General features: G+C 37.7%; 3 protein-coding genes, 1 long non-coding RNA gene, 1 other non-coding gene and 1 pseudogene across 13 annotated transcripts; 3 read left to right on the top strand and 3 right to left on the bottom strand.

Annotated features, from left to right (window-relative positions):
- Positions 1-3,217: 3,217 nt before the first annotated feature.
- On the bottom strand, positions 3,218-9,128 carry LOC117241053. Its single transcript, XR_004494872.1, has 2 exons — positions 8,847-9,128; positions 3,218-3,586 (listed from the first exon to the last, which is right to left on the bottom strand). It is a non-coding gene; the product is annotated as an uncharacterized LOC117241053 (long non-coding RNA).
- LOC117241052 (SET domain-containing protein SmydA-8-like) lies at positions 5,495-54,158 on the top strand. 3 transcript variants are annotated; one of them, XM_033507038.1, is made up of 9 exons: positions 5,495-5,543; positions 6,122-6,281; positions 9,663-9,917; positions 13,386-13,622; positions 16,619-16,772; positions 24,113-24,269; positions 40,425-40,777; positions 47,705-47,805; positions 53,456-54,153. In XM_033507038.1, exons 2-9 carry the CDS (start codon positions 6,141-6,143, stop codon positions 53,597-53,599), a joined length of 1,542 nt encoding a protein of 513 aa, XP_033362929.1. In that variant the 5' UTR covers positions 5,495-5,543; positions 6,122-6,140; the 3' UTR covers positions 53,600-54,153. The 3 variants fall into 3 exon arrangements, with proteins under 3 accessions (XP_033362929.1, XP_033362931.1, XP_033362930.1); XM_033507040.1 differs by lacking the exon at positions 9,663-9,917 and having other exon boundaries at positions 53,456-54,158; XM_033507039.1 differs by lacking the exon at positions 5,495-5,543 and having other exon boundaries at positions 6,029-6,281.
- A 10,061-nt stretch (positions 54,159-64,219) lies between these two features.
- Positions 64,220-103,906, top strand: LOC117241050 (GDP-D-glucose phosphorylase 1-like). 7 transcript variants are annotated; one of them, XM_033507033.1, is made up of 6 exons: positions 64,220-64,499; positions 67,991-68,271; positions 76,261-76,363; positions 78,933-78,942; positions 84,493-84,497; positions 89,470-89,613. In XM_033507033.1, the coding sequence occupies exons 1-6, from the start codon at positions 64,311-64,313 to the stop codon at positions 89,596-89,598; spliced, it is 717 nt and encodes a 238-aa protein (XP_033362924.1). In that variant the 5' UTR covers positions 64,220-64,310; the 3' UTR covers positions 89,599-89,613. The 7 variants fall into 7 exon arrangements, with proteins under 7 accessions (XP_033362924.1, XP_033362923.1, XP_033362926.1 ...); XM_033507032.1 differs by lacking the exons at positions 78,933-78,942; positions 84,493-84,497; positions 89,470-89,613 and adding exons at positions 97,254-97,569; positions 103,179-103,906; XM_033507035.1 differs by lacking the exons at positions 78,933-78,942; positions 84,493-84,497; positions 89,470-89,613 and adding an exon at positions 103,179-103,906.
- A 3,764-nt stretch (positions 103,907-107,670) lies between these two features.
- On the bottom strand, positions 107,671-109,527 carry LOC117241054. The gene has a single exon (XM_033507042.1). The coding sequence runs from the start codon at positions 109,525-109,527 to the stop codon at positions 107,671-107,673; it is 1,857 nt and encodes a 618-aa protein (XP_033362933.1).
- A 21,122-nt stretch (positions 109,528-130,649) lies between these two features.
- Positions 130,650-130,768, bottom strand: LOC117241056 (annotated as a pseudogene).
- Positions 130,769-141,516: 10,748 nt separating this feature from the next.
- On the top strand, positions 141,517-141,635 carry LOC117241055. The gene has a single exon (XR_004494873.1). It is a non-coding gene; the product is annotated as a 5S ribosomal RNA (ribosomal RNA).
- Positions 141,636-144,179: the final 2,544 nt, after the last annotated feature.

Below are 144,179 nucleotides of genomic sequence, written 5' to 3'. Positions count from 1 at the left end.
CACCACTTCAACCTCCTATGCCCAAGCAGTACAAGGAATCCAAAATAATCCGAATAGCCACAGGGACCATCCTCAAAATAGTGTCCCCAATTCACCAAACACAGACAACGTCTCTAGGCTTGAAAAGCTAATAGAGAAACAATCTGACAAATAAATAATTTGTCATTAACATTAACTATTAACACTCATCATGGATAAATTAATGCGCCCCGACACAAAATAAAACCAAGACGCATAGCTCTTTGGAATGCCAACAGTCTAGCTCAACACAAATACGAACTAGAACTCTCCTTAAAACAACAACAAATCGACGTAATGCTCATATCTGAAACTCACTTCACCGGCAAAAATTACCTGAAAATAAACGGTAATAACTTTTACCATATCCAACATCCCCGTGGAAAGGCCCTCGGCGGCACCGGAGTCATTATCAAAGCCAGCATTAAGCACTACGAACTTCCAACATTCCAGAAAGACTACCTTCAAGCAACAAACGTAGCAATAGAAGACTGCCATGGTACAATCACTACTTCAACGGTATACTGCCCTCCCAGACACTCCATCGCCAAAGAAGAGTTTGATAACTTCCTTGACGCTCTAGACAATAGATTCATATCTGGGGGAGACTATAACGCCAAACATACCCAATGGGACAGCAGACTGGTCACAGTAAGAGGCAAAAATCTCTTAAATAGCATAATCACTAACAATCTCAACTACCTCACCACATATGAACTAACTAAACCACATATAACTATAAATATCTCGCCAAGATACGTCCAAATCAACTCGTCGGCTGATCTCTCTTCTGATCATTCCCCCGTGATAGCAACAGTCAGTTCAACAATTATCGAGAATACATCTAATGGCTTTATTCATAACCAACTCACCAACTGGCAACTCTTTAGAGAAGTCTTTAATCACTCAACTTCAGCCTTAACTGCACTAAAAACTAATGAAGAAATCGAAGCGGCCACGGAATACTTAAATATGAGCATAACAAACGCTATCCGCTCCTCCACACCTACTAAGACTTCTATCAGCAGACGTGAATATCCCCACTACATATTAAAGAAAATAGCCGAAAAACGTAGACTAAGAAGAGTATGGCAGACCCATATAACACGCAAACGCACGGATGACAAACGCAAACTAAACAACGCAACTAGAAAGCTATCCAAAACCTTAAAAAATTATAAAAACGACTGTTTCCATAAATACCTCGCCAATTTGTCCCCCACAGCTGACTCCAACTACTCACTATGGAAGGCCTCCAGAAAACTCACGCGCCCCCCGCAAATAATCCCTCCAATCCGCCGTCCGCAAGGTGGATGGACGCGTAGCCCTATAGAAAAAGTCAACCTGTTTGCTAAATACTTGTCTAAAGTATTTAAATCCCATTTCTCCAAAGCTGCCGCGGGCATCACTGAATACCTGCACTCTCCCTTCCAAATGTCTTCACCTATTGAACCCTTCACTTCTGCAGAGATTATAGAATCAATCAGTCGCCTAAATCCCAAGAAAGCACGACCTAATAGGCAATAAAGCAATCAAGGAAATTCCCATAAAAGGGGTTGCACTCATCACATCGATTTTTAACGCAATTCTTCGCCTTGAATACTTTCCTAAGGCCCGGAAAATTTCACTGATTACTCTCATCCCTAAACCCGGGAAACCAATATATAAATCTAGCTCCTACCGCCCAATTAGTCTTCTACCTACCTTGTCAAAACTATTCGAGAAGATGCTAACGAATCGACTCCTTCCACTCCTAGAGGATTTGAAAACATTCTCAGATCGTTAATTCGGTTTTCCGAAACAATATTCAACAGTAGAGCAAATCCATCGCATAACACACATTATCAGCCAAATCCTTGAAAAGCAAAAATATTCCTCAGCGGTATTCCTAGACATCCAACAGGCATTCGACAAAGTATGGCACGAAGGACTACTATACAAACTTTAAAAAATCCTACCACACAGCTACTACTCCATGCTAAAGTCCTACCTAACCAATAGACAATTCATGGTTAAATACTTGGATGTCACTTCCACAACATTCCCAATAGAATCTGGCATACCCCAAAGTAGTGTCCTCAGACCCCTACTGTTCTCCATCTACACTTCCGATTTACCTATATCAACAGAGATAACAATAGCAACATTTGCTGACGACACTATTGCTATTAGCTTCCCACGCAAACCCGATAATTGCTTTATCCACTCTCCAGCGATATCTCGACTCTATGGAAAAGTGGTTTCATAAATAGGGCTTCAAAATTAATGAAAAAAAACCCATACATGTAACGTTCACGCTCCCAAAGCAAACCTGCCCCCAGGTCACCATCAACAATACAACAATTCCTAGCAAGGACACAGTCAGATACCTGGGCATGATCCTGGACAGGAGGTTGACATGGAAAAATCACATCACAGACAAAACGAAGCAACTAAAGGACAAACTCAAAAAATTCTATCGGCTTACTAGCCGATCCTCCAAACTAAGCACACAGAATAAAATTACCCTCTATAAGGCCGTAATAAAACCTGTCTGGACCTATGGAATCCAACTATGGGGAACAAGAAATAATTCCAACATTGAAATACTTCAACGCTTCCAATGGAAAACGCTAAGATCCATTATAAATGCACCCTGGTATTGTTGAGAAAAGTTAGGTTGGTATGATCGCTAGTTACTACAAGCTAAGTTGGTACGACTTCTAGCGACGCTCTTTTGTCTTAGAAGTCGATCACGTGTTAATTGACTAAGTGTATCCTGTGAGTTAAGACGTGTTGTACGAGGCGGAGAAATATATAGAGAAAATCGAATCTGTGTGAATCGATTAATTATCATCCCCAAACCTACATCAATTAACAGGTATGTCACCAACGAACTAATACATGACGATCTCAAGATACCAACAGTCAAAGAGGAAATAGAAAAATATAGCGACAGATATAGCAAAAGAGTCAACAAACACCGAAACCCCTAATCACTAGACTACTTGATACGTCGGATCAGATCCGCAGGCTGAAGAGACACTACCCGCTAGACCTAAACGCTAGATTCAATTGGTTATCTAAATTAAGTAATATTTACTTATTTATAATACTTACTTATAAATTATACTTATCTATAATAAGTATTAATTTATTATAAATTATTACTGTAGTAACTGATGGATTCTTAGAGTAAGGACAAGTGATGATGGTAGAGTTTAAAGTTTAATGTATTTTAATAAGTGATATTCAAATACAAGAGGACCGACTACAATATCGCGCACGTCGATGCACACTCCGTGTCCGCTCAACTCGCACTCCGCTTCTCAACTGCCTCTCTGGCCGTTGCAGCATTCTTGTGTCTTTTGCTAGGCCCACCGCACACGTGTTCCGCAGACGCTCGTAGCCAGGGTCACGTAGGTCTTTTCGGCGAAGCTATTTATTTGAAGGACCCGATAACGCATTGATGGAGCCGACAGCGCCTCGGCTCTCGCGACATTGTCTATAGTTGGCTCGACGTTTCTTCTTAGTCCCTTCTCCCCGATACTACATTACTACATTAGGGTTGATGAACTCGCCACCTGTTCTGTACATACATACGAAAACAGTTAATATATATATTTTTATAATATTATAAGTTTCGTTCGGACCTGTCCCTTTGTACAAATACTGTATCCCTGTATGTAGTATAATATATATGTCGGAGATGAAAGAACACCGGAGTCTGTAATTGAACAACTGTAGTTATTCAGTCCGATTGTAATTGTTCGAGAGTTGTGATAATGAGCTTGGGCTCGAGGCGACAGTCAGTCGCCGAACGTAGCCGCGGTTACGGGATGAACGCTTTGTCTAACAAAGGTATGGAGTAATTCTATAACTCTCCTTAAAAGAAATATTCGTAGCGACACGCGACAGTAAACATTCCAACGGTTTCTGTCCCGTGGCTCGCCACACGCAGACTCTATTCTTCGAGTAAGATGATTGCCAGATGTCGATGCGTCTCCGCAGTACATGTTCGGCTAGCTCGAGGGCCCGTTATAAATCTTAAGATTTAGTCAACTAAAGTCCTTCAAACAGACAAACAGTCTTTGTCCCAACTACGGGAAAATAGGGGAGACCTATTTTTCAACGAGCGGCGTCTCCCACTAGCAGCTTTCCCTCGAGGGCGGGTAGCATCTTTTTCTAACCACCGATATAGAGATTGACCAATTAGCAGCAACGCCAATTTCCCTTACTTTCTGAACGAAGGCTTTTCTCGACGAATCCGATGATCTCGTGTCCTTAGACACACCCCATTATAGTTTTCCTCCGTGGCATCATCGGGACGGGAAAGACATTCTTTCTCGCGATCTCATTGATGAAAGGAGTAACTCTTTACGACCAGTGAATATTACGCGTCCGACTTAGATTTTGTGAGTACGTTCATCTATCATCCCGTCGACCGCGGATTCGTTATTGAACCTAGGATCATTGTCATTAGTTTCTCGAGTACCTAACTACCGCGGTTACTTGTCCGGTTCTATAATAATCGTATTTGCACTAGTCAATGTCTTCTCTATTGCATAACGACAACGTGTAACCCAAACGAAGATTCCTTTCACGCCCCTAACCCTAATTCTAATGTAAACCCGACATATAAAATTTATGTGTAACAGAATAATAAAGTATTAACGTACACCGCTCTATTCTCTTATACATTTCAAACTGGAATGAATTCGTTTTATTGCATATTCATTCATTCAACACACACGCAAGACGCTCGTCTCATGGCGTTTTCCTTTTATCTTTCTCTCTTTCATTTTTCGCTCGTACAATACAGATGTACATACATCTATTTTTTAACAATAAATAATACGCAACGTGTTGAAGAAGAAAAAAAGAGAAATAAGAAACGCGCGATTTTATATATTTTTTGGATACATAGATTCCATTATAAAATTAATATTTATCTTTGCACGTGTAAATCATTCAATGTTCTCCGTTTTGAAAATGTGTTAGAAATATGGATTGATGTTAAGATGTGTAGATGTACTATGCTACACGCATTATACCTAGGCATATAATTACTAGCGTACATGTCTAGGCACAAGTACTGTTGCTCTTCTCTAAATAGATTCTATTCTGGAAATCAACTTCCTCTCAAGCAATACGCTTAGTTAGTCTATATCACCGTGCAAAAGCGGACGCTCCTTGTTTTAAATAACAAAGTAGTTTATCGCGTCGTGTGTTGTATAATTTTTAAGTTACTTTTTCGACTAAATGTATATTTGTTTCAATTATTTTTGAATAGCTACATTTGTAATACTAATACTTTTTAAGCCCCACATAATTTAATATTAGCTCTTTTTTCAGAATTTAATGAATCACTTCGTACTTTTAATTTATAACAGAATATATGTGAACTAAACTTCTATTTAAATTTTGTATTATATAAAACTTATTATAAAAGTACATAACAGTTATAAGTGAATGAAATTCATTAAATGAAAGAAGATATTTAAAAATTTTTTGTTCGAATTCTTACGATTAAAAAGTTATTTGTGGTAAGTTTTTAGATCGCAAAATTTTTTCCTCCTTCATTTCTTTTTTTCAATAGGATGATGCATTTAATTGCACGGCTAATCACAATACCGTGTGTTTCATTAAATTTTGTGCATTTTTATATTCAAAATACATTTTTTTATATTCATATCCCATTTCTAACGACTTCAAATTAATAAATTTTTGTATAATTAAATTATATTTTTCGCTTATCTATTTTTTAGACTATATATTTTAATCGCTCAATTAACAATGTTATACGTGAATATGTAACTCAATCAAACTGTGATGAAAAAGGAAAAATATCTATTATTTTTATGAAAAATTTGTTGTACTTTCAATATTAAAGTTTTTTTCTTTGGTCATAGTATGTATTAAATATATCATACTAATTCGAAATATTATTGGAATTTCTATATTTTCAAATTATTATTTAATAACGAGAGATTATAATTTAATGATTTAAATCTCTGTTACTATAAATAAAAAATGTTAGCACATAAAATAATATTAAAATAATTAAGAACATATGAATCACTTTTACCACAACGTATGTAATATATGCATTTTTGTAAACGAGATTGTTACAAGTTTTAACAATGGAATCTCAGACTACTTGTGCGATTTGCGGGAAAAATGCAATTCATAAATGTAGTGCCTGTGGAAATGTTTATTACTGCAGTAAGCAACATCAGAAAGAGGATTGGAGGAATCACGCAAAAGCTTGCAAAAGTTTTAAGGTTAGTAGTTTTCGTACTAATCTAATATTTTCTAGCCTATGAATTCAATTATATAATTATATTATATTAAGTTTAGTCTTAGTTCTTAGGAGAAAAAGCAAGATTACTTTAATGTAATCAAATTTATTATACCTTGTAAAATTGTTTCTTATGCGTTATAAAGTTTGTACACGATGTTTGAAAATGATTTGTCACAATATCCATCGAACAATTAGAACATAGTTTTTGATTTAAGTATGGTTTTCATCGTCTAAAGTCAATGCGTTATTTTGGTTAAGATTATCTTATTTATAAGGTTAGAACCTTAACCGAAATTTGAAAGAAATTCGAGTTCCAGTGCTGCCTGAAGTAGTTGATAGGTAAAGCTCAAAATTCAAGACTACTCTCAATTTTGAAACGAAACTATCGAGGCTTGACTTGAGACACGAACCTTGCGAGAAATCTGATGTATTTTAACACAGTAACACGTGGCGAAATTAAGAAAAGAGGCTCTTCGTTCTTCTTTTTCTTCTGAAACAGGAAAACTATATTCAAGAACCATACCAAAATTGGCACCAAATTATATCGAAATATGATGGTGTATTTATTAATTTCTGTAAAACTGTCCTGTGAATGTAATAACCATTTCTTATATGCTAATGAAAAGATAGGTTTACGTGCAAATTTTTTAGAAGCTACGCAGTGCAGCTGATGTGGCAACATCGCACGATATGTTTAGACGTTTGAATAGCGTGCGACGATTCATTGAAATGTACCATTTCCTTATTGAAGCTAATTATGTACGAAGGATAGTTTGGTATAAATATAATGTACAATTGTTTCAAATTTATATTAAGTCTGAGTCGTATTAATTATTCGAAAATTGAAGATAAAACATTAAATAATTAAATATTTCTGATTTTAATTTATTTATTACTTTTGTACGATTTTCTCAAGTTAACCAATTTTCTTTTCTAATTATAAATTCTGGAACTGTAATGTCAGAGTTTTACTAAATTTTTAACGACATTACATATTTTAAACAAATTTTTATTATCATATTTTTAACAATGATACTGTTATAAGATTTACAAAGTATATATACGAGTATATAGCATTCAAGGGATCCACGGAAAGAGGCGAATGTTAAACGTAACGAATTTTGAGTTTAACATTTTTACATATGCTGAATTAAAATTTTCTATGTTTTATAGTACCTAGTTATAAGAAATTCAAATATACATCGTACTTTCTACTTTTTCATAGTTTGATACGTTATAAATTACTTAAAATTACAAGTGAAAGTTGAAAATGATGCAGGCGAAAATGAAAAATATTTTTTATCCTAATATAATATCTATGAGGAAATATGTAGTTGTAACATGGTACAGTGCCGAATGGAAGTATTGGCACAATCTGTATCTTTGATAAAATTTTTTGTAAATCTGTAAAGAATGTGCTTCTTTATTTAATGTTTTTGTAAAATATAATTTTCGACTCTAAAGCTTAATATGCTAGTATACCTTGTATTCTTGCACACTTTAGCATACCATGAATCATAAATTTTAGAAATACTTATAATAAAGAAAAGTCATATAATACACATAAGGGTCAGTCTTGATACTGACTTTGGGAAAGAAAAAAAATATCTCAATTCAATGGGTATATTTTTTTTTCTTTTTGTATGTTGACCGATTTCTCTGAAACGGCATGACCAATCGAGATGAGTTTTTTGCATATTATAGGACATGTCCTCCCGCTGATCCAGTTACAAACATTTAACACTTTCTTACACTTACTTATCTTTTCGTGTAGAATCAATCCTTGTCCCGTCGTACTGCGATTTCCGACCCACCCTGTAAACGACCGGCAACTAATTGTGTCATGCGCGCTGTTACGGCCGCACAATTGTAGGCAAAATTCACTGATAGTTTTTTGCGAATATCTCGGAAGTGATTGACCGATATTTACATATACAGGAAAAAGTTATGCAAAATGTGGATCTTTATAATAGATTCAAAAATCATCAAAATTTATCTTTTCTTTCATACCTCGGAATCCAAAGCCGCGATGCGGTAAAAATAAAAAGGAGTGCAAAATATTACATAATTATTATGATATATTATGACTCAAATATTCAATCAATTATTTGTATATAATTTGTTGTTTATAAAGATATTTAGTAAAAAATGTTCTGTCTCGAATCAAATTCAAATAACCTATCGTCCGGCTTAGATAATTTTATCTAACTTTGCGAGACTTGTAATTCGCCATTCACTAATATGCCACTAGAGACAAAGGTACTATATTGGGGTGAAGATATTCGTCGGATGACGCCTGATAATTACTAGATGAGTTTTATAAATGAATGTTTTAAAAATAAATGTTATAGGGGAACTGACACGGAATTGGCACAAGAGTGCTTAAAAGCTTATGAAAAACCTTGTGTAAAAAACCTCTAAATCTCTATTTGAAAAATCTCCTTAGTGTAATTAAAAGACCTGAATTGTTAGACGTGTTCGTCTCTTTATATCAGATAACCAGTGTGGACGTTTACTTAATTAACAAATCAATTAGCGATCTTACCTTTCTGGATGGTTCGTGTGACTCACGAATAACTGCCCACAAAGGAGAGTGAATTAGGTTCAAGGAGGAATTCCGTTCTTTAATTGCCGATATATGCGTGTACTAGGCATGAACACAGAACGAAGCAGACGAATAACAGTCCGTAATAATACCAATTCAAGTAAAGGAATAAATAACCCCAACCTAACCCCAATCATTCAATAAATGTACGAAATACCCAATAAAACGAATCGCGCACTAAAGAATAAGTAATGCTGGTCAGCACTTCTAAAGTCTTCGATAGTATATGGTATGTAAGATTGTGTTACAAACCATTAGGGCATGTTTCCATAAGAAAATATAGACGGCATAAACGTAGAAGTTTTCTAAGAAAGTGTCTTAAGAGTAATTTTATATACATATACGCAGTCGGTATCTCAACTTTCGTAGACATTAAAGTATTTGTGTTTGCTGATAATACTAGCTTTACTAGATACACATTCAGTTTCGTAAATAACAAATGTGATATTCCAACAGTGTATGAAAATGAGGGTAATAAAAGACTCAACGTTATGCAAAGTAAATGTAACTATAATATAATACATCGTAGAGATACGAAAGACGAAGCTTTACGAAACTCGGACTATTAGAAGATTATACAAGGAATATGAAATTGATCTATGAAATAGTATTATAAACATGTATACGGACTATAATCATGGCGTAATAGCATCTCAATGAATATTGTCATTTGCGAGTTACCAATGTTAATTATTACACCACTTTGGGCAAATTGCAAAGAAAAATTCGAAATTAATTACGTACCTCGTTTTACAGTTAGCAGAAGATTCCTTATTGGGTCGTCATTGTATAGCCACACGAAATATCAAAGTTGGGGAAATTGTTTTGAAAGATGATGAACCTCTGATAGCAGGTCCTATGTATAATTGCGCTCCTGTGTGCCTTCGCTGTTACACGGTCTTGAACGAAACCATTGCAGTAGCTTGTGAAAAATGTGGTTGGCCTCTTTGTCAAGATTGCAAAGATCATGGATTAGAGTGTAATTTTTCTTCTTCTCGCAGAGATCATAAGGTAATTACACTACTTCATTGTTAAGATAACCTAACTATTTTTATTTTTGTAAGCTAAACACGAATCTGCAAACCGTTCCTTCCAATACTCGCACTTTTTGAAACCATCGGTTTTTTTAAAAATGTCAACATTCTAAACAACTTCTTCCTATATATAACAGCAGCTCGACTTTTATCGTATACAGCATTTAAAAATATTGCAGGATCTTTACTACAATTAGTTTATTTAAAGTAAATGGATTAAACAGATGTTGGTTAAACAGGAAACGATGGTTGTTTAACGTGAACTAATCACAATAACGTATTATAATTAAAACAACTAAATAGTTGATTTGCAACTCTCGTCACTACAGTTCCATCGCTCTCTGTCACGCGGACTACATTCTCTCGACAACGCTCGATTCACGCTCTCTGGCTTCTCAATCAACACTGACTGTTAATTCGTCTTTGTCCCTTAGCATCCCTTTGTCTTTCGTCTTAGCCCCATCACGCACGTGTTCCGCAACCGCTCGTGGTCAGGGTCACGCAAGCCTTTTCCGCGAAACTATTCGATTGATGGACAGACTATTGTTTATAGTTCGCCCGATATTTCTTAGGCCTTTCGTCCACTATACTACAATATGCGATTTGAAATGTGATTTCTGTGGAGGCCTTGATGAAAAAATAGATGAAAAGGATAACATTTTTATGAATCAGGCACCCGGAATATGTTTGACACGCTAATTCCAAATTAATGTTGAATTTATACCGATACGTGATTCTCACAAACCTCGTAATTTGATTAATTGGCGATGATGTTCCTCCGACTTCTATTACGAGTAACAGATTTACGTCTCGCACGCTTGTTTCCATCGACACTTGCGTATACAGATCACGATAAAATCATTGTGACTTCCTCCCGCTTTGAATAATGCATTGCAGATCGTTTATCGATACAATGAGAGATTTAACAGCTACCAAATCCTTGAATATCTAGACAGAAATAACATTTGTTCCTGTACAATTTCAAATTGACGATCGATCTTTTGTTATCGCTGAAACCTGCAATCTCACAAAAACTAAATTCCATTAATTAAAAAATATTAGAGTCCGAGATCGTTTGAAGATCGTACTATTGTACATGGGTGAATATACAGTAATGTTAGCTATAACATAGAATATGAAAAATTATTTATGTATACGTAGAAAAACATGGGTTACCTGGAAAAGAAGATATGAAAGGATATTTATTTAAAAAATGTTCCTCCATCTAAATCGCCACTTAAAATCATTTAAATTATGTAAGGAATATGTCTCGTATTATGCATAGGCAGAGAAAATATTTAGATTGCCTGTTTTAAGTGAAACACCCTGTATATCGCATTTCCACTGGTTAATTTTTCTTAAGTTTTCAATCCAAGCGTAGCAATTGTCTGCAGTAACAAACCTAATCCAATTTGAATTTAAATTGATCTAATTGTAATGTAAAATCAAAGTAAAATCTTAGTAAAATCGAAATTCTGATCAATGCGTTTACACGAAAATCAATAAGTATTAACAAAAAATATTTAAAAAAAAGTAATGATTTTTAATATACAATTCAAATAAGTATAGAAGGGGTCGTTACTTGTGCACAGCATTTTGGAATAATCCAGAATCGGGAATGTTGCAGAATTAATCGTTAAAAGAATGCATTTTGTTGTTTTTTAAGATGCGAACGCTACTCCTGTTTTTAAAAAAGTATTTTCTAGCTTACAATTAATGTATTTTATACTGCTTCAATCCTACATAAATGGACGATACAGCACTGCAATGTGTGACGGATAATGCTGCTCCCTACGCAAGCGCATTGGAACGAAGTTTTGGAAGGATAACTAAATTATAATTTTTCTTAAAGATATGATGCATATACTGTAACTTTAATAATTTACTTTAATAATTAATAATACAGTTGAGTGTGATATATTTTAAAGCACGGTGCGACACATAGACCACGTCACAATTTTCACACTTATAACGCGATAGTGTCTTTCAAATTGCTCTTAGTTTTCTATTTTGAAGCGACATTTTGAGGTTGAAGATTCTAAAAAATTATAAGGATACGGATCGGCACGTTAAAAAGAGCAACTAATAATGAACTAATAATTTATTTTCATGAAAAGCAACAATTGACACCCGACACTGGCGTACCAAAAACAAAGACTATATATTCTGTCTTTACATTGTTAATTCTGTTATAAAACGTCGTGAGGGCAAATGCGTATGAAACAAGACAAGTGAAATAGATCATTTAGTTCAAACGGTGAGCGAATGAGTCAGTAGAGTGAGCCACTATAGTGGCGCGTCGTAATATAAGATGACATCCGCGAAAACCACTATAATGGCGCATCGTACTGAAGAGGTTGATTTAACCCTTCGCACTCGAGGACTTTTTCGGTCGGGCGTAGTAGCAACTCTGGACGATTTAGCGTATACGAGACGCGTGTCTTACAGTTAGCGTAAAATGATTTTATGCACAAATCAACTTACAAAAACATTATGTGGCGGCATTCGACAACAAATACCGCCACTCGACACTAACTTCTACCGGACAACGGTAGCGCAGTGGTTAGCTCATTAGGTTACGAACGTTTGAGACCCGGGTTCGAATCCCGGCGCCCGTAGTCATATATTTTTCTTCCACAATTCTTAAATAAGAAGAAAAATACAGCAGTACCCCAGTACCGACATCTACAGCCAGCAGCTACCAACAATCATCACGGACAACACATACACCTCAATTATATTCTAATAATTTATCTATATTTACATCTTTGAAAATATGATTTCGTAATATTCTTGAATACACAAAATTCTTCTTGAATATAATTGATCTCATTTTTCAACAGTTCAAAATCAAGCATCTTCATTTGAGCTAATTTCACTTCCGAAAACCACTTTTTTAGGGTTTCTAAACTATAATACTTTTGCCGTGATCGTCAAATCCGAAGTAACGTTGGAGACGTTGACGGTATCATAGTTTCGGAGTTGGGATTAAATATTTTATCTCCATTTAAAAGTCTAACACTTTACACTTCCTAACAAAGAACAAGAAGAGCTACGGAACCAATTTACGAACCAATATTGGTAGTGACTGAGAGTTTCCTTTCGAGTTTCGAGCAAAAGTTTAACCATACTCGTCCAAAAGCACAAAATTCATAATTTTAGAGACATTCCAGAAAATATGTTTTTAGTAAACAATTTTAAGAGCTGTTTCCTGTCTCTACAGGTAAATCGATCATCGATAAAAAATTTGTGTGGAATATTTTTGATTGCATAATAAATATGCAAAGTTTCATCAAAATCGGCGTGTCATTCTCGGGTGATGCTTCTTGTTAGATTATTGCTATTTCTTACGTCAGAAGAAACTCTATAGCTATTTTATATATCGATAGATGTATGAAAGAGATCTGTTAACGATATATACTGATATAATAATGTAATGTTTCAGGTATCTATAACTGAATTTGGCCATCCACATCCAAGTTATCAATGTATAACTGTCATAAGAGCGTTAGCATCGAAGGATGTTAATTTAGAATCTTATAAGAAATTACTATCGCTCGAAAGCCATTGCGATCGAATAAATTCCCATGAGCTGTCAAACACTGTTCGCTTTATTAAAAGATTTTTCAAAACAGATGATATATCGGAGGAGGAAATGACAAAAATCGTCGGCATCTTGCAGGTAGAAATTCAATCAATATATTACAATTGCGTTATAAATATTAAGACGAATAGAAATGTCACATATTCAATAAATATTCTCGAAAAGCATGTTTCCGTAACGTATAATATTCCCAGATACAGTTAATACGAAAAGTATTTGTATAGAACCTAACTTTAACAAAATTATAGTAGAACATTTAGTACACGTTTGTAATACATTTCGTAGAGCGTTTAGTAACTAAATTTTAACAAATAGAAATTATATATGTGAGGTATATAGGTGTCCGTGATAATTGTAGTTGCTGGCTATAGATGTCGCTGCTGGGGTATCCCTGTATTTTCTTCTCATTTTTAGATGCGTGGAAGAAAAATCGGTCAGGATTTGAACCCAGGTCCCGAATATTCGTAATCTAAGGCGCTAACCACTGCGTCGCCGTTGTCAGGTTCTAGTTAGTGTTGAGCTGTGGTATTTTGCTGTCGAGTGCCGCCACATATATATTCCTAGAAGCCTCCAAACTAATTTTCAGAAAATAAGATTTTTCACAAAATAATTTTCTATCTCTGTTGTTCAACTATTAATAAATATCTAGGAAAATATCTACACGTAATAAATATTTCTACAGTTATCGCTTCATAGCATAAAAGACAATCTGCATCAAAGTGCAGAGAAAATAGGTTTGAAAGACGAACAATGTTCCGAAACACTTAAAATACCTCCACAATTCCCAAATATAAACATTATTGAAAATATATGGGACTACCTAAAACGCAAAATACGGAGTCACCATATTTCGTCTGGAAATGATTCAATGAGGATACTTTTACAAGAATGGAAAAATAGTGTAAGTAGGATCTTTGTCAATTTGACAAATTCAATGCCACGACGGCTTCAAGTCATAATAAAATCAAAAGAAATCTGCTGAGTACTAAAATAATTATACTCGTCTTAATAATTTTTTCCCTTAAACTGTAACTACGAATATTTATTACGCATATATTTTTGCCATTTTTTAGATATTTGTTAATATTTTCACGGAGGGCATAGATATCCCAGCTTTATTTTCTATATATTCTACATATTCTACAGACTTGTAAGAATGCGTATATAATTTTTATTTGTTAAAATTTTATTAATAAACGATGTTCTACAAAATTTTTGTTGAAATTAGTTATTGTACGAATACTTTTTACGCCAACTGCGTGTGTGTTTACAACGACAAAAGCAATTATCGGCTTCTGCGGATTCGCACACCGCACAATTTTAATTTCTAAGCTCTATATTTTTAGCAAATGTACAAAGACCAACGAAAATGTGTTATATTATGTTGCACTATACTGTATAGACAACAGTATTAAACAATTTTTGAGTTATTATTTATTGTCGTTTACGTTATCTATTGTTGCTTATTACTAAACAATTTTAATAAAGGAAGATAATGAACATAATGTACACTGCGTGTCAGCTGTACAGAGTGCACGTTCATATAACGTTCACATATACTAACGCAAGCTCGAAGTAACAAACGAGAAGAACTGAAAAAGGTAGGAAAAATTAGTTTATTAATTTATATTGTAATTTATTTTTTTATTTAAATATTATTAAAATATTAGTTTATTTGACTATATTATAATAAAAGTTAATTTATCAAAATAATATTAAAACTATAATTCGCCGACTATAAATTAACACACAATTGAAAACAGATTTAAATTACCGCGTTGGATAGTTCTTTCACAATAACTTGGTTTCGTTGTCACAGTGCCGAAATTAAATTTTATGATGTAATTTAGTATCTTCAACCAATTTGTACTTTTTACGTGATTTCTGAACGTGAGGGGGGTATCTGGTTTTGTGCCTATCTTTGTTCATATTTTCTAAGTTCTCCGCATTTGTATTAACACCTTGTTAGTCGTCAATGGATAGTTGTTGTGAAACATAGGTATATTGTGTATGTTACACATTCGTCCACGCGTTCCTCTAATAGATAACCTCAACACTTCTAACTGCAAGGGTACCAGCTTCTATAAGATCTGTTAAATTGTTGTTCACTTGCGGTTAATGATAGAAATTTTTTCGTTAGCTTCAATGATTTTCAACTGCAAATTGCTGCTCTTTTCTGTGCCATTTGTTATATAGACTTGCCAACGGCAAGTTTCCTATCATAGACACGCTCTCACTGGGAAATCAAATATACGACACTATGAACTAGTCGCTTTGCGTAAACACTTCTTATCTACTTCCCGTTTCTTTGACGAGACTGGGGAAGTGGTGACTCATATACAGAATTAAGCAGTTCATCGCTTGATAATGATTTCAATTATTACGTTGTACTCGATGGATATTTGCACCGCATTAGATCGCGTCTCAGTGTCATGGCCGGTTTGTGCCCGTTACCCTCGGTTTGAGGCGAATTCGCAGCAAAAAGTACAAAATGTAGCTTTGATCTCTCGTCTACGCATCGTGTTTAACCTGACAGATCCTTGAGTTAATGCTTGAAAGCTTAAACTTTCAGACGTAAAGATCTATTTCTGATATTGATCAATGAATCTGTGTATATAACTGATACGGTTACAATGTAGTACAATAGCACCTCCTATAACGCTAGATATACGTTCTGTTACGAATTCAAGAGCGCAAAAGAATATAATTAAATAAATATGCAGTCTTTTCTTAATATGACAAAATAATATGCGACCCACAATAATAACTGTTCACAATACCAACTCATTATCGCACAAGAGTTAATGCAAAACCGTGCGTCGAGTCAATTCAAAGACTTACATATTTTCATATTAGAAAAGAGTCATTTCCTGCAGCTTCTTAATCGCGTTATATGGAAGCATTGGCATAATTTTTAGTCCACGTTAGAGAAGCATCGTCTCATACGGGATCCGACCGTATATTATTTTCAATTAGCATTCTTTTAATTATCTTGATCAAATACAAACATATCATATATTCTATCGGTTTAGAAATAAATCTGAATAAGTGAATGACAAACACTTAAATTGCAGGTTAATGGACATGAAGTTCCGCTTACTGATCCACCATACGTAGCAGTTTACGAACTGACATCGTTACTTGAGCATAACTGTAAAGCAAATTGCTCGAAAAGTTTCACTGATACTGGAGGGCTGATTATTCATGCTGCAGTACCTATTGCAAAAGGTGACTATATTATATATATATATATATATATATATATATATATATATATATTTATATATATATTTATATATTTTATTTATTATTTATTATATATATATATTTATATAATATATATATATTATTTATATATATATATATATATATATATTATAGAATATATATATATATATATATATATATATTCTATAAAGTATAGTAATATAGAGGGTGTTCGGCTACAGGTGTAAAAGAATTTAAGGGGTGATTTTTGAAGAACAGTAAAGATGGAAATCAAGAATAAAGAAATTGCGTTTTCGGCTTTGTTTTTTAGTTATTGTCAGTTAAAATTACCTAAAATGCCCCTATACGCATGCAAACCTCCTCACATGGACGAGAATAGGTCAGCTGCCCGGTCAGCCATCAGGCTGCACAGCGATTCTCAAATCGAACGATATGTGTGCAACAGCTTACCCGGTACAAGTCGTAGAGAGGAAGATCATGACATTCGAAGACGTAAACTATCCCGCGCAACATATTATGAGAAAAATCGTAGATTAAAAGTATTATACCAGTCTACTAATTAAAATCCATAACAACATAAAACTCATGAAATTTTCAAGTAGAAAAGATTAATGTCTTCTCTAATCCTTTGTGTTTATAAATAATTTGTAGCGGCATGGGCCACGGAACTTTCCAACGGCTCTGGATACAAAGCGCGACGCCGTCGAAGCGCAACACCGACATGCCCAATGTACCATCGATATCTTCACGCTCTTTCCGCCGAATTCTCGAAGGAGCATACACGTGCCAGCCGCGGCGGTACAGCTAATGGATGCACGTTAGTGGGGGATATCGATGGGCAACGAAGGGAAGAATCCGTTCGATCCAGAACAAAAGGGCAGCCAGTCTGTCTTACGCCGTTAAATATATAACTCCTCAGTACCATTGCATAGCAACGCGTCGAATGATCTCTTGGTGTCTATTGTTACTTGTTAATTGTTACCAGTTATTTGTTAATCGTATCTGTTAATTGTTATTTGTTGACTCTGACTGTTAATTCGTTCTTAATAAGCAATTGTTCGTTAAAACATCTGAGTATTTCTTACGAACCTATCGCGACACACCACCTCAAATTAATAAATAGTAACACATATAAACAATGTTTATTATTGTTGTTACATGTTACACAGAAAAACCACACACGCGCCACAAGTGTTCAGCCTGTACATAGAAAAATTGTAACGAAAATAGCAATCGTTTTATGTTACAGTACGTGTTCAATATATGCTCCATTTTCTTGGAAACAAAATACACAATAAGCACGGTACATACAACACGCACTGTATACACTACATACTCATCACACACCCAAATCACTCGCGTTGGAACTAACAAAAGAAATTCAAAAAATAAAAAGAATAAAAAAATAAAGGAAATAAAAATATTCAAAAAATTAAAAGTGAAGAAGCCCGAAAAAATCTACAGCGGAATAACTTAAACCTATATTGAATCTACAATTAACCCCAACTTTATGTTTATACAATTCTCCTGACTACAACATGTTACATAACAAGGTAGCAGTGGAGAGTTCGTTCAGAAAAAAGTTTACGATATTCTTTACCAACGCTTTCATTTTCTTTGTATAGTTTTCTCGAAATTAACCAGGGTCAGGCACGATAGCTGAGGTGCTTCTTTCAAAAGTATTGTTGGGTATACCTACTTACCAGAAACTTAAAAGAGTTATTCAATACTATAAGTATAATTTTTTATTTTGCTGCACATTAATTTGTGTTGAGGTTTTTATATATGTCGGAGATGAAAGGACACCGGAGCCTTTCTTCGGAATTCTTCGGCCTCTATAACTTAACTCGATTATAATTGTTCGAGATTTGTGATAATGAGCTTGGGCTCGAGGCGACAACAAGTCGCTGAACGTAGCCGTGGTTACGGGATGAACGTTTTTACGTAACATAGGGATGGAGTAATTCTATAGCTCTCCTTAAAAGAAATAGCTGTAGCGGCACGCTACAGTAAACATTCCAACGGTTTCTGTCCTTTTTTTTTTTTTTTTTGTACGTGGAGAAATCCTCATGGACACTCCGCTGCTGCAATAATCGCGTAACAGCAGAGTAGTGTCGGACTCCTACCGACTAAAACTCCACGATGACCATCTTATGCGCGTGACAGGGGTGCTCCAGGAACCTCTTATGAATTAACTTCAGTTGCATCCCCTTCTCGCGTTCTCTTGTTCGAGCCGGCTATTGAGTAGGCGTTAGGGGGAGGTCGTTACCCCTAGCGCTGTCACTTCTTCTGGTCGTAGTCCGTTGGGGTGGTGGCGGGGCGGCTCTGGGTCTTCTGACTGCCATCCTTCTCCATCGTCTCATCCTGCAGGGGTGAGAGTTTTTCTTTCTCTCCCTTTCCGCTCGCTCCCTCGCTAGCATAACTCGCTCGCAGAAGAGACGGACGGCCTCGTATTCCTGTGACCCTCTCAACATCGCTTCTACAATCGCTGAGGGGGTCAACGTTTCTCCTATGGCGTGCCGCAGGGTGTAGCGGGGCAGCTCCCACGCCGGACAGAGCTCCAGGGTGTGCTGCGCTGTGTCCCTGGCCTCTCCGCAATGGTGGCAGATGTCTGTCGTCTCTCGCCTTATTCTCTTCAGAAACTCGCCGAACACGCCGTGTCCGGTGAGTACTTGTGTCATCCTGAATGTGAGTGGGAGGCCGTGGCGGCTCCTCCATGCCTCCCAGTTTGGTAGGACCGCATCCGCGCCTCGGTGTTCGCTTCTCCCGTTGATCAGTTGGGATCGCCACAGGTTCCATGTGTCCTCCTCGGCGGTTCCTGTGTCGTTTGGAGCCGCCTGCTCGGTGGGGTCTTCTCCCGGGTGCCATTCTCTCCGGCGGGTGTATCTCTTTTTGAGCGCCAGCGCCCGCAGCTCCCACGGGGGGGGCGCGGCTAGGGTGGACGCCGACGCGTGAGACACCGTCCGGTATCCCCTAATGATTCTGATGGCGGTCACTCTGTGCAGCCTTCTCAGGAGCAGAATGCTGCGACGGCTTGCCATCAGGTCGTCCGCCCATACTGGGGCCCCGTACATCACTCGTGACCGAACGACGCCCTCGTAAAGTCGGCGCACCGCGTCTCCGGCCCCGCCGATGTTCGGTAGTAGGCCGCACAGGGCATTGGCAGCCGCTGACACCTTCGGGATCAGTGAGTCGAAGTGCGGCTCGAACGTCCACTGGCTGTCGATGGTGAGTCCCAGATACTTCATCTGTGATCCCACCCGGACGGGCAACGGTTTCTGTCCTGTGGCTCGCCACACGCAGACCCTATTCTTCGAGCAAGATGATTACCAGATGTCAATGCATCTTCACAGTACATGTTTAGCTAGCCTGAGGAGCCGCTGTAAATCTTAGGATTTAATTAACTAAAGTCCTTCAAACAAACAAACAGTCTTTGTCCCAACTACGGGAAAATAGGGGAAATCTATTTTTCTCACGAACGACGCTTCCCGCTAGCAACTTTCCCTCAAGGGCGGCTAGCATCCATCTCTAACCACCAACATGGAAATTGACCAATTAACAGCAACATCAATTTCCCTCACTTTCCGAACGAAGACGTCTCTCCACGAATCCGATGATCTCGTGCTCTTAGACACGCCCCATCATAGTTTTCCTCAACAGCGTCACCGTGACGGAAAGTCACTCTTGCTGGTGTACGAGCTCTTGGGCGAGTTAACTACGCCTTGTTATCTGTGATTACTCCACGCTTGGTGTCCATTCCAACTTAGACTTTCACGAAGAAATAAGCCTACTAACCCGTTGACCGCGGATTCGTTATCGAGTCTTAGACCAATGTCACAAGTGCCTAACCATCGTGATTCTTCGCCAACTCTGTAATATCTTTATTTGTGTCAATAAACGTGACTTCAGTGGTGTAAGAAGATGGATAGCTCCAGTGAAGATTCGTTACATACCACAAACCCTTACTATGATAGCGACCCGGACCCGTGTTACGGTCATGATTCGACGTATATATATCGGAATAGAGAGAGAGCAAACGTGTGAATTAATGTATTATAGAAATGCTTTATTCAGAAATGGTAGAAATTAGAATTTCCAATGGTTTCTATTCGATATGATAATGTATTGATAGATGGATTTATTACAGTGGATTAAACCGCAAACGATGATTACTTAACGTGCACTTAATGCAGTAGTATGATATGACAACTCTCGATTAACGACTCTTGACTCTGGACTTTCCGGTGAACTGAACATCAATGGCTGCGGTGCTAAAATATATCGATGGCCGTTAGACCTACTGAAGTTTTCCGACCTTTTCGACTTGTCGGCATTTGCGCTTTATCATCGACATTATCCGTATGTCGGCGATCTTTCCGCGGCACTATAATAGAAACCAGAAAAGCCGCTGTAAAGAGGATCGTTGTTCCAAAAACTAAACACTAGAGAAGATGTAGAGTTTTCCTAGAAGTGAGATTCAGTTCAACAATTTGTATTATTACACATTACTCCATAAAACGACCTTTTTATTCTTGATTTTCATCTTATTTTAACTTTAATAATCACCCCCTAAATTTTTTTACATCTGTAGTCGAACACCCTGTATATAACTCGTTGTTCAGAAGAAGGCACTTGGAAAGAATGTAGCTTTCATTTTTGTTGTTTTGGATAGCCCCAATCACAAAAATAGATATGCATGTCGGTTAAAAACTTTGCATCTACAAGTAAGACCATACGGCATCGTGTGATGGTGAGCGAAGTAGCAGAGTAATGCTCTTGCTACTCTGCAGTCTCAAATATCATTTTCTGAGCAACAAATAGTACGGCATATTCCAGTCTTTTGTGCAAAACGGTGTTGGCATATGCTATGACTAAAAATAAGGGGAAAAATGTTGTGCTAATGCATTTCTAAAAAATTAGAACACAAAGACGAAACAACCGACTAATTTTTCGTTCGATAAAAGATACAGATTGACGATATTTATATCAGTTTTATTTGTTCCAGTCGAAATGCAAAAAAAGTAAACCCGTTATATTACAAACTTCTCATTGATTTCTTTATATTGATTCCTGGCGTGCATTAAATCTTGTTACATGAATTTCGTCGTTTACAATTGCCCGCAATTAAAAATCTGGTTGAACCAAAGAATTACTCGACGTTGTTGAGGTGCGACATTGTTGGTACTCGTTGCCTATTATATTTAAACGAAAATTTCGCTAATTTCGTATCATCATTACAACTTTTTAATAAAAAGTTTATAAGCCTATGTTTATATGGTTCTTTTATTCTTAATTATAGAATACGCTGGAAATGTTTTACGATGAGTGACTAGAATACTCTATATTACACGTGTGCATATGTGTGTTGAACATTTCGACTCTGCTTAACAAATGATGTTATTGAACGTTTTGTCTGTCATTCGGGCAAATGTGTACGCTGAGGCAAAACGGCTGACGTCTACATAAACATTTTGTAGTGTAAAGTTAAATTGTTTATCATTTATCCAGTATTTCTAAATATTAACCTTTTTTACCGTTTTGATATTTACAAATAATTTGATATCACATATTTATATGTCGGGTTGGCGTTGTGGGTAGGGTTGTGGCTGTTTGATGAATCTTCATTAAAATTAGCCATCGTTGTGGTATAACAAAGGTACAGTTTATTAACACAAGTATGGATACTACAGACTTGACAATTAACGACGGCGACTGGGCACTCGCGACTCTAATGACAATAACCTCGGGTTCGATATCCGCGGTCAACGGGATAACGAATTTATTGTTTCGTCAAAGTCTAAGTTGGACTCTATGTTAGAGCGTGAGAAATTCACTGATCAAAACGCTGTGTAATTAGTTGCTGAGAGTGCGCGAGAGAGAGTGTCTCTCCGTCACGATGATGTTGCAGAGGAAAACTATAATGGGGTGTGTCTAAGGGCATGAGATCACCAGATTCGTGGAGAGAGGCCTTCGTTCGGAAAGTGTTGGAAATTGATGTTGCTGTTAATTGGTCAATTTCCATGTTGGTGGTTAGAGAAGGATGCTAGCCGCCCTTGAGGGAAAGTTGTTAGCGGAAAGCGTCGTTCGTGAGAAAAAAATAAAGTTCCTCTATCTTCCCGTAGTTGGAACAAAGACTGTTTGTCTGTTTGAAGGACTTAAGATTTATAACGGGTCCTCGGGCTAGCTGAACATGTACCGTGGAGATGCGTTGACATATGATGATCGTCTTGCCCGAAGAATAGGGTCTGCGTGTGGCGAGCTACGGGACAGAAACCGTTGGAATGTTTAATGCCGAGTGCTGCTACAAGTATTTCTTTTAAGGAAAGCTATACTATTACCCTATATCTTTGTTAGACAAAACGTTTATCCCCCTGACCGCAGGTACGTTCGGCGACTGGTTGTCGCGTCGAACCCAAGCTCACTATTACAAATATTGAACAAATGCAATCGGATTGACTAAAGAATCTAGATTATAATTTTAAGGGTTTTTCCCAAAGTTCCAAAGGGTAGGCTCTGGTGTCCTTTCATCTCCGACATATAAATGACCTGTATATATATATATAAAAGCATCATTATGACTAAGGACACGCAAAGCAATTTTTAAAGAAGTAATAGGCTCTTTTAACTGTTTCTTAACTGTACACACAGGGTAGTTTTCATGAAAGTCGGTGACGAGAGTCGACAAAAAGACGTTGAGAATACCAAATAAATTTTATAGAAATTAGTCACAGTACTATTACAAAATAGATTTCAATTAGAAACTGTTGATTACATATACGAGTAGTGAAGTCCATGTTGATTGAAAATATTACAATATCGATTGAAGAAAATTACAGCAAAATAATTTTCCAATATTTATGTAAATATCCATGCTTATCTCTTCCTCTCTTTCTAAGTAAGACAATAAGTAATTTAAAATATTAGCTTTTGTTACAACCATTCTTCAAAACATACTTTTCACTATAATACTTTTAATATTTTCACAATACTTTTCACTGAAATAGTGAAGATGCAGTGATCGAAGTGGTTCCAGCTGTATGCTCTGTTCGTGTATATATATATACATACATTTATGCTAAAGAACTGTTTCTTGTGTGTACTTGTACCTTCCATGGATGAAAATAAATCAACGGTGTAAAGAATAAAAGCGCTTGCGATGGTAGAATTGAAAATCTTTGTGCGAAATTAAGAAATTCTGTGTCTTTTTCTGTAAGCAATTCAGCTATCGAGTATAAGGCGATGTGACCAATTCGTCAAAAATCGCGTCGAATAAATTGTCTGTTCTTAGCCTAAATCTTGTAGATAAATGCGACTGTATGAATTTGTATGAAATATTTTAGGAGACCACATTTCTATATGTTATACGGATCCATTGTGGGGTACTGCAAACAGAAGACACCATCTTCTTAAAACAAAATTTTTTGAATGTACTTGTGATCGATGCAAGGATCCCACAGAATTTGGAACAATGTTTAACGCTTTAAGGTGCAATCGAATGTAAGTTAAATTAAAAATCAAGTCTTATAGAAATTATTATGAACACGAAGAATGGATTACTATAAATAAAAATATTTTCCCACTTTACAATATTGTACAGAACTGATGCAAGTACAGTAGAGTCTTCTTTATGAGAATTTATAAGCAGGCATACTGTTCGGATAATGGAATTTTCTCATAATACAACAATCACTATTCTTGTGTGAAATTTCATTTATTTCAAATACAAATTAAGATTAATCGATAGCTTCTCTAAATATTGAATATCCATATCTTTTTGGCTACTAAGACACGTAATTCTTTCAACGTAAGTAATTACATCGCAGCGGGAGACTTCAATGCAAAGCACACGCTATAGGGCTCAAGAATTAACACGCCCCGAGGTAGAACACTAGAAAAATTTATTAGAACTAATAATCTCAACATATTATCCACAGAAAGACCAACACACTGGCAGACAGATCTAAACAAAATTGCTGACTTCCTTAATTTTGCAGGTATAAAAGGAGCAAACGCAAACAAATTAAAAGTAACACCCAGTCTGGAGCTTAGCTCCCATCATACACCGATAATAATAGAATATACAAGCAAACCAATACTTAATAACAAATCAGAGTCGCTTTGCAATAAGAGTACCAAATGGCAAACATTTAAAGAACTAATCAAGAGCGAAATCAACTGCAATATTCCATTAAAAACACCCAAACGCATCGAACAGGCAGTAACAACATTGACAGAAATCATGCAAGAAGCAGCATGGCTAACTATTATTTATAAACCAAACAAAACCAAATATCCTTGACAAAATCAGAGAAAAAAGGAAAGCGAAAGCAGAATGGCAAAAACATAGAACACGTGAAAACAAAAAACATCTAAACAAACTCGCAAAGAAAGTAAAAAGTAAAATAAAAGATCATAATAGTAACGAATTCTCAAAATTCATAGAAACACTCTCTGTGCACGCGAATGCCAACTACTCTCTATGGAAAGCGACGAATAAAATAAGGAAGCCAATAAAACTAATCCCAGCAATCAGAAAAGCAGACAACACATAGGCCAGAAGCAACGAAGAGCAAGCTGCAGAATTCTTCAACCACCTTTGTAACACATTTACTTCATATAATACTAACAACAGTAAAACCAAATGTCATTGAGACGAAGACATATTTAATACAACAACACAACAAGTTAGAATCATAATCGAGAAAACAAAATACAATAAAACACCAGGAATCGACCTAATCAATGGTAAAATTTTTAAAAACCTTCCTTCAAAAGCAATACGTTTAATCACAATAATATTCAATGCAATTTTAAGAATTCTAGAAGCTAGCACAGATCATAATGTTAGCTAAGCCAGGCAAAGACACACACCAAACTGCATTTTACAGACCAATATCACTACTTTCTGTGCTTTCCAAAATACTAGAGAAAATAATATGCGATTGCCTAAAACCAACAATAGAGAAAAAAAATTAGTACCAGATTACCAATTTGGATTCAGTAACAAACACTCCACTATAGAGCAAATGCACAGGCTCGTCAACGAAATTTTACTAGCAATAGAAAAGAAACAATGCTGTACATCCCTTTTCATGTACATTGAGAAAGCATTTGACAAAGTGGACCATGAAAGCCTCTTACAAACAATCAAAAAACACTTCCCGGAATAAATCCATTACTTACTCAAATCATACCTAACCTAACCCCAACCTTTGTAGTAAAAATAAAGGACGTATATTCTGAAGTAAAAACATGAAGGCAGGGGTACCGCAAGGATGTATCTTAGGCCCAACATTATATACACTATACACGGCCAACATACCAACAACTACTAATAGCAAAATACTGACATTCGCGGACTAGTTGTACTAGTCAGGCACACTAACCCAGAAACAGCAGTCAAATTACTACAAGAACAGATCACAAAAATAGAAAAGTGGCTACAAGATAAACAAATAAAAGCAAACCCCAGTAAATGCCACCATATTAGATTTACACTAAGAAAACGGAAAACACCAAATATCCAATTGAATGGCACGCACATAACACAAACAAGGCAAATTAACACGTTGACACTGGCGCCGATATTCAGGGTTTTTTCTGTAAGGCAGCGCCCGAATGCACCGTCTGCTTCGTGGGGAGACGCAGCGTTAGATTAAACTGTTCAACACGATTGCAATTTTTTAAGTTTGACCTCAATTTGTAGCAAAATTACGAGAACTATACGATTCCTGTTAGGTTCAATGAATTCCGTGGGCTTCAACTAATACATTGATATACAATAGTTCGGCAATATCAATTTGCAGATATTTGTAAATATTGAGTAAAGCTGACGGGGCCAGCTTTGACCCTAATTTTGGAGTACTGTTTTCAATTTTTCTCACAAAGTAGAGGTCTCACGCGAATTCCGACCATCGCAATGTATACTAAACTGCAAATAAACCAACTAAACACAAGATTACTCTGCATCGTTAGTCTACCTCCACCTTGAGCGGTAATATCGTCCAAGGACCGCGACCTCAAGATAACAGTTTGCACCGGGCTCATCGCCGTCTAGTTGATAAATCGCAACAAGTTCTGTACCAAATTCTTACAATTAGCAGTCACTCAATTGAATTAAGGAAAGAATACATTGTATACGAACACCAATTCAATATGTACATACCTGAAATGGAAAAAGATATTTATTACTGAGAAGTACTATGTTGGGATAGTAGAACGTTCGAATAATACTGTATTCGGATAATGGATGTTCAGATAAAGAAGGCTCTACTGTAATAGAATTTAGGAAAGAAAGCACAATTTCGTAATTGTTCCTGTATTCGCGGAGATATAGAGGATGTTTCAAACTATTACATTATATTTCGAATATAAATCTTTCAACATTTAGCCAACCAGCGCGCGTCACAGCGAGCTATACGTTTCCATTGCGCATTTTTTCAAGTATCGAGGACCAATTTTCAGTACTTAAAAAACAAAAAAGTTTAAAAATTCTCTAAGTAGTTAATTATATTTTGTGGTAATGATTTTATTTAACGATTTCAATGTTTATACAAAACATTGTGTTTAAAAGTATAAAAAAATATAGGTAATATTAAAAACGTTCAAGACGACTAAAGATAAATAACACAACTTGAACATGAAATTAAAAATTCATGATGCATTTCAATATTTTTTTACAGTGTCGTATCGTTCGATTATAACTTTATTTAGTCGTAACGGACTAAAAAAAAAAAAAAAAAAAATAAAACGCGTTGCTAAAGTCAAAAAGGGAGATCTCCCTATTCGGTTGCCTAAGTGTTGAAAAGCTTGTATAATACAATTTCACGGTTACGGGAAATGCTTACAGAATTATTTATCTCGATGTTTAACTTGTGATGCATATATCAGTACTTTATCCTTATTTGACGTAAGAACAAATGTTTGTATTTGTGAGATGTATCCGATGTATGTCAGATATATTCGGAAAGTATTTTACATCACACACTTCTTGACCGACGTCTGTGTTTTGCTATTTTAATTTGTTATATCCCAGTTAATATTTTTATTACTATGATATCTTATTCTATCTGCCAACAGAACAAATATCACTAACAAACGAGGAAGATCGCTTCGATATAACTAATCAAAATTCAATATATGAGTCAAGAGAATGCGAAGATTAGAGATTTGGGTCAGATCATTGTTTCCCTTTTAAGAGGAGTCAAAACAAAATAAACAGTTCAATTTTATTCTTCAATACGTAGTATATAATATCAATAAATTGCTATTCGTCAGTAAACAAATATTTTAAATTAAATTTCATTGGTAATAAGCAGAGAATCTATTATATTGATTTATTATATTTCTGTAAACAGAAACTTTTAAAAGTGCATTTTTCTATCACTGAATTTAAATCTTTTAAGTGGCGCTGTACATATATTCTTTTCGTTCATTCATTCTCTTTATGCATTGAAATTGCATAAAAAGTCGAATTCACAATACACAGTAGCGTCCAAAAGGGAGATAAAGTCAACTCTGATAGACTTACGACGGGATCTCTAAGAGAACCTCAGTTCAGAAGAAGACTTTGAACGAAAAACGATGCAATTCTTGTTATAATCGATAAAGGTAAAGATTTTACTGAGCTTCACAATGAGCTATCACCTTAAAGATTGGTGAAAATACTGGAAAATATAGAAAAAGGATAGGAACACTTCTCATCGAGATGAAGAAGAATAACTGCCTTGAATGAGGATATAAGAAGAGTACTGGGCGAAGACACTGTGGTTAAAGCAATGAATCAGACGATTACATTTCAGTGTAGAGATCTTGATTCTATCATTGAGGAAGGAGAAATAGTCAATAATACCACGGTCGCTTTACGTACCGACAAAGAGGAAGACGTTGAATTGGGGGCCTTAACCCTTAGAGTGCTATGGACGCATATATGCGTTTAGCGAAAGCTATCGGTGTGGACCAAGAACACATATATGCGTTAGTCAATTTTTCCGTACACCTATGCAGAAGTAATACTATTACGTTTGTGTGAGATAAATATTTTATATCAAAAATCTACTGCTTCGAAACAAAAGTTTAGTGAATTTCATTTAGTGTTGATAAGACACATTTTACGAAAATATTTCCAACGTAGGAACATGGTAGGAGGAGGAAAGAGAAAGTCTGAGGATTTACCATTTTGTTTAATTGATAGACATTTTCCATCAAAATGCCCTAATCGTGCCGGCACAACACAATTATCAAGAAGAAAATGTGTTGTTTGTTTGAAAAATAAGAGAAGGAGCGACACGCGATACGAATACAGAAAATGCGATGTCGGATTATGTATCGATAATTGTTTAAAATTTTTCACAGACAACTGAATTATTAACTTGTATTATATTTACTAAATTTAGTTTTCTAGTTTATTGTTTTCTAGTTTATTACCCAAATTCTAGTTTATTGTAAATTTCAATGTTTATAATAAATAATTAATACTACAAAATAACGCTCTCGAATCATTTAATCTCGTGCAAAAGAATGACTATAACTTATTACGATTTGCTCTTTGAATAGTCAATCAACAAAGTTCAGTCTAGCGGAAAAGTACTCCGTCCACAGCGATCGTCAGCGCTGGCCGAGCGCCGTCCGTACGGACCGCATAGGCCTCGAGTATTCAGCACTCTAAGGGTTAAGAAGAAGCTTCAATGGTACGCGAACTGCTCTGGCCGAGATTTCAGGCGAATTTAGGGATAAAATAAAAGAAGGTAAAAGGATTGAAATGGGCCTTATAAATTTTCCTATTCAGATTGTACCGCCAGTCGTTTGATGCTCCTGTTGCTACGGATTTGATCGTACGAGCGCTGAATTTAAATTTAATTAAATATTAAATGGAGAAGAGTTACGTGGAAGAAGTAGCACCGAGGGATACATCAGAAAAACTGCCCACGCCTCAAAGTTGCGTTATATGTAAAAAGAGAAACATGGATGAAGGTAAAATAAATCATGTAAGGCCTCTCTGCCTTGTCTTATTTATAGGGAATTAATTAATCAGACAACATCGTTGATGATACAAAAATAAAATTTTTCTAAGTAAACTGTAATAGATACAAGTTAGCCCACAAGTTGCTGTATAAGACAGCAATTGAGCTTTCCATAAAACCGCATTCCATAAGCAACGGCTGGCACACTGACTAAGGCGGCAAATATGGCAATTTAGGCAACAAGACATAATAATGTTTATTATGGTGCGGGCTCTGCCAAAAGTAACAATGGGTTTTTCGAAATTTCGGATAACGCTAGATTTTTAGTTGTTACACTTCACCGAACATTTGATTGTGGCAATATTTCAATTATATTTGTACATATCGGAGGTCGACATTATCGAAGCTAGAAGATCCGATTTTCGATTAATTGTTTCGGAGGATTTTAATTCGAAATATGGTTATAATCTGAATAATCTCGACAGCGAGGCTCTACTTGTTCTTTACGACAATACGATCTCAGAGTGGAGCACCCATGAAGAACAAAAATTGGATCATTTTGTTAGATACAACATAGCAATACAGGATTTATGTGACATTAATCTCAAAAGAGTAAACTGAGCGAATTACTGGTGAAGTGACGAAATTGCTACCTTTAGAAAAGAAACGAATAGCGCGAAACGTTGGGTTCATAGGACTTGAAAAGAAAAGAATCCAGGATGTGACTGCTTTGGAACCTATATTTAAGGGCAAAAGGAATGAATTACGCATAGATATCTTGAAAAGTAAACAAGATTTCCAGAAATAGTTCTACTGTTTAATTGACAACGATCTGAGGAACGCTTTATAGGTCGGTTATCGCAAAAGTGATTTTACTAAGATGGGTTGGGCGTTTCTTCGTTGCGTATCGAGGCGTAACGGATACATGATGGAACACTGCGGCAATTCCTGTTGATCAATTCGTGATAGTCGCCTTAGACAGCAGCTATTTTGCTATTTAGCCCGAAGTCAGAAAAATTGTGAAACTTCTGATTGATAACAGGCCATAGGACTTTTGCGTTCTATATAACAATACTTTTACTTATGGAAAGATTCCCCAAAAATAGAAAGAGGTTTGCCTAGTTCTTATTAAGAAACAGAGGAGGGAGAGTTCTTTCCTCCCATCCGATTGCCGACCACTAGAGAACTTTTAAGCATTACGTAGATATGGGAATGTGTAATTGAAACCAAATTGTCTCGTTCTGGGGCCTCATAGTCTTGCAAACTTTCAGATTGGTATTAGAAAAGGAGAGGATCCATCGACGATCTTTACAAAGTGGCTAAGCTTGCGATTTATTTAAGGGTTTAAGGGTTAAGGGTACGAGAAGCTGATAATAGGAATTTCTCACAAGTAATCAAAACAGTTTCGATGAATTGTTTTCACTACATTTGAGTACAGACACATTTGTATTGATTTTAAAACAAGTATGAATAAAATTTCTGTTCATAGGAAGAGGGATGGTCCAAAAGATTCCACACTGGGACCAACTTTGTGAAACATTATCCATAATGGCGTTCTCAGATATTTCTTACTACACCGACGATTTGGCCTGAGGTGTATTGTGTTGTCCGTGATAATTGTAGCTGTTGGCTGTAGATGTCGCTGCTGGGGTACTGCTGTATTTTTCTTCTTATTTAAGAATTGTGGAAGAAAAATCGGAGTACGGGCGCCAGGATTTGAACCCGGGTCCCGAACGTTCGTAACCTAAGGCGCTAACCAGTGCGTTGCCGTCGTCCGACTCTAGTTAGTGTCAAGTGATGGTATTTGTGCTGTCGAGTGCTGCCACAAACCCTTCTGATCACTGACAAGAACGTTGAGAAAATAAGGAGAAAACTAAATTCGTCTTTTGCGTGCATCTTTGATTAATTCGACGAATACCAGCTGAATATAGCGAAACAAAAGCGGAGATATTCTTGCTAACTAGAAAGAGAATTCAGCTGGTCTCCGATTTTTTAGCTAGTCGTATTATAATAACCAATAATAAGGTCTAAAGTACTCGTGAGATATTTGGGAGTTTTATTTGATGTTAGAAAAAAATATGCAGATGACATTGAGCGAGGGTGAAAAGAAGGCATGAGAGTTTTCGAAAAAACTGCACCGCCTTCTTCTTAACGCCGGCGATCTGGCAACTTATGTCAGTAGATTATATTATTCGATTTGGCAATCCGTTGTTCATTACGGAGCATGGCACCCCATGGCAGATAGCTGTGGACCTAAAGCGCAATTCTAAAAAGCTGAGGAGGGTGAAACGAATTCCGATATACAGAGTTGCTAATGCATATAGAATTTTCGCCCATGGCAACATGCGTACGAGAATTTGCCCATTAATTTAAAGATTACATAGATAAAAAAGATAAGATTTTTGAAAAAATCTCATCCAGAAGAGGAAATGTTCCTTCTATGTCCACCAGATAGTTTCGTTGTAGTGCAGCACTGCAGAAAGGGAGTGCTAAGAGTTTGAAGGTTACCTTAAAAGAGTCGGAGGATTATTGGCAAGGGAGATGCCTCATCTCCTTCCGTCTTATCTGCCAAGAAGTGGACACCCCATAAAGAGATCTACTGAGGTGGATTACAGTGCATCCTAGCTTGTTACAATTTTGAAGAGTTAGCATACCACCATAATATAGCGATGTTTCCATACACAGTGTGCCGAAACATCAATTAATAAAGTGTAACCGATAATTTAAATAGAACAGCGTTTCACGAATTGATTTGATTTTAATCATAAATTAAATGTCAGATTGTTAATTTAAAGAATTCGAGTTGAGAGGAGCTATTTCAAGATGGATGAATTTGAATAATTCGTATTGTTTAAATCAGTAAGTTGGAACATTAATGGTCGAGTCCATAGAAATCACAAGTTTTAATAAGATAGACGTCTTACTGAAACACTTGAGTCTGTCGTAAGCACGTTATGTTATCCAGGCTGATCCATGGCCATTTCTGGAGGTGCTGATGTCTCTTACTCGAACCTCCAGTGCCCCCACATTACCCGGACACAGACGGGGCGTCCCGAAGCTCCTCCTTGCCGACTGAGATGTCGATCCCAGTCACCCTCATCTCCGTCGTTCTTGTTGGAGCCGCGACTCTTACCGTGGCCAGATCCAGGGCTGGGGCCAGCCGTGTTGCAAGCGCGGGTGCCTTGTCTCTTTATCCCTGGGAACTTCCAGAGTCATGTCCCCAATTATCGCCTCGCTTAATGCCGACTTCGGCTAGCGGGACTTTCTGTCTAGCCGTCGCCAGCATAGCGGCGCACGATGTCTTCATCCCCTTGCCCAACGTTAGGGTCACCGCAGATCATCGCGCAAGGCGAGGGAGAACCACCTTCCTATTTGCCTGCACCGGCCCTCCTTTTGGGGGAGTGGCGAGAACTCCGGCGCCTTGGCAGCACCTGGTCTCGCCATGCCCTTCTTCTTTTTCCTAGGCTCGACAACCTTCCATTCACCACCCTCCTAACCCCTCGGGGGACGAAGATAATTGAGTGGCGTTACTCGCAGCCATGATTGCATTCCTCGGCCGTGTTTCTTGGCTATGTCACCAGTCTTTTAGGCGTTCTTCTAGGGCCCTCATTAGCGAAGGCCCGAGCTCTGCAAATTTTTTCTCGAGGGCGGAGAGATACTTCCCCCCCTCCCGCCCCCATCATTATTCTTGAGACGCCCCAGCTCTGAAGTGGAGGCGTCGGGCCGTGCACTCTCCTGCCGCATGCACACTGCTCTCCCGGATTGCTCTTCCCGAAGGACCTAGATTTCCTTCTCTAGCACCGCCACACGCATCTCATCCAGCTTAGCATCTCCAGTGCCGCAGGCGGACCTCGTCCTCCTGATCTACTCCATTGTACCAACGGCAATGGTGCTTGCTGCCTCCTTTAAGATCTTAATGTAGGTGTTAGTTCCGCTGAATTAGTTCAGCCCCTATGTTATCTGTCGAGGACGTTCTCATCTTCAAAACTTGGACATCGTTGATGAGGACGAAGCCCCATAGGTCAGCGGCTCTTCGATGTCTAAACTCGCGCTTACTTGCGAGATTCTTGCCCTGGTTGTTCCGTTGTATGACCCGGCGCTTGGCGCCAAGACCGCGTCCATGACTGAACCCTCTAGCTTGTGCATCCTGTCTGCAATCCTCTTGGATTTTCTGGTCACCTTTGACACAGACTCCATTCCTTGCTTCTTCACCCCCTCCCCTCCTGCTAATATTATCCTTGTCAGACGCAGGAACCCGTCCGGTGGCCTGGCTGACCACTCCCGAACGGCTGTGATAGTGAGGTGCCGACACAGTTTCCGTGTGACGGCTCTGCAGGCGCGCGTCGCAAGGTGGCTGCGCCTACCCATGCGTGCCCTCGAGAAGTACCCGTGCGGTGGCGCTTGCGGCGCTAGTCCCAATATGGTCTCTTTATTGCCTCGTCGACAACGTTGAATTTTCTCACTTTCCTGTCCCATTCTGTCCTTCCTTTACCAGTCTTCTTGCGCATTTTTGTACTCATACACTGGCACAATACTCTGGTCAACTTCTTATGTCGCCTTTCCTTATTTTCCCTATAATTTCGGTTTCTCTTCATCTTCTCATCATCGGCTCTTCATGCCGCCATCTTTGGTACTCCCAAAGAGAATAATAAACTACAGTCGATTTAAGTTGAACTGAATTGGGCGATTTTATTGCAATTGGATTTCCTTAGATATACGTATACATTATATTTTATAAATTATATATTATATATGTTGTACTGTATGTATGTTATACATATGTCTGATCATTATTGTTAACAATATAAGGCAGGTAGTCGCAGATATAGTAATGAAGTAATAATTATTCTGACTGTGTAGATGCAAGACTTCTTACAATTAAAATTGGAAAAGTAGTTTATTTGAAGTTCAAACTCCCTGATACTATAATAAGGATATAAAAAGATAATATTTCTAATAATAGTAATAATTAATATCTAATGATTCAATTTTGTATGATATAATTCAAAGCATTCATCTATACAGAGGCTAACATCGCATACTCTGCATTGATATAAGGAAGTTTTGTTCTTCCCGCGCTTTGTACAAATAGCACGCCTTCTTAGATCTCTATATTTTTCACTTTTTAATATCACTCTACTTAAGAAATGTCTCCCTTCTAATCGTGCTAATACAGTGTCTGAAGCATATCTTTCAGTTACACTAAATCTACCAATGAACGCATATTTTATAAACAAATTTTCTACTAATTGAATATCTTGATCACCTCCAATAACTTTTAATGTTTCTGAGTGGGAATCGTAGGCTGATACAACTTATTGGAAAACTTGAAAATCGAGGATACGAGTTGCAGTAACTTTATCGCGTCTTTATTGCAACAGCATGATTTAATGGTTCTTTCTGCTAAACGATTTATTTTCGATAACGGTTTCGGAAAACTATCGCTCTTACTTTCACTGCGCATTTAGTTTGCGCTCTCTTACACCCTTATTGGCTCGGGATCGGTGATGCGACTTTTAGCAGAGGTGCGCTATTATTCTCATTACTTTGTCAGCACATGGCAGTTCTGTGTTAAATGACGCAGCGCAAAAGAACCCGATAGAACCGGAGGTGATAAGGAGCACACTGTGCATTCTATAAAAATTCGGCTGGGCGAATTCCGAACACTATGCGTCGTATGAAATAATTTTACATACAAAAATTGCAGGGTTTGGAGGGGCTCATTATATTGTGCATGTATTGTTTTTTTAATACGTGAAGACATTTTGAAGATTTCAAGGACAATTTATATATTTTAAAGGGAATGCTATATTTTTTATATGAAGATACGAAAGAGTATTGAATCCTGAGAAAAGAGGAATTAACCTTTATGAGTCATAAATACGAGTCGACGAATAATTTCGTTTTGTTTCCTGAAAATATATTTTTTGTAATATCAGGTTGGAAATTCAACATCATCAAAGATTTTCGTAAGAGACCGGTTTATCGATACTACAGATTTTACCTCATCGTACTCGCATCGTATTCACTGTCATAGTATCATAGACGTTTGAAATTTATAAATAATCATGAGAGCTACACTCTGAATTGCTTCTGCATCGAACCCAATGCATGCTTCGCGAATTTATTCGTTCATATCCCCTGGTGTTGTTCACAACATGTTATGTTATTTTAATGTACCCCACAGAAAGTACTCCAGCGGCTTTAGCTACAGTGAACGTCAGTTCACAAGATAACAATGACAACAGAAAGCAAATCGTGACATTGCCCATATATAATAATACAAACAAACGTTTGTCTGTTTGTAGGACCTTAGTTAATTAGATCTTGAGATTTATAACGGATCCTCAGGCTAGCTGAACATGTACTGTGGAGATGCGTCGGCATCTAGTAACCATCATACCCGAAGAATAGAGTCTGCGTGTGGCGAGCCACGGGACAGAAACCGTTGGAATGTTTACTGTCGCGTGCCACTACAAATATTTCTTTTAAGGAGAGCTATAGAATTACTCCAAACCCCTGTTAGGTAAAAACGTTCGTCTCCTGACCGCAGCTACATTCGGCGACTGGTTGTCGCCTCGAGCCCAAGCTCATTATCACAAATCTCGAACAAATATAATTGAGTCGAATGACGACAATTGTTTAATTACGCCTATGATAGAATCTATATTTCGGTATTAAGGGATTTTCCCGAAGTTCCAAAGGGAAGGCTCCGATGTCCTTTCATCTCCGACATATATATATGCAATTCCTTATTTATTTGTATCACCTATGTAATATATGCCTATACCTATAAATATATAAATATTTAAATATATATAAATATATAAATATATAAATAGTATATCTATAAATATATTTGTATTACCTATATAATATATGCTTTACATCTGTTACAACCGTTCGCGGAGAGACGCGGTCGCGAGGAAAACGCGTCAGCGAGAGGCGTAAATTCTCGCCACGATTCGGTGAATCGACGCCGTGAAGTAGTCGTTTCCCTGTTTCAGTTAAGATAACAGAGGTGGTTGAATGAGTATGACACAGTAGAGTAAGTTATATTTCACCGTTTATTCCACAACTTATAACGAAGGTAGTTACACTGGTGCGTATGTACGAGATGAATGAGTGACTGATCTACGGGTGTGTATACCCGCTCGAAGGATGTTGACCGTTCGAAGGATGTAAAATCAGTACTGTCTTGGGAGACAATGCTGAGTCGTAGGAAAGCTAGTGATGGGTGTGTCTAGCGCACGGGACCATCGGATTTGTTGGTGCCGATGTTAGTTAAGAGAGTGAGGGAAATAGGCTTCGTTGTTAATTGGTTAAACGAAGGGTCTTAACCGCCCTCGAGAGAAAGTGGTTAGTGGGAGGAAGGTTGCAGCGTACGTGAGAAAAACTAACTTTCCCTTGTCAAGCCGTGGTAGACAATGGTCTTTAGAAATGCTTCGGAAACAGATGTTTGTTTGGTTTGAAGGACCTTCTCTAGGAAATCTATGAGATTTATGGAAGGTACTTGAAACTATGGAGGATACGCTGCGAGTATCCGAAGACATCTGGTTGCCATATTGCCCGTGGTGTGTGGCCTCGGCTAGGTAGAGTGTTACGCGACGTAACAACATCAAAATCCTGATGTAAAGTCAAATCTTTTTACTCGTTCGATTTTAAATGAATTTCATTATTGTGCCATCATGTAACACAGTACTACATTCAATGTATATCTGTATATTCATTTAAGGTTACCAACACAAGATAGTATTTATAACATACATATTCCGTAATTTAAATTCTCCCTATGCTTTTCCAATAAATTTATAAATTAGGAATTTTCGGAATGGTATTTAGTAGAAAAATCGGTTATTCCCATCTATCTGTAAATGTCTTCCATCGATGTACTAGATGACTTAATATTTTTTTCTGGTCCTGCGACGACTGTTCTATAGAATTCTTCCGTATTTTCGCCAACTTCCGACATGAGGATTCAACAAATCTTTTATTCTTCCATCAGATTCTTACCTAAACGAAAGTATCTTCCTAACGGATTAATAATCTCCATTCTATCTAATCCAGGAGTCACAGACGAATTTTGGTTTAAATATAAAACACAAAAAGCCAAATAGTAAGCTAAGTTCGAGCTGTGCGCGACTTTTGTATCTTTTCTGGGTAAAAATCAATATAGTGAAACTTCCAGTATTTGAAGACCTATTATCTGAATATTTTATTATTCAGACGTTCCACTACCCAAACGTGTCATTAATTACACAATATTTCTACTTATGTCCTTCTATAATTTCATATCTTTCTATTACATTATTTTTGAGGTAGAACGCGTTAGTATTTCGCGTATAATGATATCAAGCAGGAATCATGTCGTATTAAGTATTAAACTACAGTCTAGATTAGATCTACAGTTCATAACGTCAAAAAGCAGATACATGTAATTGAAGACTACTGAGGTGTTTCAAGGTATAGAAAAACTATAAAGGAATTGAGAAATAGGTATCTAAACTCTGCTGTATAATAATTGTTTCTATAAATCAGCAATAAGGAAACGCCAATATTTCATTCTAGCTACGTTATTATGCGAAGAAGTTTTCAAATTTGGATAAATATTGTTTCCCACATTTTAAGTTCGCATGCTGAAAAAGGAAGTCCACAAGAAAATAATCTTCAGACATAAGAAAGTCTTCTTATTTGGAAACGTTTATGACATTAATGGACCTAAGTGTTTCGAGACAGCGGTTTCCAACCTTTATGCTACTACGCCTCCCCTGAAAAAAATTTCTTTCCGCGCCTCCCTACCTTTTACTTTTTTAATAGATATAATAATATAAACACGTTTTAAATAATAGAAAAAGCTGAAAACTACAATTAACAGAATAATAACAAGATTTTGCTATAACATATACGTGTTTTACGATATGAAGTTCTATTTATTTGTAAATATTATGGTATGAAAATTAATATTTTATTAAGAAATGTTGGTGCCTCCCGTAGCAATACTCCGCGCCTCCCACGTTGGAAACCACTGTCTTCAGATACAAATAGGATGATTTAACGCAGCTGAAGCTATTAACAAATTTATTTGATATAGCAGTAAAAAAGATATGGAATCCATAAATGAATTAAAAAAATATTACGTTTATATTATATTGTATTTTTTGTAATTGTTCTTGAATTATACTTTTTGAAAAATGGACCGATAATGATAATAAAACACGCGTGTTCCACCATCCACAAATTCCCTCATTCAAGCAGTCATCACTCCATTAATTTCCTCCATAAATTCGGATAATGGAAATTCTACTGTCCAAAAGAGCTTGTAATTCTAGCTTCTTCATTTAGATTGTTATGAAATAATTTTTGTTGGTATTAATAAATATTATAACGATAATCTTGGAGAAACGCTCCCAGAGGTTATGGCATCTGTTATTGATAAAAAGAACTATTAGCATCAGTGCCGTAAGAGTGGAAATAATGTTCATGTGGCGCACTGTTAACAATAGAAATCCAAAAGTTAAGATCTTTAAACAGAGATTTATTCAATGAAAATAATATCAACAATAATAGTGAAACAATAAATACAATAGTACTAATATAATAAACTAAAATGACAAGTATTTGAATGATTATGATATAATATTGAAAGTTTGAACACGAAAGTTTATAATATTCTGAAACGTTTTCAATATGTACGATAATTAAGATGCTTGAAATCTATCTTATTAATTAAATTGACTGCACATGTGCAAGCTAGACCGACGAGCTTTGTAGATAAAGCTCAAACGCAGTAAACCCAGTAAGTTTTATTGAGCAACACCGTTACAAAGAAGCTCCGCTCCTCGCTAGATCATTAGACGTAGAATGAACTTTAAATCAACATTAGGTTTAGCTCAGAGCGTGTCCTTGAACTAAAATTGTTCCTTCGCTGGCTAATTTAATCAAGTTGATCTTGAGAGCTCTACGCAGACAGATAAAACCGGATCAGGTAAATTCTAGGGTTTCGGTGATTAAGCTCTTCGCGAGCTCATTAAACTTAAAGCGAACCAACCGATTGTGAGTCTCTTGGTTTCTCAAAGATCTAATCTCTAAGTTGGTTCTTGAAGCCATTAATCGAGGAACTGAATCGAACTACCAGCCCTCTATTTATGCTTGATAGTCGTGATTATGTGGTGCACTCACGTGGATGCGCAGTGTCTGGCCTCGAATATATTTTGTTGCTAATTTTTTACAAAAAAATATAAAAAAACGAACGCTAGCTTATATCAATAATAATCGTGATTAAACCTAAAGAAAAATACATCATTTAAACTAAAATACAATTTTTTATAAATAAAAATAAAAATAACATAAAGTAGTCATTTTTACGTTGATGATCCAGGAGTGAGGGTGTTACTCACTCCGTTGCCTAGTACTTTTAAACTAACTCTAAACTGTGGCTTATTTGGAATATGTTGCGAAGAGGCTGATGTCAATAGAATGTCAGATACTTGTAAATAAGAAAAGTTAATTTTACAACAAAAGAGTTGCTTTCAGAATCCATGATAATTACACATTCTCTTGAAAAGTACTATGAGCTTTTAAAGTCTTAAACTCTTTCTCTTTAACACAAAAATACCACGAAAAGTTGGGGAACATTATTTTTCAAATTATTTGTATGCAAGAATGATTTGATCTGTTTACTTCTTTCCAGGAATTGTCTAGGATACATATTACCCAAAACATTTTTTGAACAGGAACAGGATTATACATGCAAAATTTGTGAATCAATTGTTCCTTATGTGGAAATTGAAAAAATGTTAGAAGATATTGGTATATACCTTTCAACTATCAAGAAAAATGACATTATTGCATGTAAAGAATTTATAAGTCGTTACAAAAGTACCCTCCACCCAAATCATTTTTACAATATTGATGTAACGATTGCTCTGGCTCAATTGATTGGACAACAAACTGGAGGATTAGCAGCAGTTGAAACAGATCTTCTCATCGAGAAAATAGAATTATGCAAAAAACTGGATAAATTGCTCAAGACACTCGTTCCTGGTAATGTATTTTATTTAAGAAATGATAATTAACGACAATTATTCCATATTACCTTTACTCATTTCTGACGAATTCAACGATTCCTATGTTTTAAAACTGGCTGATTAACTTTACCACAGATACGCAAAATACCTAAATACAAATACATGATGGTAGGATTTCAAGAAATTCCTGGGAACGTATTGTTATTTAATTTGTTTACTCGATTAACATTTTCTGATGCCACCGTTGTTATAGGCATGTGATGGAGGGATCAGGGTATTTTTTAACAAATCATAATGTATTCAATACAATCGTATACCTGTCCGTCCAACATTTTCACAGAAACCCTCGTATTTCTTTACTTTTTCTTCTGGGTGCGTGTTGCGCATTGCCTGAAGCAGTTGAGAATTTCCCTTTTTTTCAAAATATGTAAATATTCGTAGGAACTGCACAGCCTAGAAAGTACCAAATTCTTGTTGGTTAGGCGTCAGGGATCCCCGGGGGATGAGGGTAATTGTACAATTTCCAATTCGTCGTTCTCCACTCTCTCCTCCTCGGGTACCGTGATCATGAGCGCGCGCATAACCTAGGGTTACTTTCGAACTAACTCTTTTAACTTCCTAGCTAGGCCGAAGTTTAACCGAGTACATCATGTCATTTCCCCTCATTTTTAGCCATTCCTTCTCTCAGCACTACGAAACTCTTCTAGGTATAGTGTACTTCTCTATTTCAAAGTTTTCAAAATATGCCTTTTCTTGATCAGTTCTTTCCCACCCATCTCAATCTCCCGTGTCCACCAGTATATAATGTTTTAGCCTTTAGCTTTGTTCTCTTTCTCCCATGGTTTAGCTACATGTCTTGACCGTAGCTACTTTTTTTGGTTACCGCATAGAATTTTCGAGTACAAAGTATTAATGTTTCCTTTAATCCTTTCCCTCCATAAATAATTAATAAATAATAGCACGTCACTGAGTTCATCTACGCCGTTTTTCCCAGTGGCTTTCGGATTTCACATTGGGTTCTCTTAGTTTGAACCTCCCGGACTTTACGTCAAGGACCGCAAGTGACTTCATTCATAGAATACTTATATATTCATCCTCATCCGCAATCAATAATCCTGTGGCTCCCTGGCCTTTTTTTCACGAGGAGGGCAAAATGCATGCATACCCAATGACCCGCGTCACTGAGTTAAGGGGGACTCAGCAGGTGGAACGCTATACCCACTAAAAACCCCTCGTCTGACCGCTCTTCTTAACGTACAGGTACCAACCCCGGAAGCGCCTTTCAGCATTCTTCAGGATTGACCCTAGCATGTACCCCTCATTCGTTACATCTTTTCAATTATTTCCATTTCTATTGGCTCTTGTTCGTCTTTTTTCTATATCCATCTTCTGCTTTCGTCTCCCCATAATAATTCTTTCGTAGAATGCCTGGAACTTAGTCCAGTTGTCATCTTGATTACCTCTTCAATAATATTTTCCGTCGTTAATGGCGTGCTGACATGGCTCCCCAATTTGGTCCTGCCGAAGATCCACCTACGGCAGTGTAACAACGCATGCTCCGTGTCCTCCCTTCTGTGTCGCAATCCCAGCATCTGGAATGAACCTCTTTGCTGGTCGTCCTACGGTACACGTTGAATATCCCGTGTCTGGTCAATAGTTGTATCGTCCAATGATCAATATTTTTTCTTACACTTCTTGAAAGTACAAGCGTCCCCTCTTAGTTACTTCGTCCAATTGTCATTTCTATAAGAGCTCCATTCTTCCCTCCACTTGTCGTCTATACGTTCTTTCACTGCCCTCATGCTTTCCACGAAATTTGAGGCAATTCCTGCTCTAGGCCGACTCTCACAATGTTCTTGTTGGTAATTCTCCTTTCCTTCATACATCTTGGCCCGGAGTTCCGCTTTGTAGTAAATCGGCTTTGTGCCCGCCAATACACACGGCGCTGTATGCGATACAGTGCTGTGGGCCGTAGACGATCTTATGAATGCGCTTCCCCTTTCTGGTTTTGTTCGTATCGGGGGTCAGGTAGCTACTTTGATCCATCTCACTATCCTGAGCCAACTTCCTCCTTAGTGCTGTCCTTCATTCCGATTAGTCTAATCGAAGCCTCCTCTAATCTCCTCTCCGTGTCACTCTCCAATAGCGCTTGATCCCTGTTCGCTTTTACCGCGTGAGAGGTGGCCCTGGGACTGACCATCCTCTCGTCGTTGTTCACCCAGTCGTGTGATGACCGTCAGAGCGAGACTGAAGAAGCACTATCCGCAACACCGACGGAGCCTGGGGGCTCCGAAATCCCCTGAGCCGTAACTTTCTTCCTTCTCGTGTGGCTCCCTGACCTAGAATCAGGTACGTTCTCATATCCGCTAGCACACCGCAGCATCATTCCATAGAATGTCCTCGCTGGACTCTCGCGTTGCTCGGAGCCTCGGCTCGGAAGAATTAAAAATAATAATGTTATGTATAAAGTAATGTTATTTTATTTTTAAGATTCTGAGATCATAAATGTTTTCTTAGATGGGACTCTATATTTCTCTATATATCAATTGACCTGATGCTCCCTCCTCCATACAAAAGTGTTAATGTAGTATTTTTATTTAGAAATGCTTAGTTTAAGAGGTATTTCAATTTTAATATCATCAAATTCAGTGTGAAAAACGAAGAAAATATAAACACGGTGCTATTTTATACCCTACCTTGTCTATCATACGTAAACTACATTTGTATACTGCATTGTACACCAAGTAATTTTGGGCCTAAAATGCTTTAATCCTGTTTTATACAGGAAAAAGATATATAAAAATGAAATATATATATATATGTCGGGTTCACATTATGATTAGGGTTAGGGGCGTGCAACGAATCTTCATTTGGATTACACATTGTCGTTATGCAATAGAGAAGACATTGACTAGTGCAAATACGATTATTACAGAATTTGACAAGTAATGTGACCGTGGTAATTAGATACTCGAGAAGCTAATGACAATGATCCTAGGTTCAATAACGAATCCGCGGTCAACGGGATAACAGAATGCGCTTTCTTCCAAAGCCCAAGTCGTACTCGACTTGCTTGGCTATGGTACAAGTATTACTAAACTAACTCTTTGTTAAGACGTGGAATGTCCATCGAGCGTAAAGCCGCTAAGTAACTCGCTAATACGACATCACGAGGATGACTTTCCGCCACGATGATGCTGCAGAGGAAAACTATGATGGGGTGTGTCCAAGGACACGAGATCATCGGATTCGTCGAGGATAGCCTTCGTTCAGAAAGTGAGGGAAAGTGACGTTGTTGTTAATTGGTCAATTTCAATGTTGGTAGTTAAAGAAGATTTCCCCTATCTTCCCGTAGTTGGGACAAAGACTGTTTGTCTGTTTGAAGGACTTTAGATAATTAGATCGTAATGTTTATAACGGCCCTCAGGCTAGCTGAACTGAACTGTGGAGATGCATCGACATCTGGTAATCATCTCGCCCGAAGAATAGGGTCTGTGTGTGGTAAGCCACGGGACAGAAACCGTTGGAATGTTTACTGTCGCGTGCTGCTACAACTATTTCTTTTAAAGAGAGCTATAGAATTACTCCATACCTCTGTTAGGTAAAAACGTTCATCCTTTGACCGCGGCTACGTTCGGTGACTGGTTGTCGCCTCGAGCCCAAGCTCACTATCATAAATCTCGAACAAATACAATCGGATTGAATGACGACAATTGCTTAATTACGGCTATGGTAGAATCTAGATTAAAGTGTTAAGGGACTTTCCCAAAATTCCAAAGGGAAGGATCCGGTGTCCTTTCATCTCCGACATATATGTAGTTCCATCATTAAAAAATTGCGCTGACTTGGAAATTTCATAAAAATGTTCATTTAGCTTGTTACGTCGTGCGACATTCTACCTAGACCAGGCCACACACCGCTGACAGGATGGCAACCAGATGTCCGCACGCCTTCACTGCGTATCTTCAATAGTCCTAAGAGCCGATCATAAATCTTAGGAATTTCTAATGTTTATTATGGAATGTTTTATGGAATGTTTATTACCGAAAGATAGAAGAAGTTGGTTTTTCTCATGTACGATGTTTCACACTAGCAACTTCGTCTCCGGGGCGGTTAACACCCTTCCTCCACCCTTCCACACCAATTCAGAAAATTAACCAATTACCAGAGAAGTCCTTCCCTCACTCTCCCAACAAGAACTTGGTCTTAACAAATCAGCTTTTCTCGCATCATTAGACCCACCCATCGCAAGTGTCCTCCGCTGCATCATCGTTACCGAAAGTCAGTCTTCATACATTTTTTGAACCTTCAACATCTAAGCGTGCGTCGCGTACAACACCTTGTTACTCTAGCTATCAATCGAATTAATTGTACATTTCTAGTTAAGAAGTTGTTGGAATAAACATTAATTATATCTATTAATTCAGTGTAAAGTCAATTCAACCACCCCTATTATCGCAACAGAAATCAGGAGATCGATCATTTCGTGGCGTCGATTATCCAATCTTAACGGGAATTTACGACTCCCGTTGACGTGCTTTCTCGCGATCGCGTCTCCCCGCGAATGGTCGAAACATTGAATAACATTGTCCTAAGAATCTTTTTCATAGGATCTTTAATAGCGGAGATATCCAAGTGCTCTCATTTAAATGCCGTATCTTGTACAGAATGCAATTATATTTAAAAATGGTGATTACTTGCAAAAGTTTGCATTAACGACAAATAATTTAGAAATTTTCGATCATCACCAATTTCGAACCAGTAATAACCGATTTCCATGACCATGAAATGTTTTTCAAGGTCGACATTTTAGACTATTTCATTATACATATGTACAACCGTCGCTCGGCTTTAGTTTCCAAGATATTATGTCATATACTGCTTCTGACAGGATGTGTTTCGCACTACACACACAGTTCTAGTATTGTTTACTTGCATGTTTTCGTATCTATATTATAACAAGTTATTAAATTTGTTGTTTGTTTATGGTTTAATTGGTCGCATTTTTATGTAACCTTATCAAACTATTTCATGGAGAGTTGAAACAGGAAGATTTATTCTAGGCCGTCTATGACAGAATCAAATAAAGAAATCTAATAACTTGTTACTTTACGAGGAATGAAAGAAAGAAAGACAAAAGGAAAACGCCATGAAACGAACGCATCGCGTGTGTGTTAAATGAATGAATGTGCAATAAAACAAATTCATTCCTGTTTCAGATGTATAAGAGAAAAGAGCGGTGTACATTAATACTTCTAGCTATTTTGTTACATACAAAATTGTTATTATGTTACATATAATTTTTATATTTAATAAAACGTTACAGATTATTACTTTAACAGTTACAACTATTAGATATGCCTGTAACGCAAGAGTAAAATAAGTTTAGATTCGTATTAAGCTTTAGGTACTGCCGTTAATATTGAGAATATTTCAGCCACAATATTGACAATAAGCGAATATTCGATTATCAAAATTATACTGGCGTCTAAACAGAAACTCAACTAAGTAACCAATATAATTTGCAAGTTCCATACCGTGGAATAATCGCTATGATTTCCTGCCACATACATTGTATATTTTCTGTATGTGCATTACTGTTTTGATTACTATCTGAAATGTAGAGTGTCACAGACCAATGACATACATGTGTAAACAGCAAAATATCACATATAGTATCGAATACGTTTTTACGAGTAACTTGAAAACTAAAGCCGTACTGCAGATATATATGTATGTCGGAGATAAAAGGACATCAGGACCTATCTTTTGGAATTTTTGGGAAGATTGCCAATACTGTAGTTTAGAACTTTCATTATAGCGGTGCTTGAATAATAAAACTTAGAAGTAGTTGTTTATGATTTAATCCGATCATGTGTGCCCGAGAATTATGACAATAGGCTTGGGCTCGAAGTGATACAACGGGTCGCTGAACGTAGCCACGGTCACGGGATGGACGTTTTTATCTAACAGAGGTATGGAGTAACTGTATAGCTCTCCTTAAAAATATAATTGACCCGAGGGGTACAGGGAGGTACGGAGAGGAGTATATAGGTGTAGTTCGATTTGGACTGAAGAAGTTAGTGGAGTTCTACTTGTGGACGAGTAAGTGGAATTACACTTGAATTGTGGGCCAGTGAGTTCAGTTCGACTTGGACTTTGGAAGAAAGCACATTGTCTAACCCGTTGACCGTGAATTTGTTATTGAGCCTAAGATCATTGCCATTGGCATCTCGAGTATATAATTACCAGGGTTACTTGTCAAATTTTGTAATAATCATATTTGCACTAGTCAATGTCTTCTCTATTGCATAACAACAATGTGTAATCCAACTGAAGATTCGTTACACATCTCTAACCCTTATGATAACTCGACATGTATATAGGGAAAAATTGCTCAGAACGTTGACCTTGATGACATATTTCAAGGTCAGTGAAATCGACAAGTTTGTCCGCGTTGTAAATAATTACCAATAATCCTTGTATAGAAGATATGTTGATATTATGATATTACTACTAATATTTCTTCCTTTGCAATTTGATATGATAGGTGCAAATATCACTGCATATCACTTATAGGGATACATGATAGGTGTATATAAGCGAAAACAATAAACATGCAATTGATAAACTTTTACAAATTTATCAGAAAGCAAAGCTGTAACGAAAAAACATTATCTTTAATTTTAATCCTATTTTTATTTCAAATATAACTGTAGTATGCTTTCTTAAAAATCGTCAATTGCATAAAACAATAAAAATCGGCAATTTCAAAAATTCATACAGTTGCCTAGGTATGTATGTGCGAAATAAGCACGATCCTATCTGCAATCAAATCAATTAGTACGCTTATTTACGTCATGCTTTACTTTGCGATTTCATTGTATCTCATCCACGTGGTACGGATAATAATAGTACGCATAATTTGAGCTCTTTGTTTCAGCTGAAAATCGAATTCGAGGTCTGATTCTTTTCGAATTACATGCAGCCCACGCAGACCTTAGTAGGAGGCATACAGAAATGGAGATTTTAGTGCCATTATTGGTAAGATGAAATATCAAATTTAACACGTACTTAAATAATACTACATATTTAAATAATAATATGTATAACACAAACACAAAAAATTACCATCTTTGATAAAATTACAATGCAGATGCCTGGTTAGAAATTTTAATGGGGTATTTTTAATTTCTTCATTAATATGAACAATGGAAAAACACAATGAGCTTGAAAGAGATAAAGACCATCTAGAAAAAGGGGACAAAAGTCAAGAGCTTTAAAAAGTTAATAATTTATGAGGACGTATTGTAATTTAAATGTAACTTCTTTATTATGATATGTGCACTATGATATGGTATGTGTAGTTTATGAAATATTGATTTCGATGAAAAGCATGCAAATTGTACTCTTACGCCGATGAGGTGTAATTGCGAAAAAAGTCGCAAAACTCCCTTTTTACAACAGTTTTATCTGGGTCTGTAGTGAAAATTTAAATAATACGTTTACTGCCACGTGCATGCTGAATATTTCGCTAAAATCGGTTGATACAGAAAAAAGTGATAGGCATTAGAAAAATGTAAGAATCATTAGATTTGTTACAATTACAGGTCAAAAATTGTGACAATTTTTCACAATTTTTTTCATTGTTTCTAACTCGTAGCAACATTAATCGATTTCGATGGAAATGTAGTTACGATTACGATTAGCTTCTGCAAAATCGGAGTCTATCGTCAAAATTTAAAGACTTTACACTGTTTCCGGACCTAGGACATGTGCTGCTTAGCACACAACACACAAGCACACAACAGACCACAGATCGGAAACACCACGAACAGCCGCGTCTCCAAGTCCACCTCCCAGTGACAGACGAACACATAGCCAATGACGCCGACGATCGACGACTCCGTTGATGACCGAACATATCAGACCAATAGCATTCGAATTATTATCCAATGATCTAGTCATCACAGCGCAGATTAACATTTTGAATGATAAACAGCAACCAATCCGTTGTCGAGCGTTGCTGGACATCGGATCTAGTATGAATTTCATTACCGAGGAATTATCAAAATCGCTAAAGATAAGGCAAAACAGTCTTAATAAACTCTCAAGATTAGAAATGTTATGGAACTATGTTCTTGGTAAAATAAATTTCTCTAATTTTAAAAATTCTTTGTAGAAATGATTCACACAAGATATGACTTTATAAACACAAAAATACCGCTATACATCCTTTCTTGTCTTTCATACGTTAAATTTTACAAATTAAAGCTAAAGTACCTATTAAATTATGTAAGAGTTTTTCGACATAAATAAGTTAATATCTTTTTATGGGAAATAATAAGATAGATCGATTAATGTATTAGAAGATATATGGTTGACCTTAAAACCTATTCCGCTACTGGAACAATAATGGAAGAATAACATTCTGTATACGTATATACAATTTTCTTCCCTACAACTTGTACAAGATAAGCTGCTGCCCATGTATCGTTCGATTCGAAAATTCCTGTACAGTCCGCTACTTAAATTGACCTACTTGTTGAGAAACGTTAAGTTGGTATAATCGTTAGTTCCTACAAGCTAAGTTGGTACGACTCCTAACGACGCTCTTTTGTCTTAGGAGTCGACCATGTGTTAATTATCTGAGTGTATCCGGTGTGTTCAGACGTTTTGTGCGAGGTGGTGAAATATAGAAAGTAAAATTCAATCTGTGTGAATCTATTAAATATCAACCCCAAAACTATATTTAATAACACTACTTTCGTTCATGTAAAGAGGTTTGTTCGCGCACAGGGATGTTTCAGCTAGTTTCTAACTGACAATAACTAAAAAACAAAGAAAACGCAATTTTTTATTCTTGATTTTCATCTTATTTTAGCTTCAAGAATCACTTTAAATTTTGTTACAACTGTAGCTAAACACCCTTTTTAAATATATAATATTATATAGAACATCCGTTTATATATAGTGCTATGTACAATAGGATAATCTTTATATCTTTACTTCCAAATTTTGTTGTTACACCATCTAAAATTACTACATTTGAGAAAATAACATTTATAAAATTTAAGTTAATGTTTTCATATTCTTTACTTCACGTTAATTTTCGGCATATTCGTGTCCTCTCATTCTACATATATTTCATATATATTTTAATAAGTAATTTGTAAACATTTTTTTAATAAAATAAATATTTATGGGTATTTTGACAGAAACGTAAAAGTACACTTACTTAAATAATACAAATATGTATTTGTTGAATATTGGTGTTATCGAGGAGGAAGTCCGACGAAATTGTGTTCAAATAATTCGTAAAACAATTGTTAAGCAACGAAAAATGAAACACTAACTCTTGTCCGTAACCTCGCGATCATACCACCAACATGGCTAATGAGAGAAAGTAAAGTGACATTCCAGTACGAGATCTTGTTACAAAATTATATTCAGAAGGTAAATCCTTTCTTAAAGTGTGGAAAGTGGTCGGTAGAACTCACTCTAAATATACAAAAATTCATAAAGAAATGTCCGAAGAAGAACACGAAGAATTTCCATCCGAGAACAAATGTGCGAAATATATGGAAAGAAATCTCCATTGAAACATGTTTAGTTTTATAGCGGACTGTATAAAGGTTGGAGTCTATGCTGAGAAGAACACATAGGTTTGTGCGAGCAAAATGATTCACGATCCTGGTCGAATCGAATGAATTTTATTCGGAACACAACGCCATTGGTAACACGATGTGATGGGTGTGACTATTTACATATGATATAATGATATTGTTCGCATAACTTATAATAAATGCACACGTTGCGGAACGCTAAATTCTTTGCATAAAGAACGCAATTATCGATGGTGGTAGAAAGGGACTTCGGTAATCGTAACACTTTTCTTGTCTTAACTTTGGTCGTTCTTGTTTCTATTCTTTTCGGTAATATCCTATAATTAAGTAATTATAGTTTTAACGCGAGCGGTAAGGGACTGGAGCGTTTATAACTACCCATGATGTCATCATCGACGACAAATCAATGTCTGAGAAAAGAAAGGATATTAAGAAAAGAGGAGTATAGTCGCAGAAAAGTACAGAAAAAACTATGGTAATTATTTACAGAAGGTTACACCTTATCGATTTCGGTGACCTTGAGATATGTTGTCGTTCTAAACAACTTTTCCGTATATATTACCGTCGCTCGGTCTTAAGTTTAGAGATATTCACAAAAAAAATCAATTAAAATTTGATTTCGATTACAATAATCTCGGTTTTTCTTAAAATTCTTCATCGTCTATGTCGCTTCATTCTTATTCCTCTTTTTCGGCATACTTTTCATTTCTCTCATTTCTGAATGTCACATTTCATTCCGGATCGTATTAAGATTTATTCTATAGTTACATCAAACGTAATCCCCGACCAAAATTTATTTAACCGCCGAGCCGTGAAAAATCTTTTGCTTGAAAACTTTTCAACATGAAGTATGTCCGTGTTTCTTGCTACTGCATGTCTTGCAAATATAATTGGCAAGGCTTTATATAAAGGTAGTAACCACTGACATGAAAATGCGGGCTCATTCTTTTTAAAGCGCCGAAATGTAATTTCCAGTTACCGCTTCTTTCAGCCTCATTGAAGTGCTTTATTATTGTAATCATATCGAAATATTGTATCCATAATTTAGTTGTCATTTCATTTTCAAGTTTTAAGATAACATGAAAATTTTGAGACAACATTCTGAAAATCTGTATCTGTGATGTTATCTTGCGGACCGCTTGTTGCGAGTTATCAACTAAAGAGCGACTAACGCTCAAGGTGGAGGAGGTTTAATAAATCGAGTGTTAGTGTAATTTGACACTTTATTTGCACTTGTTGTATTAAAGTAAAGTTTGATGTTCCGAACACGACGGTTGTAATGTTTTGTTGAGAGTGAAGTATTTCACCCACACGGTACGACGCTCTGTTGACTGTCCTAGTATGTCGCTGATTCCCCCCATCAGCCGTTGGGTCTCCTCCATCCATCATGCCTTCCCGACCGGGGGTTTTCCCTGGAGTTTCTTCCTGATCTCTGAATCATCAGACTTAGAGCTCGGGGAGGACAGGTAATCCGAAATTTCCCAAAGAAGGGATAGGTGCTATCCGAGCCATAAACGGACGGCCACTCAAAATCTCAAATACCGTTTCAAAGATCGTGTAAAGTTTTCGAAAACCTTGATCTCATCGTCTGTAATTTGAAAAGAAGCTAAAATAATTTCTGATAAGGCTAAGTATGTGGCCTATTACTGCTCTTATAAACATGAATATGTAGCGGCACATGAGTCATAGGACGATTCGAATCGGGAGTGACTCATATTGTTGTGCCTTATAGTATTAACGCTGTTTTAATTTGCGGGATTTAAGAATAAACAAACTCCGGGCAAAAACATTATCGCCGTTATGAATAATTGTCAACTGGAACCACATATGATCTTCTGTAAATCCACCGGACAATATAAGTAGACGGACATCCTCTCTAGGGAAAGGAGTCTTTAGAGCGAATCAGTATAGCGAAGAATATAGCGAGCAGCATAGCGAGTCATACGATAGAATCAAGTGAGCGACGGTTACAACCGACATACACTATCTCTGTACTTGTACTTAAAATGATTTTAATATAATTAACTATTACATTTTTACCACTCATCTCTTTAATAAACTAACACGTTAATACGACCTCAAATACTTAAAATGTTATCCAAGTTGACTGCCGTACGTTGCAAAGTTCGTTACAAAAAGTTGTATAGTATTCAATTGTTCGAAGATATTTGTCTACTTATTCGATTATTTCGTAACGAATGTAATAAGTGTAGAATATTGTACTTATTAATCATTTTGAAGATACTGTCGTCGCAGAGCAATTTTCTATAAAAATTTGGAGTATAACAACTTGTAAGTACTATTTTTATAAACAAAATAACTGATAAATAATTGATCATTTTTAAGATCATGGATCCGCACGTGAAAAATTACGTTATCTGCGATAAGTTGTTGACTCGTGGATTCTGAAAACTACTAGTCAAAAATAGTCAATAAGGAATTTTTTATAATATTACTAATCAGTAGATTCAACACCATTAGTCTTTGTTAAATACATAGTATATTTGTATTGTACGTGCGAGGGAGAGAGAACGTAGAGCGAAAACACAAACAAGTATGTATCCCCTCCCTAGTATTAGAATACTAGAATATTAGAATATCCACATAACTCTGCTCGCCGCGTGGGCTACTCGCCAGAGGCCTATGGCACGAGATTTCACATTGCACTTCTCTCTTTTTTCTCAACGGAGTCCTAGGCCATCATGCAACACTATCATACATACTATGGAGGGGATACATATTATACTTGTGTATCGTTTCTCTCTACGTTTCCTCACTCTACACGTACAATACAAATATACCATATATTCAACATATTTAATCTACAAAACACATTTTTTGTATTGTCTTCGGTCGCCCTTGTTTCTATTCCTTTCGATAATATACGCGTGTTCTAATGGTAATGTAGTTCTAACGCGAGCGGTAAGGGGCTGAAGCATTTTTTACATAATACGATAATTATACAATATTAACAGATAATTATATAAACTGTGAACAAAAATTTCTGCCATCATTTATTTGCACTTTACATTAACAAATATTTGACGGTTTGTTTTTTTTTTTTGCAGCAGGAGTCAAAGAAGTATTTAGTTGATGGCTATCAATTGCTGAAGTATGAACCAAAAATTCTACCGGAAGGAAAAATAGCTCAACATGCAGAACAAAATTTCCACGAAATAAATAAGCTCTTAAAACGATTCACTGTAACATAAACTTTATCAGTACGTAGTTTGCTCAGTAAGTTCTACGTTTGGGAGTAAATATTAAACGAAAAACAAAACTGTATATATACATAGCCTTCGTAAGCAAACAAACATATTGAAATAAATTTGTTAAAAAAATTTTAATAAGTACAATTACAAGCGGTAGTTATCATGTATTAGCATTCTTTGATTGAGGGGTTCATTTTTAGCGCATGTTAGAAAAATTAACACATGGAATCAATGATATAATTTATATTCCTGTTCTCTTAATTTAGTAGGTGATTTTAAAAACTTCTAACGAATCACCAATCTTACTTCTTCTGGAAGGGATACGGCGATAGAATAAATTCTCCATACGCTTTGTGTTTTGCCGGTAGCGAAAAATACTGAAAAAATACCGAATGTACAACAGAGAGGGATACAGTAGGGGTACAATACGGTACAGGGCGGGAACAATAGAAAAAGATTAAAAGTTTACGTATCAGGGAATATCACCGTTGCAACGGCAAACCTTCTTTCTTTTCGGTTCCCTGCGAAAAAAGATTTTGATATTGACGAACCTTTTCCGACGAAAGCGAGATCGAACATGATACAATTTGACTCATATTTATTTATCTAATTAATAATTCGTTCTTTCTATCATTGTTTCTGGTAAATTCAAAAGTAATTTCAATAAATAAATAAATTCAACAATATCATTATTATAAAATAATAATTTACTATTTTGTGTACAATTTATATAATTCGTATTTAATTTATTATTTATTAATAATTTACTAATACTATTAATGAAATAGTAAAATAATATACATGTCGGAGAAACGTCAGGAATAGGGTTGTGGGCGTTTGATAAATCTTCATTGGAATTGGCCATCGTTGGGTTATAATGAAGGTACGGTCTGTTAATACGAGTATGGATACTACCGACTCGACAATCAACCGCGGCGGTTGGACACTCGCGATACTAGTGATGTTCGTCTTAGGTTCAATAACGAAGCCGCGGTCAATGGGATGATAGATGTACGTGCTCACAAAAATCTAAGTCGGACTCTTTGCGAAAACGTGGAATATCCACCGAGCGTACAGACACAAAGTAACTCGCTAATACGACCTCACGGAGAATGACTCTCCGTCGCGATGATGCTGCAGAGGAAAGCTATGATGGGGTGTGTCTGAGAACACGAGATCATTGGATTCGTCGAGGATAGCCTTCGTTCAGAAGGTGAGGGAATTTGGCGTTGCTGCTAATTGGTCAATCTCCATATCGGTGGTTAGAAAAAGATGCTAGCCGCCCTCGAGGAAAAGTTGTTAGTGGGAGACGTATTTGTTCGAGATTTGTGATAATGAGCTTGGGCTCGAGGCGGCAACCAGTCACCGAACGTAGCCGCGGTCACGGGATGAACGCTTTGTCTAACAAAGGCATGGAGTAATTCTATAGCTCTCCTTAAAAGAAATATTTACAGCGGTACGCGACAGTAAATATTCCAACGGTTTCTGTCCCGTGGCTCGCCACACACAGACCCTATTCTTCGGGCGAGATAATTACCAGATGTCGATGCATCTCCACAGTACATGTTCAGCTAGCCTGAGGGCCGTTATAAACATTACGATCTAATTACCTAAAGTCCTTTAAACAGACAAACAGTCTTTGTCCCAACTACGGGAAGATAGGGAAGATCTATTTTTCAACGAATGACACATCCCGCTAGCAACCTTCCCTCAAGGACGGCTAACATCCTTCTTTAACTACCAACATTGAAATTGACCAATTAACAGCAACGTCAATTTCCCTCACTTTCTGAACGAGGGCTATCCTCGACGAATCCGATGATCTCGTGTCCTTAGATACACCCCATCATAGTTCTCCTCGCAGCATTATCGCGACGGAAAGTCACTCTCTCGTGATGTCGTATTAGCGAGTTACTTGGTGTCTTTACGCTCAGTGGATATTCCACGTTTTAACAAAGAGTTAGTTTAGTTATACTTCCACCGTAGCCAAGCAAGTCGAGTACGATTTGGGCTTTGGAAGAGAGAGCATCGTGTTATCCCATTGACCGCGGAATCGTTATTGAACCTAGGATCATTGTCATTATCTTCTCGAATATCTAATTACCACGGTTATTTGTCAAATTCTGTAATAATCGTATTTGCACTAGTCAATGTCTTCTCTGTTGCATAACGACAATGTGTAATCCAAATGAAGATTCGTTACACGCCCCTAACCCTAATTCTAATGTAAACCCGACAGATATATATAGACTATAGCTACTTTGCACGTATCTACAAATTTTATATTATTCTTTATGTAGATTTCAAATTTATGTGGTAAATAACCGAGTAATGCAAATAAATCATGATTGGCGATACAAAAGAATTGTAACAAAAAATTGTTAATTTTGAACTCACGAACACAGACCAAACAATATTCAGACTTTGCTATACTACATTAGAAAATAGAAGAGCATAAAGAAAGCAAATAAGATTCAGAAATGGCAGAAATAAAAGAAAACAAAAAAGAACATCTAAAGGCACAGTGAAATATAGAAAATATATTTACCATAGTGATTATTATTTGTAAATATAAAATAATTGTTAGGAGTTCAAGTCAGTTCGCTGTTGAATGCCGAAGCGTGCAGACGTGTGCCTAGTGCTCTGTGAAGTTCGTAAAACAACACGTGTCGCCCATCTGTCGAAAGTGAACACAGCCAAGTGTTTCCTATCCTTTAGAGAAAAAGATCCTACGCTCCTAACCTCTACCCGAATACTAGCCTCATAGCCTCACGACTAGTTATTCAATTAGAATTAACTAGCTCGATGATGGCCCAGGAATCACGACCAGGCTCTCCTGAGCAAATCCATAATTGCTCCATGCTACCTTCTCCGTGGCAAAAGTGCAACAGATTCCCTCGTACCAATGACGCCAAAAATTCTAAGAAGCGAAAAATAGAAGCACCAAAAACAAACATAAACGCCACCCAGAACGAACAGTTAACAATCAAAGTAAACACTTACAACAGATACGTCGTATTGGAATCCACAAACGACTCCATGGAAACCGCAGACACACCATCAAACCAACACACCCAAAGAAATTCCCCTCCCCCACCAATATTTGTTGATGATGTCATTGACAAACAAACGATGATTAAGTCCATAGAGAGAGATATCTCCAAAGAGGACTACAACCTAAAAACCAACAATAACAAAGTAAAAATCCTGCCGACAAACCCTGATGCATATACAAGACTCACCAAACCACTTAAGACCATTGTACGCCAACTTTCATACATACCAACTCAAACACGAAATACCTTTTCGAGTGGTTCTACGCAACATCCACCACTCAGCAGACATAGATTTTTTTTTTATTTATTTGTTGAAATTACAATCAATTCTCGCGTTGAGAATTTTCAGTAATTTTTCTGGCGTGGCGCAGTGACATGGCTGTTTATTTACAATAAGTTAATACTTGTTATAGATAGGTATAATTTGTAGGTATTATAAGTAAGTGCATATGCTTAATTTGGATAACTAAATGAATCTAGCGTTTAGGTCTAGCGGGTAGTGCCTCTTCAGCCTGCGAATCTGGTCCGTCGTGTCGAGTAGTCCAGTGATTAGGGGGTTTCGGTGTTTGTTGACTCTTTTGCTACATCTGTCGCTATATTTTGCTATTTCCTCTTTGACTGTGGGTATCTTGCGGTCGCGATGGATGGTTTAGTTGGTAACATACCAAGGTGCGTCTATTAAGGATCTTAGCGTTTTCGATTGGAAGCGTTGAAGTATTTCAATGTTGGAGTTACTTGCTGTTCCCCATAGTTGGATTCCGTAGGTCCAGACAGGTTTTATTACGGTCTTGTAGAGGGTAATTTTATTCTGTATGTTTAGTTTGGAGCGTCGGCCCGTGAGTCAATAGAGTTTTTTTAGTTTGTCCTTTAGTTGCTTCGTTTTATCTGAGATGTGTTTCTTCCACGTTAGTCTCCTGTCCAGGGTCATGCCCAGGTATCGGACTGAGTCCCTGCTAGGAACTGTTGCATTGTTGATGGTGACCTGGGGGCAGGTTTGTTTTCGGAGCGTGAAAGTTACATGTGAGGATTTATTTTCGTTAATTTTGAAGCCCCATTTGTGAAACCACTTTTCCATGGAGTCGAGACTTCGCTGGAGAGTGGATGAGGCTATTACCGGGTCTGCGTGGGTAGCTAATAGCGCTGTGTCGTCTGCAAATGTCGCTATTGTTATCTCCTTTGATATAGGTAAGTCGGCAGTGGAGATGGAGTACAGTAGGGGTCCGAGGACACTACCTTGGGGTATGCCGGATTCTATTGGGAATGTTGCGGAAGTGGCGTCTAGGCATTTAACCATGAATTGTCTATTGGTTAGGTAGGATTTTAGGATGGAGTAGTAGGGGTAAGGTAGGATCTTTTTAAGCTTGTATAGTAGTCCTTCATGCCGAATGCCTGTTGGATGTCTAGGAAAACCGCTGAGCAATATTTTTTCTTTTCGAGTGTTTGGTTGATCGTATGAGTTATGCGGTGGATTCGCTTTACTGTTGAATGTTGTTTTCGGAAGCCGAATTGGTGATCTGGGAGTGTTTTCAAGTTCTCTAGGAGTGGAAGGATCGATTCGTGAGCATCTTCTCGAATAGTTTAGACAGGGTAGGTAAAAGACTGATTGGGCGATAGGAGCTGGTTTCGTATATCGGTTTACCGGGTTTAGGGATGAGGGTAATCAATGAGATTTTCCAGCCCTTAGGATAGTGTTCAAGGCGAAGGATAGCATTAAAAATCGATGTGATGAGTGCGATCCCTTTTATGGGAAGTTCCTTGATTGCTTTATTGCCTATTAGGTCGTGTCCTGCTGCTTTCTTGGGGTTTAGGCGACTGATTGTTTCTATAGTCTCTGCAGAAGTGAAGGGTTCAATAGGAGGGGACATTTGGAAGGGGGTGTGCAAGTATTCAGTAACGTCCGCGGCAGCTTTGGGGGAATGGAGTTTGAATACTTTAGACAAGTATTTAGCAAACAGGTCGGCTTTTTCTATAGGGCTTCGCGCCCATCCACCTTGCGGACGGCGAATAGGTGGGATTATTTGTGGGGGCGTGTGAGTTTCCTGGAGGCCTTCCATAGTGAGTAGCTGGAGTCGGCTGTGGGGGATAAGCTGGCGAGGTATTTATGGAAACAGTCGTTTTTATAATTTTTTAAGGTTTTGGATAGCTTTCTAGTTGCGTTGTTTAGTTTGCGTTTGTCATCCGGTGTCTATGTCTATGTCTATGTCTATGTCTATGGGTCTGCCATACTCTTCTTAGTCTACATTTTTCTGCTATTTTTTTAGTATGTATTGGGGATATTCTTGTTTCCTGATAGATGGCTTTGTCGGTGTGGAGAGGCGGATTGCGTTTATTATGCTCGTGTTTAAGTATTCCGTGGCTGCTTCGATTTCTTCCTTTGTTTTTAGTGGAGTTAAGGCTGAAGTTGAGTGTGTAAAGACTTCTTTAAAGAGCTGCCAGTTGGTGTGTTGGTTGTGAATGGAGCCATTAGGTGTATTCTCGATGATTGTTGAACTGACTGTTGCTATCACGGGAGCATGATCAGAGGAGAGATCAGCCGAGAAGTTGATCTGGACGTGTCTTGATGAGATATTTTTAGTTACGAAGAAGTCGAAAAGGTCGGGTATTTTGTTGGTGTCAGTGGGCCAGTATGTGGGTTCGTATGTGGTGAGGTAGTTGAGGTTGTTGTTTATTATGCTGTTTAAAAGGTTTTTGCCTCTTGCTGTAACCAGTCTGCTACCCCATTGGATGTGCTTGGCGTTATAGTCTCCTCCAGCTATGAATCTATAGCCCAGGGTGTCCAGGAAGTTATCAAAGTCTTCTTTGGCGATGGAGTGTCTGGGAGTGCAGTATACTGCTGAGGTGGTGATTGTGCCATGACAGTCTTCTATTGCTACATTTGTTGCTTGGAGGTAGTCTTTCTGGAATGATGGAAGTGCTTAATACTTGCTTTGATTATTATTCCGGTGCCACCGTGGGCCTTTCCGCTGGGGTGTTGGGTATGGTAGAATTTGTAACCATTTATTTTCAGGTAGTTCGTGTCGGTGAAGTGGGTTTCCGATACGAGCATTATGTCGATTTGCTGGTGTTTTAGGAAGAGTTCTAGTTCAAGTTTGTGTTGCGCTAGACCGTTGGTGTTCCAGAGTGCTATGCGCCTTGGCTTTATTTTGCGTCGGGGCGTGTTAATTTATCCACGATAAGTGTTAGTAGCGATAGCAAGTTATTTATTTGCTCTGATTGTTTCTCTATTAGCTTTTCAAGCCTAGAGACGTTGTCTGTGTTAGGTGGGTTGGGGACACTGTTTTGGGGAAGATTCCTTTGGCTATTCGGGTTATTTTGGATGCCTTGTACTGCTTGGGCATAGGAGGTTGAGGTGATGATGAGTTTGGTAGGACTGAGTGTTTGGTTGGTTGATACCTCTTTTGCTCTGAGCTTTGGGTACCTGTTTGTGTATAATGTTTTATAGGCTGAGCAGCCTTTGTAGTTGGCAGGATGATCCCCTTGACAGTGGATGCATTTCGCTGGGGTTTCCGGTGATTTGGCGCACTGGTCAGTGGAGTGAGTGCCTGCGCATTTAACGCAGCGGAAAGTATGGTTGCAGTATTTCTGCGTATGACCGTACCTTTGGCACCTTTTGCATTGCACTATTTCTTTTTTCACAAGCGGTGGTTCGAATTTTACTATCGCGTTCACTAGACGACTGATGTTGTAGATTTCCTTATTGTTCGGCTTTGTTTTATGTCTAGGAAGAATAAGGATAACGGATCTTTCGAGACTCTATGCCTTATATTACTTACGTTGATGACTTCGTGGCCGAGTTTTGAGAGTTCGTATTTGAGTTCGTCTATGTCTGCTGAATGGTGGATGTTTCGTAGGACCACCCGGAAAGGCCTTTCCTGTTTGAGTTGGTAGGTGTGGAAGTTGGCGTTCAGGGTTCTGAGTATCTTGGTGAGTTTTCTGTAAGCTTCTGGGTTTGTCGGCAGTATTTTTACTTTATTGTTATTTATCTTTAGGTTATAATCCTCCTTGGAGATATCTCTCTCTAGGGACTTGATCATTGTCTGTATGTCGATGACGTCGTCTACAAATATTGGTGGGGGAGGGGGGATTCTCTGTGAGTGTTGGTTTGATGGCGGTTCTACGATTTCCATGGCGTCGTTTGAGGATTCCAATACGGCGAACCTGTTGTGATACTGAACGTATACAACCATACGTTCCGCTGCGTTAAATGTGCAGGTACACACCCAACTGACCCAAAATGCAGTAAATCACCGGAAACTCCAGCGAAGTGCATCCACTGTCAAGGTGACCATCCTGCCAACTACAAAGACTGCCCAGCCTACAAAACCCTGTACACAAATAAGTACCCTAAACACAGAGCAAAAGAGGTAACCAATCAAATACCCAGTCCTCCCAAATTCACTACTACCTCAATTCCCTTAACCAATCAAATACCCAGTCCTCCTAAATTGACCACCACTTCAACCTCCTATGCCCAAGCAGTACAAGGAATCCAAAATAATCCGAATAGCCACAGGGACCATCCTCAAAATAGTGTCCCCAATTCACCAAACACAGACAACGTCTCTAGGCTTGAAAAGCTAATAGAGAAACAATCTGACAAATAAATAATTTGTCATTAACATTAACTATTAACACTCATCATGGATAAATTAATGCGCCCCGACACAAAATAAAACCAAGACGCATAGCTCTTTGGAATGCCAACAGTCTAGCTCAACACAAATACGAACTAGAACTCTCCTTAAAACAACAACAAATCGACGTAATGCTCATATCTGAAACTCACTTCACCGGCAAAAATTACCTGAAAATAAACGGTAATAACTTTTACCATATCCAACATCCCCGTGGAAAGGCCCTCGGCGGCACCGGAGTCATTATCAAAGCCAGCATTAAGCACTACGAACTTCCAACATTCCAGAAAGACTACCTTCAAGCAACAAACGTAGCAATAGAAGACTGCCATGGTACAATCACCACTTCAGCGGTATACTGCCCTCCCAGACACTCCATCGCCAAAGAAGAGTTTGATAACTTCCTTGACGCTCTAGACAATAGACGCAAACCCGATAATTGCTTTATCCACTCTCCAGCGATATCTCGACTCTATGGAAAAGTGGTTTCATAAATAGGGCTTCAAAATTAATGAAAAAAAACCCATACATGTAACGTTCACGCTCCCAAAGCAAACCTGCCCCCAGGTCACCATCAACAATACAACAATTCCTAGCAAGGACACAGTCAGATACCTGGGCATGATCCTGGACAGGAGGTTGACATGGAAAAATCACATCACAGACAAAACGAAGCAACTAAAGGACAAACTCAAAAAATTCTATTGGCTTACTAGCCGATCCTCCAAACTAAGCACACAGAATAAAATTACCCTCTATAAGGCCGTAATAAAACCTGTCTGGACCTATGGAATCCAACTATGGGGAACAAGAAATAATTCCAACATTGAAATACTTCAACGCTTCCAATGGAAAACGCTAAGATCCATTATAAATGCACCCTGGTATTGTTGAGAAAAGTTAGGTTGGTATGATCGCTAGTTACTACAAGCTAAGTTGGTACGACTTCTAGCGACGCTCTTTTGTCTTAGAAGTCGATCACGTGTTAATTGACTAAGTGTATCCTGTGAGTTAAGACGTGTTGTACGAGGCGGAGAAATATATAGAGAAAATCGAATCTGTGTGAATCGATTAATTATCAACCCCAAACCTACATCAATTAACAGGTATGTCACCAACGAACTAATACATGACGATCTCAAGATACCAACAGTCAAAGAGGAAATAGAAAAATATAGCGACAGATATAGCAAAAGAGTCAACAAACACCGAAACCCCTAATCACTAGACTACTTGATACGTCGGATCAGATCCGCAGGCTGAAGAGACACTACCCGCTAGACCTAAACGCTAGATTCAATTGGTTATCTAAATTAAGTAATATTTACTTATTTATAATACTTACTTATAAATTATACTTATCTATAATAAGTATTAACTTATTATAAATAATTAGCCATGTCACTGCGCCACGCCAGAAAAAATTACTGAAAATTCTCAATGCGAGAATTGATTGTAAATTTTAATAAATAAAAAAAAAAGAAAGAAAGGAATTCAAGTGTCCTTCGACATTTGTGCGTGTTTGATGAATGGGTATATGGATGTCGCTGGCGTGCTGTTTGTAACATAGCGTTGATACGCTTCTTATTCTCTTCCCTTATTTATGGTTTTCCATTATTCTATTCGGTTAGGCATGCATATTCTCGGAAGTCGGCCCTTGTGCGTGTTTGTAATGAATAGTTAATGTAATCGACGTGCGCGTTTCCAAGCTTTAACAATGATTTTCATAACTAATATCAGATAGTAAAAATAATATTGAAAAGAAAATAGAAAAAAATTGTAATCAAAATATTCCCAAAGTTACAATAGAAAAAAATGTTCTCTTATATTTTTCAACAAAAGTTAAATCTAATACAAGATTTCATTTAAAATTAATAAAATTTCAAATTAGCATCAAAATGAAAAAATTAATTCAGAGATCAAACATTAAAATAACAATTTTTAAACTAATTATCTTTATTTACTTATACTTACTAGCTTTAATACTACCATGAGAAACTTTTAACAGAGATCAAAAAATTCAATATGAAATACAAATTTTAAATATAATTTAATGTCTTCTTTTAATTTCTTCTTTGTTAAATTTTGTATTATTAATTTTTTATTAATGTATTAACCCTTTGCACTCCTATGTCGAGTGTGACTCAACATCAGTTTTTATTTCAGGAGCTACTTTGTTGAGTCCCACTCGACATTCTTTCAGTTCCACCTTTTTTTGTGAAATGTGTGAAAGAAAACAAGGAAACATCCTGGAAATTGTTTCAAGATATATCATACGCCTAAAAATTACAAAATACAACAATAGTGTGAATAAAACTGGTATTTAAGTGAATTTGTTTCTTCCTTTATTTATTTAAATTGCCTTATTTTTTAGTTAAAGTAAATTTCAAATAAAACACTTAAAAGCGTTAGGAGCTGCTGATAACAAAATTGAAATAAAATTTGGAGTGCAAAGGGTTAAACATATTTTCTAATATAATAAAGATATCATGCCTTAATTCTTAAAAAAAATTGTATCATAACTTTCTTGTAACTAGTGTTACAGTAATACAATGATATTATTAATAAGATCTTAATGTGAAAAAAATTATGTAATACTATCATATTGTAGAGTAAAATACCTAAGATAAAAGATACAAAATAAATATTTAATATTATACAACACTTCTCACTTCATCTAAGTAATTATGATACACAAGGAAACAATAAATATAACTAGTTAATCTAAATATGGTATAAATTCGTTTTACATGTATTGTATTCACTATTGCATATTCTAACTCACTGCATTATAATTTTTTTATTGTGTCAGTATCTTTTAATTTCGCAGGAAATCTATGGTGAAGTACATACATATATATATATATATATATATATATATATATATATATATATATTACATAGAATATTAACTAGGTTATGTTTAGATCACCACATGGTTTATACCTAAAATAGGCTGTGGTTACTTGTGCTAAATGATTTCATATTATTTAAACCTACATAACAAAATCCGACACAATCATGTCCTACAATTCTTCTACTGAAACGAATTGTGCTTGTAGTAAAGATATTAAAAAAGATGAGGAATCTAATTTTGATTTGGTTTTAAAAGAAAAGTGGATGGAAGCCCAGAAAAATGGAGTGTTTCGTTATATATTAAACATTCAAGATTCAAAAATATTGGAAGGCAAATATCACTTTTTAGTCCAGGTAATGTTATTAAATAATTAATTATAATAAATATTTGTTTAATTTATTTTCAAATATTTTTTAATTGTTACAATTTTGTTTAAGTAATATAGTAATTTACAGGATAAAATATTTTACATGTTTCTATTGTTCACTTGTCATATGTGTAAATGTATGCTTTAATTTTACCATCTCTTGCATAAATATTCATGAGATAATTTTCTAGTTCAAATTTTAATAATTACAAATATGTTTTGTGTATTAATGTCATTAATACAAAAGTACATGTAAATCTGGTTACATATGCTTATCTCTTTGTTTTAATACTCTCAAGTACAGTTTGTTGATAACTTATAAAATAAAAATAAGCAGATAAAACAAAAATATTTACAAAATCAGTGATAATTTACAAAAATAAAAATGAAATAAATATTATGTAACTGTAATTATATCTAATAATATAATATAGATAATATTGTTTATTCTAGGAATATTTATAAGAGTAAAACTATATAAATTAATTTTATAGTGCAAAATCATATATAAAATAACAGTTAAAGAAGTAGCAATGAATATATATTTGTTATTATATTGCCAATACAATATCAGGATTGTTTATTTATTAATCAATGTATTATACTTTTAGGAATATATATCTATTGAAGAACTATAATTATTTAATGTTTTATGATTTATAATTATGAGAATCATAATGTCTCTCGCCCCTATTGTATTTCAAAGAACTTATAATCCTTTAACACATTGGCATCAGAGCATTTAGAAACTAATATATATATATATATATATATATATATATATATATCATTTAGATTCTAGCAAAGAAATTCAAATGACATATATGTGAGTCACGGTGCTAATGTGTTAAGTTACTCTAGTATGACTTAGTTAATATAACTGTAACACAATGAAAGGAAAAAAATAATTCTATTGATTCATATATATGTAAATTCATCAACAAATAACATGGGAACTGCAAGACATTTGTATTACTGATTTAGTTAAAATTCTGCATATGGGAAGATCCTCACTCTGGAAAAGTATTCCATTATAAGAGCAAAGGTCAAATATACAAGATATATACAATATATATAATCAAAGATATATACAATCATAAATATAACATTGTCTTTTTCTGCATAGTAAATAAATTTGCAATACTGTAGTATTCAGTACTTTAATGCCCATAGGGTGCATTGTTAGAAAATTTAATATTTGAAAAAAAACCTTATTGCGCGCCATGGTACATTTATTGGAGTATACAATTGCTGATTAACCAGTTAACTGTTGCGCCTTCTTTGAAAACTTTGAAAATTGTATACCTAAAATGTGTCACAGAAAGTAAGCGATGAAGTATAATGGCCAAATACAGAGTATGTGTGGCTGTTATAATATAGAATTAAGTTATAATAAAATGACTGTTTTATTTTTTAATTTTATTGCTGACATGAATTGTTATAACATGAAATATTGCCTTTTTTTGACATGATGAGTATATCTGTCATAAATAGCTAACTGGTTAAACATGCATCGCTGCTATAAATGTCGCCTATTACTGAATTGTTGTGACTAGCATCTCGTTAACATCTTTTTGCAAAAAAGATTAACATGTGTGCGTTGCCAGAGTGTTAGTTGGCAAAATGAGTTGGTATTGATGTGGACAATGATGTGGTTACCTATGGCATGCCGAACCTACACAGTTTTGTCTATCTTCTCAGCATCGGACATTTATGGTGGCTGAGACTTTGTTGGAAGACTTCTGTACTCATAAGCTTGTACCTGTACCTGTATCTGTTTGCCAATAATATACTTTATCTCCCAATGGGATGTTGCACCTTCATTTGTACATTTAGTCATTAACCAGATCTTGGAATACTTGTGCCTTGTGAATATGACTTCCAGTAATTTAATCCATAAAAATTGTGGTTAAAAATTTGCAAAATATCTAAACATCATAAGGAATTGAAAATTAGTAAAATGGTAGCTTTTATCTAAAGCTGCTTTTATCTAAAAGGTATAGCTAGTGAACGGGGTCAAAAGAGTCCTCCAACCAAATTTATGTAATGATGTGCCATATGATAGTACCAAAAAACATCTTATATCAAATTTCAACTTTTTTCTCATCTAAAAAATAATTGATCTTATATTGAGCTCGAATTCACTCAACTACTTTGTAAGTCACATTATTGAACGATACTTCAAATTAACACAAATTCTAAAATTTTATACTATATTTATTATATATAGAAGGTATTAAAATATCCAAAACATAAAAGCTACTTTTTTGCGTGAAATTTTCGAGGAAATCGATTTTTGACACATTCACCACTGGAATATCTTATTAGAAAGCCTAAAAATCTATAAATTTATAAATTCTATAGTTCTATATATATTAGGTTATTCGAAAAGTTTCTTTCATTTCATAAGGTGATAATACATGAACAACAATTTCTGTTTTATATTATTTTATTGAATTAGGTATGACACATTCCATTATATTTCTATTATTATGTTCGTGCATAATTCAATAAAATAATATAAAACAAAAAACATTGTGCATCTATTATTGCCTTATAAAACGAATGAAACTTTTCGGACAACCTAATATATATATGTAACTGTATGAATAGAATAGATCACGAGAGAAAAAATGTAATTTAGGACTTAGAAAATCGATTTTCCAGGTAAAATTTGTAGTGGATTTGTTATTAACTGTTCTTGTATTGAATTTAATTATTCTCAAAATAAACTCGATTTTCCAGAATCGATCGTTCGATTTATTCTAAGCATTTACATTATTACATATATATATATATATATATATATATATATATAATCTGTAATTCTATAAATTTGTCATCTCTTACGGAAAGAAAATTGTCAAAAAGTTCGTAATGTTTGTAATATGCCACAATTTTCTACAGAAATTTTTTGTATGATGTTTCTCTTTGTTAACCTATTGAATAGTTCATCACCTGAGAAATGCGGTTTGGGAATCTCCTTAACCATGTAAATAAACCCCTTTGAATTATAAATACACTGAAATTCATCTGTTATTTAGAGAGATATACATACTTCCAGAAACTGCTAAGCCAGTAAATTGTTTAAGGTGTTATATACAAGGTGTTAAAAAAATTGGACAATATTTTATGTAAATCTAGACATTAAATCCAAAAATTAAAAAACAGATTCACAAAAGAAAAAATACATTATAAGGAGAAGATGAAGATAAATAGTACTTTATATAAGATTAATTCTTATATGTACTGATATGTTCTATTCATTAGACACAGGCATTAAATGTTTAAAATATTTAATGATTCAAATTTTTATAAAGGTTTTATATGAACAATCCAATTATATATTGTTCTCTGATAAAACATATACAAACTTGTTTTAATCATATAAAAATTTTCTTTATTATTAATAATCTTATAATAAATAATATTTATTTTTCTTAATATTTAATACTGACAATTTTTATTAATTTTTAGCTAAATATTGATCGTGGTTATAAAAGAAGATCTCCAGAAAATATTATTTCGATGAACCAACCTTTCAATGAGAAAGACTTTAACTTTACAAAACTTGTGTCAGAAGAACAAATAATGAATTTAAATAATACAGACAAAGATGATATAATTGCAATTAATGCTAGTCCGATTGAATACTGTCATTCTCTGCTGTTGCCACAAAGATGTAAACAATTACCTCAACTTGTAACAAAGCATAGCTTATTGAAAGCTATTGAGTTGTTTTCCTTGAGTTTGTCTTCGTAAGTATATTCCACCTTTGAAGCAAAAGTACAGAAATTAAATCTTTAATTAATTTATAAATACATATGTTGATTGTTAAAAAATGCAATGTCAAAGGAAAGTTAATAAAACATACATAGTACTCTCATAAATTTCATTTTTCTTAATAATATTTATTAAGCATTATTCAGTTAATAAAATAAGATTATTGTAGTAATGCTTTATGAATAAAGAAGTAATTATTTTATGATTCTATTTTATTTTTGAAACTCTAATTGTTATAACATAAAACTTAATCAGTGATGCAATTCCAATTTAATAGGAAAAATAAAAATTTTGAAATTTTGGCATGATTTATTAACATTTTCTGACATTTAAAAATATTTACATTATAACTATTTACAATATCACATTGTTGTTTATAGTTTATAAGTATTTTCAATTAACCTTATTGTATCATTAAGCCCTTAACCCGCAACGTCGTGTTAGAGACGTGGTACATCCTACGGGCCAAACATAAGCAACACATGCACTTTGTACGTGAAACTTTGTACATTAGTTGGGATACATGCGACAAACACTTTTTTTTCTTGTCCGCATTCGGAAGTGCAGTATATTTTCTTGAAAAATATTAGAAAGGTACCCCTAAAAATAAGTTCAAAAAGAATGTTAAGCGTTGTCGAGGGCATTGAAAGTTCTGCTAACATCGCAAAAAGTGATTTGATAAATATTTTAAATAGTGATAGTAACAGTAGTGATATTTCACTTTCTGTACGAGAACGTTGTAAGCGACTGGTTATCGAAGATGATATCGACGACGAAGACCACAGTAATCATCAACAACCAGAGCTATGGATTTGGAAAGAAGAAACTAATGAACCAAAAATTATGAAACTATACAGAGATTTCTGGTATAAAAGTAGGAACTTTGAGTTAGTTAGGTGAAAACAAAAAAGAAGTAGATGTTTTTAATGTAATATTTGATAACATATTTTGGGAAAATATTGTTATGGAAATGAATCGATATGCAAATCAAATAATGATCAATGAAAATAAAAGACTAAAACTAGATGAAACTTGGTTTCCTGTAAACTGTGGTGAAATCAAAATATATTTTTCACTATGTATAATAATGGGTGAAGTTAAGAAACCAACAATATAAATAAATTGATCTAAGAGAGCAGTTATAGAAACTCCAATTTTCAGGAAAACGATGTCGTTCAAAAGATTTCTGCAAATAACTAGATGTTTGCATTTTGCAGATAACAATTCGGTCAACAATACAGATAAATTATGTAAAATAAAATAAATAAATTTTAAATAAAATAAATTTTTTGAATCAAAGATTTAAAGAAGTATATACAATGCAAGAGGACATTGCTACCGATGAATCATTGATGAATTATAAGGGACACTTATCCTACAAACAATTTAATCCATTGGAAGGGACAAGATTCGGTATAAAATTTTATAAATTATGTGAGTCAAAATCGGGTTATTGCTATGATTTTAAAATATACATTGGTAATGATAAAACAAATTCTAGTGACAGTGCATCCAAAAGTGTTATCAAAGAACTATCACAGTCAATATTACATAAAGGATTGTTTAAATCTTTAATTAACAGTAAAACTAATGTTGTTGGAATAGTGCGCTCCAACAGAAATAATATGCCAAAAGATTTTTCTAAAGTAAAATTAAAAAAGGGTGAATATAGAATGAGGAACTGCAATGGAATACTGGCATTGAAATGGGAAGATAAACGAGACGTTTATATTCTTTCTTCAAAACACAAAACAGCAGAAATGATTGAACCAGATAAAAGTCGATTCAATTGTACTTTGAAACCAAAATGTGTCATTGAGCATAATAAAGGAATGATTGGAATTGATCGGCAAGACCAAATGTTAGCATGCTTCCCTGTGATGAGGAAATGTATGAAAGGATACCACCAAAAAGTTTTCTTTTACCTCTTTGATATTGCTTTGTTCAACTCGTACATTTTATTCAACAAAATAAATACTGGGAATATTATTATGCTGAATATAGAATTGAAATAGGCGAATCATTACTAAAAAATATACCGTTAACAGAGTATAAACGAAGAGGACGATTACCAAAGGGAGATTTACCAAAGAGACTGTACGCGAAATATTTGAGTTATTTTCCAAAGCATATAGATCCAACAATATCGAAATCACGGCCAGCAAGAGCCTGTAAAGTTTACACAAAACATAAAAAACGTAGCGAAGCAACGTGGGAGGGCAAAATATGCAAAGTTCCATTACATGTACCAATATGCTTCGAAATATACCACACGATTGAAGGTTATTAAATTTTTGTAAATTTTATCAAGACATTAATTATTTAAAATATGTGTTTATTTAGAAATTGGAATAAAAATTTTATTGAAATAATATTTATTATTCACTTCAAGATAATAATTTCTTTTTATTTATTTATTTATTATTGCTTAGTTTGTGCCTTTCGGCTTTGGACGAGCTTTCAGTTTTACATCTCGTTCACATATTACGCTTCTTATATATCTACCTCCCCTCTTATCCACTCTATTATATTGCACTCCCTCAATTATTCTGTCTCTAAAATTATGGCAACTTTTGGGCTTTTGCCTCCTTGCTATACTTACTTATTGTCGTTCCTCCCTGTCTTGTATTGCCCTTCTCTTTTCTATTATTGTTTTCAGTTCTGTTAGTCCTTCTCCAGTCTCGTTTAGTATTTTCGCTGTGTCCTTTGGTCTTCCCGTTATTTCGCATTCTTCTATTACATGTCTCAGGTCTTCTTCTTTCCTTTTACATAGCCTGCATCTTTTTTCTCCCTCTTCTTTCCAGTATTCTCTTGCTTTGGTCTCGTTTCCACATCTGAATCTTGCTAATATTTTTCTATCCTTCCACTTCATCCTCCCTTTTAAATATTTTGATTCCCTTATCCTTTTCCCCCTCTCTTCTGCTTCTCTTTTTCTCCTTTCTTCTATAATTTGATCTACTGTCATCCTTTCTTGCTCTTCTCTTGCTTCCATCTATGTCCCTCCATTTCTCACCTCTTCTAGCCCTTTCTTTCTCTTTCTTGCTCTTTTCCCTTCTTGGCCATTTCCCCAATTTCTCTCTCTTTCCTTTATGTACTCCTTTACTCCTTTTTTTGACTCTATGGCTTTCCCTTCATACCTTACTGCTCTTCTTAATGCCTTTTCTTTAATTTCTGTTAGCTTGCATTCTTCTATTAATATATAATTCGGTGTTGTCATATCTAACCTAAGATCCATTTCACATATCTTCTTTGTATTCTATCCAGTCTTTCTTCCATGTTCCAGCCCCATACCTCTGCTCCAAACAGCGCCACGCTCTCTACCAGTGCTCCAAACATCTTCATTTTCCTCTTGTAGTCCTGTTTGAAAATTCTTTCTCCCATGCTCCATGTTTTCTTCATTGTTATTGTTGTTCTCTTTTTCCTGTCTTGTATGTGTTTTTCATCACTGCCGTTTTTCTGTAGTATGTACCCCAGGTATCTTATTTCGTCCACTTCTTCTAATTCTTGCTCTCCCCATTTCCATTTTCTTTGTCTCCTCTTGTTCTTTCTTTTCTCGAAAACTACTATCTTAGTCTTTTCCGCGCTCAGCTCCAATTCGGTTTCCTTTAAAAATTTTTCGAATCTCTTTAGCATTTCCTTCAGCTCCTCTTCTCTATCCGCCATCAGCACAATATCGTTTGCATTGTCAATGACCATACCTTCCTTTCTCCTACCACGATGCCCCCGATTTGTCCTTTCCTTTATTCTTCTTTCAACCCCATCACGTAGATGTTGAATAACGTCGGGCTCAACGTGCATCCTTGTCTGACTTCCCTCAGTGTCCAAAATTCTTTTGCGTTGTTACCCTTGATTCTCACCACATTCTGTTTCTGCGTACAACTCTTTTATCCTTCGAATTAGTTTTTCGTTAATCCCCATTTTTCTCATTTTCTCCTCCAATTTCTCTCTGTTTAACCAGTCGAACGCCGCTTTTAAGTCCACAAAGCAGGCATATAGTGTCTCTTTTTCTCTATTCAACTGTTTGTCTATGATATGGTTAATCACAAATACCGCGTCGGTCACTCCTCTTCCTTTTTTAAATCCGAATTGACTCTCTTCCAGTTTGGTTTCAATCTCTGCCTTCAGCCGTTCGTCCAGTATCTCTGCGTAAATCTTGTATGCTGTGTCCATTAATGTTACTCCTCTGTAACTTTTCGCTACTCTCTTGTCCCCCTTCTTGTATATCGGACATATTACTCCTTTTTTCCAATCTTCTGGTATCCCCTCCCCATTCCATATTTTCCTTAACAAATCTCATAACGCTTCCCCTACTTCTTTCGGTGCATACTTCCATACTTCATTTTCTAACCCGTCTTCCCCCATTCCTTTCTTCTCCTTCAAGTTCCTTAGTTGGTAGATCACCTCTTCCTTCTCTATATTATCTTGTCTCTCCTCCATTATTTTCTCTTCTGCTCGCTGCTTCTCCGTTTTTCTGCCCTCTTTGTGCTCTGTTCCTTCTAAACTTTCCATGAAGTGATTTTTCCACCCTTCTTCGCTTATTTCTTCATCTATACTTTCTCTTCTTCTTCTATATTTATTTATGTATTTCCACGCTTTTTGTTCTGTTTTGATCTTCTTGATTTTCTCCATTTCTTCTTCGTGTCTTTTCTTTCTTTGTTTGCACCACTGTTTGAATGCCTTTTTCCCCTCTATGAGCGCTTCTCTACTGCATTTTCCTTTCATAAACTTTCTCACTTTCCTTCTTATCTCTCTTTTCCTCTCTTTCCACTTCTTGTCGTACCACACTTTCTCTCTCATGCCCCATTTCCTCATCTTCACTTTCTTCTTTGGCATTGCTTCGTTTATCTTCTTTTTGATTTCTGTCCACATTTCGTCTACTGTTTTTCCATTGTAGGTCCAGTCTTTACATTCCTCCAAGTATTTTTCCACACTTCCGTTTGTCCATTCTCTTTTCTCCTTCTCTTCTTCTTTCTTTTCCTCATTTTTTTGTAATTCCGGCCCCCTATTTCTATTTCTAACGGCATGTGGTCCGACTCTGTTCTTTTTCCTACTTCATGTCAATTATTTCTTCTGTCGCCTCCTGATTGCCAATCGCATAGTCTATTACTGAGTTTCCTCTCTCCCCAATATAGGTCCACTCCTCTCCTTCTTTATCTCTGCCATTGATTATCGTCCAGCCTCTCTCTTCCAGATACTTTAGCAGTGTTCTTCCTTCCATGTTTACTGTCTTGTCTTTTGTCTCCCTCTTTTCCCGTTCTTGCGTTCCAGTCTCCGCTGATGATCATCACTTCCTCTTCTCTTCCGTCTACTCTTTCCTCTATTTTTTCCATGTCCCTTTTGTATCTTGATTATAAACCATCATTATTCTATATGTCTTGTCATTGTATATTATTCTTCTTTCAACTATATTATCACTTATTTCTTTATATTCTATTTCTCTTAGTTCTTTATTTATACCCGTTATTATCCCCCGCCCCCCTTTGCACTTCCTTTTTTCCTTACTCTCATTGCTGTCCTGCATTTCCAGTCGAATTCTTTCGGCAGTCTATATTTTAATTTTTCCCCATTTGCCTTCCTTTATCCATGTTTCCGTGAGTCCGATCACGTCGAATGTCTTCGGATATTCCCACACCTCCCTGTTCTTGCTTATTAGCCCTGATACATTCCAGAAGTACGTTTTCGTCCTCTTTGTAACCCCCCTTTCCCCCTTTTTTCATTTTTCTCCCCCTCTCTATCTTTCTTCTTTCAGCCTCTCTTCATTTTCGTTCCATCTGTACCATTTGTTTTCTATTTTTAGTTTCTTGTATCCTATCTTTACATATTCGCTCTTTTCCCTTCTTTCTCTGGCTACCCTTCTTATGTGTAACTGTACCTCCCTTTCTTTTCTCGTCAGATCTTCGTCTATGTATACACCCTTTTTCAATTTGCTTTTCTCCTTCGTTATCCGTATCTTTTCCTCCATCGATTTCATCGTCGCCACTATTATTGTGTTCTTGCCCCCCCCCCTTTATCATATGTGCTCTTTCTACTTCTGCCCCTATCTTCATTTTTTCGTTTATGAACTCCTTTACTGTCTCTTCATTGCTTCCTTCGTCCCAGTCCTTTAATTACTATGTTCCTTCTTCTTTTCTCTCTCTCTCTCTCTCTCCGCTCTGTCTTTCTCCTCCTCGATTCTTCTAATTCTGCCCAATGGTTCCTTCTTTTCCCTTTTCCACTCTTCTCTCTCACTTCTTTCCTCTTCCTCTTTCATTTCCCTCTTCATCTCCTCCACTTTTTTCGAATATCCCTTTTATTTCTTTTATCATTGCCTTAAATCCTCTTTCCATTTTCTCTGCTTTTTCCATCATTACTTCCATTCCTTTCTCCCTGGCTGGTGTCTCTTTTTCTGTCGAGCTGTATTTGTCCAGTGTATTTTTGAAGACTGCCTTATTTCCCATTTTACCAGTGCTCCTTGGTCTTCCCTTGTTTGTCGCCATCTGCCGTTTCCCTACCTTACTTTGTTTTGCCGCGCTTCTGACCTCCTAACCTCTTCTTTTCTAGTTTTTTTTATTTATAGCTCTCTCTGGTTCTAGTCTTTTTTTTTTCACTTTTCTTTTGCTTTCTCCTCGTATGCTCACTCTTTATTTTCCCTTCTTCATGCCAGTTTGTGCGTCCTTTTCCTTTTTCCCTTCACACTTCACTTTTTCCGCAGAGGTCTCCGTCCGCGTGTTACCCTCGCTCCGAATCGAACCGAAAGTCCCATAAATCTTTCTTGTTCAATGATCAATTGGTAATAGCTATTTATCAAACATCTTACAACATAAAGTTAGTTGTGTAGCGGCACATGAGTCAGAGGACAATTCATATCATGTTGTTGTTTCGTATTATCAAGATCATTAGGACACAAGTAATGTAAGAACAAATAGACTCCGGGAAAAACAATGTTACCGCTACGCATAACCGTCGAACAAAGACGATTTAATCTTCCGCCCCCATCGACCAGTATAAATAAACCGACGCAACCAAAAAGAGTTTAGTATCTACGAGTATTACGAGCATCTTTCTGTATGTAACGAGCGATCCAAGTGTTATTACGAGTTATCTACCAAGTTACGCGACGAGCATTTATCGAGTGTTTATCCGCGATTTTATTTTGCGATTTATACTTTGTGCTAAAGCCTCAGCGAATATAGGCTGTAGATTAATTTATTATTTTAAATAAATTCGACGGTTACGACAACAAACGATAACCTCCAATAAATCTCACGGTCAAACATCCATATATACCTGTCCTCTACAGTTGTACCTTACTGATCAGAAGAATGGTGCGATTTACACAACTTTGAACGCTCAGCCAGACTGTGAAATGGCTCGACCCTGCCGTTGGTTACAGCACGCGATGTTCGAACTTAAATCGTAAGGCAATGGATTAACTATCTTGGATTTGTGCAACATGCAACAATAAATGTCTTAACCGTTTGAGTCTCAGGTGTCGAAAAATCGCGGACAGCGTGCTAACGCTTGTCTTAATCGATTGCGAAGAGAAACAAGCGGCGCAATAGCACTCGTCATATTTGTTATTTTTATGACATAGTTTATAAATATTTCAAGTTTTATTCAATAAAAATTATTGAGAAGGTAACAATGAAATACAGAATACAGTTCAAATGTACTGGGACCTTTCGACACAAAATCTAAACAGCGCGATCGCGCTGCTTGGTACTCAAACGGTTAAGTTTGTGATTTTATTGTTCAATGGAATCCAATTGTGAAATTCTGATCAAAGAAATAATATTACATATTTCAAAATCTAATCCATATTATATTTATACTTATAATAAAATAATATTTTTAATCTACTATTTTAAATAACCAAGAGCTTAAATATACTTGAGTTTTCGATATAAGATCTACAGAGAATAAAAAGAATAATTGGAGTAAATAAATAACTAAAGCTTAACAATTTGATAATATGTTGTTTGCAGATATATCAGGGTGGCTTTTAACAGTCTTTGTGCTTTTGCATCTGTGAACCATCTTCATTGGCATTTATACTACTTGAGATGGAGGATGTTACTGGAATATATTGTAACTACATTTTTATTCTGTTATTCCTTATATATATATCTTACTAGTCCAGTCGAGTTACATTGAATTAAATTAAATCCATTTCATTAAAAAAATTCTAATTATTGTTCTATCGCTTAATGTGGTCCTATTGACAATTGAGAATGAGAATCTGTTCAAGGTAAGAGATTATTTTCAACAATACATAATCAGAAGAGGTATAATTGTAAAAATCAGTCTCTTCTCTTACTTAGTTGCTTATATCTGGGGACTGAGTGGAGATAGAGGAAAATATTACAAATGAATGTTGTAGACCACCAACTGAACTGCAATTTGGATTAAAAAATTATCATTATCACACAAGAATATCTGTGTGAAAAATTAATAACTTACTGTATTAACAAATTATAACATGTGTTACAAAGTTTTATTCTTTTTAAAAAAACAAATGAAAACTTTAAAATTCATAATTTTGTAATAAATTTATTTTCAGGGTGGAAAGGAGGTGTTCAAGTATACTTATACTTAATTATAATTATATATATTATATAGTTGATTGAATGTTGAATGAGAGGGCCATTCTTTATTGATATCCTTGGTGTTTTTATATATATAGTGTATTGGGTAGTTGCTATGTCAAGGAATCAATCGATTGGAATAGGGCAGTCATCACGATAATCATGAGTATCAGGCTATTATTATAGACTATAGGTGCTTAATAAGAATGTTATGTTGCTATGATAGAGGGGACACATGGTAATCTGTTATTTCCAATTGTATTGATTTCTTTGTGACTTAAACATTCATAAACAATTGAAACATTTAATAAGATTCACAATAGGGAAATTTTATTTTGATTCCTTAGTACTTGCCTTATAAATAAATGGGATAACTCTAGAAATGACTAGAAATAACTACTTAACTTAAAATATCATAAATCAACAATTTCACATATCGTTTTTTTATTTTTTTTACAACTCGTGAAACCAATTTTATTTACTAAATATTGTAATAATGATAATAATGCACACGGTGAGCAAACCAAATTATACAGTTGTATGTACAAAGAAAATTTAGAAGAAAAGTTTTTAGTATTTATATGAACAAAATGATGAGTAGCTTTTGCATAAATCATTATTCGCTGTCATAAACAATAAGAAACATGAAAAATAAACATAATATGTACAATTATCGTGGTTAGAGGAAATGTAAGAAATTTTTTGACAATACAGTAGGAATACGTTTGTCCAAACGACTCGAGGAACAAGATCATTTGGATAATAAAAGTTCACTCACTACCTCCAGCAGCTACTCTTATTATAGTAGGATAGTGAATACCGGAAGGTAGTGACTCTTCCTCTTCACATGATTACTTATCCCTTGAAAACTATTTAACTCTTATTACTATTTATTTGTATAATGGCTGCATGACATTCGTTTTGTATCAGTTATTACAAAATAAATGTATAAATAAAATTTCAAATAAATGAAGAGGGTAATGAAGTCGATTTATAATGCTCAGGTCTGCCACGATATCTTAACTTGATGCTTTTTCTCGGAGTGAAGTTTTGGCTTGACTTTCAACAAGCTCTTATCGAATTTTTAATAGAACACTGCGCTATACATAAGAAATAAAATTATTTATATAAATTATAATAAATGCTATGAATATGAAGCTAATGCAGAACAAGTGGTGAAAACAAAAAATTATAATTTAATAAATTTATACGCTTGTGGTTTCCCTCCATGTCAAGTTCAATTGAAGCAGCAAATTTGAAACCTGCAGTATATATCTAACGTTTGGAGCAATACTCATTAAAAATATCCTCACACAAACCAGATCAGGAACTAAAACATATACGCAAAAGCATACAAAATTGGCTAAAAACTCTAACATTTCCAGTTTTGGATTGTTCTGCACAAAACTTCGACCTCAGACCCACAGAAAATCTATAGGAATTATTAAAAAAACGAATGTGTGAATCGTATGTTCTACCGCTATCATCGCTCGCTCATCGAATTGCATAATAGAATTAATAGAAGCAACGCGAACGAAAATGAGGAAGAACAAGAGGACTAAAGTTGTAGGATGCAGAATACTGGGAAACGAAAAAGGCACTGACAATATGTCTTGGAAAGACCAAAAAAGTAAAACAAGTATGACATAAGAAGAATATAAAAGTATAAAGAGCAGAAAAAGAAGAGTATAAAATATTATGTAAAGAAAAAGAGGAACAAAAAATATACGAAAAGATGGAAGAGGTAAGGGGTTGTAAAACGAAGGCAGAAATATGGGCATATGTTAATGGGAAGAGAAAGAAGAAAAGCAAGACAATTGCTCATATAAAGATGGAAGAGTGGAAATAACATTTCAATGACCTATTACAAGATAAACAAGGGATATGCAGGAGAAGTAGAAGAAAGGGAAATAGAGGATTAAATAGGAAGAATAAACAAGAGAAAAGCAGTAAGCAGAGACAAGATACAAAATAAAGCATGAATATATGGTGCAGGAGAAGCCAGAAGGAAACTAAAGGAAATAGTAAGAAGAATCTGGAATGAAGAAGACCTCTCGACAGATTGGAGAAAGGGAGAAATAACAACCATAAATAAAAATGGTAGTAAACATGAAGTAGACAACTACAGAGGGCTATTACCATTGAACACTGCATATAAGGTTTACGCAATGATGTTAAAAGAACAACCAATGAAAAAAGTAGAGAGGAAGAAAATACTCTCAGAAACACAACCAAGATTCAGAATAGGTCGATGCACGTTAGATAACACATGTATATATTAAAATGTATATGTAAATTCTATAGAATTCAAATTACTCGCCTTGTTACGATCGTTCGCGGAGAGACGCGGTCGCGAGGAAAACGCGTCAGCGAGAGGCGTAAATTCTCGCTACGATTCGGTTAATCGACGCCGTGAAGTAGTCGTTTCCCTGTTTCAGTTAAGATAACAGAGGTGGTTGAATGAGTATGACACAGTATAGTAAGTTATATTTCACCGTTTATTCCAACAACTTATAACGAAGGCAGTTACGCTGGTGCGTATGTACGAGATGAGTGAGTGACTGATCTACGGGTGTGTATACCCGGTCGAAGGATGTTGACCGTTCGAAGGATGTAAAATCAGTACTGTCTTGGGAGACGATGCTGTGTCGGAGGAAAGCTAAGGATGGGTGTGTCTAGCGCACGGGACCATCGGATTTGTTGGTGATGATTTTAGTTAAGAGAGTCAGGGAAATAGGCTTCGTTGTTAATTGGTTAAACGAAGGGTCTTAACCGCCCTCGAGAGAAAGTGGTTCGTGGGAGGAAAGTTGCATCATGCGTGAGAAAAACTAACTTTCCCTTGTCAAGCCGTGGTAGACAATGGTCTTTAGAAATGCTTCGGAAACAGACGTTTGTTTGGTTTGAAGGACCTCGACTAGGAAATTCCTGAGATTTATGGAAGGTACTTGAGACTATTGAGGGTACGCAGTGAGTATCCGAAGACATCTGGTTGCCATCTTGCCCGCGGTGTGTGGCCTGGGCTAGGTAAAGTGTTACGCGATGTAACACGCCTGCTGACATTTTTACTTTTGCTTTGTTTTATTGGCAGTCATTCTGATGAATAGATTAGATCAGGAAAGAAGAATGGTAATTTAGGACTTGGGAAATCGATTATTGATTTTCCAGAATCGATCGTCTGATTTACTCTAAGGATTTACGTTATTACAAATCGATTTTCTCTACGTCATGCCGTTGAAGATTATTCTCCGTATCACCATAAACGAAAACACAAAAGGTGGAAGAATAGAATGTGTAGAATCTATAAGAAAACCAAAAGATGAAGTGAATTATGTTTTTCCGCTGGAATATCAATCAAGAAGTTATCATCCCGGATTATTCAGTTCATCAATTGTTAAGAACGCCTCAAAAAGTCTAACTAAGGTAGGTCAATATAGAAATATATCACACTTACGATGGATGATGAGACTGCGGCATCATACATCTATACGAACTTAAACTTTGTGTTTCAAAATTCTTACTTAGAAGAATCAGAAATCATCTCTAAAAAGGAAAATAAAGACTGAAAGCAAGTCTAGTTTTGATATGGGAAGACTTTTGGAAATTCTTCAAAAAAAAAAAAAAAAAAAAAAGAGGTGTTTATGACGCTGGAGCCAATGCAAGTTTTATTAACCAAAAGATTATTTGTAAAATAAAAGCAGATCTAACCGAACATAAGAGTGTTTTCAAAACTATCAGTGGCAATGACTTCACGAGTGTCCGGGTGAAACCTCTAATGAAGATAAATAAAAGATAGATAAATAATAGAAGAAATAATGGGTGTTTTCGTGGTACGCAACGATAAGTTCACATACCACCTTGTCCTAGGGTTGGACGCCATAAAAAGTTCAAATTAATACAAGATAAGAATTTCAGAATTGCTCAAAAAGTTAAAAAAAATTGTTATAAAAGAAGATCACGAAAATCACGAAGAAGAAGAAATAATATCCGAGAAAAAAGAAGAAAGAAAGAATGATCAGATGAGAAGAGAGATAAACTTCACTGAATACATGAAGAATGATCAATTTGTTGACAACCTTGAACATTTAAACAGTCCGGAGAAAAAAGAAGTGCTTTGTCTTATAGAGAAATATAGAGAAATACATTCAGCCAGCATATCAGGCATATAGAGCTGTTGATGAGGGCTATTAAGAAATAAGGCTTCCACTTGAAACTGGTCAAATGTAATTTTGCAAAAAGTTCAATGAAATATATTAGCCACATCATTGAGAAAGACGGTGTGCGACCAGGAAAAGATAACCTCAGAGCAATACGCGAATTTGAACGTCCAAAGAACAAAAGAAATGTAAGACAATTGATAGGAAAATTTAATTTTTATTATAGGTACGTAGAAGATGGTTATAAACTCTTGGAACCATTTCATTACTTACTGAGGAAAAATGTGGAATTTTGCTGGACTGAGAAATATGGGAAGTCAATCCAAAAGATTAAGAAATATTTCTGTCCTAATCTAATCTAATCCTGCCCTAATCTAATTATTCATTTATACAGATGCAAGTGGGGACCGGTTTAGGAGCTGTTTTGAAGCAAACCCGAAAGAACGGAATACAACAGCCTATTGCTTACTTCTCAAGAAAATTGAAACTGACAGAATCGAAGAAGAAAACGATTCATCTGGAATGTCTTGTTATTAAAGAAGCGATTCTGTATTGGCAACATTGGTTAATCGGCAGAAACTTTACCGTTTTGTCATTTTCATTGATTATTTTTCAAACGCTGTTCTCATGCCCATGTCAAAAACGTAGCGCTCAGGCGATATTATCAAACTCATAAATTCGACGGGAGTAACTGATTCCATAAAAATTATTCTCGCAGATCGATATCCGGTAATGGCATCCGTAGGAGATTCAAGATTTAGAAGTTTGTAACCCTCTTGCAATGTCACGAGGCAAGGAGTAACATATTTTACTACATGATAGAATACGGAAACAATAGGAATAAATATTTGCGGATTATTGCCAAATCCTAGTGGAGAGTACTGCAAGATGTATTAATGCTATTTTACAAGCAGATGAGTTATAGTCGAAATGCTAATAAATATATTGAAACTGAAACATTACATTGTTGAAAACGAAGTGTTAAACTGAGTCAATCAATTCTTTTTGTTACAAATAAATGAAAACGTTCATATTACGAAAAAATTTCTTACGCATCCTCTAAGCATGATAATTGTATATCTTATGTTCATTTTCATATTCGTTACTGTTTATGATAATAAATGGTTATTTACACAAAAGCGGAAAGTATGGATTTACTTGAGCTGTGACTCAGTTTAGTTCTTTAGTGCATGTTATACTTACTGTATTTTCGACCAATCACGGGGAGACGCAATCGCGAGGAACCACGTCAACGGGAGTCGTAAATTCCCGTTACGATTATAATAATCGACACCACGAGTTGATCGATCCCCCGATTTCCGTTAAGATAATAAGAGTGGTTGAGAGGGTATAACACTGTAATTCACAGGGTTATAAATTTATATTTTAACACTTAAGTTACACCGTTGCTTATGATATATATCGTCGACAATGATTTAGCGTATAGAGACGCGATACAATGGCACACTATTCGTTGGTGATAGAGCAAGACTCGTATAGTTTTGTTATAGTTGACGTAGCAATAAGGGAAAAGACAAAGCTGAACTAACCCGTTACTGACATGTTTACTTTTCTAGCGTTGTAGAATAAGTAAAGTTGACTTTTCTAACGTTGAAGAATGTTGAGGTTATTCGGTGTGTAAACAGAGAAAACACGTGGATAAATTGTAAGGCAGAAAATATATTTAAATAGAAGTGTAATTATAAGTAAGAATACAATTTGAGCTGGTCCAGATCCACACGCTAGCTGTGTTACCCAATAACTGAAAACCCCGAAGCCAACGTCGCCTATCTACTGTTAACGGTCTGATTTCGTCGCAGGCTTTTGTCTACGCACTGTCGATGGCTTCAGTGCTTGAGAAAACTAAAAAGACCAGATGTAGAGTTTTCTTATAAGTGGTGACCACTTCAACAAAGAAGAAATAAGGTACAGTGACGATGCTGTGCCGGAAGAAAGCTAGCGATGGGTGTGTCTAGCGCACGGGACCATCGGATGTGCTCATGACATTGTGGTTAGAAAAGTGAGGGCAGTATACATTGCTTCTGATTGGATAAACGAAGGTTGGTGGACTAGGAAGCCGCCCTCCGTAGGAAGTTGCTAGTGGGAAGCATCGTACGTGAGAAAAACTAACTTTCCCGTGTCAAGCCGTAGTAGACAATACTCGTTAGAAAAACGACATTTGTTCGGTCTGAAGGACCTTAGCTAGCGAATTCCTAAGATTTACGATGGGTCCTTAAGACTATTGAGTATATGCAGTAAGGATGCGCGGACATCTGGTTCCCGTCTGGCCCGCGGTGTGTGGCCTGGTCTAGGTAGAGTGTCGCCCGACGTAACACTTACCGTTGTCCTCTGTCGACTAGTAGTCGTTGGGCGAAGTTCAGGTTCCTCAGATCGCCGGCTATTACCATCTGTGCTATTTCGTATCGTAAATTGAGCAAATATGTCTTAAGTATTTCGCATTCTTCAATATCCATAGCTACGCGTCGTTCAGTTGGCGTGTGGTTTTCGTTTTGAACTGCTTAATTTAATTCATTGAGCTGTTGTCGGAACCTGGAGTTGAAAGATTATACGCTTTCTGCTGCTCCTTGTTTTAAATTTTTCAATTTGTTCCAGCAATTACTAATAGCGGTTAGTGCTGATACGTGTTGTCTTAAACATGATTATAAGTCTTCAAGCGAGTTGATCTTTAGATAGCGTATGTTTCGATGAGTATAAGGTGTAACAATAGTTCTCCGTCACTTGCCTTGCACACTTTGTCATGGCTCTCACTTTGCCGATTGATAGGACAAAGTCTTCCACTTTCAATTACGTCGTCTCGACCCCGTAGTGTCTCAGCAATACGTATGGCCTTTTCTGCTTGGACGCCTTGTTCTTCGTCGCAGTCGTTTCTTGGTCTGATTGTGACATGACTAGTTTTACTTCGTAATCTCTGTAAAGCGTCTGATTCTTGTCAAGTGGTTTCTAAATGGGTGGTCATCTGTGACTGGTCGATTCCGGTGTCGTATTTCAGATCCATGGTTTTTGCAAGATTACTATTTCTAAAGCTTCTAAACTCGTGAGTTAGGCTTTGAAATTGTTCAATCAAAGTAGCAATTAATTCGCGTTGCTTTTCGGTACTCTTGTTAGTTGGATTTATGTTGAGAGGTATGATACTTGCAGCAGAAGAAGAATCACTACCTTCAGAACGTATTTCGGCTCTACTGTTTCCATAGTGTGCCAAAAACAATTTACCATTCTTTTGACCAATTAGGTGTCCATGATCCTTCGCTGTAGAATCCGTGAAGTTCCCGTTGAAGTTTCCTCTTGTTATTGCACGTTGTCTTGACAGCTATAATATTTAGGAGGATGTATTTTTTAAAATTACTTAAAACGAAATTGATGTAATATCTGTTTCCCTTTCAAACGTTTTTTAAATACGAAAGATCGGAATCAAATCTTTTGTGTCTTTTTTCATTTAGCGATATTGTTAAAATTATTTTTATTGTTGCAAAATCATGTTATCTTGATTAATAAATTATTTCTATATAAAATATTGATCGTTAAACTTTGAAGTAAATTGTACTAAATAAGAACATGATCTCAACATAACATATGAATAAGAATAAAATAAATAATAAGATGTAAGAAAAATAATAATTTTTACATATGCTGTAAGCTCAGTCCCAAGATATGAGCCAATGGGTCTGCGGTTGGGCATGGCACCTTCTGCACGTTACATCCATATATTTTTTCTTTGCCCGTGTCAAGGTGGTTTTGGTGCCAAAGGTGTTCGTACGGAATCGTAAGGCATCGATGAAGCGGGATGGTTTTAATAGTCAACCACACATTGCCATGTTTTTCTTTAGCGAAGTCAGCTACTCCTTAATCCTGACTTCTTAGTTCGGCCCATTGTTTAATGTGTTGGCCTTTAAATCTTTTACTGGCCTTCTCAATGTCCTCGGAGGTGGCCGGCCAATTAATCCTCAGGGAGGCTCTCCAGGTATCTGTGGAGCTCGTCCACTCGACACTGTGCTTCCCTCTCATCTTCACCAAGCAAGACGATGTCATCAACAAAGGCCAGCACAGGAATCTCATGTCTTTCATTTATATTTATGCCACCGGTCTTCCTATTGATTATTTCTATCAGCGGCTCAAGGCACAGATTAAATAGCAGCGGTGATAACGGATAACCCTGCTTAACCCCCCTGAGGATTTCAACCTCGACCCCTATATTATCCTTCGTTTTAGTAATCACTTTACAATTTTGATACATTTCAATAATTATGTCATTTATAGGGGTCGGTACGCCCTTTCTCTCCAGGCAAGGTCTGATTGCCGAACAGGGTATGGTGTCGAAGGCTTTCGAGATGTCTACAATAGTGAACACCCCGTGTCGATGTCTTTTACAATGATCTAAAGCTGCGTTCATTAATTCTATATTTATTTTGCACCCGCTTTCTGATGTAAACCCCTTCTGCCTTATATCCTGGGTGATATCACTCCTGAGCCGTCCGTCGAAGTTCGACGAGAACATTCGACTTAAAACTAAGCCAATTGTAATTGGTCGCTAATTTTCAACAATCATCTTTATTGGACTTCGGAATTAATGTAGTCCTATTCTCCTTCCACGAGGTCGGAACTATACCATAGCATGTTGAAAAATTTGGCGAGTATAATGGGCAGGCCAGGTATTAATAGATTTTCTTTCAATAGCCCATCTGGTCCTGCCGCAGACTTCTTCCTTATATTCTTTATTTTGTCCTCGACTTCCCCGACGGTAGTCGGCCCGAAGTAGTCACCTAGCGGCAATTCTGAGGCACTATTTTCTAATATTATCGGATTTATGGGGCCAGTTCTCCCCCATAAATCATATAGGGGTGTGACTTGGGTAGGCGCTCCAAAGCTGCTCCTGCGCCACGAGCAACCATAATTCTTGATCTCTTAATCAACCAGGTTGATTTTGAGTGTCACTGGTATCAATACTGATGTTAGCATGTGCGACCTTAAGAGAGTCATAGTTACTCCCGCCACGGAGTTGGCCCCGCAACTCTTAACACGTTCGTCGCCCAGCGTGATTCGGTTATGTTTCCTGCGGGGCCCAAATCCGACCACCGATACGCTGAACGTAAATAGAACGATAAGCGGGAATTCACTGTTTATCGCCTTCGATTCATTGTAAAGAAAAGATTATTTAGTTCTGAAATGGAGAAAGTGATAAGCTTTCCAGCTAGAGTATTCCGAGGGATCTCATGGCAGATATCTCAAATCTTTCATTTATATACATGGAGCATACTTGTCATATAAACATCATTGTTATCGATGATCTCGTCTTATAAAAGTTCTAGAGCAGATTCTTCATGTGCCATTGCTGCACTTACTTATTGAATATATAGTACATTGGTATTGTACATGCGAGAGTGAGGAAACGTAGAGTGAACACACACGTGTATGTATCCTCTCCCTAGTATGTATCTCTCCTAGTGTAGGAGCGTCAAATGATAGCGAGAACCGTTGGGCAAGAGCGATGGGCTTTTGTAAGTGCTATAGACCTCCTGCGAGAACGATATCTTAAAAAGAGCAACACGCAAAGAGTAGAGAAGAAGTGTTCAAGGCTAGATCCAAATATGATACAATGCTGAAGAACTAAAATTAATACATGGTTAATGGTTCTGTTGATTTTGCTGGTTGGTTTGTTTGGGGGATTTAATCAGTGAATGAATTTCATTACGTGAAGAAAAGTTCGAGCCGTTTATGGAAAAGATCACGACAGCAAAGGTTAAGTAAGAAAACAATAGGAAGATTTCGAACAAGTAGAATAAACAAAAAAAAAATCAATATGAAAAGAAAGGAAATCACGATTCCAGTTTTTGATAGAGAGGACTACAGTATGTAGAAGAAAAGAATTACGATGTTTCTGAAGCTTAAAAAATGTGATACTGTCGTAATTAGAGAAAAGACTAATACAGATAATGCAGATTGGGATAAAAACGACTTGAAGTCTTACAGCGTAATCTTAAATAAGCAGCTAGAATTTATTAGTGAGAAACAAACGGCATATGGAATAATGAAAAAGTTAGACGAGATGTATTTGAAGGAATCTATAGCACTACAAATTGTGTGCAGAAATAGAGTGGAAAAGATAAGGCTTGATAAGCTAGTAAATGTATGAAAAAATGCGGGTGCACAAGTAGAAAGAAAAGGAAAGCTGATTTACATGCATTTTACCCGAAGCATATAACTATATAGGAGATCTGGTAAATGTCTTGAAGAAAGAAGATCAAACAGTAGCGTATGTGAAAAATAAAATCGAAATAGCTGAAATGGAAAATAAATCTGATCATGGAGAAAGAAGAACTAACGCATTTGCTGCAAAAAAAGGAAGATGCTTCAAATGTGGGAAAGCAGAGCATTTTGTGAGAGTGTCAAAGTGGCGTCCAAGCGGGAGGCAATAACGGTTATTGGCGCGGATCAACACGGGCTAGTGGTAGAGGAAGGGAAAACAGAGGCTATACAAGCAGGAGACGCGAAAACTCCCATCGTCAACAAGTAGCCGGCACGAGCGAGCAGAGCAACTCAGGGGTAGACGCATGAATCACAGGCTCATAATATGGTAATGGGATGGTCCTGTGTCCTAAATGTCCTGCAGAATCACGGCCATAGAGGCAGCGACTGATCTGCACCCGGCGGCAGCCCTTCCACAGAGCTCAGGACCTTATGATATAAACCTACCCAGAATCCGCAGTCCACACATTCTAAAATCCGAATTTTTTATCTTACTTACGAAATGTTCGAACTACGACGCGAGATCACCGGTGACCTGTTAATTTCGTGATTTCTTGTGTTTCCTACGTGACAAAATTGGCAATCCCTGCCAGGGTTCACTCAACCCATCAAGAAGAAACTTCAACGGGAACTTCACGGATTCCACAGCAAAGGACCACAGTCACCTCCTTGGTCAAAAGAAGGATCAACAAAGAACAATGGCAAATTGGTTTTGGCACACTATGGAAACAGTAGAGCCGAAATACGTTCTGAAGGTAGTGATTCTTCTTCTGCTGCAGGTGTCATACCTCTCAACATAAATCCAACTAACAAGAGTACCGAAAAGCAACGCGAACTAATTGCTACTTTGATTGAACAATTTCAAAGCCTAACTCACGAGTTTAGAAGCTTTAGAAATAGTACCGATGAAAACATTAAAAGTATAAAATAATTTAAGGAAACTAGCGATAGAAACCGCGCTAAAGAAATAGTAATCTTGCAAAAACCATGGATCTGAAATACGACACCGGAATCGACCAGTCACAGATGACCACCCATTTAGAAACCGCTATCGATAACGTAACAGATGACGAAACTGACGGATCAGACGCTTTACAAAGATTACGAAGTAAAACTAGTCACGTCACAATCAGACCAAGAAACGACTGCGACGAAGAACAAGGCGTCCAAGCAGAAAAGGCCATATGTATTGCTGAGACACTACGGGGTCGAGACGACGTAATTGTGGAAGACTTTGTCCTATCAATCGGCAAAGTGAGAGCCATGACAAAGTGTGCAAGGCAAGTGACGGAGAACTATTGTTACACCTTATACTCATCGAAAGCATACCCGACGACGGGAAAAGAAACGTACGATATCTAAAGATCAACTCGCTTGAAGACTTATAATCATGTTTAAGACAACACGTATCAACACTAACCGCTATTAGTAATTGCTGGAACAAATTGAAAAATTTAAAACAAGGAGCAGCAGAAAGCGTATAATCTTTCAACTCCAGGTTCCGACAACAGCTCAATGAATTAAATTAAGCAGCTCAAAACGAAAACCACACGCCAACTGAACGACGCGTAGCTATGGATATTGAAGAATGCGAAACACTTAAGACATATTTGCTCAATTTACGATACGAAATAGCACAGATGGTAATAGCCAGCGATCTGAGGAACCTGAACCTCGCCCAACGACTACTAGTCGACAGAGGACAATGGTTACGAGAAGTAAACCGTGTTACCAACCGCCCAAAGAGCTAATCTGACAACACTACGCCAGTATCGAAACGAAATACTACCGATCCACGACCACGAACTTTTACTCAGTCATCTAACCAACCATCAGGTGACCGCATGAAAATAAATGTTTCAAGTATTAACGAATCGGACACGCAGCCGAGATTTGCTGCTCCCAAAATTTTCTATTCACCAACCAAGGAAAGGTCCCACCTCAAGTAAACCAAACAACGAAGAAAACAGAAAAAACGATCTAGAGTCAACTGCATCACTATCGGAAGATTATCGTCAATCGTATTGTAACGAAGAAACAGAGAAAGTCGACTCTCTGTTATAACACTCTGGACGCAGTTACACACATATGAGTATGAGTAGTGTGGGGTATGTGCGTGCGCAGCGTCTTGTAAAACAGAAGAATGCAACTGTTTCGTACGCATGGCGGTAAAAAGGATGGTACGACAAATAAGAATGCTGAGATGCGTGCAATGTGTATCTACGAATATCTTGTAAATCACATATTAAATAAATATCAAACTATTTTAATATCACTTCTACGTGTAATTTGTGTGTTCCTATACATTTATTTCGTCGACTAAGATTCACCATTCTCAACATGGTAACAAAAGTTCCTGGTTGCCGGAATTTAAGGTTATGGAACTACGTGTAACCGGGAATGAATACATAGAACTTGATTTAAAAAGCTTGAAAATAAGTCCTGAAAAGGTAAAAAGGCTATTGGCAGAACAAATAAAAGAAATCTGGGTATTATAGAAAATTATTTGTGAAAAAAGAGAAAAAGGGGTGAAAATACAAAACGAATCAAGATGTGAAAGGAGGATGAAATCAAACTTCAAATATTCGACGGACGTGATTACAAGATATGGAAGAAAAGATGTTATTGTGTTTAAAATGGAAAAAGTGTGATAAACTGACTATACGAGAGAAAGTGGACACAGATATGCAAGCCTATTGAACCTAAAAGCGATGAACTCCATCTATTGTAGTATAACAAATGAACAATTGGAATTTGTTGGTGACCCTGCTTTAAGAATAATGAGAAAATTTGATGAAATGTATTTGAAGGAAACAACAGCATTGCAGATTTACATAAGAAATAGACTCGACAGAAAGAAATTGAGAGGCTTTGAAGATTCAAATTCATTTTTCACGGAGTTTGAAAAAACGATTAACGAGTTAAAAAGTGCTGGTGCAAATGTAAGTGAGCGTGAAAAGCTAGACTACATGCGGAAAACGCTACCAGACCCATTGAGTTATATCGGTGATTTAATCGACTTATTGAAAAAAGTGATCGCATTTGTAAATTTCTAAAAAATAAAATTACTATGTGGGAAACGCGAGGGCAGATTGAAAGTGACAAGAAAAGGTCGAGTGTATTTAACGTTGAAAAATAGGACATAAAGTGCCGTGGCTGTGGAAAATACGGTTACATAGTGAGAATTTGCACAAACACGTGGAAAGATGGAACCAGTAGTGGAGCGAAGTGACAAGGACGTGCATATCAGCCGTAGCAGAATAAAAAATGTGGAAATTGGAGACGGACGAATTTTAAAAGGAGCAAAAGTTAGAAAACTTTTGACTTTGTAGTAAACAAAATGAAAATTAAAATCACAATAGCCAATGTATTTTACTTAGAAGAAATAGACAAATACTTAATTAGCTATGCGAGAGTAATGGGTGAAAATAAGATTACTTCAGTAAGAAATACGTCAAAAATTTATAACAAATACAATAACTTGATAGGAATTGCATTCAAAGAACATGGTTTATACAAAATAAATAGTTATATTGAAAGGCAAGAGTCTCATGCAAAAAATGTAAAAGATGACACTAAAAGATAAATTTCACAGAATCTTGGGACATGTAATAGTTTTAATTATTTAAATACGACATGTAAGAAAAACTTAGTTGAGGGAATGCCAGAAAATTGTGAACAGAATAGAATTGAAATGTGGAACCTGCATCCAGAATAAAATGCACATTTTGCCTTTTCAAAATAACCGCAGTAAAGCACACGAAATTTTAGAATTGGTACATACCGATTTAACCCTTTCGCTGCTACGGGCGACTACAGTCGCTCTGCATAAAATGTCACTGACGTACTATGGGCGAAATAATTGCTCTTTGTAAAATGCCGTGTACTGTACATACGACGAGTGATTGAAGTTATTACACATCAAGTATCTTACTCTGGACATGTAGCGTTAGTATTTTGTTTTGCCTCATTTCTTTCTCGCGGACGAAATACCTCAAACACTTCAACTGAATGTGGAAAAGATACCAGAGAAATTACATGGACTAACGAATTATTCCGGCCAAATATTCATAAATTTAATTGTGAGCATTCGGGAATAAAAATATCAATTAGTTATTCGGCACCAGTTTTAGATTTTTTTCAATTGTTCTCTTCTGAAAATTTTATAAATTTCATTGTTGACACGACAAACGATTATCGGAGCAGAATTGATCAAGATGCTAATGCGATAAATTCCCGAAACACTTCTCTTCCAGAAATTTGTTGCTTTCTCGCCATCAAATTATTAATGCCACGAAATAAAAAAGTGTCATATTGTGAATATTGGTCTAACGATGAATTGTTCAAGAGCAAAATTTTTGGAGGAGTTATGAATACAGCAATAAAATACGGCAAATTTGCGATACGCCCAGACAAAGTTTTCAGAAGGCATTTTACCCTTTCGAAAACTTGTACCTTGATGAGGATTTACTCCTTTGTACAGGAAGGTTATCGTTTAAACAATACATTCCCTCTAAAAAAAAAAAAACAGATTTGGGATAAAATTTTTTATTTTATGTGATACCCAATCTGGGTATGTACAGGGTCTTATTATTTATAGTGGATCATTGAGTACTGTAAGCAGCGAAAATGAAATTATCTGCGAATCAAAGACTATAGTCGTGTAACTATTGAAACCTTATTTAGGCAAAGCCCATACATTGTATCTGGATAATTGGTACATAAGCCCAGCACTTTTTATCTTTTTATATAAAAATGGAACTAATACCTATAGAACTGTAAAGGAAAGGCGAAAGGGCACCCCAATTACCCAGAAAAAATTAAAAATGGGTGAAGCGAGTTTCCGCTCCTCAAGTCTTTTATTAGCAATGAAATGGTGTGACAAGAGGGAAGTGTATATGTTGCGTTCTTTCCACAATGAAAAATTTGTTCACACGAAACGTCATTATCGCACGCAAGAAATGATTAAAAAAGCAGAGCGTATTGTCGATTATAGTCGGTTGATGGGAACTGTGGACAAAGCAAACATGGTTATAAACACTATGCATTCAGAACGAAAAAGTATGAAGTTGTATAAAAATATTTTTATTATTTAATAGATATGTGTGTTTGGAACTCTCATTGTTTATATGAATTAAAAACTGACAAACAAATATCAATGGCAAAATTTCACCTGGAATTAATTCACAAACTTTTAAGTTATTATATACAAGGAAATAACAATAACATATCAACAGTTTTGGCACGGCGGCTCGTTCAGCGGGAGCGCCTCGCCGGAGAAACCTCCAGTGGCGAAAGGATTAAATGGGTCTCACACTAATACCAGATATGATGGATCAAAATATTTTTTGACATTTATAGGCCACTACAGTAAAGGCGCATAGATCTATACATTGAAATCAAAAAGTGAAGTTTATAATTGTTTCTTGATTATATAAATAAAGTTGGGTTTTCGGTTCGGTTCGGAGCGAGGGTAACACGCGGACGGAGACCTCTGCGGAAAAAGTTGAAACAAAAAAGGACAGGAACTTAAGTAACAAATCAGAAGGGAAACTTGATGATAAAGGAAATGATTTGAGACAGTCAGAACGGGAAAGAAAGAAACCTCAAAGATACGGTCAAACGAGCTCATATCTCATTTACGTGAATGTAGTTAGCGCAGATAGTCCTAAAATCCATGAAGAGACTTTAAGTGAGATGGCAGCGATTCACAGAAAGAAGCAATGGATCGAGAAATGAATTGTTTAATTAAAGATAAAACTTGACAATTAGTAGAGAAACTAAAACACAAGAAAATATTATATTTGAAATGGACATATACGAATAAATCTGATAATCGTCAGAGAGCGAGACTAGTTGTTCGAGGCTTCCAACAAAAATAAGTACTGGAAGATTTATACTCTCCAGTAAAAAAAATGCAGGCGTTGAAATTACTATTATTTTATTGCTGTCAATATGGTTCAATAATTATGCAAATGGATGTAGAGACAGCATTCCTAAACGGAGCTATAAAGTCGGAAATACTTGTAAAACAATCTATGGGTTACGACGACAAAAGCGGGGAAGTATCTAAGTTATCAAAGGCATTATATGGATTGCGTGGAAGTTCAAGAGCTTAGTATGAGTGTTTCGACGATTATATGAAAAAATTAGAATTTCAAAGAAGCGAGAGTGATTCTTATCTCTATGTAAAGTATGAGATCAATGATGTATACTTAGTTCTATTCGTAGATGACTTATTGATATGTGGGGAAAAATGAAAGGAAAATCGATGTGGTTAAAAACAAATTGTCAAACAAATTTGCGATAAAAGATTTAGTAGAAGTAGACTTACTTAGTGTTGAGATTATTAGATGTATGAACAGAGGAACGCGTGGATAAATTGTAAAATAGAAAATATATTTTAATACAGAAGTGTAAGTACAATTCGGATTACTTCTTAAAATGGGTTGATTGGTCTATAAACAGTATAAGTTATTCAAAAGGTAAAATTATCGTTTAAGCTCTACAATAAAAATTGAAGAGGGAATTTACGATCTATGTGAATAAAACAAATTAAAAGGAAATGAATATGTAGGACAAAATTAAGGTGTATTGAAATATGTAATTTTGTGCGCTACACCGGATCAGCCGCGCAGTAATGATTCACATATATGTGTCGGGTTTACATTAGAATTAGGGTTAGGGGCGTGAAACGAATCTTCGTTTGGGTTACACGTCGTCGTTATGCAATAGAGAAGACATTGACTAGTGCAAATACGATTATTATAGAACCGGACAAGTAACCGTGGTAGTTAGGCACTCGAGAAACTAATGACAATGATCCTAGGTTCAATAACGAATCCGCGGTCGACGGGATGATAGATGAACGTACTCACAAAATCTAAGTCGGATGCGTGATATTCACTGGTCGTAAAGGGTTACTCCTTTCATCAGTGAGATCGCGATCGAGAATGCCTTTCCCGTCCCGATGATGCCACAGAGGAAAACTATAATGGGGTGTGTCTAAGGACACAAGATCATCGGATTCGTCGAGAAAAGCCTTCGTTCAGAATGTAAGGGAAATTGACGTTGCTGCTAATTGGTCAATCTCCATATCGGTGGTTAGAAAAAGATGCTAGCCGCCTTCGAGGGAAAGTTGCTAGTGGGAGACGCCGCTCGTTGAAAAATATATCTCCCCTGTCTTCCCGTAGTTGGGACAAAGACTGTTTGTCTGTTTGAAGGACTTTAGTTAACTAAACCTTAAGATTTATAACGGGCCCTCGGGCTAGCCGAACATGTACTGCGGAGACGCATCGACATCTGGCAATCATCTTACTCGAAGAATAGGGTCTGCGTGTGGCGAGCCACGGGACAGAAACCGTTGGAATGTTTGCTGTCGCGTGTCGCCACGAATATTTCCTTTAAGGAGAGCTATAGAATTACTCCATACCTTTGCTAGGCAAAGCGTTCATCCCGTGACCGCGGCTACGTTCGGCGACTGACTGTCGCCTCGAGCCCAAGCTCACTATCACAACTCTCGAACAATTACAATCGGATTGAATAACTACAATTGTTCAATTACAGCTATAGTAGACTCTAGGTTACAATGTTGCGGGATTATCCAAAATTCCAAAGGCTCCGGTGTTCTTTCATCTCCGACATATGTATATGAGTATGATATAAGTATGTGTATGAGTATATGTGTGAGTATATGCGTGCGCAGCGTAGAACAGACGAATGTCACTGTTTCGTACGCATAGTAAAGAGTGAGACTTGAAGAGTACTGAAACGCGTGCAATGGTTATCTATGAATATCATGTAAATCACACATTAAATAAATACAAAACTATTTTATTATCATCTCTACGTGTAATGTAAACGTTACTACATATTTATTTCGGCGATTACGATCCGCAATTCTCAACAATAACTATGAAAGCTGAACTATGAAGATTGGTCAAGCATGAGCATGTACGTGACGCAGGTTAGTCTTTGTCACTCACGGATTCGCGAGCAGTTTGAAGGGGGGAAGGTATAGGCCAGAAAGTTTATCACAATGTGAACTGTGTTGGCTTATGGATGCGTGGCTATTAACTCTTTGCGATCTGGACCATCAACGAATCCGCTGGTTCCGTGCGTTAGATACAACTATCACTAATTTTCCTCAGCGACAGCACCATCATCACCGAAGGATGATAATTTTTCAATCTTCAATCGGTCAACATCTTAACTTGCTAGTGACTCTTTCCGTGTATACTAAACACTGGAAATAAATCAACTAAACACAACATTACTCTGCATCTTAACTTGCTAGCTTCTCTTCATGTACAGAGTGCAAATAAATCAACTAAACGTACTACTACTCGATATCTTTAATTTACCTCCACCTTGAGCGTTAATATCGTTCACGGTTTGTGATATCAAGCGATCAGTTTCAACCTGACTGATCGCCAGTTATTTGAGACTTCGCATCAAAAACATCAAGAGGAAGAATACAAATGAATAACGTAATCATGAAGAAAATAAGGAGTATTATTGCCTTGTATACAATAATTCGTATAATTTCAGCAAAGCAAGTAAAAAGTACGCCGCGGGGTATAGGACGATTGTAACATTCTCTTCGATTTCTATCGTTTTATTAACCCCTTAACCTACAACTGCGGGCATAGCTCGTAGTACGATAATCGGGTCAAATGTAAACGGGCAGTGGTATGATGTATGATGATCGGGCCAAATATAATATATAATGTAATATGTAATAGCTTGTTTACGTTTTCGGTCCAAAATTCTCGAACGTAAATCGTAGGTTAAGGGGTTAATAGCTTGGATATTATTTCTCATAAAGCGAAATTGCTGTCACTCGATAATGTCATGTAGCTATGTAAGTTTGTGGTATGAAAGTTTTTGTTGCAAATATAATAGCTTTTGCGTAATTTAAAGTCAAATTGTTACTTTCGCCAGTCTTCCGCGTCGCTGAAATATTATTGGTAGACTTGAAATTCTGGAAGTTTGGTTCTAATATTTTGAAAACGGAAATCGGCTGACTTCTTCGTGGTTGCTGGTTATACCAGGAGAGAAAATACAAGAGATGTTGAAATAATATCATGATTCTTCAGCAACGGAAGACTTTGGTTTAAATAAGACTTTAGTTAAAGTTTGACAACAGCTTTACTACGTTTGTTTGACTATCGCGATAAGGGAGCTGAGTCTAAAATGTACAAATGCTGAGCTAAAAATGTACAAATTGTTTAAAAGCTTCTAACTCGTTATTTGTAACATTCTCTGTGAAAAATAGAAAATATGTAATAAATATATGGTTATTAATGATATAAAAATTATTTGTGGGACCAAATTTATCATCCCAAGTAAAAGAAATTTGTAGCTGCACCTCCTATTGTAAATGGTGTACAAGAAGATAGTCATCTGCTCAAATATTTATTTTGGATGTATAGAAACATGCTAACATGTAATTAGGAAAATCTCTCAGAAAGTAAACTGATTTTCAATTGTAATAATTTTAACAATACTATTTCATAATTTGTTTCGTTACAATCTTCTTTTAAACTTTCTTACTACAATCATTTTTACTACTCATCCAGTATATTTCTTGACATATGTTGATAGTATTAACAAAAAAATGCAACTTAATCTAATTAATATCATTAACGAGAACAATATAAAACAATCATTTTATCTTTCACTTTTCTTAATTACATTTTAATGGTGAAGATGATTAACAATTGATATATCGTTACGTTATTGATATATAACGTCACGTGTTAGTGTAACTAATTGTAATGTCCATCAGATATTAAACCTTCTTCAAATAGATGCCGGAAAATCTAAATAACAATTATCATATGTTACTGATGGATAAAAGGCTAAATTCTTTGCTTACTTATTGCAACTTTTGTAATTTTCTTTTCAATATAGCTTCGTTAACACTGATATTTGTTATTGTATAACATTATTATCTACACTAGTACTATTTTTCAGGATCTTGAAGAACATGCAGGGCCTATACAAATATTAAGAAACTACCCAGCAAAAGGATTTTGTATAAAGTATTCCAATGTGCAGAATATGGATGACTTTGTTGATTGGGCATTTTTGATAATAGACTATTTGCAAAATAAACAAATAGCACACAATATATATATTACGAGAGGTAAATCAAATATTAAAGAAAATAAAGAGGAGTACAGAGACGTAAGAATTTATATTTAGGCCAGAAAATCTACTCAAGGTGCAAAAGATATTCATGCGTTTAATCTGGCAGCTTGCGAACTTTTTGGACACTTGTCAATGAAATGTGAGTAATTGTTACTATATATACGTATATATTCCTAATCATATTCTTATCAGTTTCCTAGTATATTCATAAAAAATTATTGTTCATTCATATTATATTTTATACTTAGTAGCCACAATCTATAATTTTTTAAAAATGATACCTAAGTTAATCTATAACTTGTGTCGAGATGAAAATAAATTAACAAAATGGTATCCCGAATAAGATAGAAAACTTTTCGGAGATTTTAGATTACGATAGCAAATACGTTATTATTTTCTTCACGTATCTGTACCTGGCGCGAAGCCTTACCAGGTACGGTTTTCATAAGCACAAAGTTGAGGTACGTACAAATAACGCGCTATAGTTATTCCGTTGTGACCACAGCTACCTGTATGCGGATCCAGTTGCAGGACTGCAACCATTACAGGAGACCGCTGTCAGAGGAAATGTGCTGCTCACACGCTGATGTTCCGCAGTTGTAGAAAATCTCGAAAATGTGGTAGAAATTCATTTCCTATGGAAATTTCACTTGAAACATTCACGTGGCAATATTGAAATAGGTCGGTCGTAAATTATAATATACCTCAAAGAAAAGACTGAATTGTCAAACTGCAAAAAAGCTACTTCACCTCCGATTTTTCCTAAATACGTAATCGCTTAGTTTCCGAGATATTCGCAAAAAATGATCGGTACAATGAACTCAATCCATAGCTGTGTGTCCATGGCAGCGTATTGCGCGTTAGTATCGATGGGCTGTAAAAAATGTTCATTATTGTTGAGGTTATTTGATGTATAAACAAAGAAACTCGTGGATGAATTGTAAGGTAGAAAATATATTTTAATGCAGAAGTGTAATTATAAGTAAGAATACAATTTGAGTTGGTCCAGATCCGCACGCTAGCTGTGTTACCCAATAACTAAAAATCCCGAAGCCAACGTCGCCTGTCTACTGTTTATGGTCTGACTTCGTCGCAGTCTTTTGTCTATGGCTTTGTGGCGGCACTCGACAACAAATACCGTCACTCGACAGTAACTACAACCGGACCACGGTAGGGCAGTGGTTAGCGCCTTAGATTACGAAAGTTCGGGACCCGGGTTCGAATCCCAGCGCCCGTGTCCTATTTTTCTTCCACGCATCTAAATTAGAAGAAAAGTAGCAGTACCTCAGCAGCGACATCTACAGCCAGCGCTATAAATATCACGGACAACAACTACATTTCAGCTTCAGTGCTTGAGAAAACTAAAAAGACCAAATTTTTTTTTCTTTCCTTTTTTTTATTTAATTGTTTACATTCACAATTTGTCCAGTTTGGACATTTGGTAGAGTTTTTTAGCTGTTAGATTATCATGTGGGTGACTGCCCCCGGTGGGATACCATTTCGTGTTGGTTAGGTTGTGTCCTTTGTGAGGTCTGTTGGGTGTTTCCTTTTCAGTCTTCTATCCATGTTTGAGGCGTTGATTGTTTCCACAGCTAGCCGGTTTGGGTGTGTTCCTATTCTTTCTTTATATTTTCCTGCGTGTCTGCTAATTTCCTCTATGACCGTTGGTATTCCCAGGTCCTTCTATATATCCTCGTTTCTAAGGTACAATGGGGTGTTTACTATTGTTCTAAGAATTTTAGCTTGTACTGTCTCTATTTTGTTTATATGGCTCATTGCTGCTGTCTCCCCATAGTGGTATTCCGTACGTCCAGATTGGTTTTATGATCGTTTTGTATATTTTTAATTTATTTTCCATGCTTAATTTCGATTTTCGACTTGTTAGCCAATGCATTTGTGTCCTTGTTGTCTGTATTCTGTCTGTTATTGATTTAGTATGCTGTTTTCATGCGAGTTGTGTTTCTAGGTGGAGTCCTAGCAATTTGACTTGCCTTGTTTGTATTATGTGCGTGCCGTTCAGTATAATGTTTGGTGGTATCTGTTTTCGCAGTGTGAATGTAACGTGGTTGCATTTTTCGGGGTTTGCTTTAATTTGTTTAACTTGCAGCCACTTTTCTATTTTTGTGATATGTTCTTGTAGTAATTTGACTGCTGTTTCTGGGTTAGTGTGCCTGACTAGTACAGCTGTGTCGTCCGCGAATGTCAGTATTTTGCTATTGGTAGTTGTTGATATGTTGGCCGTGTATAGCGTGTATAGTATTGGTCCTAAAACGCTTCCTCGCGGAACACCTGCCTTGATGTCTTTGACTTCGGAGTACTTCAGAGTCCTTGATTTTTATTACGAAGGTTCTGCTACTTAAGTAAGATTTTATTAATTGGTATATTTGCTCCGGGAATTGTTTCCTGATTGTTTGTAGAAGGCTATTGTGGTTTATTTTGTCGAATGCTTTCTCTATGTCCATAAAGACGGCTGTACAGTATTTCTTGTTTTCTAGTGCTAGTATTATTTCGTTGACCAGTCTGTGCATTTGCTCTATAGTGGAGTATTTGTTTCTGAATCCGAATTGGTGATCCGGTATTAATTTTTCCTTTTCTATTATTGGTTTTATGCGATCGTATATTATTTTCTCTAGTATTTTAGAAAACACAGGAAGTAGTGATATTGGTCTGTATGATGTAGTTTGATGTGGGTCTTTGCCTGGTTTAGGAAACACTATGATCTGTGCCAGTTTCCAAATTTTAGGAAAGCACATAAGTTCTTAGTATTACGTTAACTATTTGTCTTATCGCTTTTGGCGGACGGTTTTTCAAGATTTTGCCATTGATTAGGTCGATTCCTGGTGCTTTATTATTTTTTGTTTTCTCGATTATGTTTCTAATTTTTTGTGCTATTGTTTTGGGTATGGTGTAGTGTTTGTCAGTTGAGGTACTAGTGGTTTGCGCATCCTCGTCCGTATGACTATTATGGTTGCTGTTGTTGATATTGTGTGGTGTAAATGTGTTGTAAAGGTGGTTGGAAAATTCTTCAGCTTGATCTTCGCTGCTTTTTGCCCATGTGTTGTCTGCTTTTCTGATTAGTGGGACTAGTTTTGTTGGTTTCTTTATTTTTTTCGTGACTTCCCACAGGGAGTAGTTGGAGTTCTCGTGTGCAGAGAGTGACTCTATGAATTTTATGAATTCGTTATTGTTGTGCACTTTTATTTTGTTTTTTTATTTCCTTTGCAAGTCTGTCTAAGTGTATTTTGTTTTCTCGTGTTCTATGTTTTTGCCATTTTGCTTTTGCTTTTCTTTTTTCTCTAAATTGTTCAAGTATGTCTGGTGGAATTATTTTCGTTTGTCTGTTGGTTGGTTCAGATATAGTAGTCGTCCATGCTGCTTCTTGTATAGTTTCTGTGAGTGCTGTTACTGCCTGTTCGATGTGTTCGGGTGTTTTCAATGGGATGTTGCAGTTGGTTTTGCTCTCGATTATTTCTTTAAAAGTTTGCCATTTGGTGGTTTTGTTGCGTAGTGTCTCTGGATTGTTGTAAAGTATTGGTTTGTTTCTGTATGTAATTATTATGGGTGTATGATCGGAGCTAAACTCGAGGCTGGGTGTTATTTTCAGTTATGTTAGACCAAATGTAGAGTTTTCTTAGAAGTGGTGGTGACCTCTTAGGAGTGGTGGTTACGAAATTCTCACTATTTGTTTGACATAAGACCATTATTATGACAAAAATTGATAACATTTCTGTTTACGATTTTTTCAAAAATTTTGCTAATATTAGGAAAAAGTGATACGGACCTATAACTAACTGGGTCCGATTGATCCTTATTCTTCTTCAAAAGCGGTTTTATTTTAGCCAGTCACCAGACTTTCTGAAAACGAGCTAGGCTTAAACGGTTGTTAAACAATATTTCTGATGTAATTCCCAATATACAAGGTGCTTCACCTAAAACAGGCCACGTAAATATTTTCTCGATCTGCGATGATATGAGAATTACTTTCACGAAATTCAAGTGATTTCGGGAGATGAGCCAGATGTAGGAAACATTTTTTGTAGTGTCGTTTTTTAATGAAAATATTAAGGAACTACATATGAAATCATCGGAAAAGCGCTACAATCATTGTCCTACGCTGTCATTTTCTTACCTATTATATACCGCAAACCAGGACAAAAAGAATAAAAACAAAATAACGCATATGCAATACGTAATGTGCAAAGTACAATGTACCAAATCATTACAAAGAACATAAAAATTATGATATTAATGACATGTACTTCCACTAGTACGCTTAATCATTTCCAATATTCGATAGTCCATATTACAAATTAATTTTTTAAATATTGTAATATAGTAACATTATTATATTGTTTGCCTCTCTTATATACGGCTCTTGATAGCATTCCGACTAAGCTTTTCGAAGTCCGGGCAGCGTGAATACCACTTTAGTCTCCAATCCTTTTGTCGAATGTTGAAAGATAACATTTTCTTCGTGACTTTCTTAAAGGATCGTAATCAAACAATCATCTACTAACTCTATGTATTGTTCTGAATTTATTCTTATAGAGATCATACAAATTGGTGCTTTTTAGAAATAACTGAATGTAATCCACACCATCGAACTTCCTTCACCGAAATTTAACCAAAGAGTGTCAATAATGTTTAAATCTGCCTGGACTGACTAAATTAAATTTTTTTTCATCAGAAAATGTAATATCTTTTCACTTCTCACGCTATGACATGTGATTTTGAACGAATTCCATTCTTACTCTTTTATGCTCCTGCTCAAAAGGTGGTTTCAATGATTTTTTGGTCTACTTTAATCTTCTATTTTGCCACAATATTTTTTAGGCACGTTGTGCGATCACCGGAAAGTCCAAAATTCCCAATAACAATTTCTTTGAATATTCGTAAACGATCTTCTCTTGTTAATTTAGTATTGTCACCAGTATAGTGGTTTTTACCGTACTTCTTCGGCATTTCCAGGGAATTGTAAATAGATGCAGTGGACTTATTAATTTTTGTAGAGATCTCTCCGATAGTTAAGTCAACATCGTGATATGCTGCAATTTTTGCTTCTTCTTCTGATGTTAAGACTTTTGCTCGTGGTATTGCTGCCGTTGTCACGTGGAAGAACAGGAAATCACGAAATCAACAGATCACTGTCAAGATCAATGTCAAAAAACACGATGTAATATTAGTTCTTAATTTACATAGTAAGTGAATGTAGTAATTATAGTTAGTTATTACTGCACAGCGGTATATTTCACAAGTGGAAGAATAATTTGCTGTTATTTGATTGCTGAAAAATTTGATTCGCCACATTTATGGTTCTAATGTGCGTTAATAAACAGTCAGACAATAATCACTTACTTTACATTTTTCTTTGAAACATAAACGTTCTGTAGATTACGATGGAACTTTTATACTAGTTTATGAGAGAATAATTGGGTTATAACGTATGATGATATCGATACATTTTATCCCCATTAGAAATACGAAGGTTTGTAATTATCTGTAAAAGTATTGTTTAACTTTTTTAATATTCAGTATGACGAAATAGCAAACTGTCTATATCATTAATTACATAATTATCGCATGAAAAAATAAAGCGCCGTATTTGTTTATTTTTGACGCTTTTGTTATTAATGTGCAAATGGATGATTAGACATGTTTATTAATTGAATATTGGTTATTAATTGGAATATCTCTTTGTAACTTTAAACCAGGATAAATAATTATCATTTCTCTTTATGTATGTTACAGCCAAAGAGGCATACGAGAACGTTACGGAGGAATATGTAACACGCGCTTTGCGAGAGGCAACTGAAGAAACTTTCTCTTCCGTCGCTGCTGAAATTAAAGCGTTAGTAGAGTCCCAATAAATGCAGCTGCAGTACAAAAACAGACAGTGTAATACTTTCGAAATCTATAACTAAGCAAAAGCATATAAATTTGGAAATGGAGAAAACAACGCGGAGCTAAAATCGTGTCCCCAGTAACATTATGCTTAAACCATTTTATATTTGCGAACTATATTCGGTTATCTTTAAATTAGCAAAGAGAAATTGTTTCCAAATCCAATTTCGCCGTTTGAGAGATGCACATTCATATACATATACATATACATGTATATGGATGTACATTCGTGATCTCTGGCATAGTAACATAACATTCCTATTGAACGTAGCAACCGCGATTCGCACGGTGTCAATTCAGACCACTCGTGTTCTGGTATAGGCAAATTAAAACAAAATTGATGTAATATTACAACTTTACTGTGTACATTTTTTCATTAGTATAAACAACTATTACTATAATAATGTTGAAGAAAATATTAGGTTGGTGTGATTACCAGTTCCTACATACAAAGTTGGTACGACTTCTAACGACGCTCTTTTGTTTTGGCGTCCGCCACGTGTTAATCATCTGAGTGTATCTGGTGTGTTTATATGGCTGTACATGGTGGTGAAATACAGAACGTAAAAGCTGAATCTGTGTGAATCAATAAATATCAAACTCCAAAACCTATTTAATAACAAATAATATAACAAATTAAGTAATATGCTGTAGACTGTAAAAAACAATAATAAAATGTATGTTTATATTAACACGTTGAATGCCATGGTGGTTGTCACGTAAAATAGAAAGAAACTTAAGAAAAAAAGGAACTTTATTTTTTTCTGGTTTACAATACACTTCCGAGCTCTAGGCGTGACTGTTCAAGACTGACTTGGATGATTTTAGGGGGTGTATTTAAATTCTTTTATTCGTAGGAGTGGGAAAAGGCTTCGATCATATATTTCTGAGAACGGGTAGAGTGACCGGATGCTACCCCGGTAGTCACTCATGCTAAGGCGCTTGGAATTTCGCTATCCTATCGTTTTGTTTAGTCGGATTTCATCTGTGACATTCCCCCCTTCTTAGATTGAACTTGCTCCCTCAAGTTTTCTTCAGAAGACTTTCGTGGAATCGGACTCGGCGTGGCTTGAAAATCACAGCTGATTCCTGTTCTTCTTCGAGGTAGTATGAGTTGGTCGGGATATAGATGTCGGATGTTGCGACCGGAGAGCTTGGTGCTGGTGGGGATGTCCCATTATGGCTGTTGATTACGGTTTCATTTCTGCAGCAAAATAAATTGATACATAAACTATTCGGTATACATTTGAATACTCCTATCTTGTTTTATCCGTATATATCTAGCATGCCTGATGCTATGTACCCTAATATCTGGAGCGTGGTTAGCACCCAATATACCTGTAATATATTCCATTCCGTGTTAGAGACTAAAGATACTATGATTTTAATATCACTGATGTCGAGTATAAACTGAAACTGTTCGGTTTTGGCAGAGATAGCGGTGTTACACATCTGGTTGTCTATCGCTTTGGTGTAGTTTTCTATAAATTCATCGGGGTCGAGTATTTGTGGGCTAATTATTCCGTGTTGCCTAATATTATGACGTTAAGTATCTCGTCTAACTGAAAGTTTAAAGTTTGCATCGCGGTGTCGAGTTTCATAATCATTTTAAGCATAAATCTATCGATATTTGCCTGCTGTTGTTGTTTTAATACATCGTTATATGATTTCTCTAGGTGGTTTAGGTTTTCCGAGTTTACAATTTTTCTAATAAGTGCTGTTTGATTAGCTATTGCAGTCTTGATTTTATTGTTGTCATCGAATAGTTTGTCCATGTTTTGGTTTATGAGTGTAAGATCGTCATCGTCGAGAGTTCCGAATAGACGTTTCGATACGGAACCTATGATGTTGAGTAAACCTCATTTGCTTCGGGTGTGTATTAACGTTTTCAAGTGTTTTGCGAGTTGTTTCAGGTTATTGATACAGTTTTGTAATCCTAATTTCCTAGTTGGCTTAATATATTTTCTATGTCGGGTAATGCATAGGCGTCTTGGTCAGTCAGTTCGTTTAGTTTTCTGAAGTCAATAACTATTCTCCACTTCTGTTTTCCTGATGCATCTAATTTCTTGGGAACAACCCATACTGGTGAATTGAACGGAGAGTCTGATTCTTCTATAATGTTTTTATTTACTTTTCGTTTTTTTTTCGTAGATTTCGTTTTTGTGGCACTCTGGGAGTCTGTATAGTTTGGTGTTTATGATTTTGTCTTGTTTTAATGTGATTGTATGTTTTGTTAGATTAGTACATCGTAATAGGTCTGTTTCTAAATTGAATGCGTCAATGTAATGTATTAATATTTTCTCTATGGGTTCGCGGAGTTCGCGTTTAATATGATTTGTTCTCACTATGGTTTTAAGTTTAGCAATTTGATCTAATCCTTTACTGTTATCAATGTCATTAGAAATTTCATGATTTGTCTCATCAGAATTGAAGAAGCATACTCGCGTTGGTTTGCCTTCTAGGTAGATGGTTCGAATTCTCTTTTCGCCTGGTTGTATCGTTTCTGGTTTCTGAAAGTATAAAATCTTATTATCAAGTTTTAATCTATCGTTGGAAATTTCATATTGGTACTTCTCTAAACAAGGTAGTCCTATTATTCCATCTTCCATTAGGGGAAAGTCTTCCGGTACTATAAAAAATTTATGTTCTTTGCAAACATTTTAGATCTAATAAATTCGTTAGTGGGGTATTTGTATTGTACCATGGAGAACATTCGAGGTTCATCGGCTTTGAAGGTTTGAGAGTCTACTTTGTCATTTTCAATAGGTTGATTCCTGCTTCTGCGTCGGTGAAGTGTGTTACATGTCCAGTTTTTGTGTTAAACCGCATTGTGAGAAGTTTGCCTGTAGGATAGTGGCGGCACTTGCTCCGAAAGGCTGGTGACCCGCTTCATTTATTTTCGTGGCTCAATGGTGGCTTACCTGACGGAGACATCGGCTTCTCCTCGTAAAAGAAAGGTCTCATTTCGCTTCGTAATTGATCCGTCGTCCTGATGTCGCTCGTGAGTGTTAATCTCATTTCTCATTTTGGAATCTGTAAGTACTCAAGCAAGCCCTGATGCATTTTCTTTCGAATATGCGAATTTTTTCCATTTGGGAGGCTGATATGTTGTACCAGATTGGGCAGCCGTAGGTTATGATCGGTCTGATTAGTGCTTGATAGCATAGAATTTTTACTTTGCTGTCGAGATGTTTGGAGTAGAATAGTTTTTTTATTTTCCAGAATGCTTTATTGGCCGTCCCCACGGGTCGGATTCGACCTCCTCGATCAGTTCCGTCCAACACCGAGCTTTCGCGGTTTTGATCTCCCGCTGAAGAGTGCGTCTCGCCTCTCTGTACTCTTCGTAGCAGCTGGAGATCTGTTCCTCGTCGCGCGTCAGCCTGCGACGGCGGGCCCTTAGGAATCTTCTGCGGGCCCGAACGCAGTTCTCTCGCATCTCCGCGATCTCCGGAGTCCACCAGTACGTTCCCTGGTCGCGTCCACCCCCCGGGACGGAGCGTGGCATCGAGGCGTCGCACGCCGCGGTCATGTATCTTCGGAGCTCCTCCGCCTCCTCGTCGATGCCTTCCTGCCCGGTTGTCCGTCGGGCGTCCCAGCTCCAGGCGGATACGATCGTGGCCGCCCGTAGCATCTCCTTGTCCCTTTCCTTGAAACGCCATCGCGGTGGCGGGCGGCGGCGGTTTTCTCCCGGTCGTCGTTGTCTTCCGGCGTCGTCTTCGGCTCCCAGGGCCACCTCCATCAGTATGTAGAGGTGATCGGATAGCGTTTCCACCCCCTCGGCCACCCTCCAATCGTGGATTCGCCTGAGTAGCTCCGGGGTGGCCCACGTGATATCCACTACCGAGGATCCTCTCCACGCCACGCAGGTGCTCGCCGAGCCCCTGTTTGCCAGCAGGAGCCCCAGACCCGCTGCCCAATCGGTGAGCATCCTTCCTCGAGGGTTGGTCCTGGGATTTCCCCATTGCGTCGAGTGGGCGTTGAAGTCCCCGAGGACGAGTACTTGGCGGGGGAGGCATCTTCCGATGCACTCGCCGACTCGATCCAGGAAGTCCCCGTACGCGGCCAGATCGATGTTTGGGGAGACGTATACCGCCACCACCGCTGCTACCTGCCACTCGACCGCGACGAAGCCGCTGCCACGGTCCAGCAGGACGCCCGGGGCTGCCGTCCACGTTATCCCTGCGGATCCGTCCAGGTCCCCGACCCAGTTGGGCGAGTCGGGAATGCGATGTGGTTCGGCCACCGCCGCCAGGGCGACCTCGTTCTCCCGGATGGTCTGAAGGAGCAGATCTTGCGCCCTTCTCGACCTACCGAGGTTGCATTGCAGGAGGCGCTTGAATTATGTGGTCACCTCCATGGCCTCCTCCCGGCCGTCCGCCGCTGTTGGTTCGGCGGCGCTTCCTGGTGTCCCTTCCGCGCCTGCTGCTGCTGCTGCTGCTGGTTGGCGGATCGGTCGCTTTCTCTTGACTTTCGGTGGGGTGCATGCCTCTCCGCCCATCCTGTGGTTCGCGGGCGCCCCGAGCGACTCGCACAGGGGGCACTTGGGAGTGGGGGCGGGACAGTCTCTGGCGCGGTGTCCGTTTCCGCCGCACCAGTAGCACAGGTGCCCTCGGTCTTCGCTGTATACACAAGTGGCGCGTACGTGTCCCAGTTCCAGGCACCTGAAGCACTGCAACGGCCGCTTCGGTATGGCCCTTATCCTCGCCGTTGACCAGCCCAGGGCTATCCTCTCCGCCTGGGCCAGCTTGCGGGCTCCTGCTGCCGGACACTTGACCCATGCCGATCCGAGGCCGCCTCTGGTGGCGCCGATCTCGCCCACCTGTACCTCCGCGCTGCCGCATCCTGCCGCCGAGGCCAGTGCTTTCTGCAGCTCCTCCCTCTTGACCGAGATGTCTATCCCGGTCACTCGTAGCTCCGCCATCCTGGTAGGAGTGGCGATTCTCACCGCCGTCGGGTCCAGCGCCTCGGTCAGACGCGTCGCCTTTCCTCTGTCCTTGTCTCCAGGGACTTTGATTATGATGGCCCCCGTCATCGCCTTTTTCATTTCTAGACGTTCCATTCCGAGTTCCGAAAGCGGGATCCTTGTTCTGGCCGCTTCCAGGACCTCGGCGTACGACATCCTCGCCCTCTCGTTCAGCATCAGGGTCACCGCGGATGTTCGCGGTGCGCGAGGGGGCGTGGTCACCTTGGGTGTGTTCAGTGGTCCTTTCTGCGTTGCGGGGGCACTCTGTTTCGGTGTGCCTGCCGTCCTGCCGAGCTGGGGCTGCTGCTGCCGTGCCCGCGTCGGTGGTGGCGCGGTCGGTCCTCTTCTTGCCGCCTCTCCTTCGGCGGCGACGGTTGTCCTTGTCCCGTTCGCCTTCCTCCTTCTCCTTCTTTCCTTTTTTGCTTTCGCCAGTTCCCAGCCCCCATCCTCCTGTTCCCTTGGGAGCGACGTCGGTTGGGCGGCGCGGGGATCGACGGAGTGGTCCTTGCTCGGTCGTGCTTCGGGGGGGTGTTGCCATCGCGTGTCCCCGAATTGTTCCTCTATGGTCCTAAGAATGGAGGGTCCCAGTTCTCGGACTACTCTTTCTGGGGCGTCTAGGCGTGTCCTATCGTTTCCATCTTCTCGTGGAGGACGGTCGTATTCGGGCGTCGCGTTGGCGCATCGCGGGCATTCGTGGACTCTAGCAGCCAGTCTCCTTAGTTCCTGGCGGAGGGCTGCGTTCTCCTTTTCCAGCACGGACAGCCTTGTGTCTACGTCGTCGGTGCCTCGCGCTGGTCTCGTCCTCCTCGAGGATTCCGTGTTCCAGGCGGCGGTGATGTAACTCGCCGAGTTCTTCAGGGATCTAATGTAGGTCCCCTTGAGGTTCGAGGACGTCGTCGCGACGTGCATTATTTCGGACACGTGCATCGTCAGGCCCGCGCTGATGTCTGCCGGGGAGCTCGTCCTCATCTCCGCCTCTAATTCTTCGGACACCTCCGGGGTTGTGGCTGTTATTCTCCTCTTCTTCCCCCTGGATGCCGCCGAAGCCGAGCGCGAGGTGATCGAGGCGGTCGGATCCTCGTCGTCGGACCTCGCTCGCGCCCGTGATCCTCCTGCCATTGGTGATGTGCCATCGTCCAGCCTCGCTGGTGTGAGAAAGACGCCCTCCGGCCTGTCCGCGGCTCTTAGCGAGCGTCTTGTCACCCTCCTCGGAGATTCCTCCGCCGTTTCCATCCTGTTGTCCTCCCTGTTGAAGTGGTTACCACTTCTAAGAAAACTCTACATCTGGTCTTTTTTAGTTTTCTCAAGCACTGAAGCCATCGACAGCGTGTAGACAAAAGACTGCGACGAAGTCAGGCCATAAACAGTAGACAGGCGACGTTGGCTTCGGGGTTTTTCAGTTATTAGGTAACACAGCCAGCGTGCGGATCTGGACCAGCTCAAATTGTATTTTACTTATTACACTTTTATTTAAATATATTTTTCTACCTTATAATTTATCCACGTGTTTTCTCTGTTTACACACCGAATAACCTCAACAGGTTATGGGCCCAGGGCTGTAAATTGCAAGGTAGCAACGTGAAGTGAATAAATTGTTAAAGTGTTGTGCTTGGTAAAATAAGGGATAGTGCTAAAATGGAATCAGCAAGTGCGAAGGTCGAGATGTTACGCGGCGAAGAAAATTGGCTCCAGTGGCGTTTTGTTATGCGTACAGTTTTGGAGGAAGATGACGACCTGATCAACGTGTGTGAAGGGAATTTGTGTCATCCAGGTAACAGCGCGGAGAAAGAAATCGCTCGTGGAAGATTTTTGAAAGCAGATCGATTAGCGAGAAAATTAATCGTGACCTCAGTAGGAAAGAAACCGTTGGATCTTCTTTTATGTTGCACGACAGCACATGAAATGTGGAAAAAGCTGAATACAGTATATGACATGAAGTCGGATGAGAATTTAAATATGGTCCAGAAGCAGTTCTTCGATTTTAAATGGGAAGAATCTGAAAATGTCTCTTACAACCTATCAAAGTTGGAACTCATAGCGGCGAACATGAAAGCCCTTGGGAGTGAAATTGGCGAGAAAATGCTGATAACACGCATTTTATCGGTGTTACCAAACAAATTCGATCATTTTCACAGTGCGTGGGATTCCGTGGAAGAAGAAAAGAAGACCTTAGACAGGCTTGACGGAAGAAATTAGATGGAAGAAAGACAACCAGGAAACATCGGTGGCACTGGTAACAAAAGGTAATAATTATAAAAGGGAACAGCAGAAGCAGTCAAGTAAACGTGAATACGAGAAACAAGGACCAAGTTGCTTTAACTGTGGAAAAGTTGGCCATCTAAAGAAGGATTGCTTTAGATGCTTTATATGCAAAAGGAAAGGTCACACCAGCAAAAACTGTTTTAAAAATAACAAAAGAAGCAATAGTAGAGACAACCAGGAACCTAGAAACCAAAATCGGGATCACAGCGGAATTGGTCTATTAGGAAGTACCTCAGCGATACAAACGGCAAACCCTGATGTTTGGATAATCGACTCAGGAGCTACGGATCACATGACAGGACGACGGGAATGGTTCAGCGTTTTCGAAGAATTCGATAACACGGTGAAGGTAGAGATCGGCGATGGTACGTTCATGGATGCGTGCGGCAAAGGAAAAATCAGAGTAGAGACTTTTGTGGACGGCAAATGGGTAACATGTACAATGAACGATGTTCTATACGTACCAGGTATGAAAAGAAATCTGTTTTCGATTAGATCTGTCGCAAGAAGGGGCATAGATTTTTGTATTTCAAAGGAAGGGACCAATTGCATATTTTTACAAAATCAGAAAATAATAGCAAGAGGTTCTGTTATCGGAAATTTGTATAAAGTAGATATGCGAGTTATCATACCGTCAGTTTGTAATTTTAGCAATAGAGCGGAGTCAAACGCGGACACATTGCAGTTATGGCACGAACGGCTATGTCATCAGAACATCAGACATGTTAAAGAATTCTTAAAGAATTCAAATATGAAAGTTGTAGAGGATAATAACTTTTTCTGTGAAGGTTGCGCGTACGGGAAACAGCATAGATCGAGTTTTCACGAGAAAATCAATCGGGCGACTAAACCTCGCGAAATTATTTATAGGGATGTATGTGGACCTATGGAAGTCGAGTCATTAGGCAAGAAACTGTATTTTCTGACATTTAAAGATGATTTTTCAAAATTCACAAAGATTTACTTCTTACGACGTAAGTCAGAAGTAATTGAAAAACTAAAAACCTTTTGCCTAGAAGTTGAAAATCAATTTAAGGATAAAATTAAAGAAATTCATAGTGATGGAAGGAAAGAATTCCAAAATAAAGAAGTCAAAGAATTTTTAAGAAGTCAGGGAATTAGGCACACGATTAACGTCCCATACACTCCTGAACAGAATGGTGTCGTAGAAAGGGAAAATAGAACAATAGTAGAGGCAGGACGGTCGATGTTATATTCGAAACCAAATCTACCGCTGTTCTTATGGGCCGAAGCCATGAACACAGCAGTACATGTCATAAATAAGACGGGGCCGACAAGATAAGATAAGAAAACACCATATGAACTGTGGTACGGGAAACCGCCGAATTTAGAAAAGTTTAGGGTTTTCGGTACTGAGTGCTTTGCTCACATACCTGCGGAGAAAAGGACAAAACTTGACAAAAAGGCTAACAAAGGATATTTGGTAGGCTATTTAGATGACGGACGAGGGTATCGAGTGTACGTGCCAACAGTAAAAAAATGTAATATTAAGCCGTGACGTAATATTTAAGCCTGAACTAGAAAATGCGAAATTCGTAAAATTAAGTTTACCGAAAATTGTCGAGCGCGAAGATGTGAGTGCGCAGAGCGATAGAGCATGTACGTATGAAAGTGCAGAGAGAAAGTGCAACATGAAAAACAACCTCATGGAACTAGCGACAATGTGAGACAATTGAGAGATAGAGATAAGATCAAACGAACCGATTTTTATGGTAACGCAGTAACGTACGTAGCGGAAAAATTACCGGTGGATTTTAATGAAGCGATGAGATCCGAAAAGAAAGAGTTATGGGAAACAGCTATGAGTGATGAAATGAAATCGCACCATGAAAATAAGACGTGGATACTTGTAGAAAAACCTAAAGATCAGAAGGTACTTAGCAATAGGTGGGTTTTAACGATAAAGCTAAATCCGGACAACTCGGAACGATACAAAGCGCGACTTGTAATAAAAGGGTGTTCACAGAAAGAAGGCATAGATTATAAGGAAACATATAGTCCCGTTCCTCGGTTTGACACAATTAGATTAATGCTCAGTATTGCAGCCAAAAATAATTTACACCTCGGACAGTTCGACATTAAAACCGCATTCTTATATGGAAGTCTGAAAGAAGATATTTATATGAAACAACCTAAAGGTTATGATGATGGTACAAATCGGGTTTGTAAATTGCTAAAAAGCCTATATGGCTTAAAGCAGTCTCCAAGATGTTGGACGGAACGTTTCACAAAATTTATCTCGAACTTAAAATTTTATCAGAGTAACGCAGATCCTTGTTTTTATATTTATACAAAAGACGACAAATTAATGTTGATGACCATATACGTAGACGATGGACTGGTAGCAGCTTCAGACGAATCTTTAATTGATAAATTCTTCGATGATTTAAATAAAGAATTCAAAATTACGAGTTCGAAAGAAGTAAAGAGTTTTCTTGAACTTGAAATTAATAGGTTAGAAGATGGTTCAATATTCATTCATCAGAGTAGGTATATCGAAAACATATTGGAAAAATTTAATATGAATGAGGCAAACAGTGTTTCTACACCTATCGAGACTAATTGGAACGAAAGTAACATAGGCGATAATGATTGTAACGCACCATACAGAGAAGCCGTAGGGAACTTAATGTTTTTACAAACCGTAAGTAGGCCAGATATTAGTTTTGCAATAAATATAGCGGCGAGACACTTAGAGAATCCAAACCAGTATCAATGGAAATTAGTCAAACGAATTTTGCGCTACATAAAAGGGACCGCAGACATGGGACTCTTATATACAAAAGCCGGCAGTCTCGAAACCTTTAGTGACGCTGACTATGCAGGCGACAAAGAAACAAGAAAGTCGACATCAGGCGTTGTATGTAAGTATGCGAATGCGGCCATCACATGGCAATGTAAGCGACAACAATGTATAGCTCTATCTACGACCGAAGCTGAATATGTCAGTGCAGCCTCAAGAGCGAAAGAAATTATGTGGTTAAAGAAAATATTTCTTGAATGTAAATTAGAGATCCTTAAGTATATGCTATGTGTAGACAATACTAGTGCCGTGAAATTAATTAAGAATCCAGAATTCCATCAAAGAAGTAAGCATATTGACGTAAGATATCATTTCTTGCGAGATTTATACAATAGAGGCGAAATTGATATAACGTATGTAACAAGCGAAGAGCAATTGGCAGATATATGTACAAAGGCGTTGCCAAAACCGAGATTTGAATATTTAAGGAAAAAGTTAGGTTTGAAAAGTAAAAAAGATATTAAGAGGTAATTGTTTGTAAACATGTAGAGTTTTTAGGGAGGGTGACGAAGTGATTATTACTTCTCAAAAAAAAGAGGAAAAACTCTACATGATCTGTTTAGTCTTCTAGTTTTTTTTTTGTGTGTAATAAATTAATTTGTATGGAAAAGAGAAAGGCGGTTGGCAAATGTACTTGAGAAGGCATTGACAAATTAATTTTCAGATATTTACGACAAGAGTCAGAAAATATTAAGAGATAATTTGTAAATTTGAGATAATTGTTTGTAGGGATGTAGAGTTTTAGGGAGGGTGTTGAAGTGGTTACCACTTCTAAGAAAACTCTACATCTGGTCTTTTTTAGTTTTCTCAAGCACTGAAGCCATCGACAGCGTGTAGACAAAAGACTGCGACGAAGTCAGGCCATAAACAGTAGACAGGCGACGTTGGCTTCGGGGTTTTTCAGTTATTAGGTAACACAGCTAGCGTGCGGATCTGGACCAGCTCAAATTGTATTTTTACTTATTACACTTCTATTTAAATATATTTTCTACCTTACAATTTATCCACGTGTTTTCTCTGTTTACACACCGAATAACCTCAACACTCCCGTTGTCCTCCGGTTGTCCTCCGGTTGTCCTCCGGTTGTCCTCCCGTTGTCCTCCGGTTGTCCTCCGGTTGTCCTCCTGTTGTCCTCCTCCTGTCTCCTGTTCCATCGCCAGGCGTAGAAACACGTCCGGGGGCCTGGCGGTCCACCCTCGAACGGCCGTGGTCGCGAGTTGTCGACGCAGTGGGGCCCACTTCACTACCCACGGCTGCGCCGGTACTGGAGTATCCCTCCCCTGCACCGCAAACTTTGTTACTTAAGTTTTCTATATCCATGTTTCTTGTTTTTGGTTTTTTTTTGCCGAGGTCGTCAACGGTGTGTCCTGTCCTGGTGCCGCTCACTCTTCACACCCTGATCCGGTCAGAGCTGGTGCAGGTGTGCCAGGGAGCCCCTTGTGATGAGGTGGTGAGTGGTCCTAACAGGCGTGGGGGCCACCAACTTCTCCGAAATTTCCGCACCGGATCGGCGAACTGGCTAGTGCCGCGGACACCGGCCAGCCGCCACCCGACTATAAGAAATATCAGATCCATCGGTGTTTCCCAGGGTAGTCCTGTGTCCCGGGGGCTTCTGCCTGCCTCGTGCTCCTTGGATAGTCCCAGAAAAATGGCTTCGGTGCGCCTCCTTCCTCTTCGTCAGCGCCCGCCGAACGGTCACCCATCCTTGTCCGTGCCGCGGCGACCGTTGCTTAACCTTCGTGATCGATGGGAAACTAGCGTTTCCACCGCGGCTAAGCGGGCGCTGACTGTCTCAACTAAGACCTGGATGCCCTCTGATCCTTACACACACACTCTCATGTACAGTGTAAATGTATCACTTCCCTAACAGTTGTTTGGTGTGGGTCTTTGCCTGGTTTAGGTAACATTATGATCTGTGCTAGTTTCCATAGTTTAGGATAGTATTGCATTCTTAATATTGCGTTGTAAATTATTGTGATTAGTCGTATCGCTTTTGGAGGAAGGTTTTTTAAAATTTTACCATTGATTAGGTCGATCCCTGGTGCTTTATTGTTTTTTTGTTTTCTCGATTATGTTTCTAATTTCTTGTGCTGCTGTTTTAGGTATGATATAGTGTTTGTCAGTTGAGGTACTAGTGGTTAACGCATCCTCATCGGTATGACAATTGTGGTTGCTATTATTGATTATATGTGGTGTAAATATGTTGCTTAGGTGGTTGGAAAATTCTTCAGCTTGTTCTTCGTTGCTTCTTGCCCATGTATTATCTGCTTTTCTGATTGCTGGGTCTAGTTTTATTGGCTTTTTCATTTTTTTTTTTTTTTTTGTGGCTTTCCATAGGGTGTAGTTGGAGTTCTCGTGCGCAGATAGTGACTCTATGAATTTTGTGAACTCATTGTTATTGTGTTCTTTTATTTTGTTTTTAATTTCCTTTGCAAGTTTATTTAGGTGTTTTTTATTTTCTTTTGATCTATGTTTTTGCCATTTTGCTTTCGCTTTCCTTTTTTCATGCTGCTTCTTGGATAGTTTCAGTAAGTGTTGTTACTGCTTGTTCGATGTGTTCAGGTGTTTTCAATGGGATGTTACAATTGATTTTGTTCTCAACTATTTCTTTAAATGTTTGCCATTTGGGGGTGTTATTATCTCTGAATTGTTATAAAGTATTGGTTTGTTTCTATATGTAATAATTATGGGTGTATGATCGGAGCTAAGCTCAATACTGGGTGCTATATGTAGTTTATTTGCATTTAGTCCCTTTGTAACTGCAAAATCAAGTAGGTCAGGTATTTTGCTCGGTCTGTCGGCCAGTATGTCGGTCTTCCTGTGGACAATATATTGAGGTTATTGTTTCTAATGTATTTTTCCAAGGTTCTACCTCGGGGTGTAGTGATTCTTGATCCCCATAGTGTGTGCTTCGAATTATAGTCTTCCGCTGCAATATACTTGTCACCTAAATGTTGAAAGTACTCTTCCCACATTTGTGATGTAATTTTGTGTCGCGGTGGTACATATACTGCTGATAACTGTAAATAGTTGCTGCTAGTTTGTACTGTAACGGTGGTTGCTTGGATATATTCCTTACAAACTTGACTGTGTAAATGATGTTTAATATCGTTTCTTATTATTACTGCGGTCCCTCCGTGTGCTTTTCCTGAGGGATGCTTGGTATCATATATGGTGTAGTACGGTATTTTTAAATAGTTTTTTATAGTGAAGTGTGTTTCTGAAACAAGTAGTATATCGATATTATTGTTGTACAGGAATGTTTTAGTTTCTAAGGCCCTTTGTTGTAGGCCGTTAGAGTTCCAGGCTGCTATTTTAGGCGTGTCAATTTTTATTTTTTGCTTAGCGTGTTTGTGAGTAGCTGTAGCATGAGTGTGATTTGTTGCGTTTGCTGTTTAAGGATTGCGTTTTGTTCACTTATCATTTTTGCTAACATTTCCGTGTTTTTAATGGATAGCTTCATCAGTTCTATGATTTCTGTAGCGTCGATGTTATTGTTCTGGATTTGATTATCTAAGGGTGTTGACTGTTTGGCTGCTTGCGCGTAGCTTCGACTATCAAAGGTGTTGGTATTATTATGGTTGATGTTCACTACATGCTGTATGTTTGTTGATGTTTCAGTTACTGTGCTATCCTGATGTGTGTGAGAGTTAGTGTATATCCTGTTACGAAGCGGCGGAAAAAATTTACCTTGAAGTTGTTTTCTTACTAAACAGACTTTGTAACTAGCTGGGCGATTTCCACCGCAATTGTAACATTTTACATCATTTATTTTTCCCGTGTTTGGGCAGTTCACTGTAAGGTGCTTTCTTGCGCATTTGACACACGCCGGGTTCCTGTTGCAGTAATTTTTAGTGTGTCCATATTGTTGACATCTCATGCATTGTGGTATGTCTTTTTTTGCCTGGGTGGCTCGACTGTGATTAGTGTGTTTAAGATTTTTTTTAATATCGAAAATTTCCTTGTTTTTATTTTTAGGTTCTAATTCTAATAAGAATAGCGGTAATGGTTGCTTCGTATCGTACCTTGTAATATTGTTTATAGTTCTTGTTTGGTGGCCCATCTTTGCTAATTCGTCACTTAGTTTTTTTGTGTTAATTTTTGGATGCAGTCCTCTTATAACTACTTTGTAGCTCCTTTCCGTTTTGAGCTGGTACGCGTGGTATATAGCATTTTTTCCCCTTAATTCTTTTATAACTTTCCTATAATTTTCTGGTGTGTTTGTTTGGATTTTTACCTGTTCTAATTTTGTTTGTTTTATTGTGTAATTATCCTTTCCAACAATATTGTTAAGTTGATCAATAAGCGGGTCTATTATTTGCGTCTCAACAAATATTGGTGGAGGTTTTGTAATGTGTGTTGGTTGAGTTGTGGTATTGCTTGTTGGGTCGTCGTCTAATTCTTCTGTTAGCGAGCTGAAGGAGTTTCTTAGCGGTAATTCTTGCAGCCATCGCTGCTTTTCCGTATCTAGATTACCTGTTATTTTTCTTTTTTTGTTATAGCTGGCTACCTTCCAGCTTTCGTCCTGTTGAGTTGTTACTTTGTTGATTTCCATGTCAACTTCAATTGTGGCTGAGTAGTCCTGTCCTTGGTTTGTTGGTTGACTTGTTTTTGATGTATCTGTTGTTTTGTATATGTAGTATTGATCTTGTTTGTTTATAATTTTTATTGGTGCAATATTTTCCATGGTAGGTTTGCTAGTCTTCTTGATAGAAGACACGGGTTTCCACAGTTTGGCTATAGGCGTAACCGTTCTTAAATTTCTCTTCCCCACTTGCCGCACTTTCTCTGAAGCCCGTTTTACACGCCCGTTTAGCTCGGCTGTTCGGGCAGAACTGTTTTTTGCAGTTAACGCTCTCTTTGGTTACTGCTTCTTCTTTTTTTATTTTGCACTCGCCTGGACCATGAGGCTCAGTGCACTTTACACAGCGGTAGTTTAGATTACAGTTTTGTGCTGTGTGACCTAATCGCTGGCATTTGTGGCATTGAGTTGTAATAATTTTTTTTTTTTATAATTTTTCCCATTTTATCTTGAAGTAGTTGGTTATGGTTGGTTGGAATGGTTAATTTTTAACAGGTTACTTATATTGCTGTCGGGAGATAATTGTATTATGTAAATTGGGAGCAATATATTGTTCTCCCTTGATCTTTTTGTCGTGAATCGTGTGACTTTTATGAATTTTACGTCGTCAATGTGCAAGGCTTGTAGGTCTGTACGTATTTCTGTTTCGGTGTAGCTATTGTCTAAACCTTTTAACAAGTATGTATGGTGTTTCTCTGTTTTGGGTGTATACGTGTAAAAGGTTGTGTTAGCTGAGAGGAGAGTTTGTTTTGCTTTATGGAAATCGGGTAGGTTTTGGAGGTAGAGCGCGTGTTTACCTGCGTGTATTCTTTTAATGTGAAATTGTTTAATGTCCGCTACTTTCTCTATGAGCGTTACGGTGCCCTTGGGTCTTGTAGGATTATGTTGATGGGTGGCGGCCTGTTGTCTCTTGTGGTGGGTGGGGTGCTCGTACGCTCCTCCGCGGAGCATCCGGTGGGGCGTCCGTCCGGTGCTCGGTCCCCCCTTGGCGATGCTGGTGGCGCCGGGCCTCCTGGGTTGTACGATGAGGCCTGTCGCCCCTGCGTTGTTGATTGCTTTGGCGGTGTGGTGGGACTGTGTTTTCCCATTTTGCCACGTAATACTTGGTTTTTTTGTCTTATTTGCTCTAGCGTTGAGCTCGATATTGGGTAGTTTGCTGGTCCCAGCTGTGATTGTGGATGTGGTTCTGATTCTAGTAAGCTAAATCTGTTTTTTGTTGAAATCGCTGGGGGCGAGGCAGCTTTTATGGGTCTCATGTTTCCGACTTCCTTATTCCTTTCGTCCTGGGCGGAGAGATGCTCTTCTTTTGTGTTTTTTAAGATATCTTCTAATCCTTTGGTCCTGGCAACTAGGTTTGGTTGGGGGTTGAGTTTCCGCGTCTTTTGCGCGGACAGTTGATTTCCTATCCTGTTTCAGCGCACGGTAATTATATGACGAGAACGATTGCATTCAGCGCGGTATGGGCGTTGGCTGAAATTAATAGTTTTCTTATTTGTTTTCCATGGTCAAAAAATAGAATATTTAAAGAAATATAGGTGTGTGCCAAAATGAGAATTACTTCCTTCGGTAGTACACATACTAAAAACAGTTGATCGTTAACCTCCAAACAGGACGGACCCCTCAGCCCAAAAAGGGACATCAGGCTTAGGTCCAGGAAATATTGCAGTGATATCATCGCTATAAATAAAAAGACAAATAAAAATAAAATTTTAAAAAAAATAAGAAAATAAAAGTAAATAAAAAAATTGAATTTACCGAGAATGATGCAAAAGGCAAGGCAACGGAACCCACCTTAGAATTAACAAGAAAACCCACCAAAAGAAAAATAAATCCGCAAAAAGCGGCCAAGGAAATCAACAATAGCTTAAGACTGTCCGCGCAAAAGACGCGGAAACTCAACCCCCAACCAAACCTAGTGGCCAGGACCAAAGGATTGGAAGATATCCTAAAAAATGCAAAAGAAGAGCATCTCTCCGCCCAGGACGAAAGGACTAAGGAAGTCGGAAACATGAGACCCATAAAAGCTGCCTCGCCCCCAGCGATTTCAACAAAAAACAGATTTAGCTTACTAGAATCAGAACCACATCCACAATCACAGCTGGGACCAGCAAAACTACCCAATATGGAGCTCAACGCCAGAGCAAATAAGACAAAAAAAACCAAGTATTACGTGGCAAAATGGGAAGACACAGTCCCACCACACCGCCAAAGCAATCAACATCGCAGGGGCGACAGGCCTCATCGTACAACCCAGGAGGCCCGGCGCCTCCAACACCGCCAAGGGGGGACCGAGCACCGGACGGACGCCCCACCGGATGCTCCGCGGAGGAGCGTAAGAGCACCCCACCCACCACAAGAGACAACAGACCGCCACCCATCAACATAATCCTACAAGACCCCAAGGACACCGTAACGCTCATAGAGAAAGTAGCGGACATTAAACAATTTCACATTAAAAGAATACACGCAGGTAAACACGCACTCTACCTCCAAAACCTACCCGACTTCCCTAAAGCGAAGCAAACACTCCTCTCAGCGAACACAACCTTTTACACATACACACCCAAAATAGAGAAACACCATACATACTTGTTAAAAGGTTTAGACAATAGCTACACGGAAACAGAAATACTCACAGACCTACAAGCTCTACAAATAGACGACGTCCAGTTTACAAAAGTCTCACGATTTACGACAAAAAAATCAAGGGAGAACAATATATTGCTCCCAATCTACATAATACAGATATCCCCCGACAGCAATATAAGCAAGCTACTAAAAATAAACCATTTTAACTACTACAAGATAAAATGAGAAAAAATAATAAAAAATCAGGATGACATAACTCAATGCCACAAATGCCAGCGACTAGGCCACACAGCGCAAAACTGCAACCTAAACTACCGCTGTGTTAAATGCAGTGAGCCCCATGGCCCAGGCGACTGCAAAATAAAAAGGGAAAACGCAGTAACCAAAGACAAAATATTCTGCGTCAACTGCAAAAACTACGGACACCCCGCGTCATACAAAGGTTGCCCCAAACTCGTAGAGCTTCGTAAAAAGCTAGCCGATAAAATCAAAAAAGACAAAGAAGCAAAGACACAACGAATTGCCCAAATAAGCCGCAAATACGTCCCAGAACTAAAGTTCTCTGACGTAGTGAAACAGCAAACAAAAAAGCAAACCAAACAACCAAAAACACATCACAATCAGCAAACTTAGATCCGCGCTCAAGCCAAAGCCCAATCACAATCGATAACTCCCACCATCTAAACATTATAAACGTTATCGAAGACTCTAAAAAAGGTATTCTCCAAGCGTTAAAAGAACAACAAATGCAATTAAACGAAATAAAAAATACACTATCAACGCACGAAGAAAGGTTCGACGCCATCTTCAGCACTTTCAATAGTACAGACGACGAATAACCAAATCACGCCAAACCGACAATCACAGCAAAAGACACATAAATTTAACCCAAAACATCTGAAAATAATTGCAATAAATGCTAACTCTTTAATTTCAAACCAAAAAAGATACAGTATGCTAACCCTAATAAATAAAGAAGCCCCCGATATGGTACTCATCTCAGAAACAAAACTAAACAAAAGACACAATGTACACTTCAAAAACTACACCATGATAAGACACGACAGACCGAACGCCAGTCAAGGAGGAGGAACAGCGATCAAGAAAAGATAAAAAAAAAAAAAAAAACCCTATAAAATACAAAACGATCCTAATTGATAAAATAACAAGTTTCAGAACCTTAGAAACAACGATCATAAAAATAAAAATAGGCAATCAGGAAAATTTATTCATCACTGCAGCCTACGCAACCCACGGAAACCAGAAAGAATTTAACTACGAATTCAATAATCTCTTCGAACTCTTGCAGCTCAACAAACCGGAAAACTACTATATGATAGCAGGAGACCTTAACGCGAAACATACAAGCTGGAAAAACGAAATAAACAACACGAGAGGCAACTTCATTAGAAACTGGCTAGACAATAAAAGCATCCGCTACAAAACAAACCTATACAGCTCCGAGCTACCCTCTTACCCAAAAGGAGGCTCATACCTGGACATATGCCTAGCAGATGCGCGACTAAAATTCCAAAACCTACGTCCAAATAACACCGTAAAAACCTTAGCCTATGACAGTGACCATAACGCCCTAGTATTTCAAATTAACAAAAACACATCTGACTTCCTAACACTCGAAACCCAGACCGAGACACCCAGGTACAACTACAAAAAGACAGACTGGAAAAAGTTCCAAAACACACTCGAACAAAACTGCGACCTAAAGATCTACAACAACGTCAACCTAACAAACAGACAAATCGACTCATTCTTAGACGAAATAGAAAAACACACACAAATCGCTCTCCAAAAATCCGTGCCAATCATAAAACAAAAAAATTCATGCGAGCCCTATATAAACAATAAAATAAAAGATCTACAGCGAGATAAAAGCTACATACTCTCCAAAATAAACAATATAAAATTCAACTATTCCTACGACAAAAGAGAAGAATTAGAATTCCTAAAGTTCCTACTACACAGAATAAAAGCGCAACTGAAACAAGAATTCGCAATTTCTATAAACCATTACTGGACAAACAAAATAAAAAACATCTCCAAAAACGACTCAGCCAACATGTTCCCACAAATAAATCAAATCTTTAGACCAAAAGAACAAAACCCCATCCCACCTCTCAAATTGCCCCCCAGAAAATGCCTCCCTCATCCAAGAAGCAGGTATAACGATACACAACACCATCAAAGACACCGAGGGCAACTTCATAATACCCAAAACAATAGAAAAACTAGACATCATCGGCACCCACTTTTCCAAAATACATACGCAAAACGAACACATGGGCCGAGAACAACTAAACAGAATTATCATCGCCGAAACAAACAAACTCAAAAATGAAATGGAACAAGACAAAATGCTAAACAAAACAGTCTGCACGTTCTCAAACGAAAACACCGCAGACAATCCCAAACAACCAGATCCAGAAATAAACTACTTCACAAACTACAATCAACTAAACACAATCCTCTCCAAACTAAACAACAAAAAATCCTCCGGCTTCGACGGCATCCCAAACACCCTACTCAAGCGCCTACCGAACAAAATAAAATGGTACTACACGGTACTCTTCAACAATGCTCTAAACAACACATACTTCCCCAGAAAATGGAAAAAAGCCAAACTGATAGCCATAACAAAAAAAAACAAAGACGGCTCCTCGCCCGCAAACCTACGACCCATAAGTCTCCTCCCCAACATAAGCAAAGTATTTGAAATAACCATAAACAACCCCCTAACCTCCTTCTGCACAAAAAACAACATAATCCCAGAGAACCAATTCGGCTTCCGACACAAACACTCCACAATCCACGCAATAAACAAACTCACGTCGGACATCTGCTGGGCCCTAAACGCAAAACAACGAGTAGCCGCCTGTCTAATAGACCTCGAAAAAGCTTTCGACACAGTCTGGATCCCAGGTCTCATATACAAACTGAACAAAAAGAAGTTCCCTAAACACCTGACTAAAATGGTCTGGGACATGATCACAAGCAGAACATTCGTAATGACTGAAGGTTCACACTCATCAAGCAAAGAATTCTCCATAAAGAACGGTCTACAACAAGGTGCAGTAAATTCCCCGTTACTTTTCAGTATTTACAACAGTGACTTACTAAATCTCTTTAATCTCAATACATCCACCCATGAACGCTCCATAGCCTTCGCAGATGACCTAATCATCTACGTAACAGGCCGCAAAATCAAAACAATAAAAACGAAACTCCAAGAACTTTTTGAGAAAATAAACGACTATTACCACGCATGGAAATTAAAAATCAACAATGCGCAACAATAAGCAAATGCGAAACCATACTGTTTAGACCCAAGTCAAGTGAAATCGGCCCAATAGAAAGAGAATACTGCAAAAAATTTCAACTAAGAGAAAAAACAGACAAAGGGGCTCTCATACCACACAAAAATTGCGTAAAATACCTGGGAGTAAACATAGACTATAAATTAAACTACAAGCAGCACACCGAAATTCAACTTACCAAGGCCAATAAAGCATTCTGGAAAATAAAAAAACTATTCTACTCCAAACATCTCGACAGCAAAGTAAAAATTCTATGCTATCAAGCGCTAATCAGACCGATCATAACCTACGGCTGCCCAATCTGGTACAACATATCAGCCTCCCAAATGGAAAAAATTCGCATATTCGAAAGAAAATGCATCAGGGCTTGCTTGAGTACTTACAGATTCCAAAATGAGAAATGAGATTAGCACTCACGAGCGACATCAGGACGACGGATCAATTACGAAGCGAAATGAGACCTTTCTTTTACGAGGAGAAGCCGATGTCTCCGTCAGGTAAGCCACCATCGAGCCCCGAAAATAAATGAAGCGGGTCACCAGCCTTCTGGAGCAAGTGCCGTCACTACGGTAATTGCGGGCATACAATATTTGTGTGCCGCATGAGGATGAATTTGATACCGAGGACTCCGTAACCGATTTCATTCGAGGCCTAAAAACCGAAATGGGACAGGTATTACTCGCCAATCCACCATACAACATTGTGGAAGCTGAAAAGAAAGCCGCCGACATTGAGCGATACTTCAGAGAAGATCGCAGTCGACGACCAAGACCAATGGAACGATCACGATTCTCCGAGCAGCGACGACCAACGACCAATAATCCCAATCCAACCATTAGGAAACCAACTTCAACACCTAGTCCAATGCCAAGAAACTTCCAGCAACTTCCAGCGTGAATTTAGTGTTCCTATAACATTATTTCGGCTATGAAAATCCACGATTCTTAACAGGAATATTCAACTCTATAAATATGGGAAAAGCAGGGATCCTTAGCCCTCAAATCATTGATCATGTAATGTTTATCGAGAGTTATAAAAAAGCATTAGGACATCACCTTTATAACTCAGCATTAGAACCGAAGTACAAAAATTATCATTTTATTCTAGATATCAAGATCAAGATTAACGGTATTCACTGTCAAAAGTAAAGTTTTCTTTAAAATAACCATACCTTTGCTAACAGACTCGGCATGGCATATAACGCGAGTATACCCCATACCGATAAAAATAGGCCATGTATTTTTGGCACCTGTAACAGAACATCCAATATTCTTAACGCATCGATTTGCATATATGAACGTTGACAATGAATACCTCGAAAAAAATTGTAACACGAAAATAGGAATATTCGAACACTTACGGATTTTGCTTGAAAACTTAAACGATTACGGTGTCACAGACGAAATTCGAGCAGCTCTATATAACAAACCGAAATTCCGAACGCCTTATCGCGTGTGACCGTCCGGTCAGCATCCGTTCTCAGCTGCCTGAGTGGCATTCGATCACTCCAGCCGTTCTCCGAAGTTTACACTAAGTATAAACAAAACCTTCTCCCACTCCAACGAATGGAAGAATATAAATGCTCCCTTCAAAATCATCCAGTCAGTCTAAAAAAAAATTCTTAACTAATCCAAGTATCGAAAGTGTATCATCGCGAACCGAAAAAATTGTATAAATTGAGTAAAAAATAAAAAGAACTTTATCTCCTTTTCGGAAATTAACAAGTTCCTTATTTTTATCTTAATTTTACACGACAACGGCGTAGTCATCAACCCCATAAAGTGTGAATTTGATGTGTACGAAATCACATTCTTGGGACACACCGTAGACGCCAACGGGATAAAGCCGGTAGCCGAACGCGTTGACGCAATTGTAGAAGTACCGCTTCTCGCGACCGTTAAAACATTACGTAGGCACCTCGGTATGATTAACTTCTACCGACCTTTCATACCGGGGGCCGCAAAAACACTTAAGCCACTCAACGACCTGTTAAAAGGCGCGAAAAGAGGCAACGCGCCCATCGAGTGGTCGGAGCAATTCGACGCTTGCTTCTACGAGTCGAAACGCGTCCTCGTTAACGCCACGATGTTAGCGCATCCGATACCTGGCGCGCCCATTAGCCTCGCGATAGACGCATCCGACCATGCATTAGGAGCGGCCCTGCAGCAACGCGTCAACGACGCTTGGCAGCCGTTGAGTTTCCTTACCAAACCTTTAAACTCCGCGCCGCGAAAGTATAGCGCGTACGATCGCAAACTACTTGCCATGTACACCGCGGTCAAGCGATTTTGACACGCCATAGAAGGAAAAAATTTCATAATTTTCACGGACCATAAACCCCTTACTTATGCGTTCAATCAAAATCCTGATAAATGTTCGCCGCGATAATTCCGGCACCTTGATTGCATCGTACAATTCACCGCCAACATACGGCAGTCTGTGGATCATCAAACTCTGTCCGTCGCGCAAGAAAACGAGAATCGGTCACGTATCGGTACTTTTGCCTAAGCCACCCCACAACCGAAGTCCATTGTTTATTGTTAACAACATACAAACGTAATACTCATCTACTGGTCAACAAACGTTATAAAAAAACTCCTCGTCCGATAACGAAAGTTGGGATGAAGAAAGTACTTAAATGGGTGACAGCTTTGGAACTCCGCGTGGTGTTGACCTTTTTGTTTTTCCAATCCTTTTTACTTTCCTTAATAATCTATTTTTAATAATCTATAGTCGAAACATGGAAAAATAGAAATGATTTAGTATTACGCGACTAATACCATATATCACTCATTTTTGCACACCTTTATATTTTTTCACATATTCTATTTTTGTACATTAAAAGCAAATAAGAATATCATTTATTTCGGCTAACGCTCATGCCGCGCTGAATGGAATCGTTCTCGTCTGAAGGCAATTTGAGAGATGGGACAGAGTTTGGATCTTTGGATGTAAAAACTTGATTCCTCTGTGGGGCATGCTATCAGTCCTTTTTAGAGATATTTTTTATTTTGTTTGCCCAGTGTTGATTTATAGAGTTTGCGAATTCTTGTTTCAGTTGGGATTTTATTAGCATTATAGCAGCTACTTTAGGAATTCTAAGTTTACTCTTTTGTCGTAAGAATAGTTGTATTTTAGATTGTTTAATTTGGATAGAATGTAGCTTTTGTCTCGTTGTAGTTTTTTAATTTTATTATTGATATAGGACTCGCAAGAATTTTTTTCTTTTAAGTTTGGTACGGATTCTTGAAGAAGGGTTTGTATATGTTTTTCTATTTCGTCTATAAGTGAGTCGATTTGCCTCTTTGTTAGATTGACATTGTTGTGGATATTTAGATCGCAGTTCTTTCCAGCTGATTTTGTAATTTTTTTTTAGTTTATTTCTTTGTACTTACACCTGGGTTCGTCACTCTGTATTTCTAGGGTTAGGAAGTCAGATGTATTTTTGCTTATCTGGAATACGAGAGCGCTATGGTCGCAATCGTAGTCTATAGTTTTGAGCGGGTTAGTTGCCCGTAAATTGGAGGAATTGTAATTGACAAAGGAATTGTAATTGTGTGTCTCCAAAGCATATGTCTAGGTATGAGACTCCTTTTGGGCAAGAGTCAATCCATTCTTCCTGCGTTTTTAATGATTGTTTTAGTTCGTTTAATTGTGTTTGTTGTTCATTTAGGGCTTTGAACATGCTTTTTTTGAAGACCTCGATAAGTTTATTATGTCCAATTGGGGTATGGTTTTAATTGGATTTGGATTTTGCATTACGCGCGGTAATAAGTTTGTTAGATGTGGTTGGTTTTCGGAGACTTGGTTTCGGCTTATTCCTTGTCGTAATATGTCTGAGAACTTTAACTACGGAATGAATTTGCGGCTTATTTGAGCAACGCGTTTGTTTTTGATTCCTTGCATTTGTTGATATTTTTGCAAAGTTTTTTTGCAAAGTTCAACGAATTTTGGGCATCCTTTATACAACGCAGGATATCCGTAGTTTTTACAGTTCACGCAGTATACTTCGTCTTTATTTACCGCGTCTACTTTTTTTATTTTGCACTCGTTTGGTCCGTGCGGCTCCATGCAGTTTACATTTGTGACATTACGTTATGTCATTTTTTTTGACTTTTTCCCATTTTACGCTAAAGTAATTTATGCGGTTCATTTTTAGTAGGTTACTAATATTGCTTTGTGGGAATTCTTGGATTATGTAAATTGGGAGCAATACATTGTTCTCTATGGATCTTTTTGTTGAGAAGCGCCAAACTTTTATCAATTGGACGTCGGACATCTGTAGTGCTTGCAACTCTGCGAGTATCTCTGTCTCGGAGAAGCTATTGTTTAGACCCTTTAATACGATCGTGTGGTACTTCCCTGATTTGAATATATATGCGTAATCGCTGTCTTAGTTGCAATTAGGATGTCTTTCATTTTGTTAGTCTGGTATATTTCGTAGGAATAGCACGTGTTTATCTGCGTGTATTTGTTTAATGTGGAATGACTGTGTTTAGAGCCTCTTCAACGAGTTTTACCGTGCCCTTCGTGTCTTGGAGGATGATGTTTATTGGGAGCGGGTTGTCTCTATTTGTAGGGACAGTGGTGTCTGCGTTCTTCCTTGCAGAGGCTAGTGGCCTGTCCGGGTTGTGTCTGGCTTCTCGGCAGCGTTGTCGCTGGAGATGGGCCCACTGCGTTGTCCATTTCGCTGGGCTGCGCCAGGGACGTTGAGGGTGTCGTTGGTTATGATACATTTCTCGGTCCATTTATTATTCTCTCTCAGACTTGTGATTTCCTCTCCTGAGAGACCGTATGCCTACTTGCTTTATTTCGTAGGTTTTCGTTCTTTTTCCTTATTATTGTGGATTCTTTTATTGTTATTATTTGAGGGTGTTGCTGTGTCTGAGATAAGCTGGATTGTGATTGCAATACGCTGAACCCATTTTCCGTTCGTATTGCTGATAATGGGGAGCTATCGGCTGAATTTATGGTTTCGTTTTTTCGGCGGTCCGCGTCTCCTGTTGTACTTTCCTCTTTGCTTACACTTTCCTGGCTACTCTCTGCCCTGTTGTTCCCCTTCGTCAGGTTTGGCGAATGGTTGAGTTTCCGCGTCCTTTGGGTGCCAAAGCTTGTGTTGCTAAGAAAGTTCTTGATCCACTTATGCTATATTATTCTTTTGGTTGCTTCTTTCATTCTATCTACCTTCTTCCTTCTCTTATTTTCTTGGTTGTTTTTCTAGTGAGCATTATTTATCACTTTTCGTTATTGAATATCACTGCATAAATTGGCAAACTCACTAACAAGTCTTACGCCTGGTATTTTTTGCCAGTGAGATAGGACCTGCTGGGGGTTCACAGCACTCTGACGAGAAAGAATGCATTCAGCTCGGAATGAGCGTTAGTTGAAGCAATCAATTTTGTTATTTAATATTATTGAATAAAAAATATTTACAACGTACAATTATGTAGGAGGATAAGAAAGATATGTAAAATTTTGTCCGGCATCGTTTTCAAGAAAATGGAGTGCGAAGTTAAGTAGGGGCAATTTCATAATTGATTTTCGCGAAAACAAAGCGGAAAATGTCATTTTACATTTTCGACTTCATTTTCGCCACGCACAGGGAATCATCGTCCTTCGGTTTGTGTCACAATTTTCGGCACATGTATCTTTGCATTCTTTCAAAAACATACGTATGTATAATACTTGTACATTCTCCAATTTCGAATATTGAATACATATAATATTATCGGAAAATATAAACAAAGCAATATACAGGATGGTTGGTAATTGGTGGTACAAGCGGAAAGGGGGTGATTCTACGCGAAAAAATAAGTCGAAAATATAGAATACAATTTTTTTTTTTCTTTAATTTTTCCATCGAGACAACGATCTACAGTGAGATCCGTTATAACAAGTTGTGCTAAAGTACGCACGTACCGAGCGAAAATTCAAAGTCGATTTTCTCGAAAACAAAGCCTCAAACGAAACATTTTTATCCTATATTTTCGACTTCTTTTTTCGCGTAGAATCACCCCCTTTCCGCTTGTACCACCAATTACCAACCACCCTGTATAAGTAAACGTGTATGCGAGAATGATACAACGTATAGTGATAATCGTTTGATGCTAAAAAGATATTTTCTCGATGTATACGACTATACAGCTTATTAACACTTAGCCAACCGCGCTCGCACAGGCTAACCTATACGCTGTCCACCGTGCATTTTTCCAAGTAAGGAGGACTTATATTCGCTAATACTTGAAAAACAAAGAAGTCTAAAAATTATTTAAGTGGTCAATTATATTTTGCGGTAATGATTTTGTTTAACGATTTCACATATTGTTTATACAAAACATCAAATTAAAAGTATAAGGAGATATAGGTAAAATTAAAAACATTAAAGATGACTAAAGATAAATGAAACGACTTGAAAGTGAAGTTGAAAATTCATAATGCATTTTAATATTTTTTTACAGTGTGGTATTGTTCGACTATAACTGTACTTAGTCATAACTGATAGTGTAACTATTTAATTAATTTTAAGACCACTAAATTGGTGTATTTTATTACATATTGCACTTTATAAAAGCGGAAAAAGAGTCGCAATTAATTGGAAACAATTCCAGGTAAACAATAACTGATAATTACAACAACAACAATAACAAAGAAAATGCGTCGCTAAAATAAAAAAGGGAGATCTCCCCGCGTTCGGTCACTCAGCGATGTTCTTCACAGAGGAGAGATCCGATGGTTCGGATGGCTAAGTGTTAAGAAAAGTAAGAAGAGCCAACACCACACGGAGTTCCAGAGCGGTCACCCGTTTAAGTACTAACCGTGCCCAGCGCTGCTTGACTTTCGTGATCGGACGAGACCGAGTACTTTCAACGCGGTGTGAGCGTTAGTTTTAGTGATCAGTTTTGTTATTTCATGTTATCGAATAGACAAAATATTTAAGAAAACATACGTGTATGTATGAGGATAAATGGTATTTTTAGACGTGCATACAGATTTATAAAATTTTTCCTGGCTTCGTTTCCCAAACAATGAATTGTGAAGTTCCGTCATGTAGATACGCGTATACTTAAAAAGTAGCGGAGTCAAGTGGACCGAATCATCCTCGACTTATTTTTGTATAGGAAATCAGGCCCTTTCGACCTGCACCATCATAATACTCTAATTTTCTCGCCTACTTCAATTTTGAAACTATTTAGTTTCACTGGATTGCGTATAACTACCAACAGCAAAATACCAACATTCACGGACGACACGGCTGTCGTGACAACGCGACCATATCCAAATCCACGTCATTCCATACTACCTGACTTGACCTTTTCACATGGCCCAACGTTACATTTTCCCCATTACGTAGGGCAATTAGGATCCGCCGCCCCTTGCCCCTCAACACCAACAAACGCAACCTATAAAAATCGCAAGCATTCCACCAAGAAGAGTCTTTTTTAGTTTTGAGTCCAGTCTTGTGTACAGTTTGGCCGTGATTTGAACTTCATTGTAATATTATACTTAATCATTTTCGCGAATAAAATTATAAATTATAAAAACAAAATTATAAAATTATAAAAACACGGTCAAGTTAAGTTACTCCTTTTTTATCATAAATTTTACGTGACACTGTACCAGTCAGGTGACACTGTAGAACGGCTTCTTTGATGTCTATTATAGTAACGCGGAAAGATCGCCGACATACAGACAATGTCGGCGATAAAGCGCAAATGCTGAGAAGCAGAAAGGGTCGGAAAACTTGAATAGGGCTTCGCGGCACTCGACAACAAAACTTTCCAACGGTATCACCGAAGCGCAAATGCCGACAGGCCTAATGAGCTATCGATATCCGTACGGTTCTTCCGCCGAATATTTGGAAGAAGGCGTAGATGGTGTGACATCAATCACATCTCAACCTACATCAGAGACAAGACATCGACCCCCGACCTTCGGACACGTTTCTACATCATAACCTACACCGAGCCCTTCTCAACATCCTCAAACCAAAACGTATATAAACCGAGGCTTCACCCAGCTCGGGCAGTCCTTGTTCTAATTGCTGTTCTTGTACAACACCCTTTTTACGGTTCAGTGTTATTCTATTATTATAAGTGCCAAAATTATAATATAGTTCGATAAAAGAAAATTAATAGTTGGTGTTACGACCGTTCGCGGAGAGACGCGGTCGCGAGGAAAACGCGTCAGCGAGAGGCGTAAATTCTCGCTACGATTCGGTGAATCGACGCCGCGAAGTAGTCGTTCCCCTGTTTCGTTTATTCCACCGTTTATTCCACAACTTATAACGAGGATAGTTACGCTGGTGCGTATGTACGAGATGAGTGAGTGACTGATCTACGGGTGTGTATACCCGGTGGAAGGATGTTGATCGTTCGAAGGATGCAAAAACAGTACTCTTGCGAGACGATGCTGTCTCGGAGGAGAGCTAAGGATGGGTGTGTCTAGCGCACGGGACCATCGGATTTGTTCGTGACGCTTTGAGTTAGGAGAATGAGGGAGTAGGCTTCGTCGTTAATTGGTTGGACGAAGGGTCTTAACCGCCCTCGAGAGAAAGTGGTTAGTGGGAGGAAAGTTGCAGCGTACTTGACAAAAACTAACTTTCCCTTTTTCGCCGTGGTAGACAATAGTCTTTGGAAATTCTTCGGAAACAGATGTTTGTTTAGTTTGAAGGACCTTTTCTAGGAAATCTATGTGATTTATGGAAGGTCCTTGAAACCATGGAAGATACGCTGCGAGTATCCGAAGACATCTGGTTGCCATATTGCCCGCGGCGTGTGGCCTCGGCTAGGTAGAGGGTTACGCGACTCAGCTTTCTTTTCTCTTCAAACCCAAGTATCAATTTTACGTGACAATGGCAACGGTGGCAGACGCGTAACGAACGTGTGCGTAGTAGGGATATTAACGGATGACAAAAAGAAACGTAACGGATCAAGAAAACAGTTGAGTTGTAACCGAGGGCAGAGAATCGTCAGTTGGAATCGAGAGTTGTACGTAAAGAGTCGAAAGCGAGCATTGTTAATAAATATACCGTTAAACACCACAGAGTATTTCTTCGGCACCGCAGCCGTTGATCCTCGGTTAGCCACCGAAGAGTCAAGTGTCACAGACGAAATTCGAGCAACTGTATATAACAAACCGAAATTCCGAACGCCTTATCGCGTGTGACCGTCCGGTCAGCACCCGTTCTCAGCCGCCTGAGCGGCATTCGATCACTCCAGCCGTTCTCCGAATTTTACACTAAGTATAAACAAAACCTTCTCCCACTCCAACGAATGGAAGAATATAAATGCTCCCTTCAAAATCATCCAGTCAGTCTAATAAAAAAATTCTTAACTAATCCAAGTATCGAAAGTGTATCATCGCGAACCGAAAAAATTGTATAAATTGAGTAAAAAAATAAAAAGAACTTAATCTCTTTTTCGGAAATTAACAAGTTCCTTATTTTTACCTTAATTTTACACGACATTTTTGGCGATCCGTGCCAGGATCTATTCACTTCAGTGCAAACGAAATTACGATTTCGGCGTACGCGCATCATTGAAGATCGAAGGATCAACGGACCCAGTGCGAATCTTTGCTACTACGAAGCCCTGCAGCACATTCAACGTTCCACTACGGTGAAACTAGACGAGAGGACTACGGTCAGCGCAGAGCAAGCCTACGAATAATATTCGGAATCTAGAACCAGCCAGAGAGGAAACATCCCTGAGACTCCTCAACGGTCATAGCTACTACGGTAAGCTGAAAAATCTGGATTCATTTTCACGATACCGTGTGAGAAAACCCAGTTTCTCAAGCGCTTCGAGTCCAAATAGCAACAGTAGTTCAGACTCAATAAGCTCAATTAGAATCACGCCCACATCAAGAAAAGACAAAGTCGAAACTATTGAAACCGTTTCTACAAACGGAGGTACGGACAATTCGATTCGTGCCATACTCGACGTGATACAAAAACAAATTGAAATTCTTGCGCAACGTGTAGAAGAGACACAACGGACGGCCGACAGTGAAAATAAGAAGCGTGCAGCGGAAATAGAACTATTAGGCAAAAATATCTCTAAAATAAAAATAGGACGCGACGCTACTACAGAACTAGGCTCCCTTATTACTATGGACGAATCTGTTGCCGCGAGAGATAGAACTTCCCCACCATGCGTTCCAATTCGAACAGAAGAAGGCAACCATCCCTCTTACGAAGACAGTCCACCGCAATTCGCCTCTCCGAGCTTACGGGCCAAAGACGCGATAGTATGTATTCCGCAATTAAACGGCGAAGACAATATCGGAGTAGAAGAATTCATACGCGAAGTACGCGAATTACGAGCCATGTGTAGCGAACCCACGCTACTATTAAAAATGATCAAAATCGGGAAAATCGCGGGTAAAGCCGCAATGGCCATCTGCAATATACCGATATACGAATACGGACACCTGTACGATGCCCTAAGACGAAACGTAGCCACCCAAGACTCTGTTAGAGAACATCAAGACCAGCTACGCGAAACGAGACAGCGTCACGACGAAAGTGTGCAAAATTATATCATCAGGTTCCGCAGAGCGCTCAATAAGTTACAATACAGTATAACGAACGAATACCGTGACGAAATTACTAGACGAGCTATGAACGACAGGATTTTAAAAGACTCCGTGATCGATTTTATCCGAGGCCTGAAAGGCGAAATAGGACAATTACTACTCGCCAATCCACCATACAATATCCTTGAAGCCGAAAAGAAAGCCACCGACATCGAGCGATTCTTCAGGGAAGATCGAAATCGACGACCAAAACCAATAGAACGATTACGACTTCCTGAGCAGCAACGACTAACAACCAATAATCCTAATCCGATCACTAAAAAACCAACTCCAACACCCAATCCAATGCCAAGAAGCTTCCGACAAACCGAACAAATACCACTTGCCCAAAGGACACAATTAAAATGCTTCAAATGCAACCAAATCGGACATGTCTCCAGTCAATGTAAAAATTTTCGAACACCCAGCCAATTTCCGAGACCACCAGCAGTCCACAATCTCGAGACACACAAGGAAGAAATAGAGGAACCAATAGACCAGACCTACGAATTAACGCCACAACAGGAAGACTACCCACAGTACTTTTACGATCCGACGGACAGCGACATAAATTCCTCATTGACAGCGGAGCAGGAATTAATATACTCAAGCGAAGATGCCTATTACGACCAAGAATAACAAAAGAACGGAAATTCTCGATGGGACACTCTAAATTTAAAACCAACGAACACGCTTTGATAAAACTATTTGGCAAAACTCTGGAATTTTTTGTGGTAGAAGACAACTTTCCAATTATAGAAGACGGCATACTCGGAAAACGACGTACCTCCAAAACAAGCAGTGTCAAAAACAGTCTACCTGGAAGGAAAACCGACAACGATATGCTTTATCAATGGTGGTCGACGCTCCTCTTTGCCGGAATAGTATCCGCGCAAATAAATATTACACCATTAGAAGGATGACAAAATATTCTTCAAGATCATAGTACCTTTAGTCTCTAACACAGAATGGAACATATTACAAGTATATCCTATCCCGAGTAAAAGAAATGGAGTATTTTTGGCTCCAGTAGTCGAACATCAGATATATTTAACTTCAGGTCTTTCATTTATAAACGCTGATATCGAGTATTTCAACAAACTTTGTAAGAATCGAACCGGAACCACTATATGCAAACAAACACTACCAATCCATGACAGAAATTCAAGAACCGATTGTCGCAGCGAAATAATAAATTTCAAACCACACATTGAATATTGTCAAATAACTGTACTTAAGATTGAAGACATTAGCTTTATACCGCTCAAAACTAGCAACTGTTACATTGCGATACCAGCAAATCCGATAGAAATAGACACAATTTGCCAAACGAAACATACCTTACAAAAACTTGACAAGCCTTCCATCATAAGAGCTAACACTTCTTGCGATATATTGTACAAAGACGAACACATGCGTATAGGCGAAACAAAAAACGAAGTCATATACGAAATCAAAACAAAAACCCTAGCGCTCAAAACAAACGATAGTTTCACTCATCTATTAGATAAACTCGAGCGAGCACCGAAAATAATAGATAATTTACAAGGCTATAAAACAACGATCGATAAAATAGGCGACGAGATAGAAACTCTTAATTTCGAACACAGAATTAAAAATATACAGTATTGGGGACTAACCACGCTCCAGATATTAGGGTACATAGCATTAGGCATACTAGGTATATATGGATTAAACAAAATAGGGGTATTCAAATGCATCAGGAAATGTATACCGAACAAATTATGTATCAATTTATTTTGCTGCCGAAATGAAACTGTAATCAACAGCCACAATGCGACAGCCCCACCAGTACCACTCACCCTGGGCTTAACACCCAACATCTATATTCCAACCAACACATACCACTCAGATGAAGAGGAGGAATCAGCTGTAATTTTCAAGCCACGTCAAGTCCGATTCCACAAAAATCTTCTGAAGAAAACTTGAGGGATCAAGTTCAATCTAAGAAGGGGGGAATGTCACAGACGAAATTCGAGCAACTGTATATAACAAACCGAAATTCCGAACGCCTTATCGCGTGTGACCGTCCGATCAGCACCCGTTCTCAGCCGCCTGAGTGGCATTCGATCACTCCAGCCGTTCTCCGAATTTTACACTAAGTATAAACAAAACCTTCTCCCACTCCAACGAATGGAAGAATATAAATGCTCCCTTCAAAATCATCCAGTCAGTCTAATAAAAAAATTCTTAACTAATCCAAGTATCGAAAGTGTATCATCGCGAACCGAAAAAATTGTATAAATTGAGTAAAAAAATAAAAAGAACAATCTCTTTTTCGGAAATTAACAAGTTCCTTATTTTTACCTTAATTTTACACGACACAAGAGTCGTCAATCGAGAGTCGTTATATCACACTCTGTCCCAACATTCTTAACCGCCACTCTGTTGAATTCACATAATAAACGTCTGAATTTTTCTTACCTTGCTCGTGAAACGTTTAAACCTAAGCGAAATCATTCGAACGACGCGAGGAAATGAACAGTGATTTCTTAATTTCACTACTCCCCGTGCCTTCGACGTAACACAAACACTCTAATCCAGAAACAGCAGTCATATTACTACCAGAACGTATCAGAAAAATAGAAAAATGACTGCAAGATAAAAGCAAACCCCAGTCAATTTAACCACATTACATTTACAATACGAAAGCGGAAACCACCTAATATCCGATTGAATGGCACGCACATAACACAAACAAAGCAAGTTAAATACTAAGACTCCACTTGGACTCATAACTTACATGAAAGCAACATACCAAATCAATTATAGACAAAATACGGATAAAAAGGAGACAGACGTACTGGCTAACTAGTCGAAACTGTAAACTCAGCATAGAAAGTAAATTGAAAATATCCAAAACCAGGATAATAAGGTAACTAAACCAGAATCGCTTCTAGAAAATACTCAGAACAGTAGTCAACGCCCCATGGAATATCAGAAACGAGGATATACGCAAGACCTAAAAATACCAATGGTCAAAGAAGAAATCGGCAAGTACTCAAAAAAAGGAAAAAAAAAAAAAAAAAAAAAAATACAAGGAAAGAACGGCAACGCGTCCAAGCCAAATTGTAACGTACAAATTAAATAAATGAAAAAAGAAACGGATTGCATGTTTGCCCATAAAGGAGTAATCAAAGTGATGAAAACTTTTTATAATGCTTGTTACTTGCGAATACCCACACTTAACCCTGCTGAGGTCTTCCATTTAACTAAATTATTCGGTAAGAGTTTGAAGAAGAAAGTTACCTTTGCATACAAAGATTCGTTTTTCTTTATTTTATCTTCTAACTAAGGACCGGGGAAATGTAGCGGTACGTTACTATATCCTTCATAATAACTTTCGTTGCAAAGAACCGGTACATTCTATTATCGCAAAGAAAATTTTGGCATTAGTGAAATTTTTACAAACTCTTATTTTCTCTTTGAAATGTTCCAATGTATTTATAACACTCTCTGCTATTTCTTTTGCAGCTTTCCTACGCGGGTCATATTACCGCCTTATAATATAATTTTGTATCAGTGCGTTCCCTAAATATTGCTACGATCGCGCGTTTTTTTTTTTTTTTCTCAAATATGTCGGTTTCAAGAGTCAGATAAAATTTTGCTCTATACGTTCAAAAGAATACAGAAGTTCTTAGAGAAAGAAAGGAGAGCAGTAAGAACAAAGAGACCCGGAGACCGCAGCAGGGTTAAAAACAACATGAATTTAATTTCTAAATATTTTGGTTTCTTGCATCCTGATATTAACCTTCTTCTGCTTAATCTATTTTCATCGTTAAGAAACATTTTAAACACTATTTACAATACAAAGATAAAATACTTTATTTTATATACCACATTGTGAAAATAAAGATAGTTTATTTTTTACTACATATTCAAAATATTTTATTCGTACTGTAGACCAACAACTACTTAAGATAGTATTTAAAAGAAATATTCAGAAAGAAAATTCAGAAATAGAAATAACTTTTAATTATATAAATATCTAACTCATCGGTTTCATCAGTCTCTGTAAAATACTATTTCGAATCAATTTTACAGTCTCTCACACCAGTAGTGACAAATTTAACCGCAATTAAAAAAGTATCGTAATCAATATTGAAGTAGTCGAGTAATAGTGATCTTTCAATGTTTCGAAAATCATATAGAGTAAATAGAAAAATAATTATTTGCTGATAATATTGACATAATTTAACCGTTCGAGCCCCAGGGGTCTTTGAAAAACCACGGTCGTGTCACGATCGGCATACTTCAAATCCGACGGACTGACGATAGAGATAAAGATGTGGCGGCACTCGGCGACAATGTATATCGCTGAAGTGCCTAATGAACCATCAACATCCCAACGGTCCTTCCACCGAAGGTTCTAGAAGAAAGAGCACGTGGCAACGATCGCGGACGCCTAGCAAATGCATGGACGGTGGGGATGTTGAGGGATGACAAAAGAAAGTAATCGGATCCGATCGAAAGTAAAATTATAAGAGTCAGTCTTAGAAAGTCACGCCTAGAGTTCAGAAGTAGATTGTAAAGTGTATTGTTGTTAGAAAGAAAACAAAAAAATAAAGTTTTCTTTTTTTATTTTTCACCTCAAATTTCTTTTTTATTTTGTTATTTTACGTGACAGTGGAAAAGTCCGGAACGGCAGGATAACCTCTTAATCGATTGCGAGAGAAACAAGCGGCACAATAGCGCTCGTCATATGTGTTATTTTTATGAAATACATCTATATTTTTATATATGCGTACTATTAGTTTATAAACATTCCAAATTTTGTTCAATAAAAATTATTAAGATAACAATGAAATACACAAAATACCGTCAGTCGTCCGTAGCGTTCAAATGTACTGGGACTTTTCGACATAAAATCTAAACACCGCGATCACGCTGCTTGGTACTCAATCGGTTAAAGAAACAACGATACGTCTAACATGCGCGCGTGTCTCTGATATCGGACGATACCGCGTTCTGTAACTCGTTCCCCGTCGAATTAATCTTGGGTGACAGATTTACGAGGGAGAGTAATGACTCAATGCGCGAAGAACAATTGACGAAGTTAAAACTGGAAAAAAAAAGAAAAGAAAAAAAGAACAAACAATGAGAAAGTTTCAAATTGTTTTCGACGATTAAGACGAAATTTAGGAATACTTACTGCGGACGATTATGCGATAGGAAGCAACTGAAGCGAATGCCGCGACGCGATGTACGACTGAACGAATGCGACTGAATTATCGTACGACGATACGAATGATTAACGATACACGCGTGACGATGCCGCTCGCAATTGAAAGACCAGCACGAGACGGTTTACTAATCGTTCGCTCACTAAAATGATACTTACCTTCGCGTATGCTTGGAGATACTGTTCACAATTGAAGATTTCGCACAGGACTGTCCACTGATCGTCACGCCTGATGGAACGACTCTGTCTCCACCAACGCTTGCAGCCATGTCCACGAATGCTTCAAGATATTGACTCATCGAAGAAGCTAGCACAGAAAAGTATCACTTTTGCGTTGCGACTGACGAAACGATTTCACCTGCACGAGCGCTTGAAGAGCGCTAAGAGATTGAAACGGTTCTTTGGTCCACGTTTAGCGATTCGAACGCACGGAAACTGACTCGCTGCTACATGTTCACGATTAAACTACTCGAACGAGACTGCCGATACCGTTGTTAGACTCCAACAAGGCTCGAAACGGAGGACCCCAAATACGCACGCTGATTGGTTTTCAAGAAAATCGTCACGCGGCATATTCGCCCGCAAGATGGCGTTTACTGCGTGAATACGCTCCAAGTGCGGGGCAGATCCTTCGCTGGAAGAGCGTGAACGATACCTGGGTGAATGCGAGGCTTCGATGTAATTGGGTAAGTAGTGGCGCTCGACCGCTCGGGCCGTTAAAATCCGTCAATTATCCTTACAAGAAACTCGTAGCGTAGGAAATTAGAAATACTGCTACGAATGTTGAAGAGAATCGTTTTAGCTATTGGAGTACCCTTCTAAAATAGCGCCTTGACTGCGAAAGCGAGCAACAACGAGCTACAACGAGACAAAAGCTACGTACTATCCAAAATAAACAATCTAAAGTACAACAAAATTCTTACGACAAAAAGAGAAGATAAATAAAATAAAAAAAATATGTCTAAAAAGACTCAGCTAGCATGTTCCCACAGACAAATCAAATTTTTAGGTAAAAAGAATCTAACTCTATCCCTTCTTTCAAACTACCTCCAGAGAAAGCTCCCCTCCTCCAAGATGCAGGTATAGCGATACAGAACATCAATAAAAACATGGAGTCTAGTTATTTCACAACATGTAAAACAACGGAAAAACTATACGTTATCGGCACTCACTTTTCCAAAACAGACACACACAACGATCACCTGGGTCGAGAATTATTATCTCCGAAACAAATAAACTGAAAAATAAAATAGAGCGAGACATATCGCTAAATAAGGCAGTCTTCATATTCTCTAATGAAAACACCTCGGACAACCCCAAACAACCAGACACAGAAATAAACTACTTTACAAATTATAATCAACTAAAAATCATTTCCTCTAAATTAAACAATAAAAAATCATCCGCTTTCGACGACGTCCCGAACATTTTGCTCAAACGGTTAACCAACAAAATAAAATGATATTAAACAGTGCTCTTTAATAATATTAGCAGCCATCACAAAGGAAAAGAAAATAAAGACCGCTTCTCACCCTCAAACCTGCGATATATAAGTCTCCTACCCAACATAACCAAAATATTCGAAATAATCATAAATAACCCCCTAGTCTCCTTTTGAACAAAAAAAAAAAAAAAAAAAAAAAAAATAACGTAATCCTAATAAAAAATCAATTCGGCTTCCTTAACAAACAATGTTTAACAATCTATAATCGAATAATCGAGAAAATGAAATGTTTTAGTATTACGCGATCATTATCATGCATATTGTATCATTCTCATTTTGGCACACACCTATGTTTCTTTAAATATTCTATTTTTTGACCATGGAAAACAAATAAGAAAACTATTAATTTCAGCCAACGCTCATACCGCGCTGAGTGCACTCGTTCTCGTCCGATCACGAAAGTTAAGCAGCGCCGGGCACGGATAGTACTTGGATGGGTGACCGCCTGGGAACTCCGTGTGGTGTTGGCTTTCTTTTATTTTTCCAATATTTTTTTACTTTTCTTGACAATCTATTTTTAATAATCTACAATCGAAGCATCGAGAAAGAGAAATGTTTTAGCATTACGCGATCATTATCATGCATATTGTATCATTCTCATTTTGGCACACACCTATGTTTCTTTAAATATTCTATTTTTTGACCATGGAAAACAAATAAGAAAACTATTAATTTCAGCCAACGCTCATACCGCGCTGAGTGCACTCGTTCTCGTCACAGTCGACTGTTGACCACCGAGCGGGACGGACCCCTCGGAGCGCGCGTCGGAGTAGACTAACATCCACTAAAGTAGATGGATCAAGTGACAAAATAGCGACAAAAAAGTGAAAAATACTGCATCCACATCATCTCCATAAATACAAATAAGAACAAAAAGAAAATAAAATAAGATAAGACAAAATAAAACTGTACAAAAAAATAAAAGCCACCGATAACGAAGCCAAGAGCAACGAAACGGAACCCACCGTAGACCCAATAAAAAAAGCCATCAAGAGAAAAATAATTACACATAAAACAGCCAGGGAAATCAACAGTATCTTAAGACTCCCCGCTCAAAAGACGCGGAAACTCAACCCACAACCTAACCTGGTTGCCAGGGCAAAGAGTCTAGCAAACATCCTAGGAAACACAGTTGTAGATTATCACCCCAGCCAAGAAGAAAAGGCTAACGAAATTACAATCTGAACCAGAGCCTCATCCGCAACCGGGACCATCAAACTACCCCACTTGGAACTCAACGCTAGATCAAATAAGAAAGAAAAACGAAAGATTACGAGGCAAAACGGGAAGACACGGTCCCACCACGCCACCGGAACAATCGGCGCAGCAGGGGCGACGCACCCCACCGTACAACCCAGGAGGCCCGGCGCCTCCAACACCGCCAAGGGGGGACCGAGCACCTGACGGACGCCCCACCGGATGCTCCGCGAAGGAGCGTACGAGCACCCCACCCACCACAAGAGACAACAGGCCGCCACCCATCAACATAATCCTACAAGACCCCAAGGACACCGTAACGCTCATAGAGAAAGTAGCGGACATTAAACAATTTCACATTAAAAGAATACACGCAGGTAAACACGCACTCTACCTCCAAAACCTACCCGATTTCCATAAAGCAAAACAAACTCTCCTCTCAGCTAACACAACCTTCTACACGTATACACCCGAAACAGAGAAACACCATACATACTTGTTAAAAGGTTTAGACAATAGCTACACCGAAACAGAAATACTTACAGACCTACAAGCCTTGCACATTGACGACGTAAAATTCATTAAAAGTCACACGATTCACGACAAAAAGATCAAGGGAGAACAACATATTGCTCCCAATTTACATAATACAGCTATCCCCCGACAGCAATACAAGCAACCTACTAAAAATAAACTATTTTAACTACTACAAGATAAAATGGGAAAAAAAAAAAAAAAAAGAAAAAAGGATGACATAGCTCAATGCCACAAATGCCAGCGACTAGGCCACACAGCGCAAAACTGCAACCTAAACTACCGCTGTGTTAAATGCAGTGAGCCCCGTGGCCCAGGCGACTGCAAAATAAAAAGGGAAAACGCAGTAACCAAAGACAAAATATTCTGCGTCAACTGTAAAAACTACGGACACCCCGCGTCATACAAAGGTTGCCCCAAACTCGTAGAGCTTCGTAAAAAGCTAGCCGATAAACTCAAAAAAGACAAAGAAGCAAAGACACAACGAATTGCCCAAATAAGCCGCAAATACGTCCCAGAACTAAAGTTCTCTGACGTAGTGAAACAGCAAACAAAAAAGCAAATCAAACAACCAAAAACACATCACAATCAGCAAACTTAGATCCGCGCTCAAGCCAAAGCCCAATCACAATCGATAACTCCCCCCATCTAAACATTATAAACGTTATCGAAGACTTTAAAAAAGGTATTCTCCAAGCGTTAAAAGAACAACAAATGCAATTAAACGAAATAAAAAATACACTATCAACGCACGAAGAAAGGTTCGACGCCATCTTCAGCACTTTCAATAGTACAGACGACGAATAACCAAATCACGCCAAACCGACAATCACAGCAAAAGACACATAAATTTAACCCAAAACATCTGAAAATAATTGCAATAAATGCTAACTCTTTAATTTCAAACCAAAAAGATACAGTATGCTAACCCTAATAAATAAAGAAGCCCCCGATATGGTACTCATCTCAGAAACAAAACTAAACAAAAGACACAATGTACACTTCAAAAACTACACCATGATAAGACAAGACACGACAGACCGAACGCCAGTCAAGGAGGAGGAACAGCGATCAAGAAAAGATAAAAAAAAAAAAAAAAAACCCTATAAAATACAAAACGATCCTAATTGATAAAATAACAAGTTTCAGAACCTTAGAAACAACGATCATAAAAATAAAAATAGGCAATCAGGAAAATTTATTCATCACTGCAGCCTACGCAACCCACGGAAACCAGAAAGAATTTAACTACGAATTCAATAATCTCTTCGAACTCTTGCAGC

The sequence above is a fragment of the Bombus vosnesenskii genome, unplaced genomic scaffold, assembly GCF_011952255.1.
Source record: "Bombus vosnesenskii isolate JDL3184/JDL3185 unplaced genomic scaffold, Bvos_JDL3184-5_v1.1 scf7180000015210, whole genome shotgun sequence".
Lineage (NCBI taxonomy): Eukaryota > Metazoa > Arthropoda > Insecta > Hymenoptera > Apidae > Bombus > Bombus vosnesenskii.
Note: the sequence above shows the minus strand (reverse complement) of the source record. Positions and strands in the feature narration are given on the sequence as shown.

Bases quoted from the DNA above. Each gene is read 5' to 3' on its own strand.
- LOC117241052 (XM_033507038.1), top strand. From the start codon at position 6,141: ATGGAATCTCAGACTACTTGTGCGATTTGCGGGAAAAATGCAATTCAT. The intron at 13,623-16,618 runs GTAGAAATTCAA...CTTAAATTGCAG, and splicing joins AAATCGTCGGCATCTTGCAG to GTTAATGGACATGAAGTTCC. The intron at 16,773-24,112 runs GTGACTATATTA...GAAATATTTTAG, and splicing joins TGCAGTACCTATTGCAAAAG to GAGACCACATTTCTATATGT.
- LOC117241050 (XM_033507031.1), top strand. From the start codon at position 64,311: ATGTCCTACAATTCTTCTACTGAAACGAATTGTGCTTGTAGTAAAGAT. The intron at 64,500-67,990 runs GTAATGTTATTA...ATTAATTTTTAG, and splicing joins AATATCACTTTTTAGTCCAG to CTAAATATTGATCGTGGTTA. The intron at 68,272-76,260 runs GTAAGTATATTC...TGTTGTTTGCAG, and splicing joins TTTTCCTTGAGTTTGTCTTC to ATATATCAGGGTGGCTTTTA.
- LOC117241054 (XM_033507042.1), bottom strand. From the start codon at position 109,527: ATGGAAACGGCGGAGGAATCTCCGAGGAGGGTGACAAGACGCTCGCTA.